Consider the following 144,179-nt stretch of genomic DNA (forward strand, 5'->3'; position numbering starts at 1 on the left):
GACTTCTACTTTTGCAGTGTCAAACATCGCGAATCGCTCAAGGATCATTATATCTATCCTTGACATGTTATAGTTCATCACGAAGCTCTAACAGCTTGGTGGCAGTGACTTTGGAGAACCATCACTATCTCATCTAGAAGATTAACTCCCACTTGATTCAAGCGATTGTCGTACTCAGACAATCTGAGCACACGCTCAACGATTGAGCTTTTCTCCTTTACTTCATGGACAAAGAATCTTGTCGGAGGTATCATACCACTTAACAAGGGCACAAGCATGAAATCACAATTTCATCTCTTTTAGAACATCTCTTATGTTCCATGACGTTTCAAAACGTCTTCGGCGCCTTGCTTCTTATTCATTAAGTATTTTGCACTGAACTATCATGTAATCATCAGAAACGTGTATGTTGGATGTTCACAACATCCACAGACGACGCTCGAGGTGCAGCACACCGAGTGGTGCATTAAGGACATAAGCCTTCAGCGCAGCAACGAGGACAATCCTCAGTTTTACAGACTCAGTCCACAAAGTTTTGCTACTATCAACTTTCAACTAAATTTTCTCTAGGAACATATAAAAACAGTAGAGCTATAGCACAAGCTACATCGTAATTCGCAAAGACCATTAGACTATGTTCATGACAATTAGTTCAGTTAATCATATTACTTAAGAACTCCCACTCAAAAAGTACATCTCTCTAGTCATTTGAGTGGTACATGATCCAAATCCACTATCTCAAGTCCGATCATCACGTGAGTCGAGAATAGTTTCAGTGGTAAGCATCTCTATGCTAATCATGTCAACTATACGATTCATGCTCGACCTTTCGGTCTCTTGTGTTCCGAGGCCAGGTCTGCACATGCTAGGCTCGTCAAGTTTAACCCGAGTGTTCCGCGTGTGCAACCGTCTATCACACCCGATCATCACGTGGTGTCTCGAGACGATGAACTGTCGCAATGGTGCACAGTCGGGGAGAACACAATTTCGTCTTGAAATTTTAGTGAGAGATCACCTCATAATGCTACTGTCGTTCTAAGCAAGATAAGGTGCATAAAGGATTAACATCACATGCAATTCATAAGTGACATGATATGGCGATCATCATGTGCTTCTTGATCTCCATCACCAAAGCACCGGCACGATCTTCTTGTCACCGGCGCCACACCATGATCTCCATCAATGTGTCGCCATCGGGGTTGTCGTGCTACTCATGCTATTACTACTAAAGCTACGTTCTAGCAATATAGTAAACGCATCTCCAACCACAAACGTTAGTTTAAAGACAACCCTATGGCTCCTGCCGGTTGTCGTACCATCGACGTGCATGTCGATATTAACTACTACAACATGATCATCTCATACATCCAATATCTCACATCACGTCGTTGGCCATCTCACATCACAAGTATACCCTGCAAAAACAAGTTAGACGTCATCTAATTGTTGTTGCATGTTTTACATGGTGACCATGGGTATCTAGTAGGATCGCATCTTACTTACGTGGTGACCATGGAGATGTATGAATTGCTATTTAACCTCATCCAAGGACCTCCTCGGTCAAATCCGATTCAACTAAAGTTGGAGAAACCGACACTCGCCAGTCATCTTTGAGCAACGGGGTTGCTCGTAACGATGAAACCAGTCTCTCGTAAGCGTACGAGTAATGTTGGTCCGAGCCGCTTCGATCCAACAATACCGCGGAATCAAGAAATGACTAAGGAGGGCAGCAAATCGCACATTACCGCCCACAAAAACTTTTGTGTTCTACTCGAGATTACATCTACGCATGAACCTAGCTCATGATGCCACTTAAGGGAAACGTCGCATGGGAAACAAAAAATTTCCTACACGCACGAAGACCTATCTTGGTGATGTCCATCTACGAGAGGGGATTTTTGATCTAGGTACCCTTGTAGATCGCACAGCAGGAAGTGTTTAAGAAACGCAGTTGATGTAGTGGAACATCCTCACGTCCCTCGATCCAACCCGCGAACCGTCCCACGAACCGTCCCGCGATCCGTCCCACGATCCGCTCCGATCTAGTGTCGAACGGACGGCACCTCCGCGTTCAGCACAAATACAGCTCGACAATGATCTCGGCCTTCTTGATCCAGCAAGAGAGACAGAGAGGTAGATGAGTTCCCCGGCAGCGTGACGGTGCTCCGGAGGTTGGTGGTGATCTATCTCAGCAAGGCTCCGCCCGAGCTCCGCAGAAACGCAATCTAGAGGAAAAACCGTGGAGGTATGTGGTCACGCTGCCGTGGCAATGTTGTGTCTCAAAAACCCCCAATACCTCTAGTATATATAGGAGGGAGGGAGGGGAGTAGGCAGCCTCAAAACCTCAAGGTTTGGCCGAAATTGGAGGTGGAGGAGTTCTTCTCCAATCCTACTTGGAGTAGGATTCCAACTTCCCACTTGGAAACTCTTTCCACCTTGTGTTTTTCCTTCTCAAACCTTATGGGCCTTAGTGGGAACTTATTCCAGCCCACTAGGGGCTGGTTTATCTCTTCCCATAGCCCATGAAACCCCTTGGGGCGTGACACCCCTCCCGATGGTCCCCGGCACCCCTCCCGGCACTCCCGATACACTACCGGTGAGCCCGAAACTTTTCTGGTGACCAAAACAGGACTTCCTATATATCAATCTTTACCTCCGGACCATTCCGGAGCTCCTCGTGACGTCCTGGATCTCATCTGGGACTCCAAACAACTTTCGGTTACCAACACCTATAACTCAACTATACCGAAACGTCACCGAACCTTAAGTGTGCAGACCCTGCAGTTCGAGAACTATGTAGACATGACCCGAGACACTCCTCGGTCAATATCCAATAGCGGGACCTGGATGTCCATATTGGATCCTACATATTCTATGAAGATCTTATCGTTCAAAGCTCAGTGCCAAGGATTCATATAATTCCGTATGTCATTCCCTTTGTCCTTCGGTATGTACTTGCCCGAGATTCGATCGTCAGTATCCGCATACCTATTTCAATCTCGTTTACCGGCAAGTCTCTTTACTCGTTCCGTAATACAAGATCTCATAACTTTCACTAAGTCACATTGCTTGCAAGGCTTGTGTGTGATGTTGTATTACCGAGTGGGCCCTGAGATACCTCTCCGTCAGAAGGAGTGACAAATCCCAGTCATCCATACTAACTCAACGGACACCTTCGGAGATACCTGTAGAGCATCTTTATAGTGACCCAGTTACGTTGCGATGTTTGATACACACAAAGCATTCCTCCAGTGTTAGTGAGTTATATGATCTCATGGTCATAGGAATAAATACTTGACACGCAGAAAACAGTAGCAACAAAATGACACGATCAACATGCTACGTTCATTAGTTTGGGTCTACTCCATCACATGATTCTCCTAATGATGTGATCCCGTTATCAAGTGACAACACTTGCCTATGGTCAGGAAACCTTGACCATCTTTGATCAACGAGCTAGTCAACTAGAGGCTTACTAGGGACAGTGTTTTGTCTATGTATTCACTCAAGTATTGTGTTTCCAATCAATAAAATTATAGCATGGATAATAAACGATTATCATGAACAAAGAAATATAATAATAACTAATTTATTATTCCCTCTAGGGCATATTTACAATAGATATGTGTTGATTCACTATCATTCACGATAAAGTGGCTGGTATTCGGGATGCCCAGTCCCGTGCTTAAAAAAATCAAATCAAAATATAATGAAACAAAACTCCCCCAGGATTGTTGTTTGTATGGACGGTACCCGTGGATTTAGCTCTCCATGGAGTGTGATTGATTGGTGAGGGGGAGTAAAAACTTTACCATTCTGTTTGGGAACCGCCTATAATGTATCTAGCATGGAAGATGGTGAAATCTCTTGGTTGTTCTGTTGAAAATGAAAGCATACCTCCCAAAATTATATTTATCTCTGTTTTAAACAATGAGCTGTGGCACATATGCAAATCAGTGCTTCCCTGTGCGAAGGGCCAATCTATTTACTATTCATGTTGAGTCAACTTCTTATTCCAACCTCAGTCTCCTAGTTGGAAAGCATCATGTGGTGGGGAAAGAACCAAACATATATATCCAATCTAATATATTTCATCATGACTTATTATTGTTGACAATTATCTATATGATAAATAAGTTGGGAGGGGAATTTTAAGGCCCTATATTTCTCTGGGTTTGATGGATGCTATTTGTTCTAAAAATATGCTTTGTGTGTCAATAATCATGAAAGACTATATGATAGTTGAGTATGTGGAATTTGCTAAATCAAAGCTCTTATATAGACCCTTCCTGAAAATAAGATGAATTGCAATTGTTTGGTGATTGAAAGCATAGTTTGTTAGTTTTCAAGAAACTTTATGGTCTACATTTTAACACGTGAATAGCTTGTTACTTCATCATGAGAAATTTTACGAGATGAGCTAATGTTTATGATATAAAATGATGCTAGAAAAAGTGTTTGGAACTATCATTGATCAAATTTATGCACTATGTGTGACAGTCCGAGACCGACACTCCAGAAGATTCCCCTTTTATTCCGTTGTCGCCGTGTTATTATTTGTTTGCTACATGCATCATCGCATCATGCGCATCATCTGCATTGCATCGGCACTCCGTTGCCGCTAGTTTTCAAAACTTGCATCCGTTAGTAGTTGCTGGTTCTCTCCGTTTTCGTCGTTGACCGTCTTGAGCCCAACCACACACGCACGCGCCCGCGACATCGTTAACAATATTAGTTTTTAAAAGTGTCCAGAAAATATTCTCGGATTGGGTCGAAACTTGGAGCCCAACCACGAGGAATCCGTTTGATATCCGAACTGTCGACAGTAGCGTCACCGTCTTTGGTTTATCGTTTGACGTTTTTGGTGTTTCAAAAACTCGGTCGCCGGGTGCTTGTTTTCCCTCTCATCTTCGCCTAGCCCACTCTACACATCCCCCTAGCCTGTCCAATCCTAGGACGCAATCGGAGCCGTCCGATCGAGATCGGAGGTTCTGAAAATGCCCCAAATTCCCTAACCCTAGTCCATTGCCTATTTAATTGCCTTCCCCTGCTTATTTTAGGACAAACCTTAGCCCTCCCCCTCGATCTGGATGCACCCAGCCAGCCTCGCATCCTCCCTCCTTGGGACGGCCCTAGGGAGCCCATCTGCGGCCCGCCCAAGCCCATCTACTGCCTGGACGAGCTAGCGCATGTCGCTGCCCATGGAGCGCTTCGCCTCCATGCCCAAGCTCGGACTCCTCCCCGATACGGCACCGACGTCTACCGCCGTCTTTAGCGCCGACCATGGAGGTCACCATGCTGCTAGAGCCGGAGCCGCCCACCGTCGCACCAGCCTGGCCCAAGCGCCATGCCCTCGAGCTCTCCCTCTCTTCCTTGTCTTCCCTCTCTCTTTCTCTAAATCTCTCTCTCCCTCCTGTAGACTACTACCCCGTCGCGAGCCTCGATCTGGCCGCTACCAACCGGATCCGCCGGTTCTGGTCGTCATCGTCTCATTCCTGGCCGGCCTGAAGCGTGCGTCGACCGCCGCCTCGTGTCCCCGGAGCCACCGCCGCCACCGCCAAGTCTTGTGCCTCGTGCAGAGGCACGAGGAGGACGAAGCCTCCGCTCGCTCGCCTGGGCTGGCCAACGCCCAGTGGCCGCTGCGCCGCCCGGGCCCAGTGCCCAGTGACTTGCCTCACGAGGCCCAGCAGCGAGGCTAGTCCACCCCGGCCTAGGCCGACTCCTTCGACCCATCCCCGGCCGGCCTCCTCAGCCACGCGAGCTGGGCTCAAATCCCGTGAGGTGAGTGCCCCGTCTAAACCCCGCCTTTGTGCCTGTTTTAATTAAATGCCGCTCGCTCCTGTTTTGGCCCAATAGCATATTCCGGCCCATAGTATTTTTATTAACCTACGAATTTAGTGATGTCACAAAAAATGTCGGATTTTGAAACGCCCGTAGTTTTCAGGTCGTGTATTGGATCGAGACACATTATATATGTAACTTGGCTAGAATTTTGCGTAGATTAATATTTTACAACTTGCATGCATGTTTGAAGCTGTTTGACCTGCCGTTTGCATATAATTGTGTGTTGTCCTATTAGGTTATTTATTCCGTAGATAATTATGCGCGCATTCGATTTTCTCAAAGCCCGTAGGTAAATGTCCATGTTGTTGCAACCCCTTGCCATGTATTTTAGAAATAGTTGTCCTGCATTTTCATGTAGGTGGCATCAATAGTTTGCTATGTTGTGTTTAGGACATATTCTCGCATATATGCATGGCATTAGTTTTTATTTTTCACCCCACATTTTATATATGTTTTCGGGGTAGAAAAATCTGTAAAATTTAACTGTGAATTTAGTTTTGTCTTCCGAGTAAGCTAGCGTGCATGATATTTTTCCATGATGCCCTTTTGTTTATTTCGTGGGATTTATTCCGTGCGTGATATGATTTACTTGTGAACTAGAGATATGCCCTTGGACATGCAAGTTAACCCCTAGTATTTTTGTTGCTAAAGAAATCCATGTTTAGGTGTTGTTTGCTTGTTGCCAACATGCTAGAAAATAGTGCTATTTTCAGATGCTGAAATATTTCTAAGTCTGAGATCTGTTATATTTTGTTGTTGTCTTGCCATGAGTTTTGCTAGTGATCTACAAGTCCTTTGGGGTTGCTGCAATGGAGTTATTTGTAGTGCTTAAGATTGTCTAGCATGCTGTAGAGTTTCAAGCCATTCGGTGCCCCGTAGCATATAGTTTTATTGCTGCCAATATGACTTCTGGTTGAAAACTACACCGTCAAAATTTTTATTTTCACTAAGTCTGAAACTGTGTGCTATTTGCCATTTTGTGAGTTCTTTTCCTAGTGATACATGCTTCCATGTCAGTTATTTTTAGTAGGGGGTTGTTGTGCATCTTGACCACTACTGTCTCATGTCTTGTTTGAGCATTTTGGATTTATGTAGCTTGTTGTTGTAGGGTGTAGAATATGCCATGTTGTTTTGGGCAGTTGTAGCTATTTTTTGTTTAGCTTGTTTTTATTGAACCGTTGCTCCGTTTTGATCGTGTCCTATATGAAACTTGCTTAGAATCTTGTGTAGGTTCATTTTATCTTGCTGCTTGTATGGTTAAGAGTGCTTGTGAATATTATCCGCATACATTGCATTCATGCCGTCATATCTTGCGGTGATCATATCGTTTGAACCGTAGCTCTGTTCAAATGAACTATATGTGTAAATCGACTAGAATGACATGTAGAATCACATGATTCACCTCTTGCCATGTCTAACAACATTTAATATTGCTGCCTAAATAAATGGGAGTGACCTAAATAATTAAATGTGGAGTTTCATCACTATGCAACTCGTTGCATATTGAGCTTCACTTAATGTGTAGTTTTTGCGTGATGTGAATTGTCGTGCCATCCTTGCATATTTGAAACCGCTCATACACCATTTGTGTTGTGCATCATGTCGTGCATGTGCTATGGTGAATATTGAGTGTTGATACTTGTTTCCGGATTGCTTCGTCTCGATAGAGTTCCGCAACCGTTTTGGAATGTGAGGATCCGTTCGACTACGTCGGTTTGTCTGCTTCACGGAATTATTTTTCTTCCAAGCGAGATCTCAAGCAAGATGACCCTTTCCCTAGATAACATTATTATCATTGTCATGCTAGTTGTCTTGTTTCTGTCGTTATGTCTCGTTGCCTACCACCTGTTATATGTTAGCCTCTCAACATTACCATGAATCCTTCAATCTGTTCATAACCTAGCAAACCACTGATTGGCTATGTTACCGCTTGCTTAACCATGTGTTAGCGTTGCTAGTTGCAGGTGCAGTTGCTTCCATGTGTTAACATGGGTTCCTTGTTATATCACCCTGTTTAATGCTAGTTAAGTTAATGCACCTATATACTAGGTAAAAGGTGGAAGGCTCGGCCTTTCTAGCCTCGTGTTTTGTTCCACATTTGTTGCCTTAGTTTCGGCTACGGGTGTTATGTTCCATAAATGAGCGCTCCTAAGATGCTTGGGGTTGTTATGGGGACCCCCTAGATTCCCGTTTTGGGATAAAACTCGCCTGACAAGGCCCAACTTTGGTACTACATTTGCCCAATAACTAATAAAAATGTATAGGGACCCGCCGTCACCCGCGGAGTAATTAATCAACCCCCGAGCTAGTGCTCCTAATGAGTGTTGGTACAAACCGGGCGATGTTCGGCGCCCCCTGGTCACCTAGGGTTTAGACAATCCGACGTCTTTAGCATCTGGTCGTGCCCTAAGAACGAGATATGTGGCTCCTATCGGGATTGTCGGTACGTCAGGCGGCCTTGCTGGACTTGTTTTACCTTTCTCGAGCATCTTGTGTGAGGGATGCTGAGGATGCTTTGGGTTATCTCGAGGTTGAGGTTTTCCAATAGAAACCCTAGGAGATCAAGGGTTTCCCTGATCGAGGTCATTCCGTCGCAGCGTGTGGTAGTTTGTGATGGACTAGTTGGAGCACCCCTGTAGGGTTAAATCTTTTGGAAAGTCGTGCCTACGGTTATGTGGCAACATGGAAACTTTGTTTAACATCTGGTTCTAGAAGACCTGAAGTAACTTAATTAAAAACATGCCAAGTGAGTGTGTAACCATGATTGTCTCTTTCGTGAGCTCCTTCTCTGATCGAGGAAACGTGGGGTTATGTTTGACGTAAGTAGGTGTTCAGGATCATTCATTTGATCATTATTAGTTCACGTCCATTATGCGTAGATCTTCCCCCTCTTATTCTTGTACTCGTAAGTTAGCCACCTCAAATAAATGCTTAGTTGCTTGTTGCAGCCTCACCACTTAACCTTACCTCACCCATTAAGCTTTGCTAGTCTTGATACCTTTGGAAATTAGATTGACGAGTCCCCTGTGGCTCACAGATTACTACAACACCAGTTGCAGGTACATGTAAGCCAATATTATGACGTGAGCGCGATGATTGTGCTTTTGAAGTTTCTTCTTCTTCATCGCTCTAGGATGGATTTGAGGCAGGCAGCTTGGGATAGCAAGGATGGACGTCGTATTTTATCGTTTGTTTTCGTCCGTAGTCGGACCCTACTCTTCTTCATGATGATTGTATGTATTGTACTGATGTGATTTGATGTAGCTTGTGGCCAGTTGTAGTGACCCGACCCAATACGAGTCAAGCCTATGGTGTTTCCGTACCATCCCAAGATCATGCTGGTACACACTCAGTACATCAATGTATATATCAAGAGTTCAATCACACAGCTTTATTAATCGAAATCTCATAACGAGTACTTTATTACAATAATGAATTACAATAAAGTGGCTGAAGGCCATCTCATGAGATATCTAACGAAGACTAGCGGAAGCATCAGGTAGACGAGTCCATCCGACTCCAGGGCATGTCGTTGAGCGTAGATCGTAGCCTCACTCCTGGTCGAAAAAGTACTCTACAACATGATACGTTGCAGCCGTGTAGGTCAGCATATGGAATATGCCGGCAAGTCATCATGAGATGGGGTAAAATAATAAACAACTATCTCTACAAGCATATTTGGCAGGTGGGGCTATAGGTTTTGCATAAAGCCAATTTTCTCCTACCACAAGAGGGGCTGAAAAGCAAAATATTACTACATTGTTTGTTGTTAACGAGATGGTTCCGCCAACCAATTCTCGTACCCGAGTTGTTGTTAATTCTCACATCATTATTAAGTTGTTTCGAGAGTTCAGGGAAATTTCAATGCCTTCGGCTCAAGTTGTCCATGACCGTGTACACGGCTAATCGATTAGGTTTGGGCACTCTGCAGAGTTTTGCACACGTTCCCCACAAGATTTGATCGCCTCCGAGTATGTCCTCGCACTTCAGGGTGTTTGAAGACCGGATGATCAAAACATGGTCTTTCAACGGGTCCCTCTGAATCCCTGTCGGTGCCCATCCATTCCTACTGTTCTTCTACATCTGCTAGCACCGCGTGTCCAGAGTCGCCGCGTTGTCCAACCAAGCTAGAGCCCATAATGACTTGTGGCTGTGTAGGTAAGCCTTGGGTCTTGAAGCCTCCGTCCGTCTCTTCGAGCCTGGGTGAAGCTTTCCGCAAGATGTCATGGCCGTCTCCAGCATCCCGGGTCGTCCACTAGTTTCTCCAGGGAGCCGATCAACCGTCCTTCACCCAGAGTTGCATTGCATCACAAGGTCTTGAAAATCTTGTCTTAACCGGTCTTCAGTATTTAATCATCCTCGCATCACTCGTGTTATGCACTCAACCAAAATCCCGTCTACTCAAGCATAGCAATATGAAATTTGTCGTCCCGGGCCAAGTATCGGGGTTGTTGTGTGCCTACCACATGATACTACAACCTATACTAAAATTTCCAAGTACCTACTCAGCATGCAATTGGGCAAAGAAAGGTGAAACTACCATGCATAGAAAAACATAGGAGATAGTATGATTAAAATGACTTGCCTTGATGATAGTTGTCTTGATCGAGCGCTTCTAAGTAACAAGCTTCGCACTCCGGGTGATCTACTGATACAAACAAATACACACCACAAGCACTACAATCAATCAGCAAGTAAAATAACATCACAAGTATAAAGTAGCTATGGCCTAAGTGAAAGAATTCACTACACGTCACTGAGGCAGAAATTGTTTCTGGTAGAACCCCAAGTAAAAATATTTAACTTTTTTTGAAACTTGTACCACAGTAAGATATAATCACTAGGAAGTAGTAGCAAAAAGAATCAAATACAAATCATTTTTTAAACTCCTGGAATAAGCAAAACAAGGTTTAAACTAAATCTGATCTAATTCAAATTTTAAAATTTTAAACATAGACAAATTATATGTTTTTAAAAACTACAGAAAATTTTTGATCTACTGGAAAACGAATCAACCTCATTGGCTCTCTAGATCAAAAGTTATGATCAAAACAAAATTGAAACTCTCTCTGTTTTTGAATTAAAACAGAAAAAGAAGATTTGCTACTAATCGGGCAGGGGTACATGTGGCAGTCTCTGGTTGGCTGCGGGGGTGTTTGCTGCGAGGGATACTAGCACACGGCCGCAATCTAATGAAAACGACCCGGCTCAGTTTAAGTGACAGAAAAACCGATCCGGTTTTTTTGTAAAACCCGAAGGGGTATGCACACCTAATCCTATGCGTCTGATTCCAATCCAACGGTCAAAGGGGGGTGGAGACTTACAGAGAGGTTGGCCGGCGAGGCGCTACTCCGGCGAGGTGGGGAAGTAGCTCCGGCGGGGGGTGGTCACCGGCGGAGGTGGGGGTGGCGGAGGAGGGGCGGTCGACTCCGGGGCGTCGGGGGAGGCAGCAGGGGAGGCGTCCGGGGCGACGGGGAGGCAGCTGGGGCTCCCTGCTAGCTCGAGCAGGGCCGAGCTCCGGCGAGCTCGTGCTGGCACGGCGAGGTGGCTGGGTAGGGGAGGCGGGGTGCGGAACGGGGCGAGGGCAGTTCGGGGGTCTGGTTTTTATAGGGGGAGGGGGGTAGCCGAGGGGGAAAGGAATCGGGGCTAGCCGAGGAAGGTCCGGCCTTGGCGGCTCGGCCGTGAGAGAGAAAGGAAGGGAGAGATTCGCGGGTGTCTGGAGAAGAATGGAAAAGAGGGGAATGGGGCGCTGCGGAGGTGGGGTCGGACAGGGCCGGGCCTAGCGTCAGTGGGGTGGGGGTAGATGGCTGGGTGCGGTGCCCCAATAGGAAAGGGCAGGCCGATCCCGGGCTGGCGGGGTGGGCTGCGCGCTATAAAGCGTCGGCTGGCGCTTGCCTTTTTAAAAAAAAAAGTTTCCTGTTTTAGTTGTTTCCTAAAAACAGAAACTAAAAGGAATTAAAAGGAAACCAAATAAAATAATTAATATAGGGTATTATATACCAAAATGATCAGAAAAATATTCTCTACTCGATTAACATTTTTCCAAGGCAAAAATAAAAACTTTTAAAAAATGTTTTTTTTCAGAAAAAATCCCTTATGCTATATTTTCTTTTTGCAATTATTTTTACAATAAAACTTTGGCTTTCTTGGCTCAAAATATTTCAGAAATGCCTCACATTTTGGAGGGTCATTTTCCTCCGCTCTCTCTTGCGTGCAAGAAGTTATTTCCCGGCATATCTCGTGTGAAGAAAAAAAATAGAAATGCAAAAGCAAAAGTCGAAAGAAATCAAATGCAAACTTTATTTCAATCAATATGCATAGATGCTTAGCTACAATGTAAAACATTCCAAATTAGGAAATTTGGGATGTTACATCAGTGTAAGCCAACTCTTTATACTCATCTTTTTAGTACATGTACTTGTAACGATATCTGTCGTGGTTTTGTCACGACAGATGTCCTCGTGAAAGTACTTAGTGAAGGCTCCATCGCACCTTGGTGGCGACTCAAAGGGGGTGAGCAAAAGCGAGACTGAGATTTACCCAGGTTCGGCCCCTCGTGTGGAGGTGAAAGCCTACGTCCTGTTTGTGCAGATCGATGATGGATTTGATTACAAGGAGGGCGTAACTGGCCTGACCTAGTTGTCGATGATTTCTAAGTTGCCCTATATGCCCCAGAGACTCGCCTTTATATACAGGTCGAGGCCCTGGGGTTTACAAAGACCTAGCCACGCTACAGATCGTGGCCTTCCATATCTCTAAGTGCTTTCCAAGACTGGAAACCTCCTTGGCGGCTTATCTTCTGCATCAATTCTGAACCGCCATCCGGTTCATGGGCCCATGGGATAAGGCTTGTATTAACAAAGTATGAGTCGCCCCTTTAGTGACCCGGCCCAGTTAGGGCGGGTTACACCGCAGGTAATATCCCCAACATTAGGCCCCAGATTGACTTGAATTTATTCATGCCAATGAACTTCCACGCTGAATTTGGGCGACTTGTATTACTTCCATCTTTTGACAAATGACAAGCTGCCATCCCTTATAAATTGTGTGAGCCGCCAAGAAGTTATTGATGACATCACCTTTTCCCTCCAGTTTCGGAATTCGTTGACGTAATTGCCGAGCGGATCTTGTTTATCGTCACCTTGTTATCCCAAAAATCCAGGCGCCATCATTGCGGATTTTCAATTTGTCGCCTCTATTCCCACGCCTGTCGTTTCGTTTCTAGCGCCCGACCTTTAAATAACCGTAGGGGGGGTGGGGGCGCCGTCACCTACCCCCACTTTATCTTCCTCGTCAGCTTCGACTTCCTCGCACCTGCACTTCGGTACCGTTCCCGAAGCTCCGTCGCCAGCCACTGCAGTCCGGGCGTCTCCAGGCCAATCGAAGGCGCGGTCTCCGCTGTGGATCTTCCGCATCCATCTCTTGGCATCGTCCTCCTCTCTTAGGTAAACACCCTTTCTCCATTAGGGTTAGACCTCAAACCCCATGTTCTTCCAGGTCAGCCTAGTAATGCGATGAACATCTCCCCTTTATCTTGGATCCGTCAACATGCTTATGGTAGATCCTTCGTAGTGGTAAATCACGGTAGTTTCACCGCATCTCCCGACCATTTAATGTTTACTTCATAGATCCGTATGGCATCCCTATCGCATTTTGCATTCATAGCTTCCGAAATTTTGACAAGCGTTATTTTTTCAATTTGGTCCACCCGTAGATCCGTAATTTATTGCTTGTTTTTAAAAACATGTTTATCCTCCTTCCGGGAATATCCCTAAGGAAAAACCCTTTCAGAATTGCTGCTCACCTTCTTCCACCATGGCGAGTTAGAATATCCCCATAGCTACGCCTTTGATTACTGAATGGCGAGTCATAATGTCCCTCTAGACATATTGTAGATCACTCAACTGGCGAGGTAGAATATCTCCAAAGCTACGCCTTTGGTTACTTAATGGCGAGTCATAATATCCCTGTAGACGTATTGTAGATCACCCAGCTGGCGAGTTACCACTTTTCTAATAAACCGCCTTGTTCCTTCCTTTTGTAGTCATGGGCAATATCTCGAAATGCAACTGGTTACCAACCAAAATCAATGACTCCTATCTTGATAAATATGTTACGCGGGTTATCTTGATCCCAAAGAAATTGTTGGCTGCCGGACTGCACCAGGCGAGGTGACTCCCATTCCTGCCGAGGGGGAGGTAGTCGTTTTTGTTGATCATCTTGAACGAGGCTTCAAGCCTCCCGGGTCAAAGTTCTTCAGAGACGCTTTGCACTTCCTCAATGTTCACCCTCAAGACTTGGGGCCAAACTCCATCAGCAAACTCTCTGATTCCCAGTGTTTTGCGAGGCCTATCTACAGATAGAACCCACGGTGTTACTGTTCTGGAACTTCTTCTATCTGAACCGCCAGACCAAATTCACCAGCAGGCCTAGCTTGGAACTTGGGGGGGGGGGTTAACATCCAGCGACATTGCGAATGTGGGTTTCCATCTGTCATTCTACCCAACCATCCCAAAGGCTTGCACGAGTCATGGTTTTATTGTCGTGACACATCTCCTCCCAGCTAGAACCCACTTCCGGGTTACAGAGAAGATCACTTGCCCATGGATTTCAAGATGCCAGACAAACTTACTGAAGAAGAAGAATCAACCTTTATCCCCGTCTTCTCCCAGCTAAGGCCTTTGACCAATAATGGGCTTACTGGGGTTGACCTAGTCCGTTGTTGGGTGGAGTGGAGGATTCTTCCTTTGAGTCGCCAGGATGGCGTGATGTGCGAGTATGATGGCAGCGAGATACACCCCCAATGTATCTTCCATACAAGACTCACCGAAGAAGACACTGTTGAAATGATTAGGAAGTTAACCAGCGAGCCCTTGGAGAACTGCGCCAAGATTGGGCTCAAGCCTTTCTGCCTCTCCAACCCGGCTCCAGCGGTAACAATCTAAGTCGCCTCCTTTCATTTTTTCAATACATGTTCCAATGTTTATGATCTGAACTGTCATTACATCAATCAGAAAGGATCAACATTCTGGTCTCGAAGGCCCAAGGCGACTCTCCAGAAAACAACCAAGCTGCCTCCTAAGAAGAAAAAGAAGACCAAAGGCAAAGCCACCGCCAAGGAATCATCAGTCGTTGGCGAGTCTCGAGCCAGCGAAGAACAATCAGAGGTAAAAATTTACCCTTTTGCTTGTTATCACTATCTTCTGACTTATGCTTATGCCCTGTTACCTTTGTTCGTAGGAGGATGACTATGAGAGCCAAGATGACGTCGTCGAGGTAATTTGTATTTCTTTCGACTCAACTTCTTCTTCTCTTAAGCCGGCCAGGCGGATTTGTGGAAAAGTTCCCACATCTCACCCAAATGCTCATATGGACCCTGATTTCCTTTTGAAGAAGGCAAGGTATACCCCCAAACGTCACACCCGAAGCCATTCTGGCGACTTAGTTTCCGGGTTACCCGAAAAGACAACCGGTTGGAAACGACAAAGTGAGGTATACTCGTGTTAACACCTTTCCCTTCTTGTGAAAAATGTTATTCGCAATTTGTTCACTCATTGAACTTTTGTCCATCAGGTCTCTCCTCCTACTTCCGGCAACTCAGTAATGTCGGCTCTTCCCCCAATGATTCTTGTACAGGGGTAAGTTCTGTTATTAACCTTTTTTCCTTCCCCATAATGACACATGTCCTAACTTTGGTATATTTTCATCTCAGAGCACAAGCAAAGAAGAGGAAAATTGGCGACTTGTCTTCTGCTCCTAAAACAACTGAGGTGTTTGGTATGAGCACCTCTATCCCAGAACTTGATGAAGACCCAGCGACGACTCATGATGACCTAGTGGATGATTACCCTGATGTCCGGACTATCCTCCAAGCCCTCTCTAGGAGGTCACTGAAAGTGTTAACCCGCCAAGATCTTCCAAGGTGACTGAAGACCTAGATACCGTAACTGTTACTGGTAGTGGCTACTCTAAGCGTGCAACAACGGTGTTAACATGTCGGGACCCCGATCCTAAGCCATAGGAATCCAGCCTGTAATACATCGCACCCCTTTGTGGTCTCACGCATGGTTAACCCCATGGCTGCCACCTTACCTTAGCCGGGACCGTTTGCGCCTTTTGACTCACGTATGCATTTGTGTTGCTAGCATTCCAATGTCAAAGAATCCGGGTCGACATAACTAGTCATAAACTCAAGTGGCTCAAGTGTACACAGACAGTCATACATAACCCAGCAAAGCAGGTGTCGGTCATCAGCGAGTGTAGACGAGTCGTAGCAATCTAGAAGGACTCCATTACATCACGTGACATTTCCCCTTAGGGACCTACACAACAACTAAGAAGGATACATGACGGCCAACCAATGTGTCCAGAGCAGTAGCGAACTACCAAGGCTTGGTGGAAACACAAAGGGGCATTTCTCTGTATAGAGAGCTACTAAGGGCATACGACTAGGTGTTGAATCCCATACATATCACAGTGCATCACACGTACGCATGACATACTCGATATGCATAGATACAACAATGGCATCACAACATAACCATACAACAACACAACATCGAAGAGTCTTGCATAATATGTTCATACTTGCAGGGGTCACACGACCCGACACTCAAGTCATACAAGAAAAGTCATACAAACCAAGCGGAAGCATTAAAGTTTTCTGAGTACATGCAGTTGAAAGGAAAAGGCAAGCCTGACTATCTAGAGATCCCTTCTGAAAGGGCCAGGTCGTAGCTGGGACACCAGCTACTCGTCATCATTGATGTCTAGATAGAACCCACCTGTTGGCTCGTGGGTATCCTCTGCAACAATTATTAATAAAACATGAGTACAAGAGTACTCAACAAGACTTTAGAACAGATCTATCTACTCATGCACAGGTATCAACAAAGGGGGTTGTGGTGTTTCATGCAGCAAGCGAGCTCTGAATCTTGGCTAGACTAAACTACAATTTTAAATAGTTTTAACAACTTTGATAAGTCGTACATGAGTCCACCACCACCAAAACAATACACTATCATGGATTCCTTTCCGTCTCCCTACAGAATGCCATACATGATACTCACACTTGTCTTGATACTTTTATGAGTAGCTATTCCAAGTAGTCCATATCCGCGGACGCGGCTATTCGAATAGATCATAACCCTATAGAGGTGTACTTTTTCACACACACTCTCGCCACTTATCGCCATGTGCACATCATGCACCTCGGCAACCTTCAAGCGGAAGCCCAGCGAGGGAGTCGGCCACGACCGTTAACCACGCTAATACCTAGTCCAGGTTTATCGCCTATTTGAGAGTGAACCCACACGGAAGTTCGGCCAAGGTTTCCGCCACGGCCCGAAACGATGTGCGCAGGGTTCCACCGCCCACCATCCGGGTGCCACTTGGTACACCATGCCACTGCCTACCGCATCATAGCCCACCTCTAAGGTCAGCACTATGCACGGCCTCCAGCATGACCATAAACACCAGAAACTACTTGCAACTCCTGGACCGAGTACTGGGCGATTAATAAGCCGAGAGGGTCAATTAAGTATCCCAACGTGTGGTAGTATCTAGTCTTGGATTACATACACGGAACTCGGTTCCTAAGGACGGTTCCAATGAAACAACCTGCCATGTACTCCTACATAGCCTTTCATCGGTACCTTTACAAAATCAGGTTCCACACTTATACTTAGTCACTAGAACACATTCATCCATTCCGGTTCATCACCGAGATGAAACAGACCTGACACAACTCTAGGCATAGCAAGCATAGCAGGAAAAGACACATCATGGCTCAAGCAACTACCAGGTATGCTAGGTTCCAAGGTTTGGCTATTTACTATGACAATGACAGGTCATGCAAAGGAATAGGTTCAGCTATCGAAGTAAAGCATTTGAAATATTTTGTCCTAATGCAATAAGTGGGAGAAGGAGCAAGAACATGGGATTATATCGGGATGATCAAAAGGGTTCTTGACTTGTTGCTCAGCAGAAGGATTAAATCCGTCAGTTGGTTGTTCGGCCGTATCCGGAAGGGCAGAGCCTACCAAAATAATAACGACAATCAATAACATTCGTATGCAACAATATGATGCATGATCATGGCATGAAATGAAATGTGGCATGAGCTAGTGTGGCTAACAAACCTTTGGTTTGATGATGATTTGAATTCAAAATTCAAATATTAATTGAAGTAAGATATTTATCAAATTCATTTAATTTATTTGACCTCATGTTGTTTCATAACTTTGTTTTTCATACATGAAAGTAGCACCATTGTGTTCATTGATTTTTTCTGATAAATTTGTATATATTATTTGTCAAATTTGGAATTATATTTAATTTTCTATGAATTTCCAAAGTTTTGCACTTATTCTGGAATTATTTAAATCACAGAATTGCATTTACTGCGTCAGCATGACATCAGCAGGGTCAACGGGGGCTGGTCAGGTCAAACCTGACCAGTAGGGCCCACTCGTCAGTGGCTCAGGGGCTAATCCCGCGCTGACCAGAGGCTAAGTGGGGTTTAACCCACTCTGGGGCCCACTGGTTAGTGGCCCTAGGGGGTGGATTAAGCTCTACTGAGCTATCCACGTAGACCCCCACCGGAGGGTGGTCGCCGGCGACCTTAGACGCGGCGGAGGGTTCGCCGGAGATGCTGTCGATCGCTCTACATGCCTCGGGTTTGGGATCTGAGAGCACTGGGAGGAAGCCTAGGCTCGACCCCATCTAACAGAACCATTGGGAGGGGATGGGGGTTGCCGGAGGGCACCGACAACGAGCTGTGGCGGCTGCCGGAGCTCGAGCCCGATGACTTCGGTGCTAGGGTGCAGGAAAGAGAGGGGGAATTAGGGGGAAACTCTCAGGAGCTCACTGCGGTGTCGATGGAAGGCTCATGATGCTCGGGGAGGTGCTAGATCCGACGGATCGACGACGACTTGCCGGCGGCTGAAGATGGAAGACGACGGTGATGGAGGCGATGCAGGGCTCGGGGGCTCTTTTCCTTTGGCGGAGATGGCGTGCTAGACGAGGCGGAGCGAACAGCATGCTCGAGGGAGCTTGAAGTGGCCGTAGATGACGACGAGCTCGAGCTCGAGCTCGGCTCCAATGGCGGCCGAGGGGAGAGAGGCACGAGAGCGAATGGGGAGAGGGGGAGAGCTGCAGTGGATGCAGGAGGCTTATCCCTTCGTGGCCAGCGCGTCGTGGAGGCTAGGCAGGCACTTAGGTGCGTGGCCACGCCGAAGATAGCGGCGGCCATCTCCTGCAGCCTACTGGTGTGAGGAAGACGATAGGGAGGAGGTGAGTGGGCTGGGCGTGAGCATTAGATAGGTTTTTTTCATTTTCTTTCTTTTCTATCTCTGTTAAAACATTTCTCACATATGTTTCATTTTATTTTTGGCTCCAAACTATTCCTAAAATAGTGAATAAACTCCGGGGTGTTATTTGGAATATTTCCAAGCCCATATAAAAGATTCAACATTGTATGAAATTCTGAAATATTTGAAATCATATAATTGGGTGATTTCAGTAGCTTTTAATGCTTAAATTAAAAACCAAATGTTTTGTAAAAATAAGTTTCAACCCTGGATTGTTGTTTCCAATATTTATCAAAAATGATGGACTTTTATGAAGGCCATATTGGGTTCATTGATTTTTCACGAGTCTTGAATTGGATTAAATAAGGACTTGCTAGGGTTTTTCTCTTTGATTTCTATTTCCATTTTCAATTCAAGAATAAAACATGAGCACAATCTTGCTAAACTTCAAAGGGTAGCTAGGGATGTGACAACTCACCCCCATTCAAAAGATTCTCGTCCCGAGATGTGGAAGTCATCGGGAATAGTGCAGGATACTCAACTCGGAGACGATCCTCTCTTTCCCATGTTGCCTCTTTTTCAGAATGATTTGACCATTGAACTTAAGAAACTTGAGGCTGCGACGTCGAGTGGTACGCTCAGCTTGATCAAGAATACGAACAGGGTATTCTCGGTATGAAACGTTATCTTGGCGATCAAGCATTTCGTGGTCCACTCCACGGACAGGATCCGAGAAGCAACGCCTGAGTTGCGAGACGTGGAAGGCATCATGAACCTTGGAAAGATGCGGAGGAAGTTCCAACTGGTGGGCAACTTCTCCTCATTTGGCAAGAATGCGAAAGGGACCAATGTAACGAGGAGCTAATTTGCCTTTGATACCAAAGCGATGGGTACCCTTCAAAGGTGTAACCCGAAGGTAAGCCTTCTCGTCAACTTCAAAGTTCATAGCCTTATGATGACGATCATATTGGCTCTTTTGACGAGACTGGGCTGTTTTCAACTATTCACGAATAATGCGAACTTGCTCTTCTGCTTCCTAGATCATATCCGGACCAAAGAGTTACCTCTCTACGGTTTCTGACCAATTAAGAGGTGTTCGACATCTTCGTCCATAGAGAACTTCAAAAGGGTCCTTGCCCAAGCTTGATTGATAACTATTGTTATAAGCAAATGTAACACCCTGGATTTTGCCCATTTATTTTTCTTTGATTTTCATCTGGATTTGCTTTTCTGTTGTTCGACAGTTTTGAAACCTAAAGGGATTACCCTTGATTTCTTTTTCTTAGTGGCTTGCCAATCTTCAAACCACCCCAAGACCTAGCCATTTCCATCTTCAGCCAATCCCAAGATTCTTTTCCATGGGAATATTCCTTTTTCTTTTAAAGGAATAATCATGTTTGCCTTGAGTTATGAAGCAACCCCCATTTATATCTCTCCAAAAATTCCCAAATAATTCTCATAAATCTATTGGGTCATATCTTCCTCAGATATGACAAAATATTTCCTTGACATGTTCAAAACTATTTCCCAAAAATTCCTTTTCTGATTCTGCCCTATCTGTCAAGTTGTGAAGCAAGTACCCTTTTTATTTGCTTTATTGCTCTCAGAATTTGTGGGCACTCCTTCTAGCCATATCATTGCCTCATGCCAAAATTCAACTCAAATTAGCAAGTAAATATTTCTTGGCAAATTTCCAAAGTTTCTTATCTACAAGAAGCTTTGTGAAGCAAGTGCTAGCTAGGAGTGTTCAAATGAGTTGCAACTTTGCCATTATCTCGATATGCTCAAATAATGTGTGTCCACCAAATGTGAGCATCACACCTTCAACCATGTGACCATTGCTCCAAATCTTTGTCTCTGGTCATTATTTATATTTGTGAAACAACTATATTTTACATTGCTCCATAAATTCTGAATTTTTACCACGGCATTCTCCTATTTGTAAAATCTTGCTAAACCAATTTTGAGCCCATTTTATTTAGCCAATTAATCCGAGTAATTCTTCTAAGTTTCGGTCTAGTGAGAAACTGTATGAAGGAAGTGCCTCTTGGGCTTATCAAGATAGCATGAATTTTATACAGCATCCTCACATGCCCAAAATATTCATCTCCTCCAAGTTTGAGCTCAATCCAAGCATGCATGTGAGTGCCACATCAAAGTTCCTATTTCGGACCACATTAGCTAGTTCCAAAGCAACCCTATCCAATTTTGATCCTGTGATCCTCAAACTTCACAGGATTGTAGTCCTTCCTACCCTAAGCCTCCCAGACATGAGCTTTTGCTCTTATTCCTTCTCTGTTGACTACAGTGATCAAGTCAAGTTTGCTGCAACCAACTTCCAGTGAAGTTTCCCATCATCTCTTGGTGTCTAATGGTGATCTATCACCTCAGTAGGACACCTTCTTGGAAGGACTCCCTGCTAGACATGGTGTTGCATGCCAAAGGGCACCATGTGCACCAGTGCACCTGGTGACCACACTTGTGGCATGTCAAACGCAAGCTCTGTGTGCAGTGGAGCCCTTGGCCTTGACGGTTCCTCCCCCCCCTCGAGCCCTAGCCATGTCCAGTAGCTCCCCCTGGTCATCCTCTTCTCCCTGGAGCCCTCTCCCCCTCTGGATTCTACCTCGCCGCGCCGCGACGAGCTTTGCCCTATTCCACAAGTGATCGCCGTTGTCTTCTTCCTCCCCGAGCCCTCCCGAAGCCCAGCTGGCCTCCCCTGCTCCTTCGTGAGTCTTCTGGACTCCGCAAGCTGCCAGCTCCGCCGGTGTAGACCACCAGGGTGTGGCTAAGGCCGCCACAGCGGCCGAGCTCATCCACTCGCCGTCGGGCACCTATTTAAAGTCCGCCCTGAAGCCCCTCGAGCTGTCAGGCAACCTCCTCTCCCTCCTAGAACCCCTCCTAGCCCAAGCAATCGAGCCCTTGAGCTCGGATTGCTGCCCTCTGGCCGAAACCTTGCCATCAACCTCGGCTTAAATTCGAGTCGCCCGAGCTTTTTTCCTCCCTATAACCCTCACCAATGCTTCCCCTAGCCACCCCGAACCAACCCATGGCCTCGGCCTCTCCTATCTGTGGCCATGGCGCCCTGCCCATATAATCCGGCGACGGTCATTGCCGCGGCCAAGGGCGCGCTCGCGCCGGTCCTTCCCAAGCTCCGGGTCCTGTATGAATGGATGTGCCCCGTCATGTCGAACTTGCAGGTAGGCCGGGCATCGCAAATGGTCGCCCCCACCGCCGGCAATCATCGCCGGAGTCCAGTGCTACCTCGGCCACGCACGCGAGCGGGAGGAGGACGATGGCCATGCGGGCTGGCCCCTCACGTTAGCCAGAGAGAGAGAGAGAGAGAGAGAGAGGGTCCCGACAGGTGGGCCCTGACGCCACCTTCCGGTGAGAGGGGTGCCGTCAGCCGGTTTAAGTGGAGGCGCCTCCCAGGGACTGATGTCTACTACGCAACCTTCACCTTGCAGACGTTGTTGGGCCTCCAAGTACAGAGGTTTCTAGGACAGTAGCAATTTTCCCTCAAGTGGGTGACCTAAGGTTTATTAATCCGTGGGTGGCGTAGGATGAAGCTAGTCTCTCTCAAGCAACCCTGCAACCAAATAACAAAGAGTCTCTTGTGTCCCCAACACACCCAATACAATGGTTAGTCGTATAGGTGCACTAGTTCAGCGAAGAGATGGTGATACAAGTGCAATATGGATGGTAGATATAGGTTATTGTAATCTGAAATTACAAAAACAGCAAGGTAACAAAAGGTAAAAGTGAGCACGAACGGTATTGCAATGCGTGGAAACAAGGCTTAGCGTTCATACTTTCACTAGTGAAGTTCTGTCAACAATGATAACATAATTGGATCATATAACTAGCCCTCAACATGCAACAAAGAGTCACTCCAAAGTCACTAATAGCGGAGAACAAACAAAGAGATTATTGTCGGGTACGAAACCACCACAAAGTTATTTTTTCTGATCGATCTATTCAAGAGTTTGTACTAGAATAACACCTTAAGATACATATCAACCAAGACCCTAATGTCACCTAGATACTCCATTGTCACCTCAAGTATCCGTGGGCATGATTATACGATATGTATCACATAATCTCAGAATCATCAATTCAACCAACACATAGAACTTCAAAGAGAGCCCCATAGTTTCTACCAGAGAGTCAAAACGTGTGCCAACCCCTGTGCATAGGTTCCCAATGTCACGAACCCGCAAGTTGATCACCAAAACATACATCAAGTACTCACATGAATCCACGTGTGCCAACCCATATGCATAGGTTCCCAATTGTCACAAACCTGCAAGTTGATCACAGCAGATAGACATGTGCAAGACATATATCAAGTGTTCTCAAAGACTCAATCCGATAAGATAACTCCAAAGGGGAAACTCAATTCATTACAAGAGGGAGAGGGGGAAGAACATCATAAGATCCAGCTATAGTAGCAAAGCCCATGGTACATCGAGATCAAGACATCTCAAGAACATGAGAGAGAGAGATCAAACACATAGCTACTGGTACATACCCTGAGCCCCGAGGGAGAACTATTCCCTTCTCGTCATGGAGATCGCGGGGAAGATGAAGATGGCCACCGGAGATGGATTCCCCCTCCGGCAGGGTGCCGGAACGGGCTCCAGATTGGTTTTTGGTGGCTATAGAGGCTTGCGGCGGCGGAACTCCCGATCTAGGTTTCTTTCTGGGGGTTTCTGAATTTATAGGAATTTATGGTGCTGGAATTGCGTCAGTTGGGCCCACAAGGAGGTCACAAGCCTGCTTGCCACCATCGGGGGGGGGGGGGGGGGTGGCGGCGGCGTGAGGGCTTGTGACTCTCTCGTGGCCCATCTGGCCTTCTCCCAAAGCTTCGGGGGTCTCTTTTGGTCCAAAAAATCATCGTAAAGTTCCATTCCATTTGGACTCCGTCTGAAAATGGGCCAAAAACACGAAAAAACAGAAACTAGCACTTGGCACGGAGTTAATAGGTTAGTCCCAAAAAAGATATAAAATAGCATATTCATGCATATAAAACATCCAAAGTTGACAAGATAATACCATGGAACCATAAAAAATTATAGATACGTTGGAGACGTATCAAGCATCCCCAAGCTGAACTCCTGCTCGTCCTCGAGTGGGAAAGTGATAAAGAATGAATATTTGATGTTGCATGCTACCTAGCATAGTTGTCCTTTGTAACTTCTCTCACGTGCCATGAATGTTCAGATCCATTAGATTCAAAACAATAGTTTGCTATTGACGTGGAAACAATAATAATTCAAGCAAACTAGCAAGGTAATCATGAACTTTCAAAATAACAAGACCAAAAGAAAGTTATCCCTACAAAAGCATAAAGTCTGGCTATGCTCTATCATCATTGCACAACGGATTTAAATCATGCACAACCCCCGTATTGGCCAAGTAATTGTTTCACACCTTTACTTTCTCAAACCTTTTCAACTCTCACGCAATACATGAGCGTGAGCCATGGTTTTAGCACTATAAGTGGTGTGGAGTGTGGTGGAGGTTGCAAGACAAAAAAGGAGAAGATGATCACATTAACTAGGCATATCAATAAGTTGTGGAGATGATCATCAATAGATATCAATGTGAATGAGTAGGGATTGCCATACAAATGATGCACTAGAGCTAGGAGTATGTGAAAGCTCTTAAAGAAAACTAGTGGGTGTGCATCCAACTTGCTTGCTCACGAAGACCTAAGGCAATTTTGAGGAAGCCTATCATTGGAATATACAAGCCAAATTACATAATGAATATTTTCCCACTAGCTATATGGTGGTGACAAAACGAGAGACTCTCAATCATGAAGATCATGGTGCTTAATATGCACAAGTGTGGAAAAAGTGGTAGCATTGTCCCTTCTCTCTTTTTCTCTCACATATTTTGGTGGGCTCTTTGGCCTCTTTTTTTGGTGGGCATCTTTGGCCCCTTTTATTTCCTCACATGGGACAATGCTCCATCAATGATGATCATCACACTTACAACTCAAAACTTAGATCAATGATGACTCTATATGGAATGCCTTTGGTAGTGTACCGTGACAATGATCTAGCATGGCATAGACATTAATGGAAACATCATGCTAGCTATCTTACGATCATGCAATGGCAATGTAGACGTGGTGTCACATGTCATGGTGGTAGTTGCATGGCAATATATCTCGGAATGACTTTGAAAAAGCCATAGTAGGTAGGTATGGTGGCTGTTTTGAGGGAGGCTAATGGTGGGTTTTGTGCACCGGCGAAAGTTGCACGGCACTAGGAAGATAGTGATGGTGGCAGGTGAAAGTGCATCTAAACCATGGACTCAACATTAGTCATGAAGAACTCATATACTTGTTGCAAAATTTTTATTAGTAATCGAAACAAAGCATTCAACACATACTCCTAGGGGAAGGGTTGGTAGGTATAAACCATCGCGCGATCCCGACCGCCACGCAAAGGATGACAATCAATATACTAATCATGCTCACATTTCATCACATAGCGGTTCACCATACGTGCATGCTACGGGAATCACTAACTTCAACACAAGTATTTCTAGATCCACAACACCTTACTAGCATGACTTCAATATTACCATAACCACAACTCAAAACTAATTGAGATGAATCAAACTTCTCTAACTATTCAATGCACATGAAGGTGGAAGTTTTTGTATGCCTTTGGATAACTACCCCTTTTGAGACTACTTTCAAAGCATAGATCAACTACCAAGCCATGCACCACTGTGCTCTAAAAGATATAAGTGAAGCACACAGAGCAAAAGTATCTAGCTCAAAAGATATAAGTGAAGCACATGTGAGCTGAATTGTCTACCAAAGGATATAAGTGAAGCTCGACAAAATCAAAGTGAGTGCATGTCTCTCTCTCTAGGTGTGCAGCAAGGATGATTGTGACACAACAACAAAAAAGACTCCTACGATACAAGACGCTCCAAGCAAAACACATATCATGTGATGAATAAAAATATAGCCCCAAGTAACGTTACCGATGGATTGAAGACGAAAGAGGGGATGCCTTCCCGGTGCATCCCCAATATTAGGCTTTTACGGCATCCTTGAATCTCTTGGGGTGCCTTGGGCATCCCCAAGCTTGAGATCTTGCTACTCTTTATCTCTTTGTCCATAAGAACTTCAGCCAAAACTTGAAAACTTCACAACACGAAACTTAAACAGAAACTCGTGATAACATTAGTATGAAAAGCAAACCACCACTTCCTTAAGTACTGTAGCAAACTTAAATTCTACTTATGCTGATGTTGGGTTACTGTATTTTCAATCTTCCATGGCTAATACCCCCCGATACTATCCATAGTTTCATCAAAATAAGCAACCAACTGAACAAAAACAGAATCTGTTAACAGCAGACCAGTCTGTAGAAATCTGTATATTTCGTATACCTCTGGTACTTCAAAAAATATGAACAATTACGAAAGTCTGAAGACATTGCGTAGAAATCAGGAGCAAAAAGAATCAACTCAAAATCTCTTACACGAAAAAATGAAAATTCTTTTCGTGAGAAGAAAGTTTCTGTCTTCTACAACATGGCCAAACGATCATCCCCAAGACTAATCATAACGATTTTGCTTGGCACAAACGCAAAAAGAAGCACAAAAAACACAATCATAAAAGAATTATGAAAGTGTGGGAAACACAAAATATAAAGCAAAAAAGCAAAGAAAAATTTATTCAGTGGGTTGCCTCCCAACAAGCGCTATCGTTTAACGCCCTTAGCTAGGCATTGATTTCAATGATGCTCACATAAAAGATAAGGATTGAAACACAACGAGAGCATCATGGAGCAAATGGCTAGCACATTTAAGTCTAACCCACTTCCTATGCATAGGGTTTTTGTGATCAAACAATTTATTGGAGCAAGAATCAACTAGCATAGGAAGGAAAAACAAGCATAGCTTCAAAAATTTCAACATATGGAGAGGAAGCTTGATACTATTGCAATAAGTAGAAGCATATGATCCTCTCTCATAGTAATTTTCAGTAGCATCATGAATGAATTCGACAATATAACCAGCACCTAAGGCTTTCTATTCATGATCTACAAGCATAGGAATTTTACTACTCTCCACATAAGGGAATCTATTCTCAAGAATAGTAGTGGGAGTGTCCTAAAAGACTTGAGCACTACAAATTGTGTCCACAATGAAAAAGCAAGGTTTAGCAAAGGGGTTCTCAAGAGTATGACAAGTTTTATCATCCCTCTTCTTTAAAGCATAGGTATCCTCACAATAATCATCATAGATAGGGGGCATGCTTTCATCAAAATAATTTTGATCATTCAAAGTGGAAGAACTTAAAAGATCATCGTCATCAAATATAGCATCCCCAAGCTTGTGGCTTTGCATATCATTAGCATCATGGGTATTCAAAGAATTCAATCATGCTCATCATTCACATATTCTATGCCAAGCATTCTATGTAATTCTTCTTTCAGCACTTGAGCACAATTTTCCTTCCCATCATGCTCACGGAAGACATTGAAAAGATGGAGCGTATGAGGCATCCTCAATTCCATTTGTTTTGTAGTTTTCTAGCGAAAGAACACGAAACAAAAAGATTCGATTGCAAGATCTAAAGATATACCTTCAAGCGCTAACCTCCCCGGCAACGGCGCCAGAAAAGAGCTTGATGTCTACTACGCAACCTTCTACTTGTAGACGTTGTTGGGCCTCCAAGTGCAGAGGTTTGTAGGACACTAGAAAATTTCCCTCAAGTTGGTGACCTAAGGTTTATCAATCCGTGGGAGGCGTAGGATGAAGATGGTCTCTCTCAAGCAACCCTGCAACCAAATAACAAAGAGTCTCTTGTGTCCCCAACTCACCCAATACCATGGTAAGTTCTATAGGTGCACTAGTTCGGCGAAGAGATGGTGATACAAGTGCAATATGGATGGTAGATATAGGTTTTTGTAATCTGAAATTACAAAAACAGCAAGCTAACAAATGGTAAAAGTGAGCACGAACGGTATTGCAATGCGTGGAAACCAGGCCTCGGGTTCATACTTTCACTAGTGAAGTTCTCTCAACAATGATAACATAATTGGATCATATAACTAGCCATCAACATGCAACAAAGAGTCACTCCAACGTCACTAATAGCGGAGAACAAATGAGGAGCTTATTGTCGGGTACGAAACCACCACAAAGTTATTCTTTCTGATCGATCTATTCAAGAGTTCGTACTAGAATAACACCTTAAGATACATATCAACCAAGACCCTAATGTCACCTACAGACTCCATTGTCACCTCAATTATCCGTGGGCATGATTATACGATATGCATCACATAATCTCATAATCATCTATTCAACCAACACATAGAACTTCAAAGAGTGCCCCAAAGTTTCTACCAGAGAGTCAAAACGTGTGCCAACCACTGTGCATAGGTTCTCAATGTCACGAACCCGCAAGTTGATCACCCAAACATACATCAAGTACTCACATGAATCCACGTGTGCCAACCCATATGCATAGGTTCCCAATTGTCACAAACCCGCAAGTTGATCACAACAGATAGACACGTGCAAGACATACATCAAGTGTTCTCAAAGACTCAATCCGATAAGATAACTCCAAAGGGGAAACTCAATTCATTACAAGAGGGAGAGGGGGAAGAACATCATAAGATCCAACTATAGTAGGAAAGCCCATGGTACATCGAGATGAAGACATCTCAAGAACACGAGAGAGAGAGAGAGATCAAACACATAGCTACTCGTACATACCCTCAGCCCCGAGGGAGAACTATTCCCTCCTCGTCATGGAGATCGCCGGGATGATGAAGATGGCCACCGGAGATGGATTCCCCCTCCGGCAGGTGCCGGAATGGGCTCCAGGTTGGTTTTTGGTGGCTACAGAGGCTTGCGGCGGCGGAACTCCCGATCTAGGTTTCTTTCTGGGGGTTTCTGAATTTATAGGAATTTATGGCGGTGGAATTGCGTCAGTTGGGCCCACGAGGAGGTCACAAGCCTGCTCGCCACCATCGGGGGGGGTGGCGGCGTGAGGGCTTGTGACTCCCTCATGGCCCATATGGCCTTCTCCCAAAGCTTCGGGGGTCTCTTTTGGTCCAAAAAAATCATCGTAAAGTTTCATTCCATTTGGACTCCGTCTGAAAATGGGCCAAAAACACGAAAAAACAGAAACTGACTCAGTTAATAGGTTAGTCCCAAAAAAGATATAAAATAGCATATTCATTCATATAAAACATCCAAAGTTGACAAGATAATAGCATGGAACCATCAAAAATTATAGATACGTTGGAGACGTATCAGGGACCCAGATGCAAATAAACTTTTTTTAGATTTGCCCCTAACACCAAAACCCTTATAACTTTTTACCTGTAACTCCGATTCTAGTGATTCCAAAGCCCATGCCTTCGTCTCGTCGAGCCCGACAAGATGGTATCATTACCACCATGTGATCACATAGTGGAAATGACCATGTTGCCCTTGCTGTAAACATCCCTCCTCCGAGAGAGAACTGTTTTCGGCTATTCCTTCCGCGAGTTTCTTGGGCTTCTTCCCGGTGGTTCCATCATCCCAGGCAAGCCACTCCTTTCATTTGCTTCATTGCATGGCAATATCATAGTTTCATTAACTACTTTAATCATAAATATATCTGTTGATAGTCCGGAATGTGAGCATGCACTGTCTGAATAGATAAGTGTTGTGTTGAGCACGAGACCGTTAGTAACTAATACTTGCACCCACTAATTTACACTATGTTGTTGAGATTACTGTCTATGATTACTTTGTGAATATGGATCAACAGTAGTGGCTAGATTACTGTCTGGGCTCATCAGTGCAACCACATTTGCCGATATGAGACGGCCTTGACTTGGTCTGATTGCGTGCTCTTTCACCGGTACTTCCAAAAAGGGAGGGTTATGCACGCGCGCTACCTTAGCCCGGTGGGCGGTGGTAACCCTGTGAGCCAGTTGAGTTGTTTGTTTCGGCGTCCCTGGATGGGACAGTTTTGTTTGGCCACGACGATGGCACGTGTCATGAGGACACAGGTGTCATGAGGACACAGGGCCACCCAGGGCAAGACTCTAGAAGGGAGTGGTTGCCGGTGGTACGATGAAAAAGAGTCACGGGTCAGGCAAGTCTCGTTGGAGCAATGTTGGTCCACCCGAATGGGATCACGAGGTCAGTGCTCCATAGTGTGGGTAAAGTGTGCAACCTCTTCAGACTGTCAAACCTATTCGAATAGCCGAGTCCATGATATTGGATAGCCCGACCAGACCTCGGTAGATGATCAACCGTATATATGACAGTAATGATGGAAGAACTCATCTCAGTATGTAACAGTTGGGCATCGTGCCAGTGTAACAGTTGGGCATCGTGCCGGTGTAACAGTTGGGCATCGTGTCGGTGTTATAGTTGGGCATCGTGCCGGTTTTATAGTTGGGGATCGTGCCAGTGTTACAGTTGGGCATCGTGCCGGTGTAATAGTTGGGCATCATGCCGGTGTTATAGTTGGGCATCGTGTCGGTGTTACAGTTGGGCATCGTGCCACTGTTATAGTTGGGCATCATGCCGATGTTACAGTTGGGCATCGTGCCAGTGATAAGTCTTGGTATCCATCCTCAGGATACTCTCTAAAGGATCTTGGTAAGATCACATGAGTTGGTATCACCCGAGTATGGTGAGAGTAGTCTGATATAGTTAGTTCTTTGTCACTCCTTTAGTAATAACAACCCTTTACTTAATCTTGATTGCTATGGTGTTGTCTTTCTTTAATGCTAATGTTTGTTGCGAGCTTGCGAGTACATTCAAAGTACTCACCAGGATTGTCATGCCAGTTTGCAGGTCATGCCTTGATTGTCTGCTTGCCAAGGATTCCGAGTTGCGAGCTAGGATGCGAGTTCCAGCCAGAGTCCCTGCGTAGTGGAGTTCATCACAATGGTAGTTGTTCCGCTTCTAGCGTAGGATTTACCGTAAGCAGGTGTAGTATCGCCAAGGCGATGTAATCCATGTATCCTTGTAATCGTTTCCATAGTAATAAAGAGCTGATTTGTTCTGTGCCAACGGTTCCGTATTCCAGAAGACTGGTCCTTGGGCTAGAATATGGGGCGTTCCGGTTTCCGCTGAGCCGGGGTGCCACAAGAGTTGGTATTTGAGCAGGTCTGGCTGTAGGACGCCCTAGACCGCGCAAGCATTAGTAACCGGTAGTACAGGATCTAGTTGGTTTGCTGCACTTGTTTGTTGCATTTGATTGTGCATAACATGCATATAGACTAGATATGTTATTACTAACGATGGATCTGGCGAGTGTAGGTGCCATCGGTTTTGATTCAACACATGCACTCTCTAGCTTGCTTTCTTCTTTCTTGGTGTGGTGTCACCTGCGCTTCAGTGGAGTGATACCAAGGTGCCTGGTAATGTCGATCACTTGTCGGACTGATACACCGGTACCACACCAATGCATTCTCTTTAGCCGCCCTGTTGTCTCGATGATAGACATGATTCTATCTCGGATCATACCCATCCCTCTAGCCGCGTTGGCAACCCTTACTGATCTTGCTTATCAGAAAAGGGCAATGCCCGCAAGCCCTTCTTTTCATAGTTATACTTCTCTGCCATCCATTCTCCGGATGAGTACGGTTCTCTTCCATACGCTTGATGATGACGTGGTGGAGACCCTGTGTTCCGGCCCACGATCACCAAGTTCGTCCTTGCCACCGTGTCCGTCCAGACGGAACCGGTGTAAGCCCCTATTTAATGTAGCTTTGTTTACACCAACCCCCCCTTCCACACATTGATGCACCTTCATGCACACCGTCACAACATGTTAGATCGTGGTACCGAAGTTCTTGCGAGATTTTTGTGCTTAAGTAGGAATGCATATCATTGTGGTGAATAGTTGTAGAGTGTGTGCTATTACCGGTATGTGATTTTGGCGCTTTGTGTTTGTCGTTTGCTTCTTTCTTTGGGCCCTTGGTGTTACTTTATTTTCCCCTTATGGAAATTGCTCACCAACATTGGACTCAAAGATTCTGTGAAGAGACAGTCAGTTGGAAGCTCAGTTTAGCAATATGGAACTTTCAGCAGAATGCATTATATTAGGAATATCAAGCCCGAATAAAAATGGTATCCTGACGTGATGAATTATCAACATCAAGTATACATCCATGCAACTTTCTCAACAGCAATCATGGAATCAATAAAAAGGAAGAGATGCGTACAGTTCGAGTCAAAGGTATGATGCATATACACGATTGAGTCTGTTATGAATAAAATTTGAAATCTGGTACACTACAAATGGAAGTCAAAATGAGCCATGAACTTAGTGTCCAGCAAGAAGGTTAGTCGAATACGCTATTGCATACAACAAGTGACAGACAACTAGAACGTTATGGAGATATTCGTGCACTTAGCTTGCATATGGCAAAAGAATGCTTCAGGTGTAAGCAACCCAGTCGTTCCCCGCAAGCTACCCGAAAATCTTATGGCACAAGATTCTAGTGACTTACTCAATATGACACACGAATATTTGTTCAATACACCCATGCTTCTCTAGTAAGTCGTCACAACAAGCTTCTAGCATAAGTTACCGAGTCTTACCCAACAAGTCTTCAAGAAAGGAAAGCACTGGAGATATAGTACCCAAGCTTCTTCAAGAAGCTAGCCCGATGGAAGCATTAAGCACAAGCTACCTAGTCTTCCTACACGATACTCTGGATGACTTACAACACAAGCTAAGTAAACCTTTGTTAGAAAGGCATCGCATTCTCACTGATGCAAGTTATTCCACCGACAGTTGGAAGCATATCACCGTGCATCTCAAGGATTAAATCCGCAACAGTTGGTCAGAAGGCAAAATAGTCAGTCAAGACACAAGCCTGCTTCAGGGATCAAGCATACAGCCACCTAAACCCAATATATATATGGTGGACATGTTACCAAAGCCGTATGAGTTAGTCATACAACGGTGACAACCCATTGAGAATCCGACTATTGCATGAGCTATATAAGAAGAAGAACGCCAGTTATAAACTGAGATGACCAACAACCTATGGAAAAGCTGTATGGGACACGGATGAACCCTTGCCTGTCTTTGTTTGATGACGGCACCACGCCAGTGTTTTCAGCTGTTTTCGGCCGTCCGGGGTGGATGCCGACTTTTATTTCTCTTGTTAGCAATTGGCCTGTGTTCTGAGCTGCTTTTTCGGCCGTCTCGGACAGTTGTTGAGTTTCTTTTCATAGTAGTGACCCTATGCTCTGAGCTGTTTCTCGGCCGTCTTAGGGAACTGCTACATTCTTCTTATCAACACTGTCTCATGCTCTGAGCTGCTTTTCACCCGTCTTGCGTCGGAGTTGAGTTACTCCAGTAATGTCCCAGATATGAGTTGTAAAGACCGTTCTGGTGTCTACTGGTTTATTTGCCGGTTTTATCCAAGGGTTCAGACGGTCGTAACCCTACACATACAACTTGTTAAGCAATATGTCTACCGGAACATGGTACCGGGCAGCATCCGTGGTCATCCGAAAGAATAAAGAGTACATGCGGCCAAGCTCTTTCAGGTAAGGATCCAAGCAAAGAGAACTATAATGAAAGAGCAAGATTGCCCATACAGGTATGATAATGGTTGCAGGACCAACATAACGCATATATTCAAGACAGTCCGGTTTGATAGCAAACACCGTGGGAACACAACCATGGAGTCTATTCTAGTTGCAAGGACCCTATACCAAGTTAATCCGCTCAACCCAACCAGATATGCTCAGATCGGAATATTCAAATCTATGAAGACTACTCAACAGATGACAACAGCTGTGTCAAGGGATTACACGGCCCATTATCCACTTAAAGGTATCGACAAACAAAATGACCAGAATGTGGGGCAACAACGTCGAAGCATGCAACTGCACATATGGGAATCAGTCAAAAGATAGTTTGCCGTGAGCAAGATATTTCTGCCAGAACCTCCGACAGTCAAGTCAGCATAAATAAACAGGAGAAAGTTAGAGTAACATATGAGGATCCAGTGGAACAAACTACCCTGAAGCCAGATAGTCAGTCAACGAAGATCTACCAGAAGTATCATTCCAAGGTAAGAAGGAAACCCGAGTTGGAAACGGTTTCCTCAAGTAATGATATTTATGTTGAACCTTGAGCAATCAAATCTTGAGGACGAGATTTCTTTAAGGGGGTAGGTTTGTAACACCCTGGATTATGCCCATTTCTTTTTCTTTGATTTTCATCTGGATTTGCTTTTCTGTGGTTTGACAGTTTTGAAACCTAAAGGGATTACCCTTGATTTCTTTTTCTTAGTGGCTTGCCAAGATTCAAACCACCCCAAGACCTAGCCATTTCCATGTTGAGCCAATCCCAAGATTCTTTTCCATGGGAATATTCCTTTTTCTTTTAAAGGTATAATCCTGTTTGCCTTGAGTTATGAAGCAACCCCCATTTATATCTCTCCAAAAATTCCCAAATAATTCTCATAAATCTATTGGGTCATATCTTCCTCAGATATGACAAAATATTTCCTTCCCATGTTCAAAAATATTTCCCAGAAATTCCTTTTCTAATTCTTCCCTATCTGTCAAGTTGTGAAGCAAGAACCCTTTTTATTTGCTTGATTGCTCTCAAAATTTGTGGGCACTCTTTCCTAGCCATAACATTGCCTCATGCCAAAATTCAACTCAAATTAGCTAGTAAATATTTCTTGGGAAATTTCCAAAGTTTCTGATCCACAAGAAGATTTCTGAAGCAAGTGCTAGATAGGAGTGTTCAAATGAGTTGCAACTATGCCATTATCTCCATATGCTCAAATAATGCCTCTCCACCAAATTTGAACATCACACCTTAAACCATGTGACCATAGCTCCAAATCTTTGTCACTGGTCATCATTTGGATTTGTGAAGCAACTATATTTTACGTTGCTTCATAAATGTTGAATTTTTACTAGGACATTCTCTTATTTGTAAAACCTTGCTAAACCAATTTTGAGCCCATTTTGTCTAGCCAATTAATCCGAGTAATTCTTCTAAGTTTGTGTCCATTGAGAAACTATATGAAGGAAGTGCCACTTGGGCTTATCAAGATGCCATGAATTTTATACAACATCCTCACATGCCCAACATATTTATCTCCTCCAAGTTTGAGCTCAATCCAAGCATGCATATGAGTGCCACATCAAAATTCCTATTCTGGACCAGATTAGCTAGTTCCAAAGCAACCCTGTCCAATTTTGATCCTGTGATCCTCAAACTTCATAGGATTGTAGTCCTTCCTACCCTAAGCCTCCCAGACATGAGCTTTTGCTCTTATCCCTTCTCTGTTGACCACAGTGATCAGGTCAAGTTTACTGCAGTCAAATTCCAGTGAAGTTTCCCATCATCTCTTGGTGTCTAATGGTGATCTATCACCTCAGTAGGACCCCTTCTTGGAAGGACTCCCTGCTAAACATGGTGTTGCATGCCATAGTGCACCATGTGCACCAGTGCACATGGTGACCACACTTGTGGCATGTCAAACGCACGCTCTGTGCAGTGGAGCCCTTGGCCTTGACGGTTCCTTCCCCCCTCGAGCCCTAGCCATGTCCAGTAGCTCCCCCTGGTCATCCTCTTCTCCCTGGAGCCCTCTCCCCCTCTGGATTCTTACTCGCCGTGCCACGGCGAGCTTCGCCCTATTCAACCAATGACCGCCCTTGTCTTCTTCCTCCCCAAACCCTGCCGAAGCCCAGCTGGCCTCCCCTGCTCCTCCGTGAGTCTTCTGGACTCCGCAAGCTGCCACCCCGCCGTTATAGAGCACCAGGGTGTGGCTAAGGCCGCCGAGGCGGTCGAGGTCATCCACTCGCCGTCGGGCGCCTATTTAAAGGCTGCCCCGGAGGCCCTCGAGCTGTCAGGCAGCCTCCTCTCCCTCCCAGAACCCCTCCTAGCCCAAGCAAACGAGCCCTTGAGCTCGGATTGCTGCCCTCTGGCCAAAACCTTGTCGTCGGCATCCGCTTAAATTCGAGTCGCCCGAGCTCTTTTCCTCCCTATAACCCTCACCAATGCTTCCCCTAGCCAATCCGAACCTCCCCATGGCCTCGACCTCTCCTCTGTGCGGCCATGGCGCCCTGCCCATCTTATCGAGCGATGGTCATTGCCGCGGCCAAGGGCACGCTCGCGCCGGTCCTCCCCAAGCTTTGGGTCCTCCCTGAATGGATGTGCCCCGTCGCGTCGAACTCGCAGGTAGGCCGGGCGTCGCAAATGGTGGCCCTCACCGCCGGCAATCATCGCCGGAGTCCACTTCTACCTAGGCCATGCACGCGAGCGAGAGGAGGACGAAGGCCCTGCGGGCTGGCCCCTCGCATCAGCCAGAGAGAGAGAGATAGAGAGAGGGTCCCGACAGGTGGGCCCTGACCCCACCTGTCGGTGAGAGGGGTGCCGTCAGCCGGTTTAAGTGGTGGCGCCTCGGCGTGGAGTACGCATTCCCTTCTGAGAAAGCGTCTTTCCTCAAAGTGCGCGACTAGCCGTTCTGCCCAAGGACCCACATGCAAATAAACTTTTTTCACATTTGCCCCTAACACCAAAATCCTTATAACTTTTTACGTGTAACTCCGATTCCAGTGATTCCAAAGCCCACGCCTTTGTATCATCGAGCCCGACAAGATGGTATCATTTCCACCATGTGATCACATAGTGGAAATGACCATGTTGCCCTTGTCGTAAACAGCCCTCCTCCGAGAGAGAACTGTTTCCGGCAATTCCTTCCACGAGTTTCTCGCGCTTCTTCCCGGTGGTTCCATCATCCCAGGCAAGCCACAACTTTCATTTTCTTCATTGCATGGGAATATCATAGTTTCATTAACTATTTTAATCATAAATATATATATGTTGATAGTCTCGTTGGAGCAATGTTGGTCCACCCGAATGGGATCACGAGGTCAGTGCTCCATAGTGTGTGTAAAGTGTCCAACCTCTGCAGAGTGTCAAACCTATTCAAATAGCTGAGTCCATGGTATTGGATAGCCCGACCAGACCTCAATAGATGATCAACCGTATCTATGATAGTAATGATGGAAGAACTCGTCTGAGTATGTAACAGTTGGGCATCGTGCCGGTGTAACAGTTGGGCATCGTGCCGGTGTAATAGTTGGGCATCGTGCCGGTGCTACAGTTGGGCATCGTGCCGGTGTTACAGTTGCGCATCGTGCCGGTGTTATAGTTGGGCATCGTGCCAGTGTAACCGTTGGGCATCGTGTCGGTGTAACAGTTGGGCATCGTGCAAGTGTTACAGTTGGGCATCATGCCGGTGTTACAGTTGGGCATCGTGCCAGTGACAAGTCTTGGTATCCATCCTGTGGATACTCGCTAAAGGATCTTAGTAAGATCACATGAGTTGGTATCACCCGAGTACGGTGAGAGTAGTCTGATCTAGTTAGTTCTCTGTCACTCCTTTAGTAATAACAACCCTTTACTTAATCTTGATTGCTATGATGTTGTCTTGCTTTAATGCTAATGTTTGTTGCGAGCTTGTGAGTACATTCAAAGTACTCACCTGGCTTGTCATGCCAGTTTGCAGGTCATGCCTTGATTGTATGCTTGCCAAGGATTCCGAGTTGCGAGCTAGGATGCGTGTTCCAGCCAGAGTCCCTGGGGAGTGGAGTTCATCACATGGGTAGTTGTTCCGCTGCTAGCGTAGGATTTACCGTAGGCACGTTTAGTATCACCAAGGCGATGTAATCCATGTATCCTTGTAATCGTTTCCATAGTAATAAAGAGCTAATTTGTTCTGTGCCAACGGTTCCGTATTCCAGAAGACTGGTCCTTGGGCTGGAATATGGGGGCTTCCGGTTTCCTCTAGGCCGGTGTGCCACAGCAAATTCGGCGAATGGAAGCCATTTCTCCCAATTCATACCGAACGATATAACACAAGCTCAGAGCATATCCTCTAGGATTCGATTCACTCTTTCTACTTGACCACTTGATTGAGGATGGAAAGCGGTGCTAAAAGATAGATGAGTTCCCATGGCATTCTGAAAACTTTCCCAGAAGCGAGAAGTAAAAATACTTCCACGATCTGAGTTAATCTCCAGGGGAACACCATGAAGAGACACTATTCGAGAGATTATAACTATGCTAGCTGGCTAGCTGTTATACTCTCACGAACTAGAAGAAAATGAGCTACTTTGGAAAGACGGTCAATGACCACAAAGATAGCATTATTTCCTTTTTTGGTCTTGGGAAATCTAGTGATGATATCCATACTAACTTTATCCCATTTCCATTCAGGAATAGCTAAAGGTTGAAGGGTGCCAGCAGGCCTTTGATGTTCTGCCTTAACTCGACGGCAAACGTCGCAGTTAGCAACGAACTCAGCAATTTCTCTCTTCATCCTAGTCCACCAGAACCTCTGGCGTAGGTCCTGATACATCTTAGTATTACCAGGATGAATGGTGAGATGAGAATCATGAGCCTCTTTAAGGATCAACTGTCGCAGATGTTTGCTCTTAGGAACCACTAAATGGTTCTGAAAGAACACGACACCTTGCTCATTGATAGAGAAATCCCTAGCGTTTCCGCTAGCAATATTCTCCTTGATTTGGGATATACCCTTATCATATTTCTGCACAACTATGATTTGATCCCCAAGAGTAGGTTTCGCCACCAGGGTAGAAAGGAATCCTTGAGGAACAATGTGAAGGTTTCACTTCCGAAATTCCTCATGGAGACGTGGTTGACCTCGTTGTAACATCAGATTGTTACAGTAACACTTACGACTTAGTGCATCAGCCATGACATTGGCCTTCCCCGGGGTGTAAGTTATCCCTAAGTCGTAATCCGTGATCAACTCAACCCACCATCTTTGCATGAGATTCAAATCCGGCTGGGTGAAGATATATTTCAAACTTTGATGATCAGTGAATATTTCGCAACGATTACCAAGAAGGTAATGTCACCAGGTTTTTTGTGCATGGACTACAGCTGCAAGCTCAAGATCATGTGTGGGATAATTATCCTCATGTGGACGCAACTGTCGAGATGCGTATGGAATCACATGACGATCCTGCTTGAGAATGCAACCTAATCCTTGTCGCAATGCGTCGCAATAGATAACAAAGTCCTTAGAGAAATCTGGTGGTAGCAACACAGGTGCAGAAGTCAGGCATATTTTTAGTTCCTGAAAGCTATGCTCACACTATGGTGTCCACTCAAACTTTTTATCTTTCTTGAGGAGTTCAGTTAGAGGCTTTGCAACCTTGGAGAAGTTCTCGACAAAGCAGCGACAATAGCTCACTAGACCAAGAAAACTCCTAACTTGCTTAACCAATTTAGGTTGAGTCCAATCAAGGATGGCTTGAACTCTCTCGGGATTGACAGCAATACCCTTACCAGAGATTACGTGGCCTAGATAGGTCACTTCTCATAACCAAAATTCACATTTTAAAAACCTGGCATAAAGGTGATGCTCTCAAAGTTTCATCAATACCAGCCTCAGATGCTCGGCATGTTCTTGTTCGTTATTCGAGTAGATGAGAATATCATCGAGGTATACCACGACAAATTTATCCAAATACTCCATGAAGATTGAATTCATCAAGCGAGAGAAGGTGGCTGGGGCATTGGTTAAACCGAAGAACATGACAGTATACTCGTATTGGCCATAACAAGTGACAAAGGACGTTTTTGGAATGTCCCCGTTCTTGATCTTGATTTGATGGTAACCCAACCTCAAATCCATTTTGGAGAAGACTGAGGATCTAGCGAGCTGATCATACAGATCGTTGATCCTGGGGAGCGGATACTTGTTCTTTATGGTGACCACATTAACTGGTCGATAATCTACATCCATCCGGTTCGTTCCATCTTTCTTCTTAACGAATAGTATGGGACAAGCCCAAGGAGAAGAGCTAGGTCGAATGAAACCTTTATTCAAGGCCTCATCTAGTTGTTTATTAAGTTCGGCTAGCTCTAAGGGTGCCATCTTATGGGGTCTTCTGGCTATTGGGACGGTTTCTGGAACAAGATCTATCACAAACTCTACAGCCCGGTCAGGTGGAATTCCTGGTAGTTCTTCTGGAAAAACATCCAGAAAGTCATGGACTACCGGAATGTCTTCAAGTTCTGGGAGAGGGCTAGCATTGAGGGAATAGAGTTGGCATTTGGCAACTCGAGTTGAGACATTAACTACATCACCTGAGGGATGGGTAAGCTGAACATTTCTAGAATGGGTATCAATCTTGGCATAATGAGCTGACATCCAGTCCATACCGAAGATGATATTGATATCTAGGATTTCAGGGCTATCAATGATGCTAGAAAAACTTGCCTGTATACTAGGATTTCATTGTCATAGCTTATCCTAGAAGTTTTCCATTTACTACCAGGGGTTTGGACAAGTAATGGGATTGGCATATCACAAAAGGACATGGTATGCAACTACGCATAACTTTTGGAAATGAAGGAATGAGATGACCCAGTGTCAAAAAGAAGAGACGTTGGGTGATGATTGACAAGGAGCATACCTAAAATGACGCCGGGATCCTCTGCAGCTTCTTCTGCCGAAACATAATTCACGCGGCCCCGCGCAGGAGTTGGCTTCACATAATATGCTTTGCCCGGCTTGCCTTGATGATACGTCTCAAACGTATCTACAACTTTTGATGGTTTCACGCTGTTATCTTGTCATCTTTGGATGTTTTATGTACCTTTTATATCTTTTTTGGGACTAACTTATTAATTCAGTGCCAAGTGCCAGTTCCTGTTTTTTAAGTTTTTTGGCTCTTTTGAGATCTGATTTCGGAACGGAGTCCAAACGGAATAAAATCCCCGAAATGATTTTTTCCCGAACGAAAGAAGATCAGGGGCCTTTGGGCCAAGCCAGGAGGGCTCCTGGGAGCCCACAAGCCCCCACCACGCCACCAGGGGGAGGCGGCGGTGTCAGGGCTTTGTGGCCTCCCTGGCTGCCCCCTGACCTAGATCTTTGGCCTATATATTCCCAAAAAATCAGCAAAAAATCAGGGGAGCCTCGAAAATACTTTTCTGCCCCCGCAAGCTTCCGTTTCCGCAAGATCTCATGTGGAGACCCTTCGCGGTACCCTGCGAGACGGGACTTTGGAGTTGGAGGGCTTCATCATCATCATCATCGCCCCTCCAATGACTTGTGAGTAGTTCACTTCAGACCTACGGGTCTGTAGTTAGTAGCTAGATGGCTTCTTCTCTCTCTTGGATCTTCAATACAAAGTTCTCCATGATATTCATGGAGATCTATCCGATGTAATCTTCTTTGGTGGTGTGTTTGTCGAGATCCGATGAATTGTGGATTTGTGATCAGATTATCTATGATATATATTTGAGTCTTTGTTGATTTCTTATATGCATGATTTGATATCCTTGTAAGTCTCTCTGAGTCTTGGGTTTTGTTTGGCCAACTAGATCTATGATTCTTGCAATGGGAAAAGTGCTTGGTTTTGGGTTCTACCATGTGGTGACCTTTCCCAGTGACAGTAGGGGCAGCAAGGCACACATTAAGTAGTTTCCATCAAGGGTAACAAGATGGGCTCTGTCGTTGATATGAGATTGTCCATCTACATCATGTCATCTTGATTAAGGCATTACTCTGTTCTTTTGGACTTAATACACTAGATGCATGCTGGATAGCGGTCGACGTGTGGAGTAATAGTAGTAAATGTAGAAAGTATTTGTCTACTTGTTTTGGACGTGATGCCTATAGATATAATCATTCCATAGATATCGTCACGACTTTGCATGGTTCTATCAATTGCTCCAGGTAATTAGTTCACCCACCGTCTACTTGCTTTCATGAGAGAAGCCACTAGTAAACACTACGGCCCCCGGGTCTATTCACATCCATCGTTTACACCTCCACTTTTACTTTGCTTTGTTACTCTGTTGCTTTCAGTTCTCACTTGGCGAACAATCTATAAGGGATTGACAACCCCTTCATAGCATTGGGACCAAGCTTTTGTGTTTGTGCAGGATCTTGTGATACTCCTCCACTGGATTGATACATTGATTCTCAAACTGAGGAAAATACTTACCACCGCTGTGCTACATCACCCTTTCCGCTTCGAGGGAACACCAACGCAAGGCTCCAAGGCCACGGGGGAATTCCTTTGCATATCTAATTAGGACGTCCATTAAGGCGTAGCCGCAGCAGAAGGATTCCTGGTGCCGTCGACACAACTATTTCTGGCACCGTTGCAAGGGAAGCACAGCTGACATCACTTGCCCAACAGACTTCCCAGGTTGCTTGGCAGCTATATTCTGGGGACACTCTCGTGAATAGTGCCATGGTTCTCCACACTTGTAACATATCAGCTGATTGGCACGTGGTGCAGCATTGCTAGCTGGACCACCATAGGTCTTTGCTGGAGGGTTGGTCTGGTTCGCCTGAGGCGACACATAGGATGGCCTCGGGGTATATCTTGGCGGCAGAAAGCTATTCGGGACCCACAACCTGGGTTTCAGAAACGTGGAACCGGATGAAGAGCCCGAATTGTGAGAGTGCTTCTTCGTGGCTTCATAGTCGGTATGTCCAGTCTCGTCACTGATCGCCTTGTTGACAAGAGCTTGAAAACTTGTACATTCATGAAGGCGCAGGTCACGACGAAGTTCGAGGCTCAGACCCTTGCGGAATCTTGCTTCCTTATTGGCATCAATTAACACCTCTTTAGTTGCGTAGTGAGCGAGATTACCGAACTTGCAGCTATAAGCATCCACTGTCAACTTTCCCTGGGAGAAGACACAGAATTCCTCTCACTTACAGTCCATCAGACCCTCAGGAATGTGGTACAGACGGAAGGCTGCACTAAAATCTTCCCATGTGGCTGCTGGTCCGGCAAGACGCATAGCTTCAAAATTCTCCCACCACAGATTGGCGGGGCCTTCCAGAAAGTACGCAGAAAAGGTCACCTTGATACGTCTCAACCGTATCTATATTTTTTGATGGTTTCATGCTGTTATCTTGTCATCTTTGGATGTTTTATGTACCTTTCATATCTTTTTTGGGACTAACTTATTAATTCAGTGCCAAGTGTTAGTTCCTGTTTTTTCTGTGTTTTTGGCTCTTTTCAGATCTGATTTTGGAACGGAGTCCAAACGGAATAAAATCCCCGAAATAAATTTTTCCCGAACGGAAGAAGATCAGGGGGCTTGAGGGCCAAGGCAGGAGAGCCATAGGGGGCCCACAAGCCCTGTAGCCGCCACCAGGGGGTGGCGGCTAGCAGGCTTGTGGTCTCCCTGGCGCCCCCTGACCTAGCTCCTTCGCCTATATATTCCCTAAAATACAGAAATGTAGCGACCCGACTCAAAACGAGTCAAGCCTCTGTGTAACTGTGCCATCCCTGTATCAGTATGCTGGCACACACAGTACATCAATGTATATATCAAAATGCAATCACATGTAAATAGCGTAAAACTGATATATACCTTAAATATCTCAGCAAAAGCAGTCAAGGGAGTGGAGTCCCAATAAACACCAACGGCAAGTTGAGTGTAGACCGTAACCCTGAATCATACTCTTACGCGTCGAAGAAAAATATCTGCAACATAAGACGTTGCAGCCGTGTAGGTCAGCATATTGAATATGCTGGCAAGTCACCTAAGAGAGGGGTGAAAAGTAATCATCTATACTATATGCATATATGGCAGGTGGGGCTATAAGTTTTTAGCGAAAAGCAAGTTTTCTCCTACATCAAGAGAGGGCTAAAAGCAAAATGTTACTACATTGTTGGTTGTTAACGAGATGGTTCCACCAACCAATTCTCGTACCCATGTTTTCAATAATACCCATATCAATATTATTATTTGTGTTGAGAATTTCAGATAACTTCAGTTCCCTTGGCTCAAGTTGTCCATGACCGTGGACACGGCTAATCGATTAGGTTTGAGTACTCTGCAGAGTTTTGCACACGTTCCCCACAAGATTTGATCGCCTTCGAGTATGTCCTCGCACTTCAGGGTGTTTGAAGACCGGATGATCAAAACATGGTCTTTCAACGGGTCCCTCTGAATCCCTGTCGGTGCCCATCCAATCCTACCGTTCTTCTACATCTGCTAGCACCGCCTGTCCAGAGTAGCCATGTTGTCCAACCAAGCCAGAGCCCATAATTACTTGTGGCTGTGCAGGTAAGCCTTGGGTCTTGAAAATATCCATCCGTCTCTTTGAGCCTGGGTGAAGCTTTCTGCAAGATGTCATGGCCGTCTCCAGTATCCCGGGTCATCCACTGGTTTCTCCAGGGAGCCGATCAACCGTCCTTCACCCAGAGTTGCATTGCATCACGAGGTCTTGAAAAGTCTTGACTTAACCGGTCTTGGTTATTAAAGTATCCTCGCATCACTCGTGATAAACTCTCAACCAGAATCCCGTCTACTCAAGCATAGCAATACGAAATTTGTCGTCCCGGGCCAAGTAACGGGGTTGTTGGGTGCCTACCACATGATACTACAATATGTAATCATAATTTCCAAGTACCTAGTCAGGATGCAATTGGGCATAGGATGGTAGAACTACGATGCATAAAACATAGGTGATACATGATCAAATGACTTGCCTGGTCATGTTGACGAAGAAGAATTTTCGTTCTCGGGAAATACGTGATAGAACTATTCGTCACTCTCCGATGAAATCCATATAATCAAACATAGTATTCACATAAGCACTCACACTACCAATCATTCTAGCAATCAATTAACAAACAGCAATAAAAGTTGATGCAATCAAAAATCAATAAGAGAGAGCGGATAAAAATCCAAAGGAAACTTCAAAGAAGCTAGGAAGCCTTCTACTACATCAAACACTATATAGTTTTTGTTCTAACTGAAAATAAAACACTAAAATAGAGAAAATAACAGAAAAAATATATAAAATAACTAAGATAACAGGAGTAAAATTTGTGATCCAATGCAAAAAAGAATCACCTAATTCGGAGTTATAGACTAATAGACATGAATTTTCTAAGATTGCAATTTTCTGAAAAAACTGCAATACGGGATTTCGTGAATCTCACCATGGGTGAGAGAGAGGAAGAACTCCGGCGAGGTAACTACTCCGGCGAGGTGGGGAGGTCGCCGGCGGGGAGGGGGAACGACGGAGGGGGTCCCAGAGGCGAGGAAGGGGGCTTCAGGGGCTCCTGGGCGTTCTTCTGTTCGGCTCCTTGCAGGAACAACAATGGTGGGGGCGTTGTGGCTACGGGCAGGGACAGGGCAAGCTGATGGGGGAAATGGAACGAGGAGAGGAGGGGGCGTTCTTATAGGGGTGGTGGGAGGCTCGGGAAGAAAGTGTAGCCCGCGAATCGGGGGAGGGAAGCTTCCTGGGAAGCTTCTGCCATGGCCACAGAAGGAAGCTCGTGAGGAGGAAGAAGAAGGTGGGATTGGGCCAGATTGGTTTCCTAACGTGGCCCAAGTACATTCCTAAAATAAGAGATCTCTTTCCCTTTTTATTAAAACAGGAATTAATACGATTAAAAGGAAATAGAATATCCTTGGAATATAGGGGTATAATATATTAAAATTTTCAGAAAAATAAATTCAAAAAGATGGACATTTTTCCACGGCCAAAATACTTCAAAAAAATGTTTTTTCAGAAAATCCCCTAAATGCTTTATTTCTTTTTGCAAATAATTACTCAAATAAATCTTGGGTGTCATGGCTCAAATATTTCAAAGAATATCCCCTGGTTTGGAGGGTCATGTTTCTCCTCTCTTTTTCTCTTGTTTGACAAAGTATTGTTCCCGGCATTCCGTGAGGGAAGAAGAAAACAAAATGCAAATAAAAAATCGAAAGGAAATTCAGGTGCCACCTTGGTTCAAATTCTTTGTAGTTGAAGAAGTCATGCTATCTCCTCTCGCTGGTTTTGGAAATATGAATTTGAACTCACAAGAAACGGGGAACTCATTTTATTCCCTCTCATTCAAAAGTTTTTGAAAAGTTTCAAATTTCACTCAAGTTTCAATCACTCAAACAAACAAACAATCAATCTAATAATTTTATTTAACATTCCAAAATTTGAGATGTTACAAACCTACCACACTTAAAATGAATCTCGTCCTCGAGATTCAAAGAGGCTAGAAAGAAAGGTTAGGGTTTGGGGGTCTTCTAACAAATCCAATCTCCGGCAAGGTGGGATGCTACCACACTTAAAATGAGAGACACTGGTCCCTTAAGATTTTAACAATCCTCTGGGGTTTTTGGCAACTCACTTCCCACAGTCTTCGTACTAAATCCTTTGGTGATGCTCTCCCGTTATATTCATAATGTTTCCATCAAAATCGAGGGTTCTTCTGTGGATATAAGCTTCTTCCGTTACTCAGTCTTCTTAACTGACAGTCTCGTGGTCAATTCTAAATAACATATCGATGGTTCTCATGGTGGTCTACCATTTGTGGTTATCCTGCAGAATGAGGGGTCTTGTCTTCATCCTCACCGTAAAATTTCCTACACGTGACAACGATTGCCATGTACATTGGGCTTTCATCATACCATTCTAAGGCTTAAACAAAAGCTTCAAAGGACGTCGTCTCTCACTATGAGTAAGTCTCTCAGATTTACCATTCCGAATAGCAAGAGAATGATAATACTAAGTCGTCATGGTGGCCAAGCCATGTCGCACTGAAATCATTACCTTGTATAAGGCTTAGTGAATCTCGAATTCTAACACTTGGGCATCCTCACAAGCGTTGCAGAGCTCTCTTGTCCACGGACGAAGTTCGGATAAATCCAATGATTCTGCAAGCTGAACAAACGTCTATCGTTTCTTCACAACTCTCAGGTTTTCATATGCTCCTAAGAAAACGTTTGCTGAAACAAGTTTCCTTCTCCAAACAGATAGTACTTGATCCTTGTTAGTCCCGGGGTCTGTTGGTTTCAGGCATACTTGGAATCACTACGCCTTAAATCATATAGTGTTTCCTCCATCATACTCTTGGGGTAACCATCGTATAATAAAAATCCTCAAACCTATTTTTGGTACACACTCCACTCTGTGGGATACTCAGTGTTTCTCTCCATTGGTCTGTTTACCATGAAAAGGTATTGGTTCATCCATAAATCATATTAATTTCATAATCAATCCTTTATTACATCCTTAATTTCTTCAAAATTCCAGCTCAAAAGTAATTTATTACAAATGCTGGCATCCACATTGTTCGGTATGGTCGAGCATTTCTGCCAACATTATTCATTCATCTCTCTTGGAGGTACTTTAGTTCCACTCGAAATTTCCAATGTGCTCCTTGAAATCATCCATCTTTTGCTTCATCATGGTGGTCATGAGCTTCATCTCCATCATCTCCGCACGTACCTCACTCAGGTATTCCTGGGTATGACGGAGTCTTGCTTCAAGTACTTCTCCAATCTGACGGATGGCTTCCATGGCAGCTTCACGAACAGCATCAAAGAAGGTTGCTCGTGGTACACGTGAAATGAAAAAGTATTGCCCCATAGTCTTTGGACAAACTCCTTTCACATGGTGGAGGTGTACTTCCACATACCAAAGTTCTAATCCACTTTCCATGAATGGGTAGCCTTTGTAGACTGCATCTCCTTCAAGATGAATGTGCTTCATCATGTCCTTCAGGATTTTTGGGTAATCGTGGTCACTGGTCCGGGTCATGGTCGTTTCTGGGCCCTTGAGGAATGACTCGTAGAGAGTTGTCATCTGCAGGTGTCAGTAAATAGGTACTTAGAGGAATGTATATGTCTCCTTGGTAGTTATGGTACATTCCTACTCAGTGGATCCTGTGGGGTTTACCGATTACTACCACACTTAAATTAATTATACTCATGCCTGCATAGACCATATTTTCTCATATCCTCATAATTGTTCAGAGATCTTTGTTCGAAGAGAAACAACGCATACAGTTTCAACATAGGCAATCATGAGACAATAAATTCCATTTATTCATGATGTTATTACAATCTCAGGGACTTCTGTTACAAAAAATTCACTCCATGATCTCATGAAAAACAAGAGTTCTTCATATTACACTAATTGCCGCGGTCAAAACTTAACTACACCTTCTTAGCTTTCTTCCTTTGTGGACATCGCTAGCAAAATGTCCTGCTTCCTTGCAACGAAAGCAAATGAGTTCTGACAAGTCTCGAGGCGTCTTAGTGTTTGCTTTTGCTCCTTGGGTTTCCGGCTTCCTTCCTGAGCACATGTATTTGTGGTGGCCAAATTCCATACACTTGTAACATCTGACATGACTCAGGTCTATGTCTGCAGAGATTTGGCTCTTCCGAGGGTACTTTTTCTTCTTTCTGGACTCCTTTATTTTGGCCAGTTCTTGTATTTCAAGTGGATCAAACTCCACTTTTTCCGTCGGGAAGTTTCCCGGATACTCTTGGCTTCCCTTCATGCAATCCTATGAATAATGTCCTTCTTCTCCACATGAGTAGCATGCATTGGAGAAAAATCTGGTCAGACCTTGTCCATTAGGGTCTTCAATATTTTCGTTCATCACCGGTTCTTCTAGAATCTTCTTCTTGAGGGTTTCCTTCACTGCATCTTTCTGCTACTTGACAACTTGTTGCACCTTGGGGTAAATGTGACGCTGAGCTGGGTATTAGGTGGTTCCTTCACAAAGGAAACAAGTCACCTGACTACTTGGGCACTCCTCAACTGGGTGATTTTCTTCACAATGAGTGCGTCCATCCTTGTGTTCTTCCTGGGTGTGTCCTATTTCTCCACAGATCTTGCATGCACCTTCTCCTTCGGATTGTCATAGCACTTATGAATAAGTCGGGATCTTAACAGAGTGTTCTTGAATTCGTCCCAAGTTTCTGCTCCACTAAATCCTTGTATGGCATGGTGCATTTTCCACCAGTTTGCAGCACTTTGTGTAAAGTACTGAAGAGTGTGTTCCACTTCATACTTCCTTGAGATCAAGTTGCTCCCGAAGTGGTTCTCCATGTTCTAAATCCATATTTCAGCCTCTAGCTGGGTCATTGGTCCAGAGACAACAAGTCCAGCTTCATACTCCATCTGGTAGGGTTGAGGTTTTGGGGATGAGACGGGTAAGAGAGGGAGGGAGATACACACAATACAAACAATATTTTTTGAGAATAGGTTTTATTTGTGGCCATCGGAAAACACACACCAAAGACGGCTCACAAATCATCGTATCTAACGTGGGTATATAATAGGGGTTTGGACTTCTAATGGTCATATAAATATTCGAACACTTCAGGGTCTTCGAATTCTTCGGGTCTTGAGAGTCTTCAATTGGTGCAGCTTCAATTGCATGATGAAATCCTCTTTACTTTGGAGTAGAACTCGGTTGATTCTCCATGAGGTCAAAGGGTAAGGGTATTGTCTAACTATTTGAGGTGAGAGAGAACGTTTGATGAAATCAGAAGAGATGAGAAGTAAAGGATATTCTTGAAACTAAATTTTTTTGAGAGATTGTTCCCTAAGGGATTCCAGTTTCTAGGGTCACGTCCTACAGTCAACATGTGCTCTGATACCATTTCTGTAGCGACCCGACTCAAAACGAGTCAAGCCTCTGTGTAACTTTGTCATCCCTGGATCAGTATGCTGGCACACACAGTACATCAATGTATATATCAAAGTGCAATCACATGTAAATAGCGTAAAATTGATATATATACCTTAAATATCTCAGCGGAAGCAGTCAAGGGAGTGGAGTCCCAATAAACACCAACGGCAAGTTGAGTGTAGACCGTAACCCTGAATCGTATTCTTACGCGTCGAAGAAAAATATCTGCAACATAAGACGTTGCAGCCGTGTAGGTCAGCATATTGAATATGCCGGCAAGTCACCTAAGAGAGGGGTGAAAAGTAATCATCTATACTATATGCATATATGGCACGTGGGGCTATAAGTTTTTAGCGAAAAGCAAGTTTTCTCCTACATCAAGAGAGGGCTAAAAGAAAAATGTTACTACATTGTTGGTTGTTAACGAGATGGTTCCACCAACCAATTCTCGTACCCATGTTGTCAATAATACCCATATCAATATTATTACTTGTGTTGAGAATTTCAGATAACTTCAGTTCCTTTTGCTCAAGTTGTCCATGACCTTGGACACGACTAATCGATTAGGTTTGAGTACTTTGCCGAGTTTTGCACACGTTCCCCACAAGATTTGATCGCCTCCGAGTATGTCCTCGCACTTCAGGGTGTTTGAAGACCGGATGATCAAAACATGGTCTTTCAACGGGTCCCTCTGAATCCCTCTCGGTGCCCATCCAATCCTACCGTTCTTCTACATCTGCTAGCACCGCCTGTCCAGAGTAGCCGCATTGTCCAACAAGGCCAGAGCCCATAATGACTTGTGGCTGTGCAGGTAAGCCTTGGGTCTTGAAAATATCCGTCCGTCTCTTTGAGTCTGGGTGAAGCTTTCCGCAGGATGCCATGGCCGTCTCCAACATCCCGGGTCATCCACTGGTTTCTCCAGGGAGCCGATCAACCGTCCTTCACCCAGAGTTGCATTGCATCACGAGGTCTTGAAAAGTCTTGACTCAACCGGTCTTGGTTATTAAAGTATCCTCGCATCACGCGTGATAAACTCTCAACCAGAATCCCGTCTACTCAAGCATAGCAATATGAAATTTGTCGTCCCGGGCCTAGTAACGGGGTTGTTGGGTGCCTACCACATGATACTACAATATGTAACCATAATTTCCAAGTACCTAGTTAGCATGCAATTGGACATAGGTTGGTAGAACTATGATGCATAAAACATAGGTGATACATGATCAAATGACTTGCCTGGTGATGTTGACGAAGAAGAATTTTCGTTCTCGGGAAATACGTGATAGAACTATTCGTCGCTCTCCGATGAAATCTATATAATCAAACATAGTATTCACATAAGAACTCACACTAGAAATCATTCTAGCAATCAATTAACAAACAGCAATAAAATTTGATGCAATCAAAAATCAATAAGAGAGAGCGGATAAAAATCCAAAGGAAACTTTAAAGAAGCTAGGAAGCCTTCTACTACATCAAACACTATATAGTTTTTGTTCTAACTGAAAATAAAACACTAAAATAGAAAAAATAACAGAAAACAAAATATAAAATAACTAAGATAACATAAGTAAAATTTGTGATCCAACGCAAAAAGAATCACCTAATTCGGAGTTATAGACTAACAGATATGAATTTTCTAAGATTGCAATTTTCTGAAAAAATTGCAATACGAGATTTCGTGAATCTCACCATGGGTGACAGAGAGGAAGAACTTCAGCGAGGTAACTGCTCCGGCGAAGTGGGGAGGTCGCCGGCGGGGAGGAGGAACGGCAGAGGGGGTCTCGGAGGCAAGGAAGGGGGCGTCAGGAGCTCGTGGGCGTTCTTCTGTTCGGCTCCTTGCAGGAACAACAATGGTGGGGCGTCGTGGCTACGGGCAGGGAGAGGGCGAGCTGATGAGGAAAATGGAACGAGGAGAGGAGGGGCGTTCTTATAGGGGTTGTGGGAGGCTCGGGAAGGAAGTGTAGCCCGCGAATCGGGGAGGGAAGCTTCCTCGGAAGCTTCTGCCATGGCCACAGAAGTAAGCTCGTGAGGAGGAAGAAGAAGGTGGGATTGGGCTAGATTGGTTTCCTAACGTGGCCCAAGTACATTCCTAAAATAATAGATCTCTTTCCCTTTTTATTAAAACAGGAATTAATACGATTAAAAGGAAATAGAATATCCTTGGAATATAGGGGTATAATATATTAAAATTTTCAGAAAAATAAATTCAAAAAGATGGACATTTTTCCACGGCCAAAATACTTCAAAAAAATGTTTTTTCAGAAAATCCCCTAAATGCTTTATTTCTTTTTGCAAATAATTACTCAAATAAATCTTGGGTGTCATGGCTCAAATATTTCAAAGAATATCCCCGGGTTTGGAGGGTCATGTTTCTCCTCTCTTTTTCTCTTGTTTGACAAAGTATTGTTCCCGGCATTCCGTGAGTGAAGAAGAAAACAAAATGCAAATGAAAAATCGAACGGAAATTCAAGTGCCACCTTGGTTCAAATTATTTGTAGTTGAAGAAGTCATGCTATCTCCTCTCGCTGGTTTTGAAAAGATGAATTTGAACTCATAGGAAACGGGGAACTCATTTTATTCCCTCTCATTCAAAAGATTTTGAAAAGTTTCAAATTTCACTCAAGTTTCAATCACTCAAACAAACAAACAATCAATCTAATAATTTTATTAACATTCCAAAATTTGGGATGTTACAAGAACAAATCAGGGAATCCACGAAAACACTTTTCCGCCGCCGCAAGCTTCCGTTTCCGCGAGATCTCATCTGGAGACCCTTCCCGGTGCCCCTCCAATGACTCGTGAGTAGTTCACTTCAGACCTATGGGTCCGTAGTTACTAGCTAGATGGCTTCTTCTCTCTCTTGGATCTTCAATACAAAGTTTTCCATGATCTTCATGGAGATCTATCTGATGTAATCCTCTTTGGCGGTGTGTTTGTCGAGATCCTATGAATTGTGGATTTGTGATCAGATTATTTATGATACATATTTGAGTCTTTGCTGATTTCTTATATGCATGATTTGATATCCTTGTAAGTCTCTCGGAGTCTTGGGTTTTGTTTGGCCAACTAGATCTATGATTCTTGCAATGGGAGAAGTGCTTGGTTTTGGGTTCATACCGTGTGATGACCTTTCCCAGTGACAGTAGGGGCGGCAAGGCACGCATCGTGTTGTTGCCATCAAGGGTAACAAGATGGGCTTTTATCGTAGATATGAGATTGTCCATCTACATCATGTCATCATGCTTAAGGCGTTACTCTGTTCTTTTGGACTTAATACACTAGATGCATGCTGGATAGCGTTCGACGTGTGGAGTAATAGTAGTAGATGCAGAATGTATCGGTCTACTTGTTTTGGACGTGATTCCTATAGATATAATCATTGCCATAGATGACGTCATGACTTTGCACGGTTCTATCAATTGCTCGACAGTAATTTGTTCACCCACCGTCTACTTGCTTTCATGAGAGAAGCCACTAGTGAACACTACGGCCCCCGAGTCTATTCACACCTATCGTTTCCACTTTCGCTTTCACTTTGCTTTGTTACTTTGTTGCTTTCCGTTCTCACTTGGCAAACAATCTATAAGGGATTGACAACCCCTACATAGCGTTGGGAGCAAGCTTTTTGTGTTTGTGCAGGTACTTGTGATACGCCTTCACTGGATCGATACCTTGGTTCTCAAAACTGAGGGAAATACTTACCGCCGCTGTGCTACATCACCCTTTCTGCTTCGAGGGAACACCAATGCAAGGCTCCAAGGCCACGGGGGAAATCCTTTGCATATTTGCCTAGGAAGTCTCTAAAGGCGTAGCCGTAGCAGAAGGATTCCTAGTGTCGTTGCGTAGGAGTATCAAGACAAGAATAGTCTCCCGTCAGCAAGTGTTTCTCGCGCCGTTGGAAGATCTTTTGTTGCAGTAGCAAAAGTATTTCTGGCGCCGTTGCCTGGGAAGCAGAGATCTATCCAAGTAGGTCTCACAAACTCATCTTTTGCATTTACTTTTTTTCCAGTTGCCTCTCGTTTTCCTCTCCCCCACTTCACATTTTCCGTTTTCATTTGCCTTCCTCCTTTGCCGTTTTCTTTTGCCTTTTTGCCGTTTTCCTTTGCCGGTTTTCCTGATTGCTTGTGTGCTTGTTTGTTTGTTGAAGTCATCATGGCTGAAAACTCCAAACTTGGCGACTTCTCAAGTACCAATAATAAAGATTTTATTAGTACTCCAATTGCTCCCACCACTAGTGCGGAATCGTATGAAATCAACGCAGCTTTGCTGAATCTTGTTATGAAAGAGCAATTCTCCAGCCTTCCTAGTGAAGATGCCGCATCCCATCTCAATACCTTCATTGAGCTTTGCGGTATGCAAAAGAAAAGAGATGTGGATAATGATGTGATTAAGTTGAAGCTTTTTCCTTTCTCGCTGCGAGATCGCGCAAAAACTTGGTTTTCTTCTTTGCCCAAAAATAGTATCGATTCTTGGGATAAGTGCAAAGATGCTTACATATCCAAGTATTTTCCGCCGGCTAAGATCATCTCCTTACGTAACGATATCATGAATTTCAAGCAACTTGATCATGAACAAGTTGCACAATCTTAGGAGAGGATGAAGTTAATGATTAGAAATTGTCCCGCTCATGGCTTGAGTTTGTGGATGATTATACGAATCTTTTACGCTGGTTTGAATTTCACTTCTCGCAATATCTTGGACTCTGCCTCAGGTGGAACGTTCATGGAAATCACATTAGGAGACGCTACAAAACTTCTAGACAAAATCATGACCAACTACTCTCAGTGGCACACTGAAAGGTCGCCTGCTAGCAAAAAGGTACACGTTATAGAAGAAATTGACTCGCTTAGTGCTAAGATGGACGAGTTGATAAATTTGGTTGCTAGTAGAAACGCTCCTTTAGATCCTAATGACATGCCACTATCTTCCTTGATTGAGAGTAGCAACGCTAGTTTGGACGTTAACTTTGTTGGTAGGAACAATTCTGGCAACAATAATGCTTTTAGAGGAAACTATGTTCCTAGGCCTTTTCCTAGTAACTCCTCTAACAATTATGGCAATTCCTACAACAACACTTATGGAAATCACACCAAATTACCCTCTGATTTAGAGAGTAATATCAAAGAATTCATCAACTCTCAAAAGATTTTCAATGCGTCCATAGAGGAAAAACTACTCAAAATTGACGATTTGGCTAAGCGCGTTGATAGGATGTCTTGTGATATTGATGCTTTGAAAGTTAGATGTGCTCCTCCCAAGGTCAACTTGGATGAAACTTTGAAAGCTATGCCTGTCTCCATGAATGAGAGCAAAGAAAGAACCGCCCAAATTCGCGCTAGGCATGAATGGTTTAAAAGGGTGCGTTCTAGTGATGCAAATCACGAAGATCTTAAAGTGCTTGGTGTGACTCCTCTTGAATCTTTGTTTTCGCGTGTCAAACCTATTGATGAAGGGGCTGGATATGAATCCACTTTGGTTGAAAAAATGCCCCAATGATTCGGAGTCTACCCAACTTGATGATAAAGGTGTGGAGAGTGGAGTAGAAGAAATCAAAATTTTGGGTAGTAATGAAACTCCCACTTTGGATTTCAAGGAATTCAATTATGATAATTTCTCCTTGTTTGAATGCATTTCTTTGATGCAATCCATTGCAAAATCTCCACATGCTTATAGCCAAAGCAAAGCCTTTACCGCGCATATCGTAGATGCTATGATGAAATCTCTTGAAGAGAAGCTCGAATTAGAAGTCCCTATACCTAGAAAACTTCATGATGAGTGGGAACCTACTATCAAAATCAAGATCAAAAATATGAGTGCAATGCTTTGTGTGATTTGGGTGCTAGTGTTTCCGCGATTCCAAAGTCTTTATGTGATATTCTTGGTTTTCATGAGATTGAAGAGTGTTCTATTAATTTGCATCTTGCGGATTCTACTGACAAGAAACCCATGGGAAGGATCGATGGTGTTCTTATTGTTGCAAATAAGAACTATGTACCCGTGGATTTCATTGTACTTGACATAGATTGCAATCCTTCATGTCCCATTATTATTGGTAGACCTTTCCTAAGGACTATTGGTGCTATCATCGATATGAAGGAAGGGAATATGAGATTTCAATTTCCTTTAAAGAAGGGCATGGAGCACTTTCCTAGGAAGAAAATAAGATTGCCTTATGAATCTATGATGAGGGCTACTTATGGTTTGAGCACCAAAGATGACTATACGTGATTCCATCACCTTATGGCTAGCTAAGGGCGTTAAACAATAGCGCTTGTTGGGAGGCAACCCAACGAATCTACCCTTTTTCTTTCTGTTTTGTGTTTTCCACACTTTCATAATTCTGTTATGATTGTGTTTTTTGTGTTTCTTTTTGCGTTTGTGCCAAGCAAAACCGTTATGATTAGTCTTGGGGATGATCGTTTGGTCATGCTGGAAAAGACAAAAACTTTCTTCTCTCGAAAAGAATTTTCATTTTTTCTCTGTAAGCGCTTTTGAGTTGATTCTTTTCCTGCTGACTGCTACGCAAATTCTTCAGAACGTCGTAATTTTTCAAAATTTGTGAGGTTCCAAAAGTATATGAAATATACAGATTGCTACAGACTGGTCTGCTGTTAACACATTCTGTTTTTGTTGTGTTGGTTGCTTATTTTGATGAAACTATGGATAATATCGGGGGGTATTAGCCATGGAAGATTGAAAATACAGTAACCCAACATCAACATAAGTAGAATTTAAGTTTGCTACAGTACCTAAGAAAGTGGTGGTTTGCTTTCTTATACTAATGTTATCACGAGTTTCTGTTTAAGTTTCGTGTTGTGAAGTTTTCAAGTTTTGGGTGAAGTTTTTATGGACAAAAAGATAAAGAGTGGCAAGAGCTCGAGCTTGGGGATGCCCAAGGCACCCCAATATATTCAAGGATGCCGTAAAAGCCTAAGCTTGGGGATGCCCCGGGAAGGCATCCCCTCTTTTCGTCTTCAATCCATCGGTAACGTTACTTGGGGCTATATTTTTATTCACCACATGTTATGTGTTTTTCTTGGAGCGTCTTGTATCGTAGGAGTCTTTTATTTTTGTTGTGTCACAATCATCCTTGCTGAACACCTAGAGAGAGAGACATGCACTCACCGTGATTTTGTCGAGCTTCACTTATATCCTTTGGTAGACAATTGAGCTCACATGTGCTTCACTTATATATTTTGAGCTAGTTGATTTTGCTCTATGTGCTTCACTTATATCTTTTAGAGAACAGCGGTGCATGGCTTGGTAGTTGATCTATGCTTTGAAAGTAGTCTCAAAAGGGGTAATTATCCAAAGGGATACGAAAACTTCCACCTTCATGTGCATTGAATAGTTAGAGAAGTTTGATTCATGTCAATTAGTTTTGAGTTGTGGTTGTGGTAATATTGAAGTTATGCTAGTGAGGTGTTGTGGATCTAGAAATACTTTTGTTGAAGTTAGTGATTCCCGTAGCATGCACGTATGGTGAACCGCTATGTGATGAAGTCTGAGCATGATCAGTCTATTATTTGTCATCCTTTGTGTGGCGGTCCGGATCTCGCGATGGTTTATACCTACCAACCCTTCCCCTAGGAGTATGCGTTGAATGCTTTGTTTCGATTACTACTAAAACTTTTGCAACAAGTATATGAGTTCTTCATGAATAATGTTGAGTCCATGGTTTAGATGCACTTTCAATTTCCACCATCACTATCTTCTTAGTGTCGTGCAACTTTCGCCGGTGCACAAATCCCACCATTAGCCTCCCTCAAAACAGCCACCACACCTACCTACTATGGCTTTCTCAAAGTCATTCCGAGATATATTGCCATGCAACTACCACCATGACATGTGCCACCACTTCTACATTGCCATTGCATGATCGTAAGATAGCTAGCGCAATGTTTCCATTAATGTCTATGCCATGCTAGATCATTGTCACGGTACACTACTGAAGGCATTCCATATAGAGTCATCGTTGCTCTAAGTTTTGAGTTGAAAGTGTGATGATCATCATTGATGGAGCATTGTACCATGTGAGGAAATAAAAGAGGCCAAAGATGCCCACCAAAAAAAGAGAGGCCAAAGAGCCCACCAAAAAAATGATGAGAGAAGGGACAATGCTACTATCCTTCCACACTTGTGCTTATTAAGCACCATGATCTTCATGATTGAGAGTCTCTCGTTTTGTATATTCCAATGATAGGCTTCCTCAAATTTTCATTACATAACTTGGCTTGTATATTCCAATGATAGGCTTCCTCAAATTTGCCTTAGGTCGTCGTGAGCAAGCAAGTTGGATGCACACCCACCAGTTTTCTTTAAGAGCTTTCACTTACTCTTAGCTCTAGTGCATCATTTGTGTGGCAATCCCTACTCATTCACACTGATATCTATTGATGAGCATCTCCACAGCTCATTGATATGCCTAGTTAATGTGATCATCTTCTCCTTGTTTGTCTTGCAACCTCCACCATACTCCACACCACTTATAGTGCTAAAACCATGGCTCACGCTCATGTATTGCGTGAGAGTTGAAAAGGTTTGAGAAAGTAAAGGTGTGAAAATAACTACATGGCCAATACCGGGGTTGTGCATGATTTAAATTCGTTGTGCAATGATGATAGAGCATAGCCAGACTATATGCTTTTGTAGGGATAACTTTCTTTCGGCCTTGTTATTTTGAAAGTTCATGATTACCTTGCTAGTTTGCTTGAAGTATTATTGTTTCCACATCAATAGAAAACTATTGTTTTGAATCTGATGGATCTGAATGTTCACGTCACATAAGAGGAGTTACAAAGGACATCTATGCTAGGTAGCATGAAAGCATCAAAAATTCATTCTTTATCACTTCCCTACTCGAGGACGAGCAGGAGTTAAGCTTGGAGATGCTTGATATGTCCCAAACGTATCTATAATTTTTTATGGTTTCATGTTGTTATCTTGTCATCTTTGGATGTTTTATGTACCTTTTATATCTTTTTTGGGACTACTTATTAATTCAGTGCCAAGTGCCAGTTCCTGTTTTTTCTGTGTTTTTGGCTCTTTTCAGATCTGATTTTGGAACGGAGTCCAAACGGAATAAAATCCCCGAAATAAATTTTTCCCGAACGGAAGAAGATCAGGGGGATTGAGGGCCAAGGAAGGAGAGCTACAGGGGGCCCACAAGCCCTGTAGCCGCCACCAAGGGGCGGCGGCTAGCAGGCTTGTGGCCTCCCTGGCGCCCCCTGACCTAGCTCCTTCGCCTATATATTCCCTAAAATACAGAAAAAATCAGGGAATCCACGAAAACACTTTTCCGCCACCGCAAGCTTCCGTTTCCGCGAGATCTCATCTGGAGACCCTTCCCGGTGCCTTGCCGGAGGGGACTTTGGAGTTGGAGGGCTTCTACATCAACATCATCGCCCCTCCAATGACTTGTGAGTAGTTCACTTCATACCTACGGGTACGTAGTTAGTAGCTAGATGGCTTCTTCCCTCTCTTGGATCTTCAATACAAAGTTCTCCATGATCTTCATGGAGATCTATCCGATGTAATCCTCTTTGCGGTGTGTTTGTTGAGATCCGATGAATTGTGGATTTGTGATCAGATTATCTATGATATATATTTGAGTCTTTGCAGATTTCTTAAATGCATGATTCGATATCCTTGTAAGTCTCTCCGAGTCTTGGGTTTTGTTTGGACAACTAGATCTATGATTCTTGCAATGGGAGAAGTGCTTGGTTTTGGGTTCATACCGTGTGGTGACCTTTCCGAGTGACAGTAGGGGCAGCAAGGCACGCATCATGTTGTTGCCATCAAAGGTAACAAGATTGGCTTTTATCGTAGATATGAGATTGTCCATCTACATCATGTCATCTTGCTTAAGGCGTTACTCTGTTCTTTTGGACTTAATACACTAGATATATGTTGGATAGCGGTCGACGTGTGGAGTAATAGTAGTAGATGCACAAAGTATCGGTCTACTTGTTTTGGACGTGATGCCTATAGATATAATCATTCCCATAGATGACGTCACGACTTTGCGCGGTTCTATCAATTGCTCGACAGTAATTTGTTCACCCACCGTCCACTTGCTTTCATGAGAGAAGCCACTAGTGAACACTACGGCCCCCGGGTCTATTCACACCTATCGTTTCCACTTTTGCTTACACTTTGCTTTGTTACATTGTTGCTTTCAGTTGTCACTTGGCAAACAATCTATAAGGGATTGACAACCCCTTCATAGTGTTGGGAGGAAGCTTTTTGTGTTTGTGCACATACTTGTGATACTCCTTCACTGGATCGATACCTTGGTTCTCAAACTGAGGGAAATACTTACCGCCTCTGTGCTACATCACCCTTTCCGCTTCGAGGGAACACCAACGCAAGGCTCCAAGGCCACGGGGGAAATCCTTTGCATATTTGCCTAGGACGTCCCTAAAGGTGTAGCCGTAGCAGAAGGATTCCTGGTGCCTTTGCTGAGGAGTATCATGACAAGAATAGTCTCCCGGCAACACATGTTTCTGGCGCCGTTGGAAGGTCTTTTGTTGCAGTAGCATAGCCCCCAAGGGCTGGGTCATCTTTTGAAAGATGAGTCGGGTCTTGAATTAGATAAAAACATCAACCTGTAGCCCCCAAGGGCCGGGTCATCCTTTGAAAGATGAGCCGGGTCTTGAATTAAATAAAAACTTCAACCTGTAGCCCCCAAGGGCCGGGTCATCTTTTGAAAGACGGGTTGGGTCTTGAATTAGATAAAAGCTTCAACCTGTAGCCCCCAAGGGCCGGGTCATATTTTGAAAGATGAGTCGAGTCTTGAATTGGATAAAAACTTCAACCTGTAGCCCCCAAGGGCCGGGTCATCTTTTGAAAGATGAGTCGGGTCTTGAATTTTGTATGTCATTGAAAAGAATCATACATTAGCCCCCAAGTGTTAGGGATGTTGCTTGCAACAGTTCTGAAACTTGCCTCCCCAAAATTTGTTTGTAGGAATCCTTGACCCGGGCTGAGTCATCCTTAGCTGATTTGAAATCTGAAAAGAAATAACAGTTGGTCCTTGCTGATATGGAGAAAATGAAGGCTAATCACCAAAAACTTGAGAAGAAAGCCCATGTTGATCAAGCCGCCATCGTGAAGCGGGCGGAACAATCTGAGGACAAGCTAGAAGCCGCTCTGCAAGAGCTCTCTGGGTTAAAAAAGCACATCTCCAACATGACCCAAGCCATCTTTGGTAATGATCAATTCCCTTGGTCTGAGAAATAGGTTCAATACAGTTTGCAAATACTAACTATCACATGTTATCCTTTGTAGGTCCGCGAGCTGCCAATCTCCAAAATGACTGCATCCTGAAGCTGAAGGCGATTTACATCTTTACAAAGCAGTTGCATACGGGAGGCATGATGACGATGAAGGCAGTGATGGGAAACAAGGAGCCAATAAAATCCATCAAGCATATGCTGGGTTACCTGTCAACACTGCCACCTCAAGTAGAAGAACTGAAGAGATCAGTCGCCCGCAAGGGAGCACTGACTACCCTAAGTCGGTGTGTGGCCTATGCTCCCAAACTTAAGCCAGAGGAGGTCGGTGCTGGTTATCCGGAATTGAAAGATGACGAGTCAGAATTCACCGAAGAAGATTACCACCGGTGTGTGAAAGTGTCTCGCTCCGCGGCGACTGAGCTAGCTGCCATCTTGGACTTGAATAAATACCACGCCGTGTATGATGAAATTAATAAAAAGGTCACTCCTCCTTCGTTTGAAGTTACCAGCCTGACTCCCCGCCGGCGTAAGAACCCCTTTGACTTTGAATTTGATCTATCTGTGTTCCTGAGCGATGAAGATGAATTTGTCACTTTGTCCAAGTGCAATTGGAAACTGGGCGACTTACAAATTGAATATGGAGAGAGCTCAAGGCAGGGTGACCCGGAGGCGGCTTGAATTTACTCTGCATGTACTTGGTTCTTCAAAAATAATTTGATCTATTTATGACCGGGAAATGACGCCCGGTATGGCCGAGTGAGCCATGTAATAGTCTTTAGGTCTCAGGGAAACAATCTTCCACCCATGCCTTTTGCTTGACAGTGCTGAATTGCCTTTCCCAATCCTTATGCTTGATAGTTTGGAAGTGTCATGGTTTGACAAGAAGTTTCTTCAACCTATTTACCAGGGAAAACATCATACGCTGACTGAATGAGTCATGGCAAGCGATGAACCAGCCCAGTGGGTCATGGCGAGTTATAAACAAGGAGCCGGCTCAATGAGTCGCGATGAGTCATAAAAATGTTTTATGAAACCTTGCGGCAGTGCCACGAAGATATTCATAAAAATTTGTCGGCTCAATGAGCTACGACAGGATAGGACGAGTTTGCAAAACTCTAGTGCTATCCCAGGAAGGCTTTTGCAACAGCCCAAGTTATTTAGACCGGATGATCAAGCGCGAGTCAAGCTTCAGTGAAGCAGGTTCAGTGAACCAATGGTTTCTCTATTTTCCATGTGTGGCTCTGGCCGGTACCTTTCAGGTTTTAACCAAGGCGAGTTCAGGGTCCAAAAAGAGGATTGACTCGCCAAGAGTACATGGGTCCATAGGGCGACTCGTCCAACACATAGTCCAGTATAACCATTTGTAATGCAGTAATTTTTCGCTAGCCCAGAGGGTATTCAGGCTGAACTCAGTGAGTGGAAGCCCCCAAGTGACCTATGATTAGGGAAAAAACCATACATAGGATTACAGAAGCGTATCCGCTCTTACTGCAAAACGACATGGGAGTTAGTAGCCCCGAAGTAAGCCATCTTAGTTATCAAAATCATATAAGGCGCCCATGTTTGAACCGTGCAACGTGGCAACTTTGGTCCTCTTTGGCTTACCAATACCTAGTTTTGAAATAAGTGCAGCATGGCGACTTATGCTCTTTGGTACGTCCATGCTTGTATGGCTTATGGAACAATAAAGACTCATGCTTTCAAGAAGCTGAAATGACAAAGGAACCCGAAGTTCGTGGGTGCCGACTTTATTGCTTTATAAATAAAAGATTACAAGTCTGAGATTTGTAAAAAAGAAAGGAGCTCATGGCTCTAGGTGTAGTAAGGCAACAAGTGGGCGATATTCCAAGGGCGAGTTGTCTCAGCCTGTATCATTGGCCTATCAGGGAGAAGATCCACCAAGTAGTATGAACTGTTCTGAAGATTCTTTCTGATAACAAACGGTCCTTCCCATGGTGGTGATAACTTATGCATACCAGTGTGGTCTTGAATCAACCGGAGCACTAAGTCGCCCTCTTGAAAAGTCTGGCTCTTGACGCAGCGGCTATGATAGCGTCGCAAGTCCCGTTGATAGATCGCCGATCGTGATGCAGCCAAGTCTTGCTCTTCCTCCAAAGCATCCAACGAGTCTTGACGCGCTAACTCGTTGTCCTATTCCACATAAGCGGCGACTCGTGGTGAATCGTGTCTGATGTCACTTGGCAATACTGCCTCCGCCCCGTAGACCAGGAAAAAGGGAGTAAAACCCGTAGAGCGATTTGGGGTGGTCCTGATGCTCCATAAAACTGAGGGCAATTCTTCAACCCAACACCCTGGGGTACACTCTAGAGGTACCATAAGCCGGGGCTTGAATCCTCGCAATATTTCTTGATTCGCCCTTTCTTCCTATCCATTAGCCTCGGGGTGTGCGACTGCAGAAACGTCAATCCGGATATGTTCCCTTCCGCAAAACTCTTGCATTGCGCCTTTTGATAGATTAGTACCATTATCAGTAATGATACTATGAGGATATCCGAAACGGAAGATCGACTTTTTCAGGAATTTGACAGCCGTGTCTGCATCACAGCTATTGACCGGTTCTTCTTTGACCCACTTGGTAAATTTGTCAACCACCACCAATAGGTGAGTCTTTTTGTTGGACAACATTTTGAAAGTACTAACCATGTCCAGCCCCGAGACTGCAAACGACCATGTGATTGGAATCATCCGTAGTTCCTGAGCCGGCACGTGCATCCGACGTCCAAATTTTTGGTAACCATCACATCGGCGAACTATATCTTCAGAATCTGCATGAGCCGTCAGCCAATAAAACCCATGCCTAAAATCTATGGAAACCAAGGAGCGTGACCCAGCATGATTACCACAGTCGCCTGCATGAATTTCATTGAGAATCATACATCCTTCCTCGGAAGAGACACACCTTTGAAATACTCCTGAAGTGCTTCGCTTATGCAACTCGTCGTTATGTATGACCATGGACTTGCATCGACGGATAATTTGGAGAGCCAACAACTCATCAGTGGGTAACTCGCCTCGTGTGAGATGCACCATGTAGGGAACCGCCCAATCCGGGGTAGCACGAAGAGCCACCACAAGTTGAGACTCAGGGTCTCGCACCGCCAAATCTTCCTCTGAAGGCAGCCTTACCGATGGGTTATGTAACACATCCAAAAAGACATTCGGGGGAACCGGCTTACATTGTGAACCGAGGCGTGAAAGAGCATCTGCCGCTTCATTAAGTTGCTGATAATGTGATCCACCTGATAACCATGAAAATGACCCGCCACGTCCGACACAGCTCGCCTATAAGCCACCATCAAGGGATCTCTGGAGTCCCAAGTGCCAGAAACCTGTTGTGCCACTAGATCTGAGTCGCCCAAACACCTGACTCGGGTGAGATTCATCTCTTTGGCGAGTCGCAACCCATGTAGCAGAGCTTCATATTCTGCTGCATTGTTCGTACATGGAAACATGAGTCAGAGGACTGATACGTCTCCAACGTATCTATAATTTTTGATGGTTTCATGCTATTATCTTGTCAAACTTTGGATGTTTTGCATGCCTTTTATTTATTTTCTGGGACTAACCTATTAACTCAGTGCCAAGTGCCAGTTTCTGTTTTTTCCATGTTTTTGACCCCTTTCAGAGGAGATTTTGAAACGGAGTCCAAACGGAAGAAAATCCCCGAAAAGATTTTTTCTAGAACGGAAGAAGATCGGTGAGCTTGGGGGCCAAGCCAGAAGAGCCCCAGGGGCCCCACAAGCCCCCACCCCCCGGCAAGGGGGGCCGCGCCATGCAGGCTTGTGGGCCCCCTGGAGGTCCCCTGACCTAGATCTTACGCCTATAAATTCCCAAATATTCCCAAAAAATGAGGGGAGCATCGTAATCACTTTTCCGCCGGCGCAAGATTCTGTCTCTGCAAGATCGGCATGTCCTGGTGCCTTGCCGGAGGGGGGATTCGGACACAGAAGGCTTCTCCATCAACACTAGGACCTCTCCGATGATGCGTGAGTAGTTCACCATAGACCTACGGGTCCATAGCTAGTAACTAGATGGCTTCTTCTCTCACTTGGATCTTCAATACAAAGTTCTCCATGATCTTCCTGGAGATCTATCCGATGTAATCTTCTTTTGCAGTGTGTTTGTCAAGATGAGATGAATTTTGGATTTATGATCAGATTATCTATGAATCTTATTTGAGTTTCTTCTGATCTCTCTTATGCATGATTTCATATCCTTGTAATTCTCTTCAAGTCGTGGGTTTTGTTTGGCCAACTAGATCTATGATTCTTGCAATGGGAGAAGTGCTTGGTTTTGGGTTCATACCGTGCGGTGACCTCACCCAGTGACAGAAGGGGTAGCGAGGCACGTATCGTGTTGTTGCCATCAAGGGTAAAAAGATGGGGTTTTCATCATTGGTTTGAGATTATCCCTCTACATCATGTCATCTTGCTTAAAGCGTTACTCTGTTTGTCATGAACTTAATACATTAGATGGATGCTGGATAGCGGTCGATGTGTGGAGTAATAGTAGTAGATACAGAAAGTATCGGTCTACTTGTCTCGGACGTGATGCCTATATGCTAGATCATTGCCTTAGATATCGTCATGACTTTGCGCGGTTCTATCAATTGCTCGACAGTAATTTGTTCACCCACCGTGACATTTGATATTTTGAGAGAAGCCTCTAGTGAACACTATGGCCCCCAGGGTCTACTCCAGGCCATATTTTCAGCCTTACAGTTTTTTACTTTGTTGCACTTTCCGCCTTCACATCTCACTTTGCAAACAATCTTGAAGGGATTGACAACCCCTTTCAAGCGTTGGGTGCAAGCTTGTTTGTGTTTGCGCAGGTACTTTGGACTTGACGAGGCCCTCCTTTTGATTATATACCTTGGTTCTCAAACTGAGGGAAATACTTACTGCTCCTGTGCTGCATCACCCGTTCCTCTTCAAGGCAAAAACTGACGCAAACCAGAGAAGTAACAAGAAGAAATCCTATGCGCTAGGGAAGGACTTTTGTTGCCACAGCAGAAGAATTTTTGGCGTCGTTGCCGGGGAGGAAGATCAAGTCAAGAACTCATCCAAGTAGGTGTCGCAAACTCATCTCTTGCATTTAATTTGTTTGCTAGTTTCCTCTCGTTTTCCTCTCCCCCACTTCACAACTTTGCCATTTTCGTTTGCCTTTTTTCGTTTGCCTTTTTCGTTCGGCATTTTCTCTCGCTTGCTTTATGTTCGCTTGTATGCCATGTGCCTTCAATATGCTTGCATCTTCGCTTGATGAAAATCTAGTGATATGGATCCTCATCCACTTGCTAATCTCTTTTAAAGATCCAATTATGTTGATCGAATTGCTAGTGAGTTGAGTGCACTTGACTATCTTTATGGACTTTTGCTTGAGATGCGTGAATCTGAAAATTGTGAGGAAGAAATTTATGAAGTGATTCACGGGGGCTCCTTGGATGAAAAGCATGATTGCAATGGTTTCACTATAAATTCTATTAGTGACAATTATGCTAAAAATATGCAAAACCCTAAGCTTGGGGATGCTAGTTTTGCTATGTCCACTACTTGTTGCAATGATCATGAGTGGGGCGATGATTTTCTTATGATCTTGAAAATTTGTTTAAGACTCATGATGAATATGATATTTGCAATATTATTGAAAGTGGGTTTGGAGAAGTCATGACTTTAGTTGATGATAATCCCACTATCTTTTAAGAGCGTCAACTTTGCAAGCATGTGGATCATGAAAAGAATATCCTATGTGATAGTTACATTGTTGAATTCGAATATGATCCCACATGTAATTATTATGAGAGAGGAAAATAAGGTGGTAGAAACTTTGATATCACTAAATCACCTCTCATTATGTTGAGATTGCTATTGTCTCTTTCTTCTTCCTTGCATATGGTAACTATTGGTTTTCTTGACAATCTATTTTCCTGTAAAATGACTATGCATAGGAAGTACGTTAGACTTAGATGTGATTTTCACATGCTTTATGATGCTCTCATTGTGCTTCAATTCTTGTCTTTTGTGTGAGCATCGTTGAATTATCAATGCCTAGCTAAGGCTGTTAAACAATAGCGCTTGTTGGGAGGCAACCCAATGAATTTATCTTTTTCTTTCTGTTTTCTTGTGTCCACACCATCACAATTCTGTTGTGATTGTGTTTATTGTGTTTCCTTTTGTGTTTGAGCCAAGCAAAACCTTTATGATTAGTCTTGGTAATGGTTGTTTGATCCTGCTGGAAAAAGACAGAAACCTTGCGCTCACGAGATGATTTTTCTTTTTATTCAGAAAGAGATTTTGAGTTGATTCTTTTTGCTGCTGGTTGATATGTTTTTTGCCCAGGCCGTCGTAATTTTTCAGATTTTTTGAGGTACCAGAAGTATACGAAGTATACAGATTGCTACAGACTGGTCTGTTTTTGACAAATTCTGTTTTTGTTGAGTTGGTTGCTTGTTTTGATGAAACTATGGTTAGTATCGGGGGGTACTAGCCATGAAAAAGTGAGAATAGAGTAGCCCAACACCAATATAGATGGAATTCAAGTTTGCTACAGTACCAAAAGAAGTGGTAGTTTGTTTTCTTATGCTAATGTTATCAAAAGTTTCTGTTTAAGTTTTGTGTTGTGAAGTTTTCAAGTTTTGGGTGATGTTCTCATGGACAAAGAGATAAGGAGTAGAAAGATCTCAAGCTTGGGGATGCCCAAGGCATCCCAAGCCAAATTCAAGGACACCAAAAATCCTAAGCTTGGGGATGCCCCGGGAAGGCATCCCCTCTTTCGTATTCAATCCGTCGGTAACATTACTTGGAGCTATATTTTTATTCACCACATGATATGTGTTTTGCTTGGAGCGTCTCGTATCGTAGGAGTATTTTCCTTTTGTTGTGTGAAAATCATCCTTGTTGCACACCTTTTTGAGAGAGAGAGGCATGCACTCACCGTGATTTTGCTAGAATGCTCATAGTGCTTCACTTATATCTTTTGAGCTAGATACTTTTGCTCTAGTGCTTCACTTATATCTTTTGAGCTAGATACTTTTGCTCTTGTGCTTCACTTATATCTTTATAGCACGACGGTGCGTGATTTGGTAGTTGGCTTATGCTATGAAAGTAGTCCCATGTGCTAGGTACCCAAAGAGGATGCAAAAACCTCCATCTTCATGTGCATTGAGTAGAAAGAGAAGTTTCGGTTCCTCTCAATTAGTTTTGAGACACGGATTCGGTAATATTGAGAGTTATGTTAGTAGGGTGTTGTGAATCTAGAAATACTTGTGTTGAAGTTAGTGATTCCCGTAACATGCATGTATCGTGAACCGCTATGTTAGAAAGTCGGAGCATAATTGATCTATTGATTGTCATCCGTTGTGTTGAGGTCAGGATCGCGCGATGGTTTACACCTACCAACCCTTCCCCTCGGAGTATGCGTTTAGCACTTTGTTTCGATTACTAATAAAAACTTTTGCAACAAGTATGTGAGTTATTTATGACTAATGTGGAGTCCATGGTATAGATGCACTTTCACCTTCCACTATTGCTAGCCTCTCTAGCGCCGCGCAATTCTCGCCGGTGCACAAACCCACCAAATTCATTCCTCAAAACAGCCACCATACCTACCTTCTATGGCATTTTCATAGCCATTCCGAGATATATTGCCATGCAACTACCATTGTTCCATCTAATGACTTGTGTCGTCACTTTCATATTGCCATTGCACGATCATACTAGATCGTTGCACATCCCGGTACACTACCGGAGGCATTTCCTATGGAGTCATTATCATTGTGATCTTCGAGCTGTGAGTAAATAAAATTGTGATGATCATCATTATTAGAGCATTGTCCCATGTGAGCAAATAAAGAAAAGAGGCCAAAGAGCCCAAAAACAAAAAAAGGGAGAGAAAAGAAAAAAAGAGGCCTAAGAGCCCAAATAAAAAAAATTGAAATGAGAGAAAAAGAGAGAAGGGACAATGCTACTATCTTTTTCCACACTTGTGCTTCATAATAGAACCACGTTCTTCATGATTGAGAGCTTCTTGCTTTGTCACTACCATATGCTAGTGGGAATCTTCATTTTACAACTTGGTTTGTATATTCCAATGATGGGCTTCCTCAAAATTGCCCTAGGTCTTCGTGAGCAAACAAGTTGGATGCACACCCACTAATTTTCCCTTGAGCTTTCACATACTTATAGCTCTAGTGCATCTCTTGTATGGCATCCCTACTCATTCACATTGATATCTATTAATGGGCATCTCCATAGCCTATTGATACGCCGAGTCAATGTGACCATCTCCTCCTTTTTGTCTCACAACCACCACCACACTCTATTCCACCTATAGTGCTATATCCATGGCTCGCGCTCATGTATTGCGTGATAGTTATAAAAAGTTTTAAAAAGTAAGAGTGCGAAAACAATTACTTGGCCAATTCCGGGGTTGTGCATGATTTACATTAGTTGTGTGAGGATGATGGAGCATAGCCAGACTATATGATTTTGTAGGGATAACTTTCTTTGGCCTCGTTATTTTGAAAGTTCATGATTACTTTGCTAGTTTGCTTGAAGTATTATTGTTTTCATGTCAATAGAAAACTATTTTTTTGAATCGTACGAATCTGAACATTCATGCCACCTGAAAGAAGTTGCAAAGGACAACTATGCTAGGTAGCATTCCGCATCAAAAATTCATTCTTTATCACTTCCCTACTCGAGGACGAGCAGGAATTAAGCTTGGGGATCCTTGATACTTCTCCAACGAATCTATAATTTTTGATGGTTTCATTTTATTATCTTGTCAAACTTTGGATGTTTTGCATGCCTTTTATTTATTTTCTGGGACTAACCTATTAACTCAGTGCCAGTTCCTGTTTTTCCATGTTTTTGACCCCTTTCAGAGGAGATTTTGAAACGGCGTCCAAACGGAAGAAAATCCCCGAAAGATTTTTTCTGGAACGGAAGAAGATTGGAGAGCTTGGGGGCCAAGCCAGAAGAGCCCCAGGGGGCCCACAAGCCCCCACCCAGCGGCCAGGGGGGGCGCGCCATACAGCCTTGTGGGCCACCTGGAGGTCCCCTGACCAAGATCTTGCGCCTATAAATTCCCAAATATTCCCAAAAAATGAGGGGACCATCGTAATCACTTTTTTCGCCGCCGCAAGCTTCTGTCTCCGCAAGATCCCCTCTGGGCTTGTCCTGGTGCCCTGCCGGAGGGGGATTCGGACACGGAAGTCTTCTCCATCAACACAATGACCTCTCCGATGATGCGTGAGTAGTTCACCATATACCTACGGGTCCATAGCTAGTAACTAGATGGCTTCTTATCTCTCTTGGATCTTCAATACAAAGTTCTCCATGATCTTCATGGAGATCTATCTAATGTAATCTTATTTTGCGGTGTGTTTGTCGAGATCTGATGAATTGTGGATTTATGATCAGATTATCTATGTATCTTATTTGAGTTTCTTCTGATCTCTCTTATGCATGATTTCATATCCTTGTAATTCTCTTCGAGTTGTGGGTTTTGTTTGGCCAACTAGATATATGATTCTTGCAATGGGAGAAGTGCTTGGTTTTGGGTTCATACCGTGCGGTGACCTCACCCAGTGACAGAAGGGGTAGCGAGGCATGTATCGTGTTGTTGCCATCAAGGGTAAAAAGATGGGGTTTTCATCATTGGTTTGAGATTATCCCTCTACATCATGTCATCTTGCTTAAAGCGTTACTCTGTTCGTCATGAACTCAATGCACTACATGCATGTTGGATAGCGGTCGATGTGTGGAGTAATAGTAGTAGATGCAGAAAGTATCGGTCTACTTGTCTCGGACGTGATGCATATATGCTAGATCATTGCCTTAGATATCGTCATGACTTTGCGCGGTTCTATCAATTGCTCGACAGTAATTTGTTCACCCACCGTGATATTTGGTATTTTGAGAGAAGCCTCTAGTGAACACTATGGCCTCCAGGGTCTACTCCACACCATATTTTCAGCCTTACAGTTTTTACTTCATCGCACTTTCTGCCTTCAGATCTCACTTTGCAAACAATCTTGAAGGGATTGACAACCCCTTTGAAGCGTTGGGTGCAAGCTTGTTTGTGTTTGCGCAGGTACTTTGGACTTGACGAGGCCCTCCTTTTGGTTTGATACCTTGGTTCTCAAACTGAGGGAAATACTTACTACTCCTCTGCTGCATCACCCTTTCCTATTCAAGGGAAAACCCGACGCAAACCAGAGAAGTAACAAGAAGAATTCCAACGCGCCAAGAAAGTAACCAGAGAAGTCAAAATGGATGGTCCACTATGTGTGATCAGGCCTGTCTTCTGGGATCTGCAACTCGGTCCAGTCTTTGATGAAATGCACTAGTGCTTGAGACTTAATGGCCGTACGAGGGGTATATCGTACATGGTGAGGTCCTAACTCGATGGCCCACTTAGCAATCGATCCAGTCACTTCTCGATTTTGTATAATATCACCAATGGGGGTAGAACTGACCACCGTTATGGGATGCTCTTGAAAGTAGTGTTTCAGCTTCCGGCTCGCCATAAACACCCCAAAGACCAGCTTCTGCCAATGCGGGTAGCGTTGTTTGGAGAGCGTCAGGACTTCGCTGATAAAATATACTGGTCGCTGAACCGGATATTCCTTTCCTTCTTCTTTTCGCTCAACGACCAATGCCACGCTCACTGCCTTGTCCGTCGGAGTAGCCGCAATGTACAAGAGCATAGGATCCTTGTCCGTCGGAGTAGCCAATATTGGCGGCTTAGCTAGTTGTTGCTTCAGGGCTTCAAAGGCTTCGTTGGCTTCATCCGTCAAAACAAAACGACCCGTTTTCTTGAGTAACTGATAAAGAGGGATGGCTTTCTCCCCAAGGCGAATTATAAAGCGACTTAGAGCCGCGATACAACCCGCCATGCGCTGAACTTGATTGATATTGGCCGGCTTGCCTAGGGAAGTGATCACGTCAATTTTATCTAGGTTAGCTTCAATGTCGTGCTTTGACACCAGAAAACCCAATAACTTTCATGTGGAAACACCAAAAATACACTTGGCAGGGTTAAGCCTCATCTGGTATACGCGCAAATTGTCAAAAGTCTCCTTGAGATCCTCCAAGAGTGACTCCTTCTGGGACCTGACTACGATGTCGTCAACATAGGCATGGACATTACGTCTGATCTGGCTATGCAAGATGCAACACTGAGAAAGTCGCCCCCGCACTCTTGAACCCGAACAACATAGATACGTAACACAAGGTTCCGAAGTGGGTTATGAAGTACGTTTTCTCCTGGTGTGCCACAGCCATCTTGATCTGGTGGTATCCTGAGTAAGCATCCAAAAAACACAAACGCTCGCAACTGATACATCTCCATCGTATCTACTTTTCCAAACTATTTTGCCCTTGTTTTGCACTCTAATTTGCATGTTTTGAATGGAACTAACCTGGACTGGCGCTGTTTTCAGCAGAATTGCCTTGGTGTCATTTTTGTGCAAAAATCAAAGTCTCCAAATGTCCTAAAAATTTACGGGGAGCATCTTTGGAAAATATGAAAATATCTGCGCCAAGTTCCACCTGAGGGGTGGCCCAGTGGGCCACAAGCCCTGGCTCCGCCACCACCCCCCTGGTGGCGGTGGGTAGGCTTGTGAGGCCCACACGGCTCTGCCGCACCCAACCTCAGGTATATAAGTTCACTTTCGTCCCAGAAAATATAAAAAGAGAAGTTTTCGTCACGTTTGCGATACGGAGGCGCGCCACCACCTGTTCTTCATCTGGAGGGCAGATCTGGAGTCCGTCTTGGGCTCCGGAGAGGGGAAATCATCGCCATCGTCATCATCAACCTTCTTCACTCTCGAATTCCATGAAACTCTTCGTCGTTCATGAGTAATCTATTCGTAGGCTCGCTGGGCGGTGATGAGTAGGATGAGATCTATCATGTAATCGAGTTAGTTTTGATGGGGATTGATGCCTAGTATCCACGATGTTCTGAGATTGATGTTGCTAGTACTTTACCATGCTTAATGCTTGTCACTAGGGCCCAAGTGCCATGATTTCAGATCTGAAATTATTATGTTGTCACCAATATATGTGTGTTTTAGATCCGATCTTTCAAGTTGTAGTTACCTACTATGTGTTATGATCCGGCAACCCCGGAGTGACAATAAACGGAACCACTCCCGGTGATGACCATAGTTTGAGGAGTTCATGTGTTCACCAAGTGCTAATGCGTTGGTCCGGTTCTTTATTAAAAGGAGAACCTTAATATCCCATAGTTTCCTTTTGGACCCCGCTGCCACGGGAGGGATGGACAATAGATGTCATGCAAGTTCTTTTCCCTAAGCACGTATGACGACACACGGAATGCATGCCTACATCACATTGACGAACGGGAGCTAGCCACATATCTCTGCGTGTTATAACTGTTGCATGATGAATATCATCCAAACAAATCACCGACCCATTGCCTACAAGTTTGTCCTACTGCTACTGTTACTTGTCTTGCTCTGTTGTTGTTAGTACTTTTCCTACTGCTGTTACTTGTCTTGCTCTACTACTGTTGTTGCTACTGATGTTACTTGTCTTGCTCTGCTGCTACTGTTGCTACTTGCTACTGCTGTCACTACTGCTTTTCCTTGCCGCTGCTATTGCTCGTTACACTGCTGCTACCTGCTACAATTTTGGTTCGCTGGTCTTTGACGGGAACTGACAATTTCCGTCAACGAGGCAACTTGGCGCCATTGATACAATCGTTAGGAATAGTCTGCCGTCAACAGATTGTTTCTGAAACCGTTGTTATCATACTACTTTGCTGTTACTACTTTGCTTGCAGATACTAATCTTTCAGGTGTGGTTGAATCTGACAAATTCAACTGCTAATACTCGAGAGTAATCTCTCACCTCCTGTTTTGGAGATCAACAAATTTGGGTCGAATACTCTACCCTCAAAAACTGCTACGATCCCACGCGCTGGTGGGCCGTCAACAACACTCTTCTAGTTTCAATTGCCGGAGAGTGCTAGCAGCATTCTTCTGGTGCCGTTGCAAAGGGGAAGAACAGTGGACATCAAGCATTTTTCTGGCGCCGTTGCCGGGGAGGTATTGCTATATTCTCTGAGTCACTTGGGATTTATATCTGTTGATCACTATGAAGAATCTGAAGGATCCAAAAACCAAAGTCTTGCCCTCAACTACGAGGTGAGGTAAGTAATTTCCATCTAGCTCTGCACTTGATTCACCTTCAGTTATGAGTAAGTTTCCAACATCACCTCCTGCTAGAAATCTTGATATGATGCATGTGCTTGATGATGCTTATGATGCTACTGCTAGAGATGCTATGCTTGATACTATGCTTGATACTATGCCTGATACTGCTAGAGATGCTATGCTTGATACTGCTAGAGATACTATGCCTGATGATACTATGCTTGATACTGCTAGAGATGCTATGCTTGATGATGCTAGAGATGCTATTTTGCCTGATGATGCTATGCTTGATACTGCTAGAGATGCTACTTTGCCTGATGTTCCACTAGGAGTGTTCCTTGATGATCATATTGCTAGAGTTACTGCCAATGCTCGTGATGCTTCTGATAGTGCCGATACTATTGAGATAGAACCTGCTTTTGCTCCTGCTAGATCTAGCTCTCCTAGATATGAATTGCCTGATATACCTGAGGGTTATGTTATGGAGGGAGCAATAGCTGAGGATTTTCTTGCGTGTAAGGATGCCTATGACGCTGAGAAATTACTTCTCAAGTGGAAGGAAAAATCTCGGCAAGCTAGGATGAAATACGACCAGAAGTTTGCCACTTCACCTATCTTTATCACCGATAAGGATTATGAATTCTCTGTCGATCCTGAGATAATCTCTCTAGTCGAATCTGATCCTTTTCATGGTTATGAGTCTGAAACGGTCATAGCCCATCTTGCCAAACTACACGATATAGCCACCCTTTTCACTAATGAGGAGAAGATCCGCCACTACTATATTCTTAAGTTGTTTCCTTTCTCTCTAAAGGATGATGCTAAAGCCTGGTTCACCTCTCTTGCTCCTGGATGTGTGAGTAGTCCCCAGGAGATGGTCTATTACTTCTGTGAGAAATATTTCCCTGCCCATAAGAAGCAAGCTGCCTTGCAAGAAATATACAACTTTGCTCAACTCCAAGAAGAGAGTCTTCCACACGCTTGGGGGAGGCTCATCCAGCTACAAAATGCTTTGCCTAATCACCCTCTTAAGAAGAACGAGATACTTGATATCCTCTATAACGGACTTATCGATGCCTCTAGAGACCACCTAGATAGTTGTGTCGGTTGTGTTTTTAGGGAACGAACTGTAGAACAAACTGAGACCCTACAGAATAACATCTTGATCAACGATAATGCTTGGACTATTCCAGAACCACCTCCTAAGCCAACTCCGAAGAAAAGAGGTATTCTATTCCTTAGTCCCAAAGATATGCAAGAAGCCAAGAAATCTATGCAAGAGAAAGGCATTAGATCTGAAGATGTCAAAAATCTACCACCTATCGAAGAGATCCATGGTCTTGATAACCCGATACAGGTAGTAGAAGTGAATTCTCTGCATAGGTTTGATGAGAGTGATATTCCTTTTGACAAACTTGCTAGCCTATGGTTTGATGAATTTGACAACTTTGTTGCCAAACAATAGAGTTTCAATGATTATGTTAGCAGACATTTGGAACAAAGTACTTGTATGCTTAGCCATTTAAGTGCTTGTGTAGACAGAAATGTCAATGATCTGAAGCTTCTGAGCAAACATGCCTCTATGATTACTACTCAGGTAGAACAAGTACTTAAAGCTCAGAATGACCTGATCAATGAATTAAATGATAAATCTGTCAGAGTCATTACTAGAGGAGGCAAAATGACTCAGGAACCTTAGTATCATGAAGGCCACCCTAAGAGAATTGATCAAGATTCTCAAGGAATCAATGCTAATACACCCATTCATCCTAAGGAGAAGAAGAAGGATGATGGAAACCTACATGCCAGTTCACCAAATACTGTCACACCTGAGGAACCTAATGATAGTTCTGCGTCTGATGCAGAAACACAATCTCGTGATGAACATGAACCTGGTGACAATATGGACACTGATGTTCATAATAATGCTCAACCTAGCAATGATGAGGATGTGGAGATTGAACCTACGGTTAATCCTGATAACACACAACCTAAGAAATACGATAAGAATGACTTAACTACTAGGAAGCATGGTCAAGAAAGGGAGCCATGGGTTCAGAGATCTATGCCCTTTCCCCCTAAGCCATCCAAGAAAAAGGATGATGAGGATTTTGAGCGCTTCGTTGAGATGATAAGACCCATCTTTCTACAGATGCGATTAACTGATATGCTCAAGATGTCTTTGTATGCCAAGTACATAAAAGATATCGTGACTAATAAACGGAAGATACCAGATCTTGAGATCTCCACCATGCTTGCCAATTACACTTTTAAAGGTGGAACTCCTAAGAAACTTGGTGATCCCGGAGTGCCCACTATACCTTGCTCCATTAAAGGAAACTACGTAAGAACTGCCTTATGTGACCTTGGAGCCGGTGTTAGTGTTATGCCGCTCTCTCTTTATCGTAGACTTGAATTGGATAAGTTGACACCCACTAAAATTTCTCTGCAAATGGCCGACAAATCAACTGCTTTCCCTATCGGCATTTGCGAGGATGTGCCTGTTGTGGTTGCTAACACCACTATCTTAACAGACTTTGTTATCTTGGATATTCCTCAGGACGATGCCATGGCTGTCATCCTCGGAAGACCCTTTTTAAACACTGCAGGGGCTGTTATAGATTGCAACAAAGGCAATGTCACTTTCCATGTCAACGGTAATGAGCACACAGTGCACTTTCTGAAGAAACGATATCAAGTACGTTGCATCAATGCTATCGAAAAGACTTCATCGATTCTCATTGGGAGCTTTGAATGCCCTATTCCTCGTGTCAAGATGAAGTATGATTTGCTTGTTAGGGAGATACTTATCCCCATTTAGGTGACTTAGTGGCTATTAGAAAATTCTCCGTTCTCTCTTGCGATTCAAGAAGGTTTTGTCATGAGGACTTGATCAACCCCATTGACGGATTTCTTTCGATAACCATGAAACGGATGAATCAAAGAGTCACATACCTCTGTTTTAAGCTTTCATTTTCATTTGCTTAGAAGAAAAATGATAGAATTAGTTTAGTTTTTCCTGTTTTCTGCTTTAGCGTCCCACAGAAAAATACCTCGAAAATAAAAGTTCTCCGATGGTCCTGAAAATTTAGCATGATTTTTTCTCGAATTTTTGAAAATTACTCGGCCTGAGAGCTGGCCTGGGGCCCAGACCAGTGGGCCACAAGCCCTGCCACCGCCACCTCCCCCTGGTGGTGGAGTGCAAGCTTGTGGGGCCCACAGGGACCCCCTCCACTCATTCTAGCTCCCAGCCTCTTCTTCACCTCCAGAAAAAATTGTTTCACAGCTCAAACCCGTGTTCTTGCTCATTTGGCTGTGATTTTTGATCTACTTGCTCAAAGCACCATTCTCCGAACCGTTTTGGGGAAATTACTCCTTGGTAAGCGACTCCTCTATTGGTCCAATTAGTTTTTTCTCTAGTGCTTTATCCTTCCCGTATTCTTGCTACCTTGGTGACCCTGTTCTTGAGCTAGAAATGTTGATTTTAGCTGGTCCCAAGTAGTTTTAGCGCGTGATACAGTCTTTAGGCACTAGTAGGAGTAGTTGCTGCAAGTTGGGTTAATACTTATTCACTTTTCTTTCGAAGTCTCTAAAAATTCCAGAATTTTTCAGAGCTAGAAAAAGGAAAAGATGAGGAGGTTCTTGAGAGGGTCCTCAAGCCGTAACCCCAAGGAGGATGAGAAGAACCACAACAAGTACGTAGTTCCTCGAGTCACAGAAGTTCGAGCGTGCGAGTGGCCAAGTGATGAATTTTTGCGCGCCGTCGGACTTTATGAAGACTTTTATTACTTGGTGGAGAACGCAGGTCTTACTACGTTCGTTGAAGATAAGTGCTCACAATACCTCCTCCTCACCAATATTTTCGTTCAAAGCTTCAACTTTTATCCGAGGAAGAATCCTCCCATGGTTGAGTTCATGATATACGATGTCCCCAAGTGCATGACGCTGCAGGATTTTTGCAATGTATGCAAATTACCTTATGTTGGGGATATCTATGACCCTCGTCCACGGGACTTGGTGGATTTCATTGGTTCTATTGTTGTTGGAGAGGAGAGAGGAGTGTCTCGCGCTAGAATTGCAAGCATACATTTTCCTATGCTTCGGTACTTCTCATTATTTGTGGGAAAATATTTGATTGGCCGTGGGGAGGCTGGATCACTTAGTTCGCCAGACCTTGCGGTTTTGCGTGAAGGCCTTTATAACGATAAGACTTACATCTTGGGCGCTATATTAGCTCAACGGTTGAACCTCAACCATTCCAAGGGTGTCGTCTATGGAGGTATCTATGCTACCCGTCTTGCTAGACACTTTGAGATACCCATTAGACTGGGAGAGGAAGGAGAGATGCTTCTCCCTAAGAAATATCTGGATTATGATAGCATGGTTCGCCATGATTTTCTGGATAGAGATGCTAGTAGACGGATGATTTATAACCTGGTATATAGTTAGGGTACTCGAGAGACTATTACTTTGCCTGCTCCTTCTTTGTTCGATCTTCATTGAGGCAGGTACACTATTATACCCTCGGACATCTACGCATATTGGGGCTTGGCCCAACCACAGGCGCCCATGCCCGAGCCGCCAGTCGAGTACCAGACGCCAGTTTATCAGTGGGAGCTAGAGGAGCTCACACAGCAGTGTCATCCAGAGTCTACTCCGGAGTATCCTCGAGCTGGTTATTTCCCACCTTGGGAGTAGACCAAGCTAGGCAAAAAGCCTAAGATTGGGGGAGTACATGTTCTCACCGACTTTACATTCATGCTTATGCTTTCACTTTGTTAGCCGGTGTTTACACTTTTCCACTGTATTATCCATGCTAGTTTATTTTCGTTTTCTTGTTTTCTTGTTTTGTGTCCTTTTGAGAAAACACAAAAAGATTTCTCTGTCTTCTTTTGCTTGTTGGGAGCTTTCCCGTGTAAATAGTTTTGTTTTTTCTTTGGGTCAAGGTAGAAGATATTGGTTCCAATGCTTAGTGATTCTTGCATGCTTACCTATTTAGCTTTCAAAGAGCCATATTACTTTGTCTTCTCCTTTGTGTTTGCCTACAGATTCAGCTTAGTCCAATGCTCTTATTATTGTTCACGTTGTTCGATCGTGCAAATGAAAGGAAACAATGATGATATATGATGAAGTGACTGAGACTGAAAAGATGGTATGAACTCTATCTATTTTGTTTTTGTAAATATGACTAGCTTGTTGACCCCGATTTAGCTTTGTTGTGAGAGAACCATGTTTGCAATGACAACTTAGAGATCATAGTTTCTGATGCCATGCTTATTTAGCTGAGAGTTTATAATGGTTTGTCTTGAATGCCAACATAGATTTTGAGATGACTATGATGTAGTATGATAGGATGGTATTCTCCTTTGAATGTTTCAAGTGGCTTGACTTGGCGCATGTTCAGGCATGTAGTTGAAACAAAATCAACATAGCCTCTATGATGTTCGTGTTCATGGTGATTTATATCCTGTTCATGCTTGCATTCAATGTTAGTCAAACTCATTGCATCTTGATGACCGTTGTCGCTCTCTAATTGGTCGCTTCCTAGTCTATTGCTAGCCTTCACTTCTATTAAGCGGAATACTACTTGTGCATCCACTTCCATAAAACCAAAAAGTTTTTCCATGAGAGTCCACCATACCTACCTATTTGCGGTATCTACCTGCTGTTCCAAGTAAATTTGCATGTGCCATTCTCTAAACCTTCAAGAAATAATCTGTTTTGCATGCCCGAACCGCTCATGTGGTGACGGGGGCTATTGGTATCTTCCATGCTAGGAGTGTTATCCTCGACATGTGTTTATTCCCTGTCATTCACGAGAAAGGGGTCACTAATTGGAATGCCCAGTTCCACGCTTAAATCGAAAACATAACTGTAAAACAAGACTCCCCCTGGATTGATGTTAGTATGGACGGTACCCGAGGATTCAGCTAGCCGTGGAGTGTGATCGATTGGTGGTGGGGGAGTTAAAACTTTACTTTTCTGTTTGGGAACTGCCTATAGCATGAGTAGCATGGAAGATATTGAGAACTCTTGGTCATTGCGTTGACAATGAAAGCATGCCACCCAAAATTATTATCTCTCTTTTCAAAGCTTGAGCTCTGGCACCTCTGCAAATCAATGCTTCCCTCTGCGAAGGGCCTATCTACTTATTTTCCTGTTGAGTCATCCTCCTCTTATACAAGCACCAATTAGAGAGCACCTCTGTCATTTTTATGCTTTTCTTTTGATTGATATTGAGAATGACTATGACTGGATCTTCGTTGCTATGAATTACAATGTTTAGTCAGCCCTTGATCTTTGAAAGTGCTCTGCATTTATGTTTTGCGGTCTCAGAAAGATCTAGCGAGATACCACCTATGTATATTGCTTCATGCTTGTTTTGATTGAAGTGTTGGCATTTGAAACTCATTATTATTTGCTCGTTAGCTAATTATGCCATTGATATTAATTTACCGTGAGACCTTTGTCTCATTTGCTTATGTGGTTAACTTGTGATCTTGCTGAAATTCTAGTTATGAGTAAGACATAGTTGCAACAAGAAAATCAAACAGAGTTTGTCAAAGTTTTTCTTTCTCTCTCAGTTTGTCAACTGAGTTGCTTGAGGACAAGCAAGGTTTTAAGCTTGGGGGAGTTCATACGTCTCAATCGTATCTACTTTTCCAAACTCTTTTGCCCTTGTTTTGGACTCTAATTTGCATGTGTTGAATGGAACTAACCTGGACTGTTGTTGTTTTCAGCACAATTGCCTTGGTGTTATTTTTGTTCAGAAATCAAAGTTCTCGAAACGTCCTGAAAATTAATGGGGAGCATTTTTGGAAAATATGAAAAATATCTGCGCCAAGTTCCACCTGAGGGGGTGGGCCAGTGGGCCACAAGCCCTGGCTCCGCCACCACCACCCCTGGTGGCGGTGGGCAGGCTTGTGGGGCCCACACGGCTCTGCCGCCCCCAACCTCAGGTCTATATGTTCACTTTCATCCCAGAAAAATAAAAAGAGAAGTTTTCGTCACGTTTGCGATATGGAGGCGCCGCCACCACCTGTTCTTCATCTGGAGGGCAGATCTGGAGTCCGTCTTGGGCTCCGGGGAGGGGAAATCGTTGCCATCGTCGTCATCAACCTTCTTCCCTCTCCAATTCCATGAAGCTCTTCGTCGTTCGTGAGTAATCTATTCGTAGGCTCGCTGGGCGGTGATGAGTAGGATGAGATCTATCATGTAATCGAGTTAGTTTTGATGGGGATTGATCCCTAGTATCCACTAGGTTCTGAGATTGATGTTCCTACTACTTTGCCATGCTTAATGCTTGTCACTAGGGCCCGAGTGCCATGATTTCACATCTGAAATTACTATGTTGTCACCAATATATGTGTGTTTTAGACCGATCTTGCAAGTTGTTGTTACCTACTATGTGTTATGATCCGGCAACCCCGGAGTGACAATAACCGGAACCACTCCCGGTGATGACCATAGTCTGAGGAGTTCATATGTTCACCAAGTGCTAATGCGTTGGTCCGGTGCTTTCTTAAAAGGAGAACCTTAATATCCCGTCGTTTCCTTTTGGACCTCACTACCACGGGAGGTATGGACAATAGATGTCATGCAAGTTCTTTTCCCTAAGCACATATGACGACACACGGAATACATGCCTACATCACATTGACGAACGGGAGCTAGCCACATATCTCTCCGTGTTATAACTGTTGCATGATGAATATCATCTAAACAAATCACCGACCATTGCCTACGAGTTTGTCCTACTGCTGTTGTTACTTGTCTTGCTCTGCTGCTATTACTACTATTCCTACTGCTGTTACTTGTCTTGCTCTGCTGCTGCGGTTGCTACTGTTGCTACTGTTGTTACTTGTCTTGCTCTGCTGCTACTGTTGCTACTTGCTACTGTTGCTACTTGCTACTGCTGCCACTACTTCTTTTCCTTGTCGCTGCTATTGCTTGTTACACTACTGCTACCTGCTACAATTTTGGTTCGCTGGTCGTTGACGGGAACTAACAATTTCCGTCAACGAGGCAACTTGGCTCCATTGATACAATCGTTAGGAATAGTCTGTCATCAACAGATCGTTTCTGACACTGTTGTTATCATACTACTTTGTTGTTACTACTTTGCTTGCAGATACTAATCTTTCAGGTGTGGTTGAATCTGACAAATTCAACTGCTAATACTCGAGAGTATTCTCTCACCTCCTGTTTTGGCGATCAACAAATTTGGGTCGAATACTCTACCCTCAAAAACTGCTACGATCCCACGCGCTGGTGGGCCGTCAACAACACTCTTCTAGTTTCGATTGCTGGAGAGTGCTAGCAGCATTCTTCTGGTGCTGTTGCAAAGGGGAAGAACAGTTGACATCAGCAACCTGTCGTCGAGTCAATGATTTGGTCAATGCGGGGAAGGGTGAAAGGATCCTTTCGACAAGCTCTGTTGAGGTCGGTGTAGTCGATGCACATGCGGAAAGTGTCGTTCTTTTTTAGCACCAGGACGGAGTTAGACAACCATTCAGGATGAAAAAACTCGATGATGAATCCGGCGGCCAAAAGACGGGCGACTTCCTCTCCAATTGCCTTACGCCGTTCTTCGTTAAACCTGGGAAGATATTGCCGAACCAACTTTACTTTGGGGTTAGTATTTAGATGGTGCTCAGCGAATTCTCTCGGCACTCCCGGTATGTCGGAAGGTTTCCATCCGAAGATGTCTCGATTCTCATGGATGAATTCGATGAGCATGCTTTCCTATTTGGGATCCAGACCCGTCCCAATGGTGCAATGCTTGGTTGAGTCGCCTAGCGTGAAGTCTATCACCTTTGTGTCATCCGTGGGCTTAAACTTGAGGGGCGGCTCTGAGTCAATTGTTGGTCTCTTGAGCGGAGTCATATCCGCCGGGTCAACATTGGCTTGGTGAAACTTGAGCTCCTCGGTCGTGCAAGCCATCTTAGCATAAGCTGCATCTCCTTCCTCGCATTCTTGGGCTATTTTCCTGTCCCCATTGATTGTGATAGTCCCCCTAGGACCAGGAATTTTGAGCTTGAGGTAAACGTAATATGGGTGGGCCATGAACCGAGCATAAGTCGGCCTTCCAAACAATGCGTGGTAAGGGCTCTTGATCTTGACCACCTCAAATATGAGGGACTCGCTCCTGTAATTGGACACCGTACCAAAAGCTACGTTATGTTTGATCCGCCCAACGGGGTATGCCGATTTACCTAGAACGATACCGTGAAAAACCGTGGAAGATGGCATCAAGTCTTTCTCTGAGAAATTCATCATTCCAAAGGTATCGAAATATAAGATGTTTATGTTGCTGCCACCATCCATAAGGACTTTGGAAAGGGTGTAACCGCCGACTTGGGGAGCCACGACCAAAGCTAAGTCTCCAGGGTTATCAACTCGGGGCGAGTGATCCTCCCTACTCCAGGTGATGGGCTGCTCAAAACAATGGAGGTACCTAGGGAGCGCTGGCTCAACCACGCCGAAAGTTCTATGTTTCACCTTTTGGTCCTGTTTGCAAGTGTTGGTGGTGAACATATGATACTGTCCACTGTTCAACTGCTTAGGATTATTCTGAAAGCCGCCATTGTCATCCTGCCGCTGGGGATCTCCTTGCAGGGGCGATTGTTGAAACACGCCCTATGGGTTATACCGTTGTTGGTTGTGAACTTGGTATTGTCCACTATTAGGCTATGACCCGGCCTGCGGGCCCGGGTTAGGGAACCCACCGAACGGGTTTCATTGTGACCCGGGTGTGTTGAATTGTTCCTGTCGCCTGCCTTGATCACCTCCTTGACCTTTATTGAGCGCCTCAGCTCGGAATTTCTGCATCACTTAGCAATCCTCCCAAGAGTGGATAGATGGTCCGTCAGCGGTGGCGTGCTGCGGGCAGGGGCCTTTGAGCATCTCGTGATAATTGTGTGGCTTCTTCCCGCTGAAGCCCCGCTTCTTCTGGCGCTGGTTCCCGTTGCTGGTGTTTGTATTGGCGATGAAATATGTGGCACCGTCTTGTTGTCTCCTCTTACCTTGCCCGGCGTGGTTATGGTTGCCCCGCCCCACGAACTGGGAGTGACCCTTGGATGACTCGCCTCTCCTCGCGGTGCTAACCTTATCATCATCTTCCCCATGGTCCTTAGTGTCGTCTGACTCGACATACCTGGTCAGGGTGTCCATCAACTCGCCATGTCCTGCACCTGACGTTTGAGTCTCCCAAGCTTTAGCACCATAGGCTCGTAATGGCAATTTTTCTCCAGGATTAGCACTGCTTGAGCCTCCGAGATGCCGTCCGACGAATGAATGACCTCTGCAACTCGCCGCGTCCAATGATGGGTCGACTCGTCCGGTCGCTGAACGCAGTGCTGTAAGTCGACGATGGTCATCGGGCGTTTGCAAGTCCCTCGGAAATTCCTGATGAAACGTTCCTTCAACTCTGCCCAAGTGTTGATGGAGTTAGGCGGCAGGTTTTTCAACCATGTGCGCGCTGTTCCTTCAAGCATCATGGTAAAATACTTGGCGTAGACCGCCTCATTCACATCGAACATATCTATTGCATGCTCGTAACTCTCGATCCATGACCCTGGCTCAAGATCTGGTGTGTAATTGGGTACCTTCCTCGGTCCCTTGAAATCCTTTGGCATTTGCTCGTTGCGGAGAGCGGGCATGAGACAGGGCACCCCAACGTGCATGCCGCTTGTATCGGTCGATGCGGCTGGGGTCTGGGTACAAGCCGGGTAGACTTGACCCGCCGCAGTTGGCGTCTCCATTAGGTGGGCGGCTCGTACTGCGTCCACAATGTCTTGGGCTCGGGTATCGTGCATCCCGGGCGGGTTGGTCTGCGGTGGACGCCATTGCTCGCTGGTCACCATGGGCTAATCCTCATGGCGACTCCTGGTGTGACTTACGTGGCGTGTAGAGTGTATTTGGTCACGGCTGTGCGGATATTGCGAATGTTGGACCACCGCCGTTTTCAGCATCTCGATGGCGTTTCCCGCCTCCACTTCGGCAGGGGAGTTTCCATAAATTGGGAGGGACTCCAAGTGGTGGGTTTCCGCCAACACGTTGGATTCGAGAAGTGGACCCGTGGTGTCTGGAAGCGAGGTGTGTGGGCCTCTGTTGGCTGAGGCGGTGGTGGGTTAGGCGGTGGCTGAACCGGACCCTCCCCTGGAGCAGCCTGCCAAGGCCGATCGGGTCCCATCCCGGGAGTGTGTGGGGTGTCGAAGAGGCGCGTCGGATGTAGATCGTCCGGGAGGCGACCATGATGCCTCCTCCGGTGAATAGCATCGGATGCGCGCTATTGTCGCTCGAGCCGCCAGCCTTCGGTGTTCAGCCATTCTGTCTCCACGGTGATTCGGGCCTGCTGTGCGGCCATCCTGGCGGCTTTCGCTTCCACGTCCCGCTGAGTCTTGGCCATCTCCTCCCGCAGCTTCGCCAGTTCAACATTGATAGTTTCCTGATTCTCTGCTGTTACAACAATTGCTATGAGTTTGGTAATTTCCGCCGCCAAGTCCGCCATTTCTTGAGCCACAGTTTTCGACGACCCGCCTGTCTCATCGTTGCCGGCCGGGTTTGGCTGAGGTTGTGCCGCCCCCTCCATGTAGATGGAGACTTGTCGACGGGGTCCTGAAAGTCCTCGGAGTTTGCCGCCCGTGGCAACCCGCCGAGTTGTCCTTCATAAAGAGGGTGGATTGAATCTGTGTCTCCCATGGATGAATCATTGTCAGAGTTGACGGGGGTGACCTCCTGAACCACCGGTTCGTCCTGCAAGTTGGTTCCCTGCGTAAAGCCAACGAAAATGTGGCGTCCCCTGTCTTAACGTGTGACGAGGCGGGCGTACCGGGCTAGCTCGATGATGCCGGTAAAGATGTCCGGCTCAGGTACCGGTGCCCCGATCTTGCCGATGAAGACATGGATCTTGCCAAAGGGGACCCTGTAACCAGATTCGACCAAATCAGCTTCAGGCCCCCACTGTGAGTTGTCGATGTAGTATTTTCCACGGTAGCTTTTCGTCATGATGCCAACCGCATAGCTTCCTGGCCCTCGAAGGGCTCCCTTTGAGAACTCAACTCCACCGTGCGCTAGCCCCACGGTGGGCGCCAACTGTCATGGTTTTGTCACGGCAGATGTCCTCGTCAAAGGACTTAGTGAAGGAGACATCTCACCTTGGTGGCGACTCAAAGGGGGTGAGCGAAAGCGAGACTCAAATTTACCCAGGTTCGGCCCCTCGTGTGGAGGTAAAAGCCTACGTCCTGCTTTGTGTAGATTGATGATGGATTCGATTACAAGGAGGGCGTAACTCGCCTGACCTAGCTCTCGAAGATTTCTAACTTGCCCTATCTGCCCCAGAGACTCGCCTTTATATACAGGTCGAGGACCTAGGGTTTACAAAGTCCTAGCCACGCTACAGATCGTGGCCTTCCATATCTCTAAGTCGACGTGCTTTCCAAGACTTGAAACGTCCTTGGCGGCTTATCTTCTGCATCAATCCTGAACCGCCATCCGGTTCATGGGCCCCTCGGTAAGGCTTCTATTAACAAAGCATGAGTCGCCCATTTAGTGACCCGGCCCAGTTAGGGCGGGTTACACCGCAGGTAATATCCCCAACAATATCCATTCTTGCGAAGCGACAAGATATGTTTCTATACCTGTCGAGGCCCTCGCGCCAAAAGAAGGATAGGGCCGCATCTTGGGCGTAACACTATGCTAGCACTCACACTTCGTAAATTATTTCTTTGATCATTTACGTACTAGAGGACGAGCAGGAATTAAGCTTGGGGATGCTGATACGTCTCCAACGTATCTACAATTTCTAAAGGATTCATGCCATGTTTATAATAATTCTATATGATTTTATTAGAACTAACCGGGAGTGACGATGTTTTCAGTAGAGCTACCGTGGTGTTGTTTGTGTGCAGAAATAGAAGTTCTTAGAGTGGGTTGAAAATTTACAGAGAATATTTTTGGAAAATATGAAAAATAATGGAGCAAAAAGATCCCGGAGAGGAGTCCAGATGCAGCCACAAGCCACCACGGCGCCCCCTAGGACACACCCCTTGGCTTGTGGGCCCATCGAGCCCTCCCGTGGTGTGATTCCAACACCAAATATTCTTAAAAATACAGAAACCCCCGAAAAGAAACCTAGATCGGGTGTTTCGCCGCCCCAAGCCTCTAGAGCCACGAAAAACCAATCAGGAGCCCGTTCCGGCACCCAGCCGGAGGGGGAATCCATCACCGGAGGCGATCTTCATCATCCCGGCGGTCTCCTTGACAAGGAGGGAGTAGTTCACCCTCGGGGCTGAGGGTATATACCAGTAGCTATGTGTTTGATCTCTGTCTCTCGTGTTCTTGAGATGGCACGATCTTGATGTATCGCGAGCTTTATTAACATAGATGAATCATATGGAGTTTTCCCTTCTCTATCTTCTTGTGATGAATTGAGTTTTCCTTTGAAGTTTTCTTATCTGATTGAGTCTTCAAGGATTTGAGAACACTTTATGTATGTCTTGTGTTGGGATATTCGTGGCGACAATGGGGTGAACTATTGATCCAATTGATGTATGTTTTGGTGGTCAACTTGCGGGTTCCGTGACCTTGGGAATCTATGCATAGGGGTTGGCACATGTTGTCATCTTGAGTCTCCGTTAGAAACTTTGGGGCACTCTTTGTAGTTCTTTGTGTTGGATTGAACAAGCCGAATCTATGCATAGGGGTTGGCACATGATGTGTAACTTAAGGTGTTATTTTAGTACGAACTCTAGGGTTGTTCTTGACACTTATAGGGATAGCTCATAAGATTGATTGGAAAAGATAACTTTGAGGTGGTTTGGTACCCTACAATAATTTCTGTTGGGGAACGTTGCATGGGAAACAAAAAAATTCCTACGCACACGAAGACCTATCATGGTGATGTTCATCTACGAGAGGAGATTAGATCCACATACCCTTGTAGATCACTAAGCGGGAAGCATTAAGAAACGCGGTTGACGTAGTGGTACAACTTCGTGATTCAAATCACCGTCATCCCACGCTCCGTTCCGATCTAGCGCCGAACGCACGGCACCTCGGCGTTCAGCACACGTACAGCTCGATGACTATCTCGGCCTTCTTGATCCAACAAGAGAGACGGAGAAGTTGATGAGTTCGCCGGCAGCGTGACAGCGCGCCGGTGGTGGTGATGATCTACTCCTGCAGGGCTCCGCCCGAGCTCCGCCGAAATCCGATCTAGAGGAAGAACTATGTGGTATAGGTTTGAGTTGCACGTGGCAAAGTTGTGTCTCAAAAAGCCCTAAACCACCAATATATATAGGAGGAGGGGAGGGGCTAGCCTTGGGGCTCAAGGGAGCCCCAAGGGCGCCGGCCGAGTGGGAGGAAGTGGACTCCCACCCCAATTCGGTTTGGGGAAAGGACTCCCCTCCTTCCTTCCCACCTCCCTCTTTCCTTGTTTTTTTCTTTTCTTTTGGTTTTTTCCACTTGTGGCGCCATGGCCCTATTGGGCTGGCCTAAATAGCCCACTAAGGGCTGGTGCGCCACCCTAGGGTCACTGGGCTCACTCCTGGGTGGGTGGGCCCCTCCCGGTGAATACCCGGAACCCATTCGTCACTCCCGGTACACTGCCGGTAATGCCCGAAACTTTCCGGTGACCAAATGAAACCATCCTATATATCAATCTTAATTTCCGGACCATTCCGGAAACCCTCGTGATGTCCGTCATCTCATACGGGACTCCGAACAACCTTCAGTAACCACACATATAACTCAACTATATTAAAACATCATCAAACCTTAAGTGTGCAGACCCTGCGGGTTCGAGAACTATGTAGACATGACCCAGGACACTCCTCGGTCAATCTCCAATAGCGGGACCTGGATGTCCATATTGGATCCTACATATTCCACGAAGATCTTATCGGTTGAACCTTTGTGCCAAGGATTCATATAATCCTGGATAACATTCCCTTTGTCCTTCGGCATGTTACTTGCCCGAGATTTGATCGTCGGTATCCCTATGCCTATTTCAATCTCGTTACGAGCAAGTCTCTTTACTCGTTCTGTAATACAAGATCCCGTGACTCACACTTGAGTCTCATTGCTTGCAAGGCTTGTGTGTGATGTTGTATTACCGAGTGGGCCCCGATATACCTCTCCGTCACATGGAGTGAAAAATCCCAGTTTTGATCGATGCTAACTCGATGAACACCTTCGGAGATACCTATAGAGCACCTTTATAGTCACCCACTTACGTTGTGACGTTTGATACACACAAGGTATTCCTCCAGTGTCAGTGAGTTACATGATCTCATGGTCATAGGAATGAATACTTGACACGCAAAAAACAATAGCAATAAAATAACACTATCACATGCTACGTTCATAGTTTGGGTCTAGTCCATCACATGATTCTCCTAATGATGTGATCCGGTTATTAAGTGCCAACACTTGCATATGGTCAGAAAACCTTAACCATCCTTGCTCAACTGGCTAGCCAACTAGTGGCTTGCTAGGGACATTGTTTTGTCTATGTATCCACACATGTATCTATGTTTTCGTTCAATACAACTATAGCATGGATAATAAACGATTATCTTGAAACAGGAAATATAATAATAACTATTTTATCATTGCCTCTAGGGCATATTTCCAACAGTCTCCCACTTGCACTAGAGTCAATAATCTAGTCCTCACATCACTATGCGATTTACATTGTTATGAATCTAACACCCATACGGTTCTGGTGTTGATCATGCTTCGCTCATGGAAGAGGTTTAGTCAGCGGATCTGCTACATTCAGATCCGTGTGCACTTTGCAAATATTTACGTCCTCTCCTTCGACGTAGTCGCGGATGAGGTTGAAGCGTCCTTTGATGTGTGTGGTCTTCTTGTGAAACCTTGGTTCCTTTGCTAAAGCAATGGCACCAGTGTTGTCACAGAACAGAGTTATTGGATTTAGTGTGCTCGGCACAACTCCAAGATCCGTCATGAACTGCTTTATCCAGACGCCCTCCTTAGCTGCCTCCGAGGAAGCCATGTACGACGCTTTGCTTGGAACTGCACCAGCTTACCGCACCCCCATTAAGAATAAATACGTATCCGGTTTGAGGCTTAGAGTCATCCGGATCAGCGTCAAAGCTTGCGTCGACGTCACCCTTTACGACGAGCTCTTCGTTACCTCCATAAACGAGAAACATTTCCTTAGTCCTTTTCAGGTACTTCAGAATATTCTTGACCTTCGTCCAGTGATCCACTCCTAGATTACTTTGAAACCTGCCTGCCATACTTATGGCCAGGCTGACGTCCGGTCTAGTGCAGAGCATTGCATACAAGATAGAACCTATGGCTGAAGCATAGGGGACGGTACTCATCTTTTCCCTATCTTCCGCAGTCGTTGGGCACTGAGTGTTACTCAATTTAATACCTTGTAATACTGGCAAGAACCCCTTCTTGTACTGTTCCATTTTGAAATTCTTCAAAACTTTATCAAGGTATGTTCTTTGTGAAAGTCCTATCAGGCGCCTCGATCTATCCCTATAGATCTTAAAGCCTAGAATGTAAGCAGCTTCTCCTAGGTCCTTCATTGAGAAACTTTTATTCAGGTAATCCTTTACGCTCTCCAAAAGCTCCATGTTGTTTCCAATCAGCAATATGTCATCCACATATAATATTAGAAACGTCACAGAGCTCCCACTCACTTTCTTGTAAATACAAGATTCTCCAACAACTTGTATAAACCCAAATGCTTTGATCACCTCATCAAAGCACTTATTCCAACTCTGAGATGCTTGCACCAGTCCATAAATGGATCGCTGGAGCTTGCATACTTTGTTAGCATTCTCTGGATCGACAAAACCTTCGGGTTGCATCATATACAACTTTTCCTTAAGAAAACCGTTAAGGAACGCCGTTTTGACATCCATCTACTAGATTTCATAATCGAAAAATGCAGCTATTGCTAACATGATTCGGACGGACTTAAGCATCGCTACCGGTGAGAATGTCTCATCGTAGTCAACTCCTTGAACTTGTGAAAAACCCTTTGCCACAAGTTGAGCTTTATACACGGTCACATTACCGTCCGCATTCATCTTCTTCTTAAAGATCCATTTGTTCTATATAGCCTTGCGGCCTTCACGTAGTACTTCCAAAGTCCACACTCTGTTTTCATACATAGATCCTATCTCGGAGTTCATGGCCTCCAGCCATTTGTTGGAATACGGGCCCACCATTGCTTCTTCATAATTCACAGGTTCATTGTTGTCCAACAACATGATTGATAAGACAGGATTACCGTACCACTCAGGAGCAGTACGTGATCTTGTCGACCAGTGAGGTCCGATAGGAACTTGATTTGAAGTTTCATGATCATCATCATTAACTTCCTCCTCAACCGGCATCGCTTCGACACAGGTTTCCCCCTGCCCTGCACCACCATCTATAGGGATTAGAGGTTCGACAACCTCATCAAGTTCTATCTTCCTCCCACTCAATTCTGTCGAGAGAAACTCCTTCTCAAGAAAAGCTCTGTTCTTAGCAACAAACACTTTGCCCTCGGATTCGAGATAGAAGGTGTACCCAAATGTATCTTTTGGGTAACCTATGAAGACGCACTTTTCCGCTTTGGGTTTCAGCTTTTGAGGCTGAAGCTTTTTGACATAAGCATCACATCCCCAAACTTTAAGAAACAACAAATTTGGCCTCTTGCCATACCACAGTTCGTATGGTGTCGTCTCAACGGATTTTGATGGTGCCCTATTTAAAGTGAATGCAACTGTCTCTAATGCATAACCCCAAAACGATAACGGCAAATCAGTAAGAGACATCACAGATCGCACCATTTCTAACATAGTATGATTACGACGTTCGGACACACAATTACACTGTCGTGTTCCACGCGGTGTTAACTGTGAAATAATTCCACATTGTCTCAAGTGAGCACCAAACTCGAAACTCAGATACTCACCCCCACGATCAGAACATAGGAACTTGATCGTCTTGTTATGATGATTTTCAACTTCACTCTCAAATTGCTTGAACTTCTCAAACGTTTCAGACTTGTGCTTCATCAAGTAGATATATCCACACCTACTCAAATCGTAAGTGAAGGTGAGAAAATAACAATATCCGCCGCGCACCTCCACACTCATTGGACCGCATACATCATTATGTATGATCTCCAACAAGTCACTTGCACGCTCCATTGTTCCGGAGAACGGAGTCTTAGTCATCTTGCCCATGAGGCATGGTTCGCACGTGTCAAGTGATTCAAAATCAAGTGACTCCAAAAGCCCATAGGAATGGAGTTTCTTCATGCGCTTTACACCAATATGACCTAAGCAGCAGTGCCACAAAAACAGGGTGCTATCATTGTTAACTCTACATCTTTTGGTCTCAATGTTATGTATATGTGTATCATCAGTATCAAGTTTCAATATGAACAATCCTCTCACATTGGGTGCATGACCATAAAAGATATTACTAATAGAAATAGAACAACCATTATTATTTGACTTAAACGAGTAATCGTCTCGCAGTAAACAAGATCCAGATATAGTGTTCATGCTTAACGCGGGCACTAAATAACAGTTATTTAAGTTCATAACTAATCGTGATGGTAACTGAAGTGAGACTATGCCGACAGCGACAGCATCAACCTTGGAACCATTTCCCACACGCATCGTCACTTCATCCTTTGCCAGCCTTCGTTTATTCCGCAGTTCCTGCTTCGAGTTGCAAATATGAGCAACAGAACTGGTATCAAATACCCAGGCACTACTACGAGAGTTGGTTAAGTACACATCAATAACATGTATATCAAATACACGTGATTTTTCTTTGGCTGCCTTCTTATCAGCCAAATACTTGGGGCAGTTGCGCTTCCAGTGACCCATTCCCTTGCAATAATAACACTCTGTTTCCGGCTTAGGTCCAGCCTTGGATTTCTTCGTCGGATTGGCAACAAGCTTGCCGCTCTTCTTGGAGTTCCCCTTCTTGCCTTTGTCGTTTCTCTTGAAACCAGTGGTCTTATTGACCATCAACACTTGATGCTCTTTCTGGAGTTCTGACTATACGACTTTCAGCATCGCGAATAACTCGCCGGGTGACTTGTTCATCCCTTCCATGTTATAGTTCAACACAAAGCTCTTATAGCTAGGTGGTAGTGATTGAAGAATTCTGTCGGTGATAGCCTCTTGCGGGAGTTCAATCCCTAGCTCAGTCATACGGTTTGAGTACCCAGACATTTTGAGCACATGTTCATTGACAGACGAATTCTCCTCCATCTTGCAAGCATAGAATTTATCGGAGTTCTCAGACCTCTCGATCCGGGCGTTCTTCTGAAAGATAAACTTCAACTCCTGGAACATCTCATATGCTCCATGACACTCAAAGCGACGTTGAAGTCCCGTTTCTAAGTCATACAAGACTGCACATTGAATGACTGAGTAGTCATCCTTACGTGTTAACCAGGTCTTCAAAACATCTTGGCTAAACATAGCGGGTGGTTCATCTCCTAGCGCTACATTAAGGACATAATCCTTTTCCCAGCTTGCAGGGGCAGCTTTAGATTACGAGCCTAGTCTACAAAGTTGCTTCCATCATCTTTCAACTTAGCTTTCGCTAGGAACGTATTGAAATTGAGGGTTGCTACTGCGTGAGCCATTGATCTACAACATAAAATATTGCAAAGTGGACTTAGACTATGTTCAAGATAATTAGAGTTTAACTAATCAAATTACTCATCAACTCCCACTCAAACACTACATCTCTCTAGTCATTTGAGTGGTACATGATCCAAATCCACTAACTCAAGTCCGATCATAACGTGAGTTGAGTATAGTTTTAGTGGTAAGCATCTCTATGCTAATCATATCAACTATACGATTCATGCTCGACCTTTCGGTCTGTTGTGTTCCGAGACCATGTCTGCACATGCTAGGCTCGTCAAGTTTAACCCGAGTGTTCCGCGTGTGCAACTGTTTTGCACCCGTTGTATGTGAGCATTGAGTCTATCACACCCGATCATCACGTGGTGTCTCGAAACGACGAACTGTCAGAACGGTGCACAGTCGGGGAGAACACAATTTCATCTTGAAATTTTAGTGAGAGATCACCTTATAATGCTACCATCGTTCTAAGCAAAATAAGGTGCATAAAAGGATTAACATCACATGCAATTCATAAGTGACATGATATGGCCATGATCTTGTGCTTCTTGATCTCCATCACCAAAGCACCGGCAGGATCTTCTTGTCACCGGCGCCACACCATGATCTCCATCATCGTGCTGCCATCGAGGTTGTCGTGCTATCTATGATATTAGTACTAAAGCTACGACCTAGCAATATAGTAAACACATCTGCAAACACAAACGTTAGTTTAAGGACAACCCTATGGCTCTTGCCGGTTGCCGTAGCATCGACGTGCAAGTCAATATTAACTATTCCAACATGATCATCTTATACATCCAATATATCACATCATGTATTTGGCCATATCATATCACAAGCATACCCTGCAAAAACAAGTTAGACGTCCTCTAATTTGTTGTTTCATGTTTTACGTGATTGCTATGGGTATCTAGTATGATCTCATCTTACTTACGCAAAAACCACAACGGAGATGTGCAAATTGCTATTTAACCTCTCTCCAAGGACCGCCTCATTCAAATCCAATTCAACTAAAGTTGAAGAAACCGACACCCGCCAGTCATCTTTATGCAACGAGTTGCATGTCAGTCGACGAAACCAGTCTCTCGTAAGCGTACGAGAAATGTCGGTCCGGGCCGCTTCAATCCAACAATACCGCCGAATCGCGCAAAGACTAAGGAGGGAAGCAAATCAAACATCAACGCCCACAAAACATTTTGTGTTCTACTCGAGATAACATCTACGCATGAACCTAGCTCATGATGCCACTGTTGGGGAACGTTGCATGGGAAACAAAAAAATTCCTATGCACACGAAGACCTATCAGGGTGATGTTCATCTACGAGAGGAGATTAGATCCACATACCCTTGTTGATCGCTAAGTGGGAAGCGTTAAGAAACACGGTTGATGTAGTGGTACAACTTCGTTATTCAAATCATCGTCGTCCCACGATCCGCCCCACGATCCGTTCCGATCTAGCGTCAAACAGACGGCACCTCCGCGTTCAGCACACGTACAGATCGATGACGATCTCGGCCTTCTTGATCCAGCAAGAGATACGGAGAAGTAGATGAGTTCTCCAGCAGCGTGACGGTGCGCCGATGATGGTGATGATCTACTCCTGCAGGGCTCCGCCCGAGCTCCGTAGAAATTCGATCTAGAGGAAGAACTACGTGGTATAGGTTTGAATTGCACATGGCAAAATTGTGTCTCAAAAAGCCCTAAACCACCAATATATATAGGAGGAGGGGAGGGGCTAGCCTTGGGGCTCAAGGGAGCCCCAAGGGCGCCGGCTGAGTGGGAGGAGGTGGACTCCCACCCCAATTCGGTTTGGGGGAAGGAGTCCCCTCCTTCCTTCCCACCTCCCTCTTTCCTTGTTTTTTTATTTTCTTTTGGTTTTCCACTTGTGGAACCATGGACCTATTGGGCTGGCCTCACCAGCCCACTAAGGGCTTGTGCACCACCCTAGGGTCACTAGGCTCACTCCCTGGTGGGTGGGCCTCTCCCGGTGAATACCTGGGACCCATTCGTCACTCCCGGTACACTGCCGATAATTCCCAAAACTTTCCGATGACCAAATGAAACCATCCTATATATCAATCTTCATTTCCGGACCATTCCGTAAACCCTCATGACGTCCGTGATCTCATGCGGGACTCCGAACAACCTTCGATAACCACACATATAACTCAACTATACTAAAACATCATCGAACCTTAAGTGTCCAGACCCTGCGGGTTCGAGAACTATGTAGACATGACCCGGGACACTCCTCGGTCAATATCCAATAGCGGGACATGGATGTACATATTGGATCCTACATATTCCACGAAGATCTTATCGGTTGAACCTCTGTTCCAAGGATTCATATAATCTCGCATAACATTCCCTTTGTCCTTCGGTATGTTACTTGCCCGAGATTTGATCGTCGGTATCCCTATACCTATTTCAATCTCGTTACCGGCAAGTCTCTTTATTCGGTGTGTAATACAAGATCATGTGACTCACACTTGAGTCACATTGCTTGCAAGGCTTGTGTCTGATGTTGTATTACTGAGTGGGCCCCGAGATACCTCTCCGTCACACGGAGTGACAAATCCTAGTCTTAATCCATGCTAACTCAACGGACACCTTAGGAGATACCTGTAGAGCACCTTTATAGTCACCCAATTACGTTGTGACATTTCATACACACAAGGTATTCCTCTGGTGTCAGTGAGTTACATGATCTCATGGTCATAGGAATGAAGACTTGACACGGAGAAAACAATAGCAATAAAATAACACGATCACATGCTACGTTCATAGTTTTGGTCTAGTCCATCACATCATTCTCCTAATGATGTGATCCAGTTATCAAGTGACAACACTGGCATATGGTCAGAAAACCTTAACCATCCTTGATCAACTGGCTAGCCAACTAGAGGCTTGCTAGGGACATTGTTTTATCTATGTATCCACACATTTATCTATGTTTTCATTCAATACAATTATAGCATGGATAATAAACGATTATCTTGAAACGGGAAATATAATAATAACTATTTTATCATTGCCTCTAGGGCATATTTCCAACAATTTCTTCGTTTGTTCTCCGCTATTTGTGACTTTGGAGTGAACTCTTTGTCGCACGTGAGGGATTTATATATGATTCAACTATGTTAGTATTGTTGGGAGAACTTGCACTAGTGAAAGTATGGACCCTAGGCCTTGTTTCCAAGCATTTATACAACATTTTGCTCGTTGTTTACTATTTGTTACCTTGCTGTTTTTATATTTTCAGATAACAAAAACCAATATCTACCATCCATATTACATTTGTATCACCATCTCTTCGCCGAACTAGTGCACCTATACAATTTACCATTGTATTGGGTGTGTTGGGGACACAAGAGACTCTTTGTTATTTGATTGCAGGGTTGCTTGAGAGAGACCATCTTCATCCTACACCTCCCACGGATTGATAAACCTTGGGTCATCCACTTGAGGGAAACTTGCTATTGTCCTACAAAACTCTGCGCTTGGAGGCCCAACACGAGTCTACAAGAAGAAGGTTGTGTAGTAGACATCAAGCTCTTTTCTGTCGTCGTTGCCAGGGAGGTGAGTTCTTGAAGGTATATCTTTAGATCTTGCGATAAAATATTTTAGTTTCTTGTTTTTAACTAGTTTAGTTTCATAATAGAAAACTACAAAAAAATGGAATTGAGGTTGCCTCATATGCTTCATCTTTTTAATATCTTTCATGAAAATGATGGAAGGGAAAATTGTGCTCAAGTGTTAGAAGAAGAAGCTATTAAAATGTTTGGCACTAAATCTTTGAGTGATGAGCATGATAGCAATATTGTTAGTATGAATTCTCTGAATATTCATGATGCTAATGATATGCAAAGCCACAAGCTTGGGGATACTAGGCTTGATGAATATGATATTTTTAGTCCCCCAAGTTTTGATGAGCAAAACTATTATGATGATAGCATGCCTCCTATCTATGTTTATTATTGCGATGACATGTATGGTATAAAGAGTGATAGTAACCATCAAACTTGTTATCATGATTTTAATATTCAAATTGGTTATGTCAATCAAGTACCTCATGATAGTTATTTCGTTGAGTTTGCTCCCACTATTATGAATGAGAAGAAGTTTGCTTATGTGGAGAGTGATAAATTTTCTATGCTTGTAGATCATGAAAAGAATGTTATATGTTATAGTTATATTGTTGAATCCTTAATGATGCTACTGAAAATTATTATGAGGGAGGAACATATGCTTGTACGAATTGCAATAATATCAAGTTTCCTCCCTATGTGTTCAAAGTTTTGAAGTTATTCTTATTTTGCCTTCCTATGCTAGTTGATTCTTGCTCCCATAAAGTTTTTGCTAGTTGCTATGCATAGGAAGTGGGTTAGACTTAAATGTGCTTATCATGAGATTCATGATGCTCTTTTCGATGTCTGGTCGTTGGAGGCGGCGTCTGGTCGTCGGAGGCGGCGTGTGCCGGGGTCTTGGTCTTCTCGATGTGCTCCTTGATGTCTCGTAGAGTGGCTTCTCTGGTTTGGGCCAGGTCTTGATGGAGAGGTAACATTCCCTAACAACCTGAGGTCGTTGGGTCGGAGGCTTATCATTCGTGCACAAGTCAGGGGGAAATAAACACCCATGTTTGTGTACCCCGACAGAAGCCCCCGAGCCTAAGACATACATGTCGCTCGACATGTTGGGTTAGGCTCCCTCAATGCATGGACACACATTGAGAAATTGATGTCTGATACGTCTCCAACGTATCTATAATTTTGTTGGTTCCATGCTATTATCTTGTCAAACTTTGGATGTTTTGTATGCCTTTCATATATTTTTTGGGACTAACTTAATAGCTCAGGGCCAAGTGCCAGTTCCTGTTTTTTTCGTGTTTTTTACCCTTTTCAGAGGAGAATATTAAACGGATTCCAAACGGAATAAAACCTCCGAAAAGATTTTTTCCGGAACAGAAGATATGCAGGGAGCTTGAGAACCAAGGCAGGGGGCACCAGGGGAGACCACAAGCCCCCTAGGCGCGGCCGGGGGGGCGCGCCTAGCAGGCTTGTGGGCCCCGTGTGGCTCCTCTGCCCTACTTCTTCCGCCTATAAATCCCCGAAAAATCCAAAACCACGGGAGAGATCCACGAAAATACTTTTTCGCCGCCGCAAGCTTCAGTCTCCGCAAGATCCCATCTGGGGCACGTTCTGGTGCCCTGGCGGAGGGGGGATTCGGATACAGAGGGCTTCTTCATCGACACCATTGCCTCTCCGATGATGCGTGAGTAGTTCACCATAGACCTTCGGGTCCATAGCTAGTAGCTAGATGGCTTCTTCTCTCTCTTGGATCTTCAATACAAAGTTCTCCCATGATCTTCATGGAGATCTATCCGATGTAATCTTCTTTTGCGGTGTGTTTATCAAGATCCGATTAATTGTGGATTTATGATCAGATTATCTATGAATCTTATATGAGTTTCTTCTGATCTCTTATATGCATAATTTCATATCCTTGTAATTCTCTTCGAGTTGTGGGTTTTGTATCGCCAACTTGATCTATGACTCTTGCAATGGGAGAAGTGCTTGGTTTTGGGTTCATACCGTGCGGTGACCTCACCCAGTGATAGAAGGGGTAGCAAGGCACGCATCGTATTCTTGCCATCAAGGGTACAAATATGGGGTTTATATCTATTGCGTGAATTTATCCCTCTACATCATGTCATCTTTCTTAAGGCGTGATACGTCTCAAACGTATCTATAATTTTTTATGGTTTCACGTTGTTATCTTGTCTTCTTTGGTTTTTTTATGTACCTTTTATATTTTTTGGGACTAACATATTAATCCAGTGCCAAGTGCCAGTTCCTGTTTTTCTTTGTTTTTGACTCTTTTCAGATCTGATTTTGGAATAGAGTCCAAACGGAAGAAAAACACCGAAATGATTTTTTTTTCCGAACGGAAGAAGATCAGGGGGCCTTTGGGTCAGGCGAGGTGGGCTCCAGGGAGCCCAGAAGCCCCCACTCTGCCACCAGGGGGAGGCGGCGGTGGGCAGGCTTGTGGCCTCCCTGGCCGCCCCCTGACCTAGAACTTTGGCCCATAAATTCCCAAATATTCCGCAAAAAATCAGGGGAGCCTCGAAAATACTTTTCCGCCGCCGCAAGCTTCCGTTTCCGCGAGATCTCATCTGGAGACCCTTCCCGGCGCCCTGTCGGAGGGGACTTTGGAGTTGGAGGGCTTCTTCATCATCATCGCACCTCCAATGACTCAAGAGTAGTTCACTTCAGACCTACGGGTCCGTATTTAGTAGCTAGATGGCTTCTTCTCTCTCTTGGATCTTCAATACAAAGTTCTCCATGATCTTCATGGAGATCTATCCGATGTAATCTTCTTTGACGGTGTGTTTGTCGAGATCCGATGAATTGTGGATTTGTGATCAGATTATCAATGATATATATTTGAGTCTTTGCTGATTTCTTATATGCATGATTTGATATCCTTGTAAGTCTCTCCGAGTCTTGGGTTTTTTTTGGCCAACTATATCTATGATTCTTGCAATGGGAGAAGTGCTTGGTTTTGGGTTCTACCATGTGGTGACCTTTCCAAGTGACAGTAGGGGCAGCAAGGCACACATCAAGTAGTTGCCATCAAGGGTAAAAAGATGGGGGGTTTTATCATTGGTTTGAGATTATCCCTCTACATCATGTCATCTTGCTTAAGGCGTTACTCTGTTCTTATGGACTTAATACACTAGATGCATGCTGGATAGCGGTCGACGTGTGGAGTAATAGTAGTAGATGCAGAAAGTATCGGTCTACTTGTTTTGGACGTGATGCCTATAGATATAATCATTGCATAGATATCGTCACGACTTTGCGCGGTTTTATCAATTGCTCGACAGTAATTTGTTCAGCCACCGTCTACTTGCTTTCATGAGAGAAGCCACTAGTAAACACTACGTCCCCCGGGTCTATTCACATCCATCGTTTACATCTCCGCTTTTACTTTGCTTTGTTACTTTGTTGCTTTCAGTTCTCACTTGGCAAACAATCTATAAGGGATTGACAACCGCTTCATAGTGTTGGGAGCAAGCTTTTGTGTTTGTGCAGGATCTTGTGATACTCCTCCACCGGATTTTTACCTTGGTTCTCAAACTTAGGGAAATACTTACCGTCACTGTGCTACATCACCCTTTCCGCTTCAAGGGAACACCAACGCAAGGCTCTAAGGCCATGGGGGAAATCCTTTGCATACTTGCCTAGGAAGTCCCTTAAGGCGTAGTCGCAGCTGAAGGATTCCTGGTGCCGTCGACGAACCTGTTTCTGGCGCCATTGAAAGGACTTTTGTGCATTAGCATAGCTGACATCAGAAGCATTTCTGGCGCCATTGCAGGGGAGGAGCACGTCAAGATAATTTCCCGACAACGTGCCCATTTCTGGCTCCGTTGCCGGGGAGGAGAAATCAAGATCTATCCAAGTAGGTCTCACAAACTCTTCTCTTGCATTTACTTTTGTTGCCAGTTGCCTCTCGTTTTCCTCTCCCCCACTTCACATTTTCCGTTTTCATTTGCCTTTCTCCTTTGCCTTTTTCGTACGCCCTATTTTTCTCGCTTGCTTTCTGTTCGCTTGTGTGCCATGTGCCTTCAATATGCTTGCATCTTCGCTTTCTGAAAATCTATATATATGGATCCTCATCCACTAGCTAGTCTCTTTAAGAGACCCACTATTGTTGAACGAATTGCTAGTGAGTTGAGGACAATTGACTATTTCTATGGAGTTTTGCTTAAGATGCGTGAATCTGAAAATTGTGAGGAAGAAATTCATGAAGTGATTCACGAGGGCTCCTTGGATGAAAAGCATGATTGCAATGATTTCACTATAAATCCTATTAGTGACAATCATGCTAAAAATATGCAAAACCCTAAGCTTGGGGATGCTAGTTTTGCTTTGTCCACTAGTTGCAATAATCATGATTAGGGTGATGATCTTTCTTATGATCTTGAAAATTTGTTCAAACCTCATGATGAATATGATATTTGCAACAATACTGAAAGTGGGATTGGAGAAGTCATGACTTTATTTGATGATAATCCCACTATTTTTGAAGATCGTCAACTTTGCATGCATGTGGATCATGAAAAGAATATCCTATGGGATAGCTATATTGTTGAATTTGAATATGATCCCACATGTAATTGCTATGAGAGAGGAAAATATTTTGGTAGAAACTTTCATGTTACCAAATTACCTCTCGTTATGTTGAGATTGCTATTGTCTCTTTCTTCTTCCTTGGATATGGCAACTATTGGTTATCTTGACAATCTGTTTTCCTACAAAATGCCTATGCATAGGAAGTATGTTAGACTTAGATGTGATTTTCACATGCTCTAGGATGCTCTCATTGTGCTTCCATTCTTGTCTTTTGTGAGAGCATCATTGAATGCCTAGCTAAGGGCATTAAACAAAAGCGCTTGTTGGGAGGCAACCCAACGAATCTATCATTTTTCTTTCTGTTTTGTGTTTTCCACACTTTCATAATTCTGTTATGATTGTGTTTTTTGTGTTTCTTTTTGCTTTTGTGCCAAGCAAAACCGTTATGATTAGTCTTGGGGATGATCGTTTGGTCATGCTGGAAAAGACACAACCTTTCTGCTCGCGAAAAGAATTTTCATTTTCTTTCTGTAAGAGATTTTGAGTTGATTCTTTTTGGTTATGATTTCTAAGCAAATTATTCAACCCCTCGAAAGTTTTCAGAATTTTTGAATTACCACAGGTATATGAAATATACAGATTGCTACAGACTGGTCTGATGTTAACAGATTCTGTTTTCTGTTGTGTTGGTTGCTTATTTTGATGAAACTATGGATAGTATCGGGGGGTATTAGCCATGGAATATTGAAAGTACAGTAACCCAACATCAGCACAAGTAGAATTTAAGTTTGCTACAGTACCTAAGGAAGTGGTGTTTTGCTTTCTTGTACTAATGTTTTCACGAGTTTCTGTTTAAGTTTCGTGTTGTGAAGTTTTCAAGTTTTGGGTGAAGTTCTTATGGACAAAGAGATAAAGAGTGGAAAGAGAGCAAGCTTGGGGATTCCCAAGGCACCCCAAGAGATTCAAGGATGTCGTAAAAGCCTAAGCTTGGGGATGCCCCAGGAAGGCATCCCCTCTCTCGTCTTCAATCCATCGGTAACGTTACTTGGGGCTATATTTTTATTCACCACTTGTTATGTGTTTTTGCTTGGAGCGTCTTGTATCATAGGAGTCTTTTATTTTTGTTGTGTCACAGTCATCCTTGCTGCACACCTAGAGAGAGAGACATGCACACACTGTGATTTTGTCGAGCTTCACTTATATCTTTTGGTAGACAATTCAGCTCACATGTGCTTCACTTATATCTTTTGAGTTAGATACTTTTGCTCTATGTGCTTCACTTGTATCTTTTAGAGCACAGCGGTGCGTGGCTTGGCAGTTGATCTATGCTTTGAAAGTAGTCTCAAAAGGGGTAGTTATCCAAAGGGATACGAAAACTTCCACCTTCATGTGCATTGAAAAGTTAGAGAAGTTTGATTCATCTCAATTAGTTTTGAGTTGTGGTTATGGTAATATTGAAGTCATGCTAGTAAGGTGTTGTGGATCTAGAAATACTTGTGTTGAAGTTAGTGATTCCCGTAGCATCCACGTATGGTGAACCGCTATGTGATGAAATCTGAGCATGATTAGTATATCGATTGTCATCCTTTGCGTGGCGGTCGGGATCGCGCGATGGTTTATACCTACCAACCCTTCCCCTAGGAGTATGCGTTGAATGCTTTGTTTCGATTACTAATAAAACTTTTGCAACAAGTATATGAGTTCTTCATGACTAATGTTGAGTCCATGGTTTAGATGCACTTTCACCTTCCACCATCACTATCTTCTTAGTGCCGTGCAACTTTCGCCGGTGCACAAAACCCACCATTAGCCTCCCTCAAAACAGCCACCATACCTACCTACTATGGCTTTTTCAAAGCCATTCCGAGATATATTGCCATGCAACTACCACCATGACATGTGCCACCACGTCTACATTGCCATTGCATGATCGTAAGATATCTAGCATGATGTTTCCATTTATGTCTATGGCATGCTAGATCATTGCCACGGTACACTACCGAAGGCATTCCATATAGAGTCATTGTTACTCTAAGTTTTGAGTTGAAAGTTTGATGATCATCATTAATGGAGCATTGTCCCATGTGAGGAAATAAAAGAGGCCAAAGAAGCCCACCAAAATAAAAAAAGAGAGGCCAAAGAGCACACACACACAAAAAAGAGAGAGACAGAAAAAGAGAGAAGGGACAATGCTACCACTTTTTTGACACTTGTGCATACTAAGCACCATGATCTTCATGATTGAGAGTCTCTCGTTTTGTCACCACCATATAGCTAGTGGGAAATTTTCATTATATAACTTGGCTTGTATATTCCAATGATAGGCTTCCTCAAAATTGCCTTAGGTCTTCGTGAGCAAGCAAGTTGGATGCATACCCACTAGTTTTCTTTAAGAGCTTTCACATACTCGTAGCTCTAGTGCATCATTTATATGGCAATCCCTACTCATTCACATTGATATCTATTGATGAGAATCTCCATAGCTCATTGATATGCCTGGTTAATGTGACTATCTTCTCCTTTTTGTCTTGCAACCTCCACCACACTCCACACCATCTATAGTGCTATAACCATGGCTCACGCTCATGTATTGCGTGAGAGTTGAAAAGGTTTGAGAAAGTAAAGGTGTGAAACAATTACTTGGCCAATATCGGGGTTGTGCATGATTTAAATTCGTTGTGCAATGATGATAGAGCATAGCCAGACTATATGCTTTTGTAGGGATAACTTTCTTTTGGCCTTGTTATTTTGAAAGTTCATGATTACCTTGCTAGTTTGCTTGAATTATTATTGTTTCCACGTCAATAGCAAATATTGTTTTGAATCTAATGGATCTAAACATTCATGTCACATAAGAGGAATTACAAAGGACACCTATGCTAGGTAGCATGAAAGCATCAAAAATTCATTCTTTATCACTTCCCTACTCGAGGACGAGCACGAGTTAAGCTTGGGGATGCTTGATACGTCTCAAACGTATCTATAATTTTTGATGGCTTCACGTTGTTATCTTGTCTTCTTTGATTATTTTATGTACCTTTTATATTTTTTTGGGACTAACTTATTAATTCAGTGCCAAGTGCCAGTTCCTGTTTTTTCCGTGTTTTTGACTCTTTTCAGATCTGATTTTGAAACGGACTCCAAACAGAAGAAAAACCCCGAAATGACTTTTTCCCGAATGAAGGAAGATCAGGGGGCCTTTCGGCCAGGCCAGGTGGGCTCCAGGGAGCCCACAAGCCCCCACTCCGCCACCAGGGGGGAGGCGGCGGTGGGCAGGCTTGTGGCCTCCGTGGCCGCCCCCTGACCTAGATCTTTGGCCTATAAATTCCCAAATATTCCGCAAAAATACTTTTCCGCCGCCGCAAGCTTCCGTTTCTGTGAGATCTCATCTGTAGACCCTTCCCGGCACCCTGCCGGAGGGGACTTTGGAGTTGGAGGGCTTCCTGATCATCATCATCACCCCTCCAATGACTCATGAGTAGTTCACTTCAGACCTACGGGTCCGTAGTTAGTAGCTAGATGGCTTCTTCTCTCTCTTGTATCTTCAATACAAAGTTCTCCATGATCTTCATGGAGATCTATCCGTTGTAATCTTCTTTGGCGGTGTGTTTGTCGAGATCCGATGAATTGTGCATTTTTTATCAGACTATCTATGATATATATTTGAGTCTTTGCCGATTTCTTATATGCATGATTTTATTTCCTTGTAAGTCTCTCCGAGTCTTGGGTTTTGTTTGGCCAACTAGATCTATGATTCTTGCAATGGGAGAAGTGCTTGGTTTTGGGTTCTACCATGTGGTGACTTTTCCAAGTAACAGTAGGGGCCGCAAGGCACACATCAAGTAGTTAACATCAAGGGTAAAAAGATGGGGTTTTTATCATTGGTATGAGATTATCCCTCTACATCATGTCATCTTGCTTAAGGCGTTACTCTGTTCTTATGGACTTAATACACTAGATGCATGCTGGATAGCGATCGACGTGTGGAGTAATAATAGTAGATGCAGAAAGTATCGGTCTACTTATTTTGGACATGATGCCTATAGATATAATCATTGCATAGATATCGTCACGACTTTGCGCGGTTCTATCAATTGCTCGATAGTAATTTGTTCACCCACCGTCTACTTGCTTTCATGAGAGAAGCCAATAGTAAACACTACGGCCCCCGGGTCTATTCACATCCATCGTTTACATCTCCGCTTTTACTTTGCTTTATTACTTTGTTGCTTTCAGTTCTCACTTGGCAAACAATCTATAAGGGATTGACAACCCCTTCATAGAGTTGGGAGCAAGCTTTTGTTTTTGTGCAGGATCTTGTGATACTCCTCCACCGGATTAATACCTTGGTTCTCAAACTAAGGGAAATACTTACTGTCACTATGCTACATCACCCTTTCCGCTTCAAGGGAACACCAACGCAAGGATCCAAGGCCACGGGAGAAATCCTTTGCATACTTGCCTAGGAAGTCCCTTAAGACATAGCCGGAGCTGAAGAATTCCTGGTGCCGTCAACACACCTGTTTCTGGCGCCATTGAAGGACTTTTGTGCATTAGCATAGCTAACATCAAGACGTTACTCTGTTTGTGATGAACTCAATACACTAAATGCATGCTGGATAGCGGTCGATGTGTGGAGTAGTAGTAGTAAATGCAGAAAGTATCGGTCTACTTGTCTCGGAGGTGATGCCTATATGTATGATCGTTGCCTTAGATATCGTCATGACTTTGCGCGGTTCTAACAATTGCTCGACAGTAATTCGTGCACCCACCGTAATATTTGCTATTTTGAGAGAAGCCTCTAGTGAACACTATGGCCCCTGAGTGTACTTCACATCATATTTTCAGCCCTACAGTTTTACCTTGTTGCACTTTCCGCCTTCAGATCTCACCTTGCAATCAATAGTGAAGGGATTGACAACCCCTTTGTAGCGTTGGGTGCAAGTTTGCAGTTTTTGTGCACGTACATCGGTGCTTCATCTTGATACTCCTACTGGATTGATACCTTGGTTCTTAAACTGAGGGAAATATTTACTGCGACTGTGCTGCATCACCCTTTCCTCTTCAAGGGAAAAAACCAACGCAAGCTCAAGAGGTAGCAATGTCCTCCCGACCCACTTCCAATATGCGCATTTACGCAGGTCGTGAGTGATGACGAGATAATGTATATACTTCTCGCACCCCGTTGGTTACTCCAAGTGGAAGGTTGAGATGTAGTCAGCAGCAAGTTTTCCCTCACACGGGAACTGTAAGGTTTATCGAACCAGGAGGACTCCTAGGATCAACAAGTAGGTGTCCTCCACCCTGGAGCTAGCAGAAGACGTGCGCTTGCACACACAACAAATAACTTTGCTCCCAACAAGTACAAAGAGGTTGTCAAACTCTCCAGATTTGTAGTTTGCAAAGGATCAAAACACAAGAGGGAAGGTAATAGTGATTGCAACGGAAAAGTAAATGAAAGCGGTAAATGATGGAGGTGTAAACAATGATGGTGATATGAACCGGAGTCACATGATGTTCACTAGTGATGTCTCTCTCCCAAAAGACGATAAACACCTATGCTTGGGTAAACAAATCACACTTGGGCAATTGGCAGAATTATGAACGCACCACAATGCTAATTATGGTACTTGATAGTTAGAGGTTCAATAGTAATGGGCAGTACGCCAAGACAAGTAGACCGTTTATTCATCAGCATCTACTTACTAATCATCCACCTTGAGATATCTATCCAGAACATCTCTCCGGTATTAAGTTGCGAGCCCCACCCAAAGTGTAAACTCAAAGCAACGGACAACTGCATTAACGAACTATGCGTAAGGCAAACAATCCTTGCAACCGTGGTCACAAGCATTGTTGTTTTCTCCCTGGTGGCAACAGCACATCCCCTAGTCTCATGTTTCTGTCACTCAAGCTAGACATTGAGGGGCATGAAACCACAATCATGCATAACGCTCCCTCTTGGAGTTACAATCTACTACTCGGCCAAAGCAATAAATAGCAATGGACAACATGCATGAATCACTAAGGAACATAATATAAAAGGATAATCAAATATATAACTCATAACAATCTGAACATAATCTCATAATCCATCGGATCCAAACAAACCGAGCATAGCAATAGCAAGAGAATTACATAGATGCCTTGATCATGTAGGATAGCTCACAAGGACTAACCATTGAAGCACAAGATTGGAGAGAAGACATATCATAGCTACTGGTCAAGACACGTCCTGGAAGCGTCCATGGCGGTGGAGAAGCTCCCGGAGGTCAATCCTCCCTCCGGTAGGGTGCCGGGAAGAGGCCTCCTCACGCTCCCGATCTCGGAAGCGTTGCGGCGGCGGAACGATGGAGAAATTCGCGATTCTAGAAGTTGTGGAAGGGCTTCCTCTTGGTACTCTAAATATAGGCTAAAGGAGGGCACTGGAGTAGGTGGGGCCCACCCAAGCGGCCTCCTGGCGTGGCCTAGGGCCTAGTCGCACCAGCGGGTCGCTTCGGCAGCCCATGGCCCCCCTGTGGCCCATCTTCGGTGATCTAGAAGCTTCTGTTTTGCTGATTTTTTTATATATTTTTCCTGGAATTTTCCGGGCTTCGGAAAATTGGGTAAAAGCCCCAGCAAAATAGACATAAGTAGACAAAAACTGGCACTGGGTGCACTGAGTTAGTAGATTAGTCTAAATATGTGTAAAATGATATAAAAGTGTAGCAAAACATATAACAATGTCACCCAAAAGATCATGGAACAAGTAGAAATTATGGATACGTTTGGGATGTATCAGTGGGGCCGTTGAATAGTAGCCGTTGGGTAGTAAAAAAAGGGAACCGCCAGTAAATAAACTGCAGTTCCTTGTAGCGATAGCGAAGAGCCAGTCCCCAATGCATGCCCCCATACATAAAGAAGAGATCTCACAAAGGGGGTGTTGCTCATTCACATCCGTACCTTCGCCTCTCTTCCCCCTCCTCCAGCCGAGAAATTGTCTCTGTTGCCATCATTCCTTCGACGAGCATTGCCAAATCTCTCGCTGCTCAAAAGAGATGGGGCAGAAGATGGCCGCCGTGAGGGGAAAATAGGCGGCTGAGTTGAAGGAGCAGGCGGTTGAGTTGAAGGAGCAAGCGGCTGATGAGAGGAAGATGATTATAGAGGAAGAGGATTATAGAGGAAGCGGAAAGACGACGGCGAAAACATCTGGTTTTCTCCCCGTTGAATCTGGACAACAACATCTTGATCGATAGGTATGCCTATATGTGAGGGAGAGAGACGAAGGGCCATGAGCCACATGTGGTTCTGTCGGACAACCCCAAGGAGAGGACGCCATCAGATTCGTATCGCTTCTTCTACGCGTACTTTTACTGTGGTCTCTCCCCCTTTCTCTAATTTCTTCTGCGCCACGATGGCGCGTATGGATTTCACCTTTTGTACTTTACGCACAATGCAATGACGTGCATGGCGATCTTTGCCCATCTATGCGAGAACTTTGTCGGAGTTGCCCCCGACATGGATTTGTTCACGCACTTCTTCCTCCCCCGGATAGAGGGAAAAATCATTGCTCGGGGAACATTACCTAGATTCCCCGGGGCAAGAAGGAGGATTGGGGGTACCTCCCTGGCCAACATTGCGGGAAGTGGGAAGATTGGAGGGGCGATTGGTGTTGAATCTAGGATGACAAAGCCCCGAGTTCTGCTCTGCACAGACTGGTTGTGTCTCGTGTGGTAGTGACTGGAGCATCTTGGGCTTTTTTGATAAAAGCTTCGCCCAGTGCTGAACATGATCACCTGTGTCAAGGCTGCCGGGATTAAGGAAATGCAGAGCAGGTATGACCTCAAGTGGCAGGCAGTCAAAGAGCAATCCGAGCAGGTCGGTCTTGTGGACCAGCAGTTGAGGGACAAGGGAAACGAACTGTAGGAGTGGAACAACCAGCAGGTCCATCCTCTTAAGAGGCAGCATGAGATGCTATCCATGGCCAAGGAAGACGTTGCAGCCCAAGAGGCCATCTCGCGGAGTGCAAAGCGCATCTGGATGCCACATAAGCGGAAATATCCTCTCGGGAAGAGGCCCTCGAACTTTCCCTCCATGATAAGGACAAGGAGTTGGAGGCCCACATTATGCAACGTACCAAGGAGCTAGAGGACGGCCACAAAACTGCTCTTGACGCGCCCTCCTCGACTTTCATTGCCCAGTTGAGGAAGGTGTCCGACGAACTTGTTGCTGCGGCTACTGCCAAGACCAATCTGGAGGCCAAGTTGAGCATGACGGAGGAGCTTGCCAGAAGTGACATGGAGACCAAGGCCCTCAAAGAAGAAGCACGAAAGGTGAAAACCATGCGAGAAGAGGTGCACTCGCAGCTTTCTTCCAAGAGCCAAAGCCTCGACGCCACCAAAGATACCATTTCTAGTTTGCAATCCAGACTTGCCTCCCTAGAGAAGAACATTGAATCTATCGGTGCTCGATAGAAGTTCTGGCAGACGACCGGACCAATGCCTAAACTCTCCAGAAGGAAGCAGAATAGAAGTTGAAGAACCATGTTCAGCAGCATGACCTATGGATCAAGAGCATGGTTGCCATCACTGAGCACCTCACCACCCATATCGTAAGCATGAACATGAAGAGTTGGGCCTTCTCCGTTGGCCAGCACAAAGTCCCAAGCATCAAGCTGACACTCTTAGAGGGCTTGATCATGGGGTTGAAGACGTACGAGGAGGACATGGTTGCCTGCTTCGCTGACGAATCCAGGAAGTTAGCTCGCGATGCCCTCTTCATGGTCTTGAGCAACCTCACCTTCTTCCACCTGGAACTCGGCCTCTCCGCTGGTTTCAAGAAGTTGTCCCTCGGTATTGATGTCTCCGCTGCCGCGGAGAAGGCGCGTCCTCTCATTGACAGGGTCCTTGCAGTCCCAAGGGTCCACGGAAGCCACTGGAGTTAGCTTTGACCCATGTTGGGGAACGTCGCATGGGAAACAAAAATTTTCCTACGCGCACGAAGACCTATCATGGTGATGTCCATCTACGAGAGGGGATGAGTGATCTACGTACCCTTGTAGATCGTACAGCAGAAGCGTTAGTGAACGCGGTTGATGTAGTGGAACGTCCTCACGTCCCTCGATCCGCCCCGCGAACAATCCCGCGATCAGTCCCACGATCTAGTACCGAACGGACGGCACCTCCGCGTTCAGCACACGTACAGCTCGACGATGATCTCAGCCTTCTTGATCCAGCAAGAGAGACGGAGAGGTAGAAGAGTTCTCCGGCAGCGTGACGGCGCTCCGGAGGTTGGTGATGACCTTGTCTCAGCAGGGCTCCGCCCGAGCTCCGCAGAAACGCGATCTAGAGGAAAAACCGTGGAGGTATGTGGTCGGGCTGCCGTGGAAAAGTCGTCTCAAATCAGCCCTAAAACCTCCGTATATATAGGTGGGAGGGAGGGGAGGAGGCAGCCTCAAAACCTAAAGGTTTGGCCGAAATTGGAGGTGGAGGAGTCCTACTCCAATCCTACTTGGAGTAGGATTCCACCTTCCCACTTGGAAACTCTTTCCACCTTGTGTTTTTTCCTTCTCAAACCTTATGGGCCTTAGTGGGAACTTATTCCAGCCCACTAGGGGCTGGTTTATCTCTTCACATAGCCCATGAGACCCCTTGGGGCGTGACACCCCTCCCGATGGTCCCCGGCACCCCTCCCGGCACTCCCGGTACACTACCGATGAGCCCGAAACTTTTCCGGTAATGCACGAAAACCTTCCGGTAACCAAATGAGGTCATCCTATATATCAATCTTCGTTTCCGGACCATTCCGGAAACCCTCGTGACGTCCGTGATCTCATCCGGGACTCCGAACAACATTCGGTAACCAACCATATAACCCAAATACGCATAAAACAACGTCGAACCTTAAGTGTGCAGACCCTGCGGGTTCAAGAACTATGTAGACATGACCCGAGAGACTCCTCGGTCAATATCCAATAGCGGGACCTGGATGCCCATATTGGATCCTACATATTCTACGAAGATCTTATCGTTTGAACCTCAGTGCCAAGGATTCATATAATCCCGTATGACATTCCCTTTGTCCTTCGGTATGTTACTTGCCCGAGATTCGATCGTTAGTATCCGCATACCTATTTCAATCTCGTTTACCGGCAAGTCTCTTTACTCGTTCCGTAATACAAGATCCCGCAACTTACACTAAGTCATATTGCTTGCAAGGCTTGTATGTGATGTTGTATTACCGAGTGGGCCCCGAGATACCTCTCCGTCACACAGAGTGACAAATCCCAGTCTCCATCCATACTAACTCAACGAACACCTTCGGAGATACCTGTAGAGCATCTTTATAGTCACCCAGTTACGTTGCGACGTTTGATACACACAAAGCATTCCTCCGGTGTCCGTGAGTTATATGATCTCATGGTCATAGGAACAAATACTTGACACGCAGAAAACAATAGCAACAAAATGACACGATCAACATGCTACGTCTATTAGTTTGGGTCTAGTCCATCACATGATTCTCCTAATGATGTGATCCCGTTATCAAGTGACAACACTTGCCTATGGCCAGGAAACCTTGACCATCTTCGATCAACGAGCTAGTCAACTAGAGGCTTACTAGGGACAGTGTTTTGTCTATATATCCACACAAGTATTGTGTTTCCAATCAATACAATTATAGAATGGATAATAAACGATTATCATGAACTAAGAAATATAATAATAACTAATTTATTATTGCCTCTAGGGCATATTTCCAACAACCCACTCCTGCCATCGTGCTTTCCTGTACTTAAGACACAATATGTATCTCGTATCATACCATGCACTATCCTTATCTCGATGTTTGTTGAACTAGAGTCTTTATGTAATGGTATGACATCCCCCTTTGCCTTCCTCCTGGTATTTGTATGGCTATTTTCTTTGTGCGCTCTAGTTTCCCGCCAACAACTTGTTGTCGCAATTGCCTTGAGGAACGGGTCCTTAGCATTCTGCTGGCAAGGACACACTGCCGGTGAGTTTTTTCTCATCGGTCTTTGATCCTGCCGCGTGTTTTGCTGAGCAGGCTCGAAACAAAATAGGGGCGCGACCAGGAAGACAATGAGGTTCCATTACGTACTAGATTCACCATACAAAACCTTGGTCGCTAAGGAAAAGATGCAAAATTCAAGGTTTAACGAAAACCGACGGTCATGTCGACTTATCTTTCGTTAAGGATTCTTCTCTATCCTGGTGTGTGTCTACCCACATTCGCCATTCCCTCCTTCCTTCATTGGTGTTTTCTTCCCTTCATGTTCCCCATCGCATGCATGGTGTAAACCATCGCTGTTTTGGAGGAAGAGAAAAATGAATACAGAGGAACAGAGGTACTTGGGGAAATGTTAGTCATGAGTGTGGTCTGCGGCAAGAGCTTGCCGGACCAATGTAGGTGTTCATAACTTAGCCGAAAGGGAAGGAATAGTAAATATGATCGGCTTGGAAATATGCCCTAGAGGCAATAATAAATTGGTTACTATTATATTTCCTTGTCCATGATAATCGTTTATTATCCATGCTAGAATTGTATTGATTGGAAACTCAAATACATGTGTGGATACATAGACAACACACTGTCCCTAGTGAGCCTCTAGTTGACTAGCTCGTTGATCAAAGATGGTCGGGGTTTCCTGGCCATAGGCAAGTGTTGTCACTTGATAACGGGATCACATCATTAGGAGAATGATGTGATGGACAAGACCCAAACTATAAACGTAGCATATGATCGTGTCAGTTTATTGCTACTGTTTTTCTGCATGTCAATGTATCTGTTCCTATGACCATGAGATCATGCAACTCCCGGACACCGGAGGAATACCTTGTGTGTATCAAACGTCGCAACATTATTGGGTGACTATAAAGGTGCTCTATAGGTATCTCCAATGGTGTCTGTTGGGTTGGCATGTATCAAGACTGGGATTTGTCACTCCGTGTGACGGAGAGGTATCTCGAGGCCCACTCGGTAATACAACATCACAACAAGCCTTGCAAGCAATGTGACTAGGAGTTAGTTACGGGATCTTGTATTACGGAATGAGTAAAGAGACTTGCCGGTAACGAGATTGAACTAGGTATGGTGATACCGATGATCGAATCTCGGGCAAGTAACGTACCGAAGGACAAAGGGAATAGTATACAGGATTATATGAATCCTTGACATAGAAGTTCAACGATAGAGATCTTCGTTGAATATGTAGGATCCAATATGGACATCCAGGTTCTGCTGTTGGTTATAGACCGGGAAGTGTCTCAGGTCAGTTCTGCATAGTTCTCGAACCCGCAGGGTCTGCACACTTAAGGTTCGGTGATGTTTCGGTATAGTTGAGTTATATGTGTTGGTGACCGAAGGTTCTTAGGAGTCCCGTATGAGATCCAGGATGTCACGAGTAGCTCTGTAATGGTCCAGAGGTAAAGATTGATATATAGGAAGTCTTGTTTTGGTCACCTAAAAAGTTTCGGGCTCATCGGTAGTGTGCCGGGAGTGCCGGGAGGGGTGTCGGGGACCATCGGGAGGGGTGTCACGCCCGAAGGATTATTGTCAAAGCTTGCATCGACATAACCCTTTACGACGAACTCTTTAACCACCTCCATAATCGAGAAAAATTCCTTAGTCCATTTGTTACTAAGGATAAATTTTGACCGCTGCTAGTGATTCAATCATGGATCACTCTCTGTACCTCTCAACAGACTTTGAGTCAAGGCACACATCAGGTGCGGTACACAGCATGGCATACTTTAGATTCTACGGCTAAGGCATAGAAGACGACCTTCGTCTATTCTCTTTATTCTGCCGTGGTCCGGTTTTGAGTCTTACTCAAATTCACACCTCACAACGCATCCAAGAACTCCTTCTTTGCTGGTCTATTTTGAACTCTTTCAAAAACTTGTCAAGGCATGCATCTTGTTGAAACTTCTATTAAGCGCTTTCGATCTATCTCCATAGATCTTTGATGCTCAACGTTCAAGTAGCGCAATCTAGGTATTCCTTTGAAAAACTCCTTTCAAACAACCTTGTATGCTTTACAGAAATTCTACATTACTTCTGATCCACAATATGTCAACCACATATACTTATCAGAAATTCTATAGTGCTCCCACTCACTTCTTTGGAAATACAAGTTTCTTATAAACCTTGTACAAACCCAAAATCTTTGATCATCTCATCAAAGTATATATATTCCAACTCCGAGATGCTTGCACCAGTCCATTGAAGGATCGCTGGAGCTTGCATGCTTGCTAGTATCTTTAGGATCGACAAAACCTCCTGGTTGTATCACATACAATGTTTGCTCAAGGAAACCGTCGAGGAAACAATGTTTTGACATCCTACGTGCAATATTTCATAAATAATGCATCAACAACTAACATAATTCCAACAGACCTTTAGCATCGCTACGAGTGAGAAAGTCTCATCATAGTCAACTGTTTGATCTTGTCGAAAACATCTTGGCGACAAGTCGAGCTTTTCTTAATAGTGACTTATCACCATCATCGTCTGTTTTCCTTTAAAGATCCATCTTTACTCAATAGTCCTATGACCATCAAGTAATTCTTCCAAAGTCTACACTTTGTTTTCATCCATGGATCCTTTCTCGGATTTCATGGCTTCGAGCCATTTGTCGGAATCTGGGCCCACCATCGCTTTCTCCATAACTCGTAGGTTCACTGTTTCTCAACAACATGACCTCCAAGACAGGGTTATCATACTACTCTGCAGCAGTACGCGACCTTGTCGACCTACGAGGTTTGTAGTAACTTGATTTGAAGCTCAATGATCACCATCATCAGCTTCCACTTCAATTGGTGTAGGCGCCACAGGAACAACTTCCTGCGCCCTGCTACACACTGGTTGAAGTGATGGTTCATTAACCTCATCAAGTTCTACTACCCTCCCACTCAATTCTATCGAGAGAAACCTTTCCTCGAGAAAGGATCCATTTCTAGAAACAAACACTTTGCTTTCGGATCTGAGATAGGAGATGTACCCAACTGTTTTGGATACCCTATGAAGAAGCATTTATCCGCTTTGGGTTCGAGCTTATCAGACTGAAACTTTTTCACATAAGTGTCGAAACCCCAAACTTTCAGGAAACGACAGTTTAGATTTCTCTAAACCTCAGTCAATACTGTGTCATCTCAGCGGAAATACGCGGTGCCCTATTTAAAGTGAGTGCGGTTGTCTCTAATGCATAACCCATAAACAATAGTGGTAATTCGATAAGAGACATCATAGTATGCACCATACCAAATAGTGCGTGGCTATGACGTTCAGACACATCATCACACTATGATGTTCCAGGTGGCATGAACTGCGAAATAATTTCCACATTGTCTTAACTGCGTACCAAAACTCGTAACTCAGATATTCATTTCTATGATCATATCATAGACAGTTTATCCTCTTGTTACGACGAACTTTACTCTGAAACGGATTTGAACTTTTCAACATTTCAGACTTGTGATTCATTAAGTAAATACTCCTATATCAACTCAAATCGTCAGTGAAGTAAGACCATAATGATATCCACTGCGTGCCTCAGTACCCATTGGACTGCATACATCAAAATGTATCACTTCCAACAAGTTACTATCTTATTTCATCTCAATGAAAACAAGGCCTTTCTCATGTGGTATGGTTTGCATGTCACTAGTGATTCGAAATCAGGTGAGTACAAACATCCATCAGATGGAGCCTCTTCATGCAATTTATACTAACATGACTCAAGCGGAAGTGCCACAAGTAAGTGGTACTATCATCATTAACTCGTATCTTTTTGGCACCAATATTATGAACATGTGTAACACTACGATCGAGATTCAATAAACCATTGAAGGTGATTATTCAAGAAAATAGAGTAACCATTATTCTCTTTAAATGAATACTCGTATTGCAATAAACACGATCCAATCATGTTCATGCTTAACGCAAGCACCAAATAACAATTATTTAGGTTTAACACCAATCCCGATGGTAGAGGGAGCGTGCGACGTTTGATCATATCAACCTTGGAAACACTTCCAACATGTATCGTCACCTCGCCTTTAGCTAGTCTCTGTTTATGCCGTAGCTCTCATTTCGTGTTACTAATCACTTAGCAACCGAACCGGTATCCAATACCCTCATGCTACTAGGAGTACTAGTAAAGTACACATCAACATCATGTATATCTAATATACTTCTCTTGACTTTTGCCAGCCTTCTTATCTACCAAGTATCTAGAGTTGCTCCGCCTCAGTGACTGTTCCCCTCATTACAGAAGCACTTAGTCTCGGCTTTGGGTTTAATCTTGGGTCTCTTCATTAGTGCAGCAACTGTTTTGCCGTTTCACGAAGTATCCCTTCTAGCCCTTGCCTTTCTTGAAACTTAGTGGTTTTACAAACCATCAACTATTGATGCTCCTTCTTGATTTCTACTTTCGTAGTGTCAAACATCGCGAATCGCTCAAGGATCATTATATGTATCCTTGATATGTTATAGTTCATCACGAAGCTCTCACAGCTTGGTGGCAGTGACTTTGGAGAACTATCACTATCTCATCTGGAAGATTAACTCCCACTTGATTCAAGTGATTGTCGTACTCAGACAATCTGAGCACACGCTCAACGATTGAGCCTTTCTCCTTTACTTTGTGGACAAAGAATCTTGTCGGAGGTCTCGTACCTCTTAACAAGGGCACAAGCATGAAAGCACAATTTCATCTCTTTAGAACATCACTTATGTTCCGTGATGTTTTACAACGTTTTCGGCGCCTTGCTTCTAAGCCATTAAGTATTTTGCACTGAACTATCGTGTAGTCATCAGTAACGTGTATGTCGGATGTTCATAGCATCCACAGACGATGCTCGAGGTGCAGCACACTGAGTGGTGCATTAAGGACATAATCCTTCTGCGCAGCAACGAGGACAATCCTCGGTTTTACAGACCCAGTCTGCAAAGTTTTGCTACTATCAATTTTCAACTAAATTTTCTCTAGGAACATATAAAAACAGTAGAGCTATAGCGCAAGCTACATCGTAATTCGCAAAGACCATTAGACTATGTTCATGACAATTAGTTCAATTAATCATATTACTTAAGAACTCCCACTCAAAAAGTACATCTCTCTAGTCATTTGAGTGGTACATGATCCAAATCCAGTATCTCAAGTCCAATCATCACGTGAGTCGAGAATAGTTTCAGTGGTAAGCATCTCTATGCTAATCATATCAACTATACGATTCATGCTCGACCTTTCGGTCTCATGTGTTCCGAGGCCATGTCTGCACATGCTAGGCTCGTCAAGCTTAACCCGAGTGTTCCGCGTGCGCAACTGTTTTGCACCCGTTGTATGTGAACGTTGAGTCTGTCACACCCGATCATCACGTGGTGTCTCGAAACGACGAACTGTTGCAACGGTGCACAGTCGGGGAGAACACAATTTCGTCTTGAAATTTTAGTGAGAGATCACCTCATAATGCTACCGTCGTTCTAAGCAAAATAAGGTGCATAAAAGGATTAACATCACATGCAATTCATAAGTGACATGATATGGCCATCATCACGTGCTTCTTGATCTCCATCACCAAAGCACCGGCACGATCTTCTTGTCACCGGCGTCACACCATGATCTCCATCATCATGATCTCCATCAACGTGTCGCCATCGGGGTTGTCGTGCTACTCATGCTATTACTACTAAAGCTACGTCCGAGCAAAATAGTAAACGCATCTGCAAGCACAAACGTTAGTTATAAAGACAACCCTATGGCTCCTGCCGGTTGCCGTACCATCGACGTGCAAGTCGATATTAACTATTACAACATGATCATCTCATACATCCAATATATCACATCACATCGTTGGCCATATCACATCACAAGCATACCTTGCAAAAACAAGTTAGGCGTCCTCTAATTTTGTTGTTTGCATGTTTTACGTGGTGACCATGGGTATCTAGTAGGATCGCATCTTACTTACGCAAACACCACAACGGAGATATATGAATTGCTATTTAACCTCATCCAAGGACCTCCTCGGTCAATTCCGATTCAACTAAAGTTGGAGAAACTGACACCCGCCAGTCATCTTTGAGCAACAGAGTTACTCGTAGCAATGAAACCAGTCTCTCGTAAGCGTACGAGTAATGTCGGTCCGATCCGCTTCGATCCAACAATACCGCGGAATCAAGAAAAGACTAAGGAGGGCAGCAAAACGCACATCACCGCCCACAAATACTTTTGTGTTCTACTGAGAAGACATCTACGCATGAACCTAGCTCATGATGCCACTGTTGGGGAACGTCGCATGGGAAACAAAAAATTTCCTACGCGCACGAAGACCTATCATGGTGATGTCCATCTACGAGAGGGGATGAGTGATCTACGTACCCTTGTAGATCGTACAGCAGAAGCGTTAGTGAACGCGGTTGATGTAGTGGAACGTCCTCACGTCCCTCGATCCGCCCCGCGAACAATCCCGCGATCAGTCCCACGATCTAGTACCGAACGGACGGCACCTCCGCGTTCAGCACACGTACAGCTCGACGATGATCTCGGCCTTCTTTATCCAGCAAGAGAGACGGAGAGGTAGAAGAGTTCTCCGGCAGCGTGATGGCGCTTCGTAGGTTGGTGATGACCTTGTCTCAGCAGGGCTCCATCCGAGCTCCGCAGAAACGCGATCTAGAGGAAAAACCGTGGAGGTATGTGGTCGGGCTGCCGTGGAAAAGTCGTCTCAAATCAGCCCTAAAACCTCCGTATATATAGGTGGGAGGGAGGGGAGGAGGCAGCCTCAAAACCTAAAGGTTTGGCCGAAATTGGAGGTGGAGGAGTCCTACTCCAATCCTACTTGGAGTAGGATTCCACCTTCCCACTTGGAAACTCTTTCCACCTTGTGTTTTTTCCTTCTCAAACCTTATGGGCCTTAGTGGGAACTTATTCCAGCCCACTAGGGGCTGGTTTATCTCTTCCCATAGCCCATGAGACCCCTTGGGGCGTGACACCCCTCCCGATGGTCTCCGGCACCCCTCCCGGCACTCCCGGTACACTACCGATGAGCCCGAAACTTTTCCGGTAATGCACGAAAACCTTCCGGTAACCAAATGAGGTCATCCTATATATCAATCTTCGTTTCCGGACCATTCCGGAAACCCTCGTGACGTCCGTGATCTCATCCGGGACTCCGAACAACATTCGGTAACCAACCATATAACTCAAATACGCATAAAACAACGTCGAACCTTAAGTGTGCAGACCCTGTGGGTTCGAGAACTATGTAGACATGACCCGAGAGACTCCTCGGTCAATATCCAATAGCGGGACCTGGATGCCCATATTGGATCCTACATATTCTACGAAGATCTTATCGTTTGAACCTCAGTGCCAAGGATTCATATAATCCCGTATGTCATTCCCTTTGTCCTTCGGTATGTTACTTGCCCGAGATTCGATCGTTAGTATCCGCATACCTATTTCAATCTCGTTTACCGGCAAGTCTCTTTACTCGTTCCGTAATACAAGATCCCGCAACTTACACTAAGTCACATTGCTTGCAAGGCTTGTGTGTGATGTTGTATTACCGAGTGGGCCCCGAGATACCTCTCCGTCACACAGAGTGACAAATCCCAGTCTCGATCCATACTAACTCAACGAACACCTTCGGAGATACCTGTAGAGCATCTTTATAGTCACCCAGTTACATTGCGACGTTTGATACACACAAAGCATTCCTCCGGTGTCCGTGAGTTATATGATCTCATGGTCATAGGAACAAATACTTGACACGCAGAAAACAGTAGCAACAAAATGACACGATCAACATGCTACGTCTATTAGTTTGGGTCTAGTCCATCACAGGATTCTCCTAATGATGTGATCCCGTTATCAAGTGACAACACTTGCCTATGGCCAGGAAACCTTGACCATCTTCGATCAACGAGCTAGTCAACTAGAGGCTTACTAGGGACAGTGTTTTGTCTATATATCCACACAAGTATTGTGTTTCCAATCAATACAATTATAGCATGGATAATAAACGATTATCATGAACTAAGAAATATAATAATAACTAATTTATTATTGCCTCTAGGGCATATTTCCAACAACCCACTCCTGCCGTCGTGCTTTCCTGTACTTAAGACACAATATGTATCTCGTATCATACCATGCACTATCCTTATCTCGATGTTTGTTGAACTAGAGTCTTTATGTAATGGTATGACATCCCCCTTTGCCTTCCTCCTGGTATTTGTATGGCTATTTTCTTTGTGCGCTCTAGTTTCCCGCCAACAACTTGTTGTCGCAATTGCCTTGAGGAACGGGTCCTTAGCATTCTGCTGGCAAGGACACACTGTCGGTGAGTTTTTTCTCATCGGTCTTTGATCCTGCCGCATGTTTTGCTGAGCAGGCTCGAAACAAAATAGGGGCACGACCAGGAAGACAATGAGGTTCCATTACGTACTAGATTCACCATACAAAACCTTGGTCGCTAAGGAAAAGATGCAAAATTCAAGGTTTAACGAAAACCGACGGTCATGTCGACTTATCTTTCGTTAAGGATTCTTCTCTATCTTGGTGTGTGTCTACCCACATTCGCCATTCCCTCCTTCCTTCATTGGTGTTTTCTTCCCTTCATGTTCCCCATCGCATGCATGGTGTAAACCATCGCTGTTTTGGAGGAAGAGAAAAATGAATACAGAGGAACAGAGGTACTTGGGGAAATGTTAGTCATGAGTGTGGTCCGCGGCAAGAGCTTGCCGGACCAATGTAGGTGTTCATAACTTAGCCGAAAGGGAAGGAATAGTAAATATGATCGGGTTGGAAATATGCCCTAGAGGCAATAATAAATTGGTTACTATTATATTTCCTTGTCCATGATAATCGTTTATTATCCATGCTAGAATTGTATTGATTGGAAACTCAAATACATGTGTGGATACATAGACAACACACTGTCCCTAGTGAGCCTCTACTTGACTAGCTCGTTGATCAAAGATGGTCGGCGTTTCCTGGCCATAGGCAAGTGTTGTCACTTGATAACGGGATCACATCATTAGGAGAATGATGTGATGGACAAGACCCAAACTATAAACGTAGCATATGATCGTGTCAGTTTATTGCTACTGTTTTTCTGCATGTCAATGTATCTGTTCCTATGACCATGAGATCATGCAAATCCCGGACACCGGAGGAATACCTTGTGTGTATCAAATGTCGCAACATTATTGGGTGACTATAAAGGTGCTCTATAGGTATCTCCAATGGTGTGTGTTGGGTTGGCATGTATCAAGACTGGGATTTGTCACTCCGTGTGACGGAGAGGTATCTCGAGGCCCACTCGGTAATACAACATCACAACAAGCCTTGCAAGCAATGTGACTAGGAGTTAGTTACGGGATCTTGTATTACGGAATGAGTAAAGAGACTTGCCGGTAACGAGATTGAACTAGGTATGGTGATACCGATGATCGAATCTCGGGCAAGTAACGTACCGAAGGACAAAGGGAATAGTATACGGGATTATATGAATCCTTGACATAGAAGTTCAACGATAGAGATCTTCGTAGAATATGTAGGATCCAATATGGACATCCAGGTTCTGCTGTTGGTTATAGACTGGGAAGTGTCTCAGGTCAGTTCTGCATAGTTCTCGAACCCGCAGGGTCTGCACACTTAAGGTTCGGTGATGTTTCGGTATAGTTGAGTTATATGTGTTGGTGACCGAAGGTTCTTAGGAGTCCCGTATGAGATCCAGGATGTCACGAGTAGCTCTCTAATGGTCCAGAGGTAAAGATTGATATATAGGAAGTCTTGTTTTGGTCACCTAAAAAGTTTCGGGCTCATCGGTAGTGTGCCGGGAGTGCCGGGAGGGGTGTCGGGGACCATCGGGAGGGGTGTCACGCCCCAAGGTGCCTTATGGGCTATGGGAAGAGATAAACCAGCCCCTAGTGGGCTGGAATAAGTTCCCACTAAGGCCCATAAGGTTTGAGAAGAAAAAAACACAAGGTGGAAAGAGTTTCCAAGTGGGAAGGAGGAATCTTACTCCTACTAGGATTAGAGGAGGACTCCTCCTCTCCTCCTTGCACAAGGGAAGAAAGGGAAGCCCTAGGGCGCAGCCCCCTCCCTCCTCTCCTCCTATATATACTAAGCGTTTTGAGGGTTTTAGACACAACAGAAAATAGCCACGTGTTGCCCTCTCTCTCTAGATCTGTATCTCCTCTAGTTTCAGCGGTGCTTAGGCGAAGCCCTTCTCGAATATCACCACCACCACCACCACCATCACCACGCCGCCGTGCTGGAGAACTCATCTACCTCTCCACCCCTCTTGCTGGATCAAGAAGGCGGGGATCGTCATCAGGCTGTATGTGTGCTGAACGCGGAGGTGTCGTCCGTTCGGCACTAGATCGGGATGGATCGTGATGGGATCGCGGGACAGATCATGATGAGATCGTGGGACGGGCTGCGATTTGGATCGCGGAGATTTTCCACTACATCAACCGCGTTATATACGCTTCTTCTTAACAATCTACAAGAGTATGTAGATTCACTCTCCCCTCTCGTAGATGATCATCACCATGGATAGGTATTGCGTGTGTGTAGGAATTTTTTTGTTTCCCATGCTACGTTCCCAAACAAATCGGTCGAGCCTTCCTTCTTCTCATTCTTTCCCAACGGTCCCGTAACGACCAGGACACTAGAAATGTTGGGGAACGGGACCTCACTGTGGCTCGTTCGCCGGGGTCGCCGACTGATACGTCTCCAACGTATCTATAATTTTTGATGGTTTCATGCTATTATCCTGTCAAACTTTGGATGTTTTGTATGCCTTTTATATATTTTTTGAGACTAACTTATTAACTCAGTGCCAAGTGGCAGTTCCTATTTTTTCCATGTTTTTGACCCCTTTCATAGGAGGATTTTATACGGAGTCCAAACGGAACAAAACTGCCAAAAAATATTTTTTCCGAAACAGAAAAAGATCGGGATGCCTAAGAATCAGGGCAGGGGGCCACCAGGGACCCCACAAGCCCCCTAGCCATAGCCAGGGGGCCCACGCCTCCCAGGCTTGTGGGCTCCCTGGGCCACCTCTGCCCTAGGTCTTTCGCCTATAAATTCCCTAAAATCCCAGAAAAAATCAGGAGATCATCGAAAGTACTTTTCCGCCGCCGCAAGCTTCTGTCTCCGCAAGATCCCATTTGGGGCGCGTTCTCGTGCCCTTCCGGAGGGGGGATTCAGATACGGAGGGCATCTTCATCAACACCATGACCTCAACGATGATGCGTGAGTAATTCACGATAGACCTACGGGTCCATAGCTAGTAGCTAGATGGCTTCTTCTCTCTCTTGGATCTTCAATACAAAGTTCTCCATGATCTTGATGGAGATCTATCCGATGTAATCTTCTTTGCGGTGTGTTTGTCGAGATCAGATGAATTGTGGATTTATGATCAGATTATCTATGAATCTTATTTGAGTTTCTTCTAATCTCTCTTATGCATGATTTCATATCCTTGTAATTCTCTTCGAGTTGTGGGTTTTGTTTGGCCAACTAGATCTATGATTCTTGCAACGGGAGAAGTGCTTGGTTTTGGGTTCATACCATGCGGTGACCTCACCTAGTGACAGAAGGGGTAGCGAGGCACACGTCATGTTGTTTCCATCAAGGGAAAAAGATGGGGGTTTCATCATTGGTTTGAGATTATCCATCTACATCATGTCATCTTGGTTAAGGCGTTACTCTGTTCGTCATGAACTCAATACACTAGATGCATGCTGGATAGTGGTCGATGTGTGGAGTAATAGTAGTAGATGCAGAAAGTATCGGTCTACTTGTCTCGGAGGTGATGCCTATATGTATGATCATTGCCTTAGATATCGTCATGACTTTGTGCGGTTCTATCAATTGCTCGACAGTAATTTGTTCACCCACCGTAATATTTGCTATTTTGAGAGAAGCCTCTAGTGAACACTATGGCCCCCGGGTCTACTCCACACCATATTTTCAGCCTTACACTTTTTCTTCGTTGCACTTTCCGCCTTCAGATCTCACATTGCAATCAATCTTGAAGGGATTGACAACCCCTTTATAGCGTTGGGTGCAAGCTCTTTGTGTTTGTGCAGGTACTCTGGACTTGACGAGATTCTCCTACTGGATTGATACCTTGGTTCTCAAACTAAGGGAAATACTTACTGCTCTTGTGTTGCATCACCCTTCCCTCTTCAAGGGAAAACCAACGCAAGCTAGCTCAAGAGACGACAAAAGGTTTCTGTCGACGTAGCAGACGGATTTCTGGCGCCGTCACCGGGGAGGATCAATTCAAGAACTCATCCAAGTAAGTATCGCAAACTCATCTCTTCAATTTACTTTTTTGCTTATTATTTTCCTCTCCCCAACTTCTGAAAATAAAAATTTACAAAAAAAACTTTGCCTTTTTTTCGTTTGCCTTTTTCGTTCGCCCTTTTATCTCGCTTGCCTTTCCTTTGCTTGAGTGCTATGTGCCTTCAATATGCATGCATCTTTGTTTGCTGAAAATCTATTGATATGGATCCTCACCCACTTGCGAATCTCTTTAAGAAATCCACTTATGTGGAACCAATTGCTAGTGAGTTGAGTGCACTTGACTTTCTCTATGGAGTTTTTCTTGAGATGCGTGAATCTGAAAATCGTGATGATGAAATTTATGAAGTGATTCACGAGGGCTCCTTGAATGAAAAGCATGATTGCAATGATTTCATTATAAATTCTATTAATGACAATCATGCTAAAGATATGCAAAACCCTAAGCTTGGGGATGCTAGTTTTGCTATGTCCACTACTTGTTGCAATGATCGTGATTGGGGTGATGATTTTTCTTATGATCTTGAAAATTTGTTTAACCCTCATGATGATTATGATATTTGCAATAATATTGAAAGTGGGTTTGGAGAAGTCATGACTTTAGTTGATGATAATCCCACTATTTTTGAAGAGCATCAACTTTGCATGCATGTGGATCATGAAAAGAATATCCTACGTGATAGCTATATTGTTGAATTTTAATATGATACCACATGTAATTATTATGAGAGAGGAAAATATTGTGGTAGAAACTTTCATGCCACTAAATTACCTCTCGTTATGTTGAGGTTGCTATTATCTCTTTCTTCTTCCTTGCATTTGGTAACTATTGGTTGTCTTGCCAATTTGTTTTCCTATAAAATGCCTATGCATAGGAAGTATGTTAGACTTAGATGTGATTTGCACATGCTTTATGATGCTCTCTTTGTGCTTCAATTCTTGTCTTCTGTGTGAGCATCATTGAATTATCAATGCCTAGCTAAGGGCGTTAAACAATAGCGCTTGTTGGGAGGCAACCCAATGAATTTATCTTTTTTTCTGTTTTGTTGTGTCCACACCATCATAATTCTGTTATGATTGTTTCTTTTGTGTCTTTTTGTGTTTGAGCCAAGCAAAACCTTTATGACTAGTCTTGGTAATGGTTGTTTGATCCTGCTGGAAAAAGACAGAAACTTTTCGCTCACGAGATGATTTTCATTTTTATTCAGAAAGAGATTTTGAGTTGATTCTTTTTGCTGCTGGTTGATATGCCTTTTTACCAGGCAGTCGTGATTTGTTAGAATTGTTTAGGTACCAGAAGTATACTTAGTATACAGAATGCTACAGACTGGTCTGCTTTTGATAGATTATGTTTTTTTATTGAGTTGGTTGCTTGTTTTGATAAAACTATGGATAGTATTGGGGGTACTATCCATGGATAAGTGAGAATACAATAATCTAACACCAATATAAATATAAATAAATATTTCTACAGTACCTAAAGAGGTGGTAGTTTGTTTTCTTGTGCTAATGTTATCACGAGTTTCTGTTTAAGTTTTGTGTTGTGAAGTTTTCATGTTTTGGGTGATGTTCTCATGGACAAAGAAATAAGGAGTGGAAAGAGCTCAAGCTTGGGGATGCCCAAGGCATCCCAAGCCAAATTCAAGGACACCAAAAAGCCTAAGCTTGGGGATGCCCCGGGAAGGCATCCCCTCTTTCGTCTTCAATCCATCGGTAACATTACTTGGAGCTATATTTTTATTCACCACATGATATGTGTTTTTCTTGGAGCGTCTTGTATCGTAGGAGTCTTTTCTTTTTGTTGTGTCACAATCATCCTTGTTGCACACCTTTTTGAGAGAGAGACATGCACTCATCGTGATTTTGCTAGAATGCTCATCGTGCTTCACTTATATATTTTGAGCTAGATAATTTTGCTCTTTGTGCTTCACTTAGATCTTTTAGAGCACGGTGGTGCGTGACTTGGTAGTTGGCTTATGCTATGAAAGTAGTGCCAAAGTTGATAGGTACCGAAAGTGGATACAAAAACCTCCATCTTCATGTGCATTGAGTAGAAAGAGAAGTCTTGATTCCTCTCAATTAGTTTTGAGACATGGATTAGGTAATATTAAGAGCTACGTTAGTAGGGTGTTGTGAATCTAGAAATACTTGTGTTGAAGTTAGTGATTCCCGTAGCATGCATGTATGGTGAACCGCTATGTTAGGAAGTCGGAGCATAATTGATCTATTGATTGTCATCCTTTGTGCTGAGGTCGGGATCGCGCGATGGTTAACACCTACCAACCCTTCCCCTAGGAGTATGCGTTTAGCACTTTGTTTCGATTACTAATAAAAACTTTCACAACAAGTTTGTGAGTTCTTCATGACTAATGTGAGTCCATGGTATAGATGCACTTTCACCTTACACCATTGCTAACCTCTCTTGTGCCGTGCAATTCTCGTCGGTACATAAACCCACCATATGCCTTCCTCAAAACAGCCACCATACCTACCTACTATGGCATTTTCATAGCCATTCCGAGATATATTGCGATGCAACTCCCACCGTTCCTTCTCATGACTTGTGTCTTCACTCTCATACTGCCATTGCATGATCCTAAGATAGCTAGCGAGATGTTTCAACGTCATACGCCAAGCTAGATCGTTGCACATCCCGGTACACTGCCAGAGGCATTTCCTATAGAGTCATCATCATTCTAAGCTTTGAGCTGTGAGTAAATAAAAGTGTGATGATCATCATTATTAGAGCATTGTCCCATGTGAGGAAATAAAAAAAGAGCCCAAAGAGCCCAAAAAAAGGGAGAGAAAAAAAAGAGGCCTTAGAGCCCAAATAAAAAAATAGAGAGAAAAAGAGAGAAGGGACAATGCTACTATCTTTTTCCACACTTGTGCTTCATAATAGCACCATGTTCTTCATTATTGAGAGTCTCTTGTTTCGTCACTACCATATGCTAGTGGGAATCTTTACTATATAACTTGGCTTGTATATTCCAATGATGGGCTTCCTCTAAATTGCCCTAGGTCTTCGTGAGCAAGCAAGTTGGATGCACACCCACTAGTTCTCCTTTTAAGCTTTCACATACTTATAGCTCTGGTGCATCCTTTGTATGGCAATCCCTACTTATTCACATTGATATCTATTAATGGGCATCTCCATAGCCCTTTGATACGTCGAGTCAATGTGACAATCTCCTCCTTTTTGTCTCACAACCACCACCACACTCTATTCCACCTATAGTGTTATATCCATGGCTCACGCTCATGTATTGCGTGATAGTTATAAAAAGTTTCAGAAAGTAAGAGTGCAAAAACAATTACTTGGCCAATACCGTGGTTGTGCATGATTTACATTAGTTGTGTCAGGATGATGGAGTATAGCCAGACTATATGATTTTGTAGGGATAACTTTCCTTGGCTTTGTTATTTTGAAAGCTCATGATTACCTTGCTAGTTTGCTTGAAGTATTATTGTTTTCATGTCAATAGCAAACTATTGTTTTGAATCTTACGGATCTGAACATTCATGTCACACGAAAGAAGTTGCAAAGGACAACTATGCTAGGTAGCATTCCACATCAAAAATTCAATCTTTATCACTTCCCTACTCGAGGACGAGCAGGAGTTAAGCTTGGGGATGCTCGATACGTCTCCAACGTATCTATAATTTTTGATGGTTTCATGCTATTATCCTGTCAAACTTTGGATGTTTTGTATGCCTTTTATATCTTATTTGAGACTAACTTATTAACTCGGTGCCAATTGCGAGTTCCTGTTTTTTTCCATGTTTTTGACCCCTTTCATAGGAGGATTTTAAACCGAGTCCAAATGGAATGAAACTGTCAAAAATATTTTTGCTGAAACCGAAAAAGATCGGGAAGCGTGAGAATCAGGGCAGGGGCCCACCAGGGACCCCACAAGCCCCCTAGCCGCGGCCAGGGGGGCGCGCCTCCCAGGCTTGTGGGCTCCCTGGGCCACCTCTGCCCTAGGTCTTTCGCCTATAAATTCCCTAAAATCCCAGAAAAAATCAGGAGATCATCAAAAGTACTTTTTCGCCGCCGCAAGCTTCTGTCTCCGCAAGATCCAATCTGGGGCACGTTCTGGTGCCCTGCCAGAGGGGGATTCGGATACGGAGGGCTTCTTCATCAACACCATGACCTCTCCGATGATGCGTGAGTAGTTCACCATAGACCTACAGGTCCATAGCTAGTAGCTAGGTGGCTTCTTCTCTCTCTTGGATCTTCAATACAAAGTTCTCCATGATCTTCATGGAGATCTATCCGACGTAATCTTATTTTGCGGTGTGTTTGTCGAGATCCGATGAATTGTGGATTTATGATCAGATTATCTATGAATCTTATTTGAGTTTCTTCTGATCTCTCTTATGCATGATTTCATATCCTTGTAATTCTCTTCGAGTTGTGGGTTTTGTTTGGCCAACTAGATCTATGATTCTTGCAATGGGAGAAGTGCTTGGTTTTGGGTTCATACCGTGCGGTGACATCACCCAGTGACATAAGGGGTAGCGAGGCACGCATCGTGTTTTTGCCATCAAGGGTAAAAAGATGGGGTTTTCATCATTGGTTTGAGATTATCCCTCTAAATCATGTCATCTTGCTTAAGGCGTTACTCTGTTCGTCATGAACTCAATACACTAGATGCATGATGGATAGCGGTCGATGTGTGGAGTAATAGTAGTAGATGCAGAAAGTATCAGTCTACTTGTCTCGGACGTGATGCCTATATGTATGATCATTGCCTTAGATATCGTCATGACTTTGCGCGGTTCTATCAATTGCTCGACAGTAATTTGTTCACTCACCGTAATATTTGCTATTTTGAGAGAAGCCTCTAGTGAACACTATGGCCCCCAGGTCTACTCCACACCATATTTTCAGCCTTACACTTTTTCTTCATTGCACTTTCCGCCTTCAAATCTCACTTTGCAATCAATCTTGAAGAGATTGACAACCCCTTTATAGCGTTGGGTGCAAGCTCTTTGTGTTTGTGCAGGTACTCTGGACTTGACGAGATTCTCCTACTGGATTGATACCTTGGTTCTCAAACTAAGGGAAATACTTACTGCTCCTGTGCTGCATCACCCTTTCTTCTTCAAGGGAAAACCAACGCAAGCTCAAGAGACGACAGAAGGTTTGTGTTTGCGTAGCACCGACCAATGGATTCGCTCTAGCATTTGGCCCGAGATTTACCAACGTGAGGCAAATGCAGGACCTCGCTGCACGCGAGCTCATCGACATCAGCGGCTTCGCCATGATGAGGAACTAACCATAGGAGGGGAGGAGAAGAGAGAAAGGGTATCGTCGTGTACATTTCCTTTTTCCTTGCCCATTCAATCGTATTCGCACCTCCCCAGGGGTTAGATGGGCTAGCTCGATGATTGTGATAGGGATGACATCATCGCCTAGTCTGCCTCTTCCCCTACCAAGGTTGTCACCATTGTCGGGCTATCCGTGTTGGGCGCAGCAGACGCGGCATCGACTTTCCTCATTGCTACTGACACCACTACGATGGTGGTGCGGGAAGGGCTTGGAAAGTAAAAGGCTCATAACGTGATGATGTTCTTCTTCCTCAACGTTCTAGGCGGAGGGGATGATGATGAAGGTTGATGAATCGCTCACAATCTCAAGTTCACGCATGTGATCCCCCTACCTGGAGTGTCAAAGATGTCAGGGCAGGTGTGCACTCGATCACCTATGTGACCATTGGCCCCTTCGTGGTTCGGCAGGGAGATCGCATTGCACAAAGAGCAGAAACTACGAGGCAGCACGACGATGGAACTCGAGGTGTTTACCCAGGTTTGGGTTGCTGTGAAGCGTAAAACCCTACTCCTACTTTCGTGGATTGATTCGGGGAAGACGGAGCTCGCACAATGTTCTGCCCTGGCAAGGGTTGCCGTGGAGAGCCACTACGTGCGTACAAATATTCTAGGGTCCTAATCTTGTGGGGTCCGAATATTTGGAGTCACCATCCTGTGCTAGGTTGCCATGGGCCTCCTTTTATAACTCAAGGGGCTTCCAGAGTGGCAAACAAACATGATTATATAGCTAAAAATGCTATCATACCTAACTCTGGCACTCAAGACAAAGTTCCATAAATGCAGCCTTAGGTGGCGAGCGGGGATGCATCCCCGGCAAGCTCCTGCCACCGCTCAACTGGCTATTGCTTGGTTTCTTGACACGCCCGTGGACGGGTGTCAACTGGTCGTAATGTGTCTTCCGGCGCGTCGCCACGTGCCGAGCGAGAGCCACTTAGCCATGTGGGATCTCAACACCTCATCGATAAGCGACTGGTGTAGCGATGAGGTGGAGCAGTGGCACATTGGCTCGCGCCTGTCGGAGGGATGACTTACGGGTCTTCTCAAAGAGGAGCGTGCCTTGGCCCCTGAAAGCATCAGGGATGCAATTGGCACGTTCTAGTCCCCTCCTGGCTGATGTGTAGGCCTTGTCGGCGTCTGGTCGTCGGAGGCGCCGTCTGCCGGGGTCTTGGTCTTCTCGATGGGCTCCTTGATCTCTCGTAGAGCGGCTTGTCTGGTGTGGGCCAGGTCTTGATGGAGCGGTATCATTCCCCGGCAACCTGAGGTCGCCAGGTCAGAGGCTTATTGTCCGTGCAGAAGTCAGGGGGAAATAAACACCCCTGTTTGTGTACCCCAAGAAACGCATTCCACAAAGAATTGAGACTAGCTATAGATTCGTAATTGATTTTAGAAAATTAAACAAAGCTACTAGAAAAGATCATTATTCTAGTTTCTAGATGCTAGCACAGCAAATAGACCAAATGCTAGAAATATTATCGAATCACACAATTTTTTGCTTTCTAGATGGTTATTCTGGTTTCTCTCAAATACATGTGTCACAACCTGACCAAGAGAAAACCACCTTTACTTGTCCTTTTGGATACTATGCTTATAGACGTATGCCTTTTGCATTACGCAATGCACCTCCTACCTTTCAAAGATGTATGATTGCTATATTCTCTGATTTTTGTGAAAAGATTGTCGAGGTCTTCATGGATGATTTTTCCGTTTATAGAACTTCTTTTGATGATTTCTTAAGCAACCTTGCTCGAGTTCTACACGGATGTGAGCACACTAACACTGTCTTGAATTAGGAGAAGTGCCACTTTATGGTGAATGAGGGTATTGTCTTGGGCCATAAAAATTTTGAACGGGGCATTGAGGTGGATAAGGCTAAAGTTGATGCAATCGAGAAGATGTCATGTCCTAAATATATTAAAGGTATCCGTAGTTTCCTTGGTCGTGTTGGTTTCTATAGGAGGTATATTAAAGACTTCTCTAAAATTTCTAGGCCTCTTACTAATTTATTAAAAAAGGATGTTCATTTCGTTTTTATGATGATTGTGTAGAAGCCTTCGAAACACTTAACAAAGCCTTAACTTCTGCACCTATTGTTCAACCATCTCACTGGAACTTGCCTTTTAAAATTATGTGTGATGCTAGTTATTATTTTATTGGTGTTGTTCTAGGACAAAGAGTTGATAAGAAATTAAATTTCATCAATTATGCTAGTAAGACTCTAGACACTGGCTAGAGAAATTATGCTACCACTCAAAAATAATTCTTAGCAGTTGCATTTGCTTGTGATAAATTCAGGACTTACATTGCTGACTCTAAAGTAATTGTTCACACTAATCATGTTGTTATTAAATATCTTTATGGAAAATAAAGATGCTAAGCCTAGACTTATTAGGCGGGTTCTCTTGCTACAAGAATTTGATTTGTATATCATTGATAGGAAAGAAGGTGAGAACCCGGTAGCTAATAACTTGTCTAGGTTAGAAAATGTTCTTGATGACCCACTACCTATTGATGATTGTTGTCCTGATGAACAACTAGTCGTGGCCAATGTTTCTCATAATATACCGTGGTTTTATGATTATGCTAATTACATTGTTGCTAAATACATACCACCTAGTTTCACCTATAAACAAAAGAAAATTTCTTCTTTGATTTATGATATTACTTTTGGGATGACCAACATATTTATAAAGAGGGAGTAGATGGTATTATTAGACGTTGTATAACGGAGCATGAACAAGAACAAATCCTCCGGAAGTGTCACTCCGAGGCTTATGGAGGACAGTATGCGGGAGATAGAATTTCACACAAGTTATTACAACCTGGATTTTATTAGCCTGCTCTTTTCAAAGATGCTCCTAAGTTTGTCCTCTCTTGTGATGAATGTCAAAGAATTTATAACATTAGGAGACGTCAGGAAATGCCTAAGAATTATTCACTTGTTATTCAACCATTTGATGTTTGGGGATTTTATTACATGGGAACTTTTCCTTCATCCAATGGGTATACACATATTTTGGTTGTTGTTGATTATGTCACTAAATGGATAGAAGCCATTCCAACCAATAGTGCTGATCATAACGCCTCTATTAAGATGCTTAAGTAAGTGGCGCCGGTTGGTTGGATCCGATGGAACATTTTCTTTCTTTATTTTTTTCCTTTTTTAAGATGGAAGTATGGTTTTTCATGAGATTTTCTTACATGGAATTGAGGATCGATGTATTTTTTTAACAAAAAGGCCTTCGTTCTGCTTTATAAATAAAGCAAACCACTGAAGAACAATGTCTAACAACAGTCACAACACAAACGCACGCACACATGCTGCTACGCAAAGTAGCACAAACACAAGGTACATAGGTTGTGCTGAGGGCACAACTCAACAAGCCCAAAGAAACAGAAAAACACAAGCGGCGATGAACACGCAACACAAAATCTAATCTGGCTCTGGTGATGGAGGAGGGAGCGGCAGTGCCAAGCGTAGAGCCAACGCCCAAAGATGTGATGTTGTTGATGGCGTCACTATCTCGCGGACGACTAAGCGGCCGCCGAACCTGCATAAAACCACACATTTTTAATATCACGTCACTAGCACGTCGTAGAAGTAAACGCTGAATCACCAGCTTATTGTGAACCATCCACAGCGTCCACACAAGCACCATGATAGTCAGGCACCTTTTGTGGCAGATAGTCGAAGGTAAAGCCTAGAGTTCAGCGAAGAGGTCAGTAAAATTGTTGTGGGACCAAGATCCATCGACCATTCCGTGGAAACAACTCCAAAGGAATTGCGCGGATACACAGGAGAAGAAGATGTGGTTCGAGTCTTCCTCCGTCCCACAAAGCGGACGCAGGCCATCCCGAGGGCCATTTCGTTTGAGCACCTCAACACCGTAGGGGACACGACCACAGATCCATTGCCATAGGAAGATCTGAATCTTCAAAGGCAGCCTAATTGACCAAATCGCCGCCAGGGGAGAAGGACCCGGGGTCCAGGCGATGGCCTCATAGAGAGACTTTGTGGAGAAGGGACCCAATGGCTCTATTCGCCACGAGCGTCGGTCAATTGACTGGTCCACATCCGGCTCATGCAGGGCGATGCAATCTAGCAGGTCCAGCGAAACGAGGGCTTCCATTGGCCCAAATAGTCGTCTAAAGGCGAGACGTCCTAAGTCAATAAGGGCCGCCTCAACCGATATCCTAGGATCGACCGCAATGGCGAAAAAATCCTGGAAACAAGCAATAAAGGGGTTCTCGCTCGTCCAGCGATCAAACCAGAACAGAGTGGACGCGTGTGAGCCAACCGAGATTGACATCCCGATGCGAAGGACCGGGAGAAGCTGGATGACGGACTGCCAGAACTGTGATGCACCAGAGCGCTAACAAAAGGTGAGGGGCTGGCCGCGCAAGTATTTATTCTGAATGATGCGCAGTCAGAGGCCGCCCTCCCCATTCCCAATCCACCACAGCGAGCTGGTAAGCAGCTAAATGTTCATGCGTTTGGAGGACATGATCCTGATCTATTCCTGCTCTTGAGGCTTGCAGATCTCGGTCCAACGCACCATATGATATTTCTGTTTATCACCCTCGCCAGCCGAGAAGAACCGCGCCTGAACCGTGTCAATCTTGTGATGAAGCATCTCATGCAGACTATAAAAAGCTCATCAAGAAGAGGAGCAGGCTTGACAGGGACGAGTTAATGAGGACAGTCCGAGCCGCCTTAGACAACCATCGACCTTGCCATGGCTGAATACAGTGTTGGAGATTGTGTTGGAATTATGACCTAGAGGCAATAATAAATATAGTTATTATTATAATTCCTGTATCAAGATAATCGTTTATTATCCATGCTATAATTGTATTGAATGAAGACTTATATACATGTGTGGATACATAGACAAAACACTGTCCCTAGCAAGCCTCTAGTTGGCTAGCCACTTGATCAAAGATAATCAGTGTCTTCTGATTATGAACAAGGTGTTGTTCCTTGATAACTGGATCACGTCATTAGGAGAATCACGTGATGGACTATACCCAAACTAATAGACGTAGCATGTTGATCGTGTCATTTTATTGCTACTGTTTTCTGCGTGTCAAGTATTTGTTCCTATGACCATGAGATCATATAACTCACTGACACCGGAGGAATGCTTTGTGTGTATCAAACGTCGCAACGTAACTGGGTGACTATAAAGATGCTCTACAGGTATCTCCAAAGGTGTTAGTTGAGTTAGTATGGATCGAGACTGGGTTTTGTCACTCCGTGTGACGGAGAGGTATCTCGGGACCCACTCGGTAATACAACATCACACACAAGCCTTGCAAGCAATGTGACTTAGAGTAAGTTGCGGGATCTTGTATTACGGAATGAGTAAAAGAGACTTGCCGGTAAACGAGATTGAAATAGGTATACGGATACTGATGATCGAATCTCGGGCAAGTAACATACCGAAGGACAAAGGGAATGACATACAGGATTATATGAATCCTTGGCACTGAGGTTCAAACGATAAGATCTTCGTAGAATATGTAGGATCCAATATGGGCATCCAGGTCCCGCTATTGGATATTGACCGGGGAGTCTCTCGGGTCATGTCTACATAGTTCTTGAACCCGCAGGGTCTGCACACTTAAGGTTCGACGTTGTTTTATGCGTATTTGAGTTATATGGTTGGTTACCGAATGTTGTTCGGAGTCCCGGGTGAGATCACGGACGTCATGAGGGTTTCCAGAATGGTCCGGAAACGAAGATAGATATATAGGATGGCCTCATTTGATTACCGGAAGGTTTTTGGAGTTACCGGGAATGTACCGGGAATGACGAATGGGTTCCGGGAGTTCACCGGGGGGCAACCCACCCCGGGGAAGCCCATAGGCACTGGGGGTGGCGCACCAGCCCTTAGTGGGTTGGTGGGACAGCCCAAAAGAGCCCTATGCGCCATAGGAAGAAAAATCAAAGAGAAAAGAAAAAAAAAGAGGAGGTGGGAAAAGGGGGAAGGACTCCTCCTTCCAAACCTAGTTGGACTCGGTTTGGAAGGGGAGAACTCCCCCCCTTGGCTCGGCCGAAGTCCTTAGGGGTCCTTGGACCCCAAGGCAAGGCTCCCCCTCTTCTCCCTATATATACGGAGGTTTTAGGGCTGATTTGATACAACTTTGCCACGGCAGACCGACCACATATCTCCACGGTTTTACCTCTAGATCGTTTTTCTGCGGAGCTCGGGCGGAGCCCTGCTGAGACAAGATCATCCCCAACCTCCGGAGCGCCGTCACGCTGCCGGAGAACTCTTCTACCTCTCCGTCTCTCTTGCTAGATCAAGAAGGCTGAGATCATCGTCGAGCTGTACATGTGCTGAACGCGGAGGTGCCGTCAGTTCGGCACTAGATCGTGGGACTGATCGCGGGACGGTTCGCGGGGCGGATCGAGGGACGTGAGGACGTTCCACTACATCAACCGCGTTCACTAACGCTTCTGCTATATGGTCTACAAGGGTACGTAGATCACACATCCCCTCTCGTAGATGGACATCACCATGATAGGTCTTCGTGCGCGTAGGAAAATTTTTGTTTCCCAGGCGACGTTCCCCAACAGTGGCATCATGAGCTAGGTTCATGCGTAGATGTCTTCTCGAGTAGAACACAAAAGTTTTTGTGGGCGGTGATGTGCATTTTTCTGCCCTCCTTAGTCTTTTCTTGATTCCGCGGTATTGTTGGATCGAAGCGGCTCAGACCGACATTACTCGTACGCTTACGAGAGACTGGTTTCATCGCTACGAGTAACTCCGTTGCTCAAAGATGACTGGCGGGTGTCAGCTTCTCCAACTTTAGTTGAATCGGATTTGACCGAGGAGGTTCTTGGATGAGGTTAAATAACAACTCATATATCTCCGTTGTGGTGTTTGCGTAAGTAAGATGCGATCCTACTAGATACCCATGGTCACCACGTAAAACATGCAACAACAAAATTAGAGGACGTCTAACTTGTTTTTACAGGGTATGCTTGTGATGTATATGGCCAACGATGTGATGTGATATATTGGATGTATGAGATGATCATGTTGTGATAGATAATATCGACTTGCACGCCGATGGTACGGCAACCGGCAGGAGCCATAGGGTTGTCTTTATAACTAACGTTTGTGCTTGCAGATGCGTTTACTATTTTGTTAGCATGTAGCTTTAGTAGTAATAGCATGAGTAGCACGACAACCCCGATGGCGACACGTTGATGGAGATCATGGTGTGGCACCGGTGACAAGAAGATCGTGCCGGTGCTTTGGTGATGGAGATCAAGGAGCACGTGATGATGGCCATATCATGTCACTTATGAATTGCATGTGATGTTAATCCTTTTATGCACCTTATTTTGCTTAGAACGACAGTAGCATTATGAGGTGATCTCTCACTAAAATTTCAAGACGAAATTGTGTTCTCCCCGACTGTGCACCGTTGCTACAGTTCGTCGTTTCGAGACACCACGTGATGATCGGGTGTGATAGACTCAACGTTCACATACAACGGGTGCAAAACAGTTGCGCACGCGGAACACTCGGGTTAAGCTTGATGAGCCTAGCATGTGCAGACATGGCCTCAGAACACATGAGACCTAAAGGTCGATCATGAATCATATAGATGATATGATTAGCATGGGGATGCTTACCACTAAAACTATGCTCAACTCACGTGATGATCGGACTTGAGCTAGTGTAAGTGGATCATGAACCGCTCAAATGACTAGAGAGATGTACTTTTTGAGTGGGAGTTTAGCGAATAATTTGATTAAGTTAAACTCTAATTATCTTGAACATAGTCTAAGTCCACTTTGAATATATTTGTGTTGTAGATCATGGCTCACGCGACAGTCACCCTGAATTTTAATACGTTCCTAGAGAAAGCTAAGTTGAAAGATGATGGAAGCAACTTTGTAGACTGGGCTCGTAATCTTAAGCTAATCTTACAAGCTGGGAAGAAGGATTATGTCCTTAATGCTGCGCTAGGAGATGAACCACCCGCTACGGCTGATCAGGATGTTAAGAACGCTTGGTTAGCACGTAAGGAGGACTACTCAATAGTTCAATGTGCAGTCTTGTATGGCTTAGAACCGGGACTTCAACGTCGCTTTGAGCGTCATGGAGCATTTGAGATGTTCCAGGAGTTGAAGTTTATCTTTCAGAAGAACGCCCGGATCGAGAGGTATGAGACCTCCGATAAATTCTATGCTTGCAAGATGGAGGAGAACTCGTCTGTCAGTGAACATGTGCTCAAAATGTCTGGGTACTCAAACCGTCTAGCTGAGCTGGGGATTGAACTCCCGCAAGAAGCTATCACTGACAGAATCCTTCAATCACTGCCGCCAAGCTATAAAGGCTTTGTGTTGAACTACAACATGCAAGGGATGAACAAGTCTCCCGGCGAGTTGTTTGCGATGCTGAAAGTCGCAGAGTCTCAACTCCGTAAAGAGCATCAAGTGTTGATGGTGAATAAGACCACTAGTTTCAAGAGAAACGGCAAAGGCAAGAAGGGTAATTCAAAGAAGAGTGGCAAGCCTGTTGCCAATCCGACGAAGAAACCCAAAGTTGGACCTAAGCCTGAAACAGAGTGTTACTATTGCAAGGGTATGGGTCACTGGAAGCGCAATTGCCCCAAGTATCTGGCTGATAAGAAGGCGGCCAAAGAAAAATCAGGTATATTTGATATACATGTTATTGATGTGTACTTAACCGGCTCTCGTAGTAGTGCCTGGGTATTCGATACTGGTTCTGTTGCTCATATTTGCAACTCGAAACAGGAACTGCGGAATAGACGAAGGCTGGCGAAAGATGAAGTGACGATGCGCGTAGGAAATGGTTCCAAGGTTGATGCAATCACCGTCGGCACAGTTTCACTTCAGTTACCATCAGGATTAGTTATGAACTTAAATCATTGTTATTTAGTGCCTGCGTTGAGCATGAACATTATATCTGGATCTTGTTTACTGCGAGACGGTTACTCTTTTAAGTCAGAGAATAATGGTTGTTCTATATCTATGAGTAACATCTTTTATGGTCATGCACCCAATGTGAGAGGATTGTTCATATTGAATCTTGATAGTGATACACACATACATAACATTGAGACCAAAAGAGTTAGAGTTAACAATGATAGCGCCATATTTTTGTGGCACTGCCGCTTAGGTCATATTGGTGTAAAGCACATGAAGAAACTCCATGCTGATGGACTTTTGGAGTCACTTGACTTTGATTCACTTGACACGTGCGAACCATGCCTCATGGGCAAGATGACTAAAACTCCGTTCTCCGGAACAATGGAGCGTGCAAGTGACTTGTTGGAAATCATACATACCGATGTGTGTGGTCCGATGAGCGTAGAGGCACGCGGCGGATATCGTTATTTTCTCACCTTCACTGACGACTTGAGTAGATATGGTTATGTCTACTTAATGAAGCATAAGTCTGAAACATTTGAAAAGTTCAAGCAATTTCAGAGTGAAGTTGAAAATCATCGTAACAAGAAGATCAAGTTCCTACGGTCTGATCGTGGGGGTGATCGAGTTTGGTGCTCACTTAAGACAATGTGGAATTGTTTCACAGTTGACACCGCCTGGAACACCACAGCGTAATGGTGTGTCCAAACGTCGTAATCGTACTTTATTAGATATGGTGCGATCTATGATGTCTCTTACCGATTTGCCATTATCATTTTGGGGTTATGCATTAGAAACAGCTGCATTCACTAGGGCACCATCAAAATCCATTGCGACGACACCATACGAACTGTGGTATGGCAAAAGGCCAAAGATGTCGTTTCTTAAAGTTTGGGGATGTGATGCTTATGTCAAAAAGCTTCAGCCTGAAAAAGCTGGAACCCAAAGCGGAAAAGTGCATCTTCATAGGTTACCCAAAAGAGACCGTTGGGTACACCTTCTATCTCAAATCCAAGGGCAAAGTGTTTGTTGCTAAAAACGGAGCTTTTCTTGAGAAGGAGTTTCTCTCGAGAGAATTGAGTGGGAGGAAGATAGAACTTGACGAGGTTGTCGAACCTCTTATCCCTCTGGATGGTGGCGCAGGGCAAGGGGAAACCTCTGTCGTTGCGACGCCGGTTGAGGAGGAAGTTAATGATGATGATCATGAAACTCCGGTTCAAGTTTCTGTCGAACCACGCAGGTCGACGAGACCACGTGCTGCTCCAGAGTGGTACGGTAATCACGTCTTATCAATCATGTCGTTAGACAACAATGAACCTGCAAATTATGAAGAAGCAATGGTGGGCCCAGATTCCAACAAATGGCTAGAAGCCATGAAGTCCGAGATAGGATCCATGTATGAGAACAAAGTGTGGACTTTGGAAGTACTGCCTGAGGGCCGCAAGGCTATTCAGAACAAATGGATCTTTAAGAGGAAGACGGACGCTGACGGCAATGTGACCATTTATAAAGCTCGACTTCTGGCAAAGGGTTTTTCAAAAGTTCAAGGAGTTGACTACGATGAGACATTCTCACCCGTAGCGATGCTTAAGTCCGTCAGAATCATGTTAGCAATAGCTGTATTTTTCGATTATGAAATCTGGCAGATGGATGTCAAAACGGCGTTCCTTAACGGTTTCCTTAAGGAAGAGTTGTATATGATGCAACCTGAAGGTTTTGTCGATCCTAAGAATGCTAACAAGGTGTGCAAGATCCAGCGATCCATTTATGGACTGGTGCAAGCATCTCGGAGTTGGAACAAACGCTTTGATGAGGTGATCAAAGCATTTGGGTTTATACAAGTGGTTGGAGAATCTTGTATTTACAAGAAAGTGAGTGGGAGCTCTGTGGCGTTTCTAATATTATATGTGGATGACATATTGCTGATTGGAAACAACGTAGAGTTTTTGGAGAGCATAAAGGATTACTTGAATAAAAGTTTCTCTATGAAGGACCTAGGAGAAGCTGCTTACATTCTAGGCATTAAGATCTACAAGGATAGATCAAAACGCCTGATAGGACTTTCACAAAGCACATACCTTGATAAAGTTTTGAAGAGGTTCAAAATGGAACAGTCCAAGAAAGGGTTCTTGCTAGTTTTACAAGGTACGAGATTGAGTAAGACTCAGTGCCCAGCAACTGATGAGGATAGAGAGCATATGTGCACCGTCCCCTATGCTTCAGCCATAGGTTCTATCATGTATGCAATGTTGTGCACTAGACCGGACGTTAGCCTGGCCATAAGTATGGCAGGTAGGTTCCAGAGTAATCCAGGAGTGGATCACTGGACGGCGGTCAAGAATATCCTGAAGTACCTGAAAAGGACTAAGGAGATGTTTCTCATGTATGGAGGTGACGAAGAGCTCGCCGTAAAAGGTTACGTCGATGCAAGCTTTGACACAGATCCGGACGACTCTAAGTCGCAAACCGGATACTTATTTATTCTTAATGGGGGTGCGGTAAGCTGGTGCAGTTCCAAGCAGAGCATCGTAGCAGATTCTACATGTGAAGCGGAGTACATGGCTGCCTCGGAGGCGGCTAAGGAGGGTGTCTGGATGAAGCAGTTCATGACGAATCTTGGAGTTGTGCCAAGCGCACTGAATCCAATAACCTTGTTCTGTGACAACACGGGTGCCATTGCCCTAGCAAAGGAACCACGGTTTCACAAGAAGTCCAAACACATCAAACGACGCTTCAACCTCATCCGCGACTACGTCGGAGAGCAGGACGTAAATATATGCAAAGTGGACACGGATCTGAATGTAGCAGACCCGCTGACTAAACCTCTTCCACGGGCAAAGCATGATCAACACCAGAACTGTATGGGTGTTAGATTTATTACAATGTAATTCGCATGATGATGTGAGGGCTAGATTATTGACTCTAGTGCAAGTGGGAGACTGTTGGAATTATGCCCTAGAGGCAATAATAAATATAGTTATTATTATAATTCCTGTATCAAGATAATCGTTTATTATCCATGCTATAATTGTATTGAATGAAGCCTTATATACATGTGTGGATACATAGACAAAACACTGTCCCTAGCAAGCCTCTAGTTGGCTAGCCACTTGATCAAAGATAGTCAGTGTCTTCTCATTATGAACAAGGTGTTGTTGCTTGATAACTGGATCACGTCATTAGGAGAATCACGTGATGGACTATACCCAAACTAATAGACGTAGCATGTTGATCGTGTCATTTTATTGCTACTGTTTTCTACGTGTCAAGTATTTGTTCCTATGACCATGAGATCATATAACTTACTAACACCGGAGGAATACTTTGTGTGTATCAAATGTCGCAAGTAACTGGGTGACTATAAAGATGCTCTACAGGTATCTCCGAAGGTGTTCGTTAAGTTAGTATGCATCAAGACTGGGATTTGTCACTCCGTGTGACGGAGAGGTATCTCGGGGCCCACTCGGTAATACAACATCACACACAAGCCTTGCAAGCAATGTGACTTAATGTAAGTTGCGGGATCTTGTATTACGGAACGAGTAAAGAGACTTGCCGATAAACGAGATTGAAATAGGTATACGGATACTGACGATCGAATCTCGGGCAAGTAACATACCGAAGGACAAAGGGAATGACATACGGGATTATATGAATCCTTGGCACTGAGGTTCAAACGATAAGATCTTCGTAGAATATGTAGGATCCAATATGGGCATCCAGGTCCCGCTATTGGATATTGACCGAGGAGTCTCTCGGGTCATGTCTACATAGTTCTCGAACCCGCAGGGTCTGCACACTTAAGGTTCGACGTTGTTTTATGCGTATTTGAGTTATATGGTTGGTTACCGAATGTTGTTCGGAGTCCCGGATGAGATCACGAACGTCACGAGGGTTTCCGGAATGGTCCGGAAACAAAGATTGATATATAGGATGACCTCATTTGATTACCGGAAGGTTTTCGGAGTTACCGGGAATGTACCGGGAATGACGAATGGGTTCCGAGAGTTCACCGGGGGGGCAACCCACCCCGGGGAAGCCTATAAGCATTGGGGGTGGCGCACCAGCCCTTAGTGGGCTGGTGGGACAGCCCAAAAGAGCCCTATGCGCCATAGGAAGAAAAATCAAAGAGAAAAGAAGAAAAAGAGGAGGTGGGAAAAGGGGGAAGGACTCCTCCTTCCAAACCTAGTTGGACTCGGTTTGGAAGGGGAGAACTCCCCCCCCCCTTGGCTCGGCCGAAGTCCTTAGGGGTCCTTGGACCCCAAGGCAAGGCTCCCCCTCTTCCCCCTATATATACGGAGGTTTTAGGGCTGATTTGATACAACTTTGCCATGGCAGCCCGACCACATATCTCCATGGTTTTACCTCTAGATCGTTTTTCTGCGGAGCTCGGGCGGAGCCCTGCTGAGACAAGATCATCACCAACCTCCGGAGCGCCGTCACGCTGCCGGAGAACTCTTCTACCTCTCCGTCTCTCTTGCTGGATCAAGAAGGCCGAGATCATTGTCGAGCTGTACGTGTGCTGAACGCGGAGGTGCCGTCCGTTCGGCACTAGATCGTGGGACTGATCGCGGGACGGTTCGCGGGGCGGATCGAGGGACGTGAGGACGTTCCACTACATCAACCGCGTTCACTAACGCTTCTGCTGTACGGTCTACAAGGGTACGTAGATCACACATCCCCTCTCCTAGATGGACATCACCATGATAGGTCTTCGTGCGCGTAGGAAATTT

Source organism: Hordeum vulgare, chromosome 5H (assembly GCF_904849725.1).
Source record: "Hordeum vulgare subsp. vulgare chromosome 5H, MorexV3_pseudomolecules_assembly, whole genome shotgun sequence".
NCBI lineage: Eukaryota > Viridiplantae > Streptophyta > Magnoliopsida > Poales > Poaceae > Hordeum > Hordeum vulgare.